The sequence below is a fragment of the Sycon ciliatum genome, chromosome 2 (genome assembly GCF_964019385.1).
Source record: "Sycon ciliatum chromosome 2, ocSycCili1.1, whole genome shotgun sequence".
Taxonomy (NCBI): domain Eukaryota; kingdom Metazoa; phylum Porifera; class Calcarea; order Leucosolenida; family Sycettidae; genus Sycon; species Sycon ciliatum.
This window is the reverse complement of record NC_088644.1, coordinates 12,547,432-12,688,638: the sequence shown is the minus strand read 5'-3', so window position 1 is coordinate 12,688,638 and position 141,207 is coordinate 12,547,432. Positions and strand designations below refer to the sequence as shown.

The window sequence follows — 141,207 nt, the reverse complement described above, 5'->3', positions numbered from 1 at the left end:
ATTATAAACTGGGTACCTCGTTAGAGATTCAACACTTACAATAAGCAAGCTGATGGAAACCAAGAGAGGCTAGCATTCAAAGTATATGTATCGTAGTAGAAAACAGGGGAATCTTTTACCCCAATGGAATAGGTACAAACGTGATATCACACCTGCCACCAGTATAAATTATATCATATTCAATGTACTCACAAACATTTCCCAGGAAGCGAACGGTCGTCGGCTACGCATTTGCTTGACATAGCTGACCTTCATCACCGTGGCCATCTTCTGGCCCTTGGCCGTGTTGAGGAAGTGAAGAACGTGATCCTTGCGCACGTGCATCCAGTTGTCCACGTAATACTCTTCAGTGTTCTCGTCGTCTTCGCTGACCATAATAAGACCAGCACCAGTACCGCCGCCATTCTCGTCTTCGTCATCGCTAGCAGCCAGGAATGCACGCCGACCGCGGGGCTTCCTGCCAATGGGACTCTCGTCAATGGACACAGAGCGTGTGCTGCGTGGGCTGATTCGCAGCGACATCGATCCATTGTCCGCCGACGAGATGCGGCGCGAACGCTTAGCAGCCGTGACCGCTGAAGATGCAACCACCACGTCACCGCCATCATCTGAATCACCTGACACAAGGCGACGTCGTTTCCCGCATGGCACCAAGGCTGGCATAGGAGACTCTCCTAGTGTGGCAGTAAGAAACAGCAAATCAGCAACGGTGGTGTTTAGCCATTCATTCTTTGTCTAGGTCAGGCCTCGACTTATGGCGCAGGCTAGCCGCATCTATCCATTCTTGTTCATTAGCATCCACGAGCACAAAGCAATCCTGCCCAAAATTACAAAACCTACTAGGTGACTCCAGTCAGTGCGGTGCTTCCCCCAACTGACCGCATCCAGCCATGCACCCTCGTACATGTTGCAATTTAAGCAGCAATTAAATTAGCTTTGCTGTGCTCACGCTGACTCTTCCACATGATGCTCGCACATTGTATGTGCTCACTTTAAACGCTAGAAAGGGGACTGCCGAAAGTCGGGCAGCAATGAAATTTCAGAAGGAATCGTCCTCGCCTTGCTGAATTGAATCGTCTTGTTTGGAGAGGCCACAATGCACCACTTCCCAATCAGCTGGGCTCCACTATTATCAACCATTTTCACTCGGAATGTATGCATGGATCTCGAACTAGCCTCAGCGACATGATCATCAGAATGCGGCGCACCACACTAAGTAAGAAAGTTTGTCTGACATACATAGACCCTACCATGTAGTACTGTAAAAGCCACTATTCTAACGAGCCGCAAATATAACGATTTCCTAAAATTGACCAGATACGTATACCAAAGGTAACAATACTAACTCATTCTCAACGCTCACCAGCAACAGTATAAGTATCGATTTACAGTCAACTTTGCGCGAAACGACACTCGGCCGGGCATCAGAAAAGCGTCCTTATTCGCGAAGTGTCGTCATACCCGAAGTCTCATTATAGGTATACAGGTAGTATGGACTTTGCTCTGGGCATGGAAATTCTGTCGTTATTCGCCAATTGTCGTTATATCCGCAGTCGTTATATCCGCAGTCGTTATTAGCCAAGTTGCCTGTATGTATAACGTGGTCTATTTTAACGACAGATATCTCCTCTTTAATTTAAGTCGCTTGATTTAGCACTTCGTTACATAATTATAAGGCCTCCACAGTATTATAGATTTACTAGAAGCCCAGCTTCGCATCGCATAATACAACAACAACTAGCAGAGCCAAGCCGATAGAATAGAGGTCGCCTGGCGAACCATACGCTTTGGTCTCACAGCAAATAGTCTTTACGAAGCAAAGCCAAACGATCCGTATGAGAAGCCAACCCCTTGGACGTCACATTAGCATTGTACTTTGTAGCGTCACAGACTCATATTCAGAATGCCACAGTATTATCAAGAGTAGATAAACAAGAGTGTGCAACTCCGGATCTCTCCTGCACAATCTGCAGATACCCCGCGCCCACGGCGGAATTTTTTGTTTACGTCACCTTTTTTCAGAGAAACGCGGCTTTGCCGCAGATCAGTGTGAGAGCACGTGCTGGGCACCGACCTTGTAGTGTAAAGCCCAGCCAAGTGCACGAGGGAAAACTCTCCAAAAGGCTCGCAGCGCGTGCGTCGTCGAAAAGATTACGTCAACAAAAAATTCCGCCGTGGGCCAATCCATCCGGAGTTGCACACTCTTGTTTATCTACTCTTGGTATTATAGTATGCAGAAGAAAGGGGAAATCCCTTTTGAATTCCACATGTCGTCAGTCATCCACATATTTTATGTAAGTAAGCACAAGTCAAATACTCACCGTCTTCAGCCAGCAGCTTTCCAACAGCTGCCTCCACGTTGCCTTCACAGCCATCGAGCACTTCTTGCAGATGACTCGGCTCAGTTTCGGGGAACATTTCCACTAAACGCATCACGTCAAGAGACTTCCCGGAGCGAGCAGCAGCTTTGCTGTCCGTTGTTCCATTTTCACTGCTGGCAGTGCTGCTCTTCTCTTTGAAAGACAACCGTATCGGAGCAGGCTTCCTGCTGCTACTCGAAGCGCTCATACCAGCCGTGGCTCTTGCTGACGATGATGAGTTGTTGATAGTTGAGCTATGCACCCCGTAGAAGGACGGGACATTGCTGGCACAAGGCTGCGACCTCTCCGAGTGAGTGTTCGAGACTTTGCACCAGTTCTCGGGTGGTGTCTCAGGTATGGTGGTGATGGGCGCCCGACGGATTAGTGGAGGTGGAGTGTCTGGCGGTGTGCCCGACCAAGACTCTGTGTCGGAAGAGCCACCGTCGTCGTCTTCTTCATCTCTCACTGAAAAGATTTTGTCAGCCATTTTCGATTTCTCATATTTGAATTGGTTGAACATTTTTAGCCTCAACCCCTGGCCCTACTCATGCTCAGTTCAAAGTTTTCAAGCCAGCTCTCAAAGAAGATGCACAGAGAGCAACTCAACTCCTTGAACAATACACATAAAAGTGGAGATAGCACAAGAACAAGTCAGAAAGTGCTTTGTTTCGGGAACAAACAAAACAGTCGGTTTGCTACATGCACGAGCAGCGGCGTCTATCTGGTGACCGTGTAGAATCTACGCGTGGAGTTCGCCTTTGTTTTCCAGTTTCAAAACAGGCTACACTCTGAGTCTCTCGATCTCAAGTCAAGCACGCAGGCCGCATGCATGTGCATGTGATGAGTGAGAGCAAGGCTTTTTCTTTGAGTGATCAATGAGCAGTGCACTAGTGTCGACTGGTCGTAGCACGTAGATAGATCTACGTAGATCACCGGTACGCGGTGCACCACGCGTGCACATATCGGGTGGACGATGCATGCGCGAGTTCCGCACGTGCGTGCTCCTTTGGAATTTAGCGCCATTTTACGTAGAATCTTTCTTTTTCTGTCTTTTTGCTTTCGGCGATCGGGCCCATAAAAGGCCATATGGCGCCCAGCTGGCCAGGCGCCTAGCCTAGGCCAGCAGCTGGTAGGCTAGGGCAGTAGGGGACGACAAGCCCTTGGTAAGCTGGTTCGCCGGATCGCGTAATGACTATGTGTCAACCAGGGACTCTCGTCGAAGACTGACGACTCAGGCTCCCTGGCAAATGTCCGAGTGTTGCTATCACTCCATGGAGTCGTAAAATGGGAATGGTATTTTACGACTCCCTGGTTGCTAGTATGAAGTTGAAGTACCAGCCTATCTGAAATCTGACCTGGTAGGTCGCGCATAACCATGATAACCATACGGGTGCCGTGGTGTCGCCCGATTACATACAGTCATGTACAATGATTATGTGCATGACTGTACAAAAAAGCGAATGGAAACAATAAACTATTGTAGAAAATAGCCTACTACTAGTATCAGTAGCGTTATTACGTACAAAGCAAAGAACGCTCAGTCAATGAATAACGTTGGAACCGTGCTATTCTATTCAAAATTCGTGTTTTTTACTAAGGCTATGATGTTTTGTCACTGCAACCTCCCTCCTACATTGTAGCTCCTAGGAAGCCCATCAGTATTATTATTCATCGTGAGACATTCTATCGAAACAATAGTGGCATGGACGAATGCCAAGGTGACCAACAGCAACGAAAAGAGAGAACAATGGGAGTTACAGTACATGTACTAGTAGTTGACCCACTTGCTCCTCGACTAGTCTATAGTCACTGTTGAATACTGTCGATAAACGCCTCCGGAATCCCGCCCGTTCATGATTTTGTAACATTCATTACCACCTGGCAACGGCTTCGAGAGCAAGAGACTACTCCCAGACGATCGAATCCAACATGTATGGTACTACAGACACTACAGTGTAGTGGTATCAAGAGCGCAATGCAGTAGCTGAAGTATCGCTAAATACATGTAAATCTTTGCCACAGGCCAGGACCCGTCGATCCGGCGGTGGAACTCATTATTATGGTTCTGCCAACTTCACTGCTTTTCGAGCAGAATCTGCCTATTCTCCGCCAAGGGCTAGTGGGGGGGGGGGGGGGGGGCAGGCAAACGCTCGAATGTAGCACATACATGTACATGTACATGTAGGAGTACCGGTAGGACTTTTCTCACTTAGTCTTTGCAATGAAATGAGACGAGACGAAGCCCACCCCGTCTCGGAACTGCCGCGGACGAATGAAGACTTGAAGAGGCATCCCATGATTCACATATTGTTGAACCATTCATAATTATCATGTGTACGTGTATTGCTTAGGAAAAGAGTCGTAAAAAAATACTAGTACAATGTAGGAATGTCGGGTAAGCAGTAAGTACTTCAGCTCAGCACTCCGACTGATCTGCATCAGTTCTCCCCTTTCAGGCTTTTGTCCACGTCTTCTCACGAGCCGTCTGTCAGTGTCAACACCAAGGCTACCTGCCGCTGGCGGGTCGTGACAAGGGTGAGAACACTTGAAAATGACAACAAGACACAGTCGCCACGATTATCCTTACCCGGCTTCAGCTTCAGCTCAGCCTGTCACGTCATGACGTCAGGACCACCAGCAGTCCTGTGGGCTGTGGCAGTCACTAGTGCACTGGATATGGAGTTCAAAAAGAAGTCCTCCGGTTATTTGAGTTCCATGGACCTGGTGAGGCGATGGCGTCCTATAAGTATAATAGTACATGGTGATTCTAGTCGGTCTTCTCCATGGCGTCGACGCATGACACCATAGGCCATGTCCAACAGTATACTATACTAGTAGTAGTCTTCATGGATACTAGTACTCGATGGAAGTGACGAAGAGAATGTCGAGGTCTTTTCTGATTCTCGTAGTGCTGCGGTTTCGTGCCATGTCCATCGCCATCATATTACCAGTCTGATTACTGACTAACCAGTACTGTTGAGGACACGGACAAAACGCCATGGCGGTGCCTGGCGGGAAATGATGCAATGCATCGCCAAGAGTACATTGTACTCTTGGTATAATATGGTGGTTTCTGAAGGTGAAGGAATACCGGTCCGCGGTGTTAGGTCTCTTGCAGTACAACGTGTTCAACACAGTTCTCACAACCAAAGAAGACCTGTTGGCCAGTGTTGCCACAATACAAGTTGCTATAATGAAGCTGCGTGAAGCGTCGTTCCGAATTTACAAAGAAGACCTTTCCAAGTAAACATACATGTCGTTGTACATGAACTGACAGCAAGGAGAGAAGAACCCAAGAATTGTCCGCTCTTCATATTCATCAGGCAACTGGTGAGTCAAGTCAGGCGACCCGAACATTAACTGATTAAGGGAGCGCGAGGCGAAGAGGCGAAAGAACTGGAAGCAAGTAACAGTTATCACAAACCGTTCATACATACTGATACAGTGATAGTGATACCCCAGGCGACAAGGTTGTGAGGCGTGTAGGTCACGCAGAGGCGGGTCTCGCACAAAACTAACTTCAGAAGACAGGTCAAACACTACGATTAGGGAGTCTATAGGGACCAAGCCCAAAAACGTGCACGGCGTTGTAAAGGGAACTGCGAGAACTGCAGTCCTGGTCAGGCTCGGTTCTAATTCCTTCGACTCCTCGCCTCGCTCTGCCTAGTAAAGATTAGATGTAGGTCCTGGTTGCCTGACTTCATCATCCCTTCAAGCCATATACGTAGCCTTCAACATTGAAGATATTAAAAAGCCACGCGAACGTCCACCAACCAGATAGACGAACATTATAAAGCAAGACCTGAAGAAAACCAACATCACTGTCCCTGAAACCTTTGTCTTAGCCGAAAACAGACATGAATGGAACCTTTTCACTCACAGATGCGTAGAGCTCAATTCGAGCTGTTCTTATTATCATCCCTCCCTCCCCCTCCCCCACAGTTGCCTGATTACCGCGACTAACGTAAAGCTCGGAGTCCATGTAAAAACCGCTCTGCCTCGGGGTATGGAGCACTCTTCCAGCAGTGGAGCACCCTATGTTGCCTATATTATGCTGATGTATGTATTTACTATGGTTTACCGGGTGTTAGCGACCGTCGTGAGTTTCCTTCGGGAACAGACACGATAATTTACTTCTTTTAAATACGCTTTATGCTAATGTATTATAAGTTTTAATGGCACGCAGGTTCCGCAAGTACCGGTCGGCTTGCCGCGAAACCCACTGTCTTTTGTGACGCCATGTCAGCAAAGCGCTGCCGAAAGCCTAGGTGATGACATGCGCAAAACAGGAACGTCTGTAGTGTAGATCTACTGCCTGCAGCTCTCTGTAACTGCATTGGCCCAGGAGGTATCAAAGAATTCATGTACAGGCTGGGTACTTTGAAACCCCCACCACTAGAGTCAGTCGCTCCAAAGCAAAATGCACGATTTCCAAGGAGGTTCATGTACTGTATAGCGATACTATGGCTCCATTCTAGTGAGAGGAAATTCAGGACACTGTGCCTCTCCTTGTTAACCCCATTGTTGTGGGGTATATTTTGTCTGTTTTGGTCAGGGAATCCGAATAAAATCAACAACAACAACAACAAATGAGATTTGTTGTTGTTTCGAATAGGTTATCAAGTTGCGTCGTGGGCTTCTACAAAGGAAGTACTGGACCCGCATAGACGCCTTTAAAAGCATTCGTGTTGTGTTGGGCAGAACTTTCCCCATGTAGGCCGACAACACGCCATCGGTCTTTTTCACTCATGCATGACATTAGACTGCTTAAGTGCTATGAACATGATGATGACCGTTCCCCTGCTAAACGATATCCCGCAGACACAGCACACACTGTGACACAGGCTCTGCAACATGCTAGCGTATACGCGACACTCTGTCTTCCACGCTGAAGTACACGTTAAGTGCAAGAGCGAGGATATCCCTGTTCGAATGTTCCGGCCGTCGCTTCCCTACCGACGTCCATGCAGTAGTGAAGCCTGATGGACACTGTCACAGCCTAACGATATTGGCAGGCATTACGGGGTAAGGTCTGCTTGACGGTTGGCCGATACCTTCCCCTGAAGATTCTACACGCTCTTACATTGTCCTAGCTTGGTGATCGAAGCGGGCGGAGAGAATGGCGCGCGACGCTCCTACTCCTAGTTGTATCGGTGACGGGCACACGCGCACAAATGCATCCATTCAGATGATTGGCCGCACAAGCATCTCTGATCGTCAGCTGACGTCATCCCATTGCCCGACTATGTACTACCGCCTTATGTGCATTATGTAGGCTTTCAACGCAGCAGCTTGCCACAGCCTGTACTGCATGGTACTCGTAGTGTAGTGTTATGTAGGCTGTAGTGTAGGTTTCTGTGACCCAGTGGCAGTGGTGACCGGTCTCACCCACAACTCTGTACATGATTGTGTGGTGTGTAGATCACTGTCTGTATCATGCCATTTCATGGTATGTACAAACCTCAATGCGGATGGTGGCAGTGTAGCCTGTAATGGCTGCAACATGCAAAGAAATAAGTACATAATTATTATAAACCTAAGAACACATGCACAGCGTCTGGTCCCGTGGTATCTCGAAGTACACTGGAAATGTATCATGTACAAAGTAATGCCCCATCCATTGTGGTCACGACAAGGCCCTTCTCCAAACCTGGAAACATGTTGCCAGTGTTGGTCTGGGTGATGGGTCGGGTTAGGTCTTCTTGAAATACAAATGTAGCAATAAATCAGTCAACCTTGTGAGATCCAGACGGTCATAACTGACAGAGATTGCACCCGATCTCCCTCTGATGTACCCGATCTCCCTCTGATGTACCGCTGACTCTACGCTGAAGATCTAAGTGTTTTTAAAATTCTCATTCTCATTATAATTTTCATATTCGCTTTCATGTTATTGGGTTCTATCATCTATGCCTGTTTGAATTTGCGAATCAAAATAAATACAAACAAACAAACAAGATGCCTGGCAGTCGCGACTGCTACACATCATATCATACGTAGTGTATGGGTGTGGGTGTGGGCTTGAGACTGTCTGGCACTGGCAGCACAAGACTCTGCAGTCTGCAGAGGTTCTGAACTATTCGTAGATTCTACCGTGGAGCAGGGTTCACCACCGGTTCAATGGTGCAACTGAGCAGACAAGCGCAGACGCTAGACGTCACATAGCCCTCGTCAGTTCATGCGATGCAATACATGTACACCAGTATCACTGCTGTTTTACATGCATTGCATTGTGCAGAGTTGTAATATAACCAACCAGGGCATAGTGAAGTCAGCATTCTCTTTTATCAAGCAACAAGTAGATCTACGTTCTGCAGACTACATGCCGGCGGTAGGCGTTCCGTCAATGTCATGGCCCGAAGTGAATGCAATAGTTTTGCTAATTTGGGCATGAATACTAGGTCGCATGCCAGTGTACGTATCCATGAAGCAGACAAAGTAGTATTTTAGTTGACGTGTAGCCATGTTCAACATAAGCGACACTAAGTCCATAACCATGGTGCTGCAGTTCAACTGGCATACTTTCAAGCAAGTGGATCACTGGAGGCCAACACCAGCTAGCAACGTCACAGGATGCACACAGCGGCGACTGTGACTGTTGCCGGTTGGAACTTAGCAAGCGCTGCGCCATGTACAGACGACGGGTAGCGGGTTGATTTCCTTAGCCTCTCGCAACAACAACAACAACGTGCCTGCACTCCTCCTAGCCGAGTCGCTATGTGGCAGCCCGACGCTCGCACTCGCCATGCACCGAACCCCCGCCAGAAGCCAACGCATCATCTTATGCACCGCTGCTACCTTGTCGCTGGCCATCGCACGGCCCGATCGGTGAGGAGAAGGACGGTAAAGTGAAACTGAAAGCGAAGTGTCACTTGGAGTAGTTGTGAACACGCTTGGACGAAACCTTCCCACATAGCCATTCACCCACTTCGGCCAACAGAACGAATCAGGGCGATCTAGAGTCGTAGAGACTGAGTTAGACGCGATTGGAACTGGAGAGTCGAGTGTGCACCAAAGGAGTGGGTGCAAAGGTCAGATGAGGAAGCGCTGAAAGGTCTGCTGTCTCTTCTCGCCTGCTTGTGGATCTACAAGTAACGGAGATGGCTTGCAGTGGGTGTGTGAATCGTCTCAGCTTCTGCTGTTTGTCCGCCCAAAGCATACTGCTCGTTTCATGCGCGTTCTGGCTAGGTTCTCATGCTGCGCCAGTTCAACACCGAGGGCATTGGCCGGAGGCAGCAGATTTGGCCACTCTTGCAGCGCCTAACTGCAGTTTGCTAACACTTTGGTCTGCGGAACAGCTGCAAATCACAGCGAGGCCACTACTGCCTCCGAACTCGATCGTTTCTCATGCTTATCTGAACTGCTTGGCATTCGATCGTCGTGGTTTCGCCAAGGAGGTCGTCTTCACGGTGGTGGACAATGACAATGCTTTGCGGCAGTTGCACTTCGTCTGTACGCACAACGGCTCCTTGGAGATGGATCTCTTCGGGTTTCCCAACCCAACGAACACGGGAGAGACGTGTCGTGGCTGCCGGAATGCTACCGAATCGTGTGACGGTAAGGCATTGCAAAAAGAATTCCATCCTGTCAAAGTCTCTCCGCTAAAATTTGTCCCCTTCATTTCCCCAAATGATCGTTTCACGGACGAAGATCACTGCAATCTGGCTAGAGACTAGAGTTTTCTGTAGCAAATAGCTCGCCCGCCTACAGTGGGATTATGAGTAGCGCCGGTGGTCTGGCCGCGCCGAACCACTTTGCATTAATTTTTTAGAGTGACTATCGGTGCCGAAGACATGTCACTCCGGCCCTCCTAGTTTTTATCGCATCTTCGCGTGATGTAGTGGACATCGGTGTTCAGCCGAATCCAATACTGCACGTACCGGTGGTACTACATCCCCTACGCGTAGGAGCACGGCAATGAGAAAAGCCTGGGATGATCTTCTTCGACTCTCTTGTGCCTGGGAACGTGTTCGATCATGAAACCTCAATGAGGCGCAACGCAGAACTACAATGTACATGATTGTGCAATGATTGTAACATGACCCGTTGTACATGAAGCACTATTCGGTCCCTCCAGTATCGCCAGTGTCACCAGCCGAACTTTTTTGTTGTTGATCTAGTCAGTATATCAGGCGTAAGCAGCCAGTGGGCAGTGAAGTCTGTGATGTGTTGTACTTGTAGCAACACAGGTACAGCTGTTTAGTTGCAAAAAGCCCTGTGTTGAGCTGGCATAACTACACTTTCCCTCCACTGAAAATGCGGTCCAGGTAGGTTGGGGAGGACATTTGTATGGTGGAAACAACAAGGGGGAGAGACAGGGAGATGATCATTATACAGGACTGAGACAGAGAGTGCAGTATTCAGTACCAAGCACTCCGCTCATTTGCTTACTGACCAGTGTATGCTACGATGCGGACGTTTCGTGGATTTGCGTCATAGATTTGGTTAGTCTAAACATCCGGGTACTGGCATACAGCTGCAACCGTGAAACTGTATTTCCAAATCAACCGGACTAAAGTTTGTCCTGGAATACTCTCGAACATAATTACGCTATGCACCTGTGTAGAGCTAACAAACATTGCTATAGGCCAACCTGAACAAAACCTTACTGTGCACTCAACAACTAATTTCTCAAATTTCATTCTGCCAACAACAACAGTTTCCAGTTTAACAGAAGAAAAAAATTCACGGTTCGCGTCAGACTCAGCTAGAGGCTGAGTTTTCCACATCCGTAGGAACGCCACCACCCTTCAAGGATGGTTTAACAGAAATCTCACGCCAAATCCGTACTGCGACAATACTTCGACTTACACAACCGACGGTTCCGGAGGCGGCAAGATCTGGAACGCCACTTGGAGCATTGCCTTCCTCCCCCCCTAACCTCTCTGACAGTACCTCCCATCTGGGAGCGGCGTGGCCAATCCTGGCAGCTGTCAATAGTAGTAGTAGTAGTAGTAGTAGTGTGTGTGTGTGTGTGTGTGTGTGTGTGTGTGTGTGTGTGTGTGTGTGTGTGTGTGTGTGTGTGTGTGTGTGTGTGTGTGTGTGTGACCGAGAGAGAGAGAGAGAGAGAGAGAGAGAGAGAGAGAGAGAGAGAGAGAGAGAGAGAGAGAGAGAGAGAGAGAATGAATGAGAGAGAATGAGACACACACACACACACACACACACACACACACACACACACACATACATCAAGACTGGTTCAAGCGGCAAAGGCTATCTCAGGTATCTAACACCTGTGTGCCAACAATATCCAAGCTGATGGCATGTACATGTAATACAGCGCGTAGTAATACATATGATGTACTCTACACTGTACAGTGAAGATCTCAATGGTGGACATTGTGCCAGGAAAGCACATGTATGTGTACTGTTCTTGGAAGTACATACACTCGAATGCAGGTGCGAAAACACACAAAGGATACCTGGTCATGATGTGCAGCTAATGTCATGTTTGGTTTGCATATGTGCATGTATGGATGTGTGTGTGTGTGTGTGTGTGTGTGTGTGTGTGTGTGTGTGTGTGTGTGTGTGCGTGTGTGTGCATGTGTGTGCATGTGTGCGTGTATACTGGCATGTACTGTGTGCAGTCTGTGACCTGTCATGTCAGAATGGTGGCACGTTGCTCTCCGACTGCAGCAGGTGCCTGTGCATGCCTCTCTATACTGGACGGCAGTGTGAAACCCTGAACCCGCAGCAGGACCCAGCTCTCACAATTGCAACCATAGAGCCACCAACCTCAGGTCAAAACCAGTCTGAAGTTGACCCAACCATACCACTGGATCATGGCGAAGGAAATGCTACCGATGGTACGCCTTCGGAACAACCCTCCGTGGTTGAGGAACAAGTTGCAAATGCTACAGAAGGTACACCGTCGGAACAACCCTCCATGGCTGAGGAACAAGTTGCAAATGCTACCGAAGGTACCCCTTCAGAACAAACCTCCATGGCTAAGGAACAAGTTGCAAATGCTACCGAAGGTACCCCGTCGGAACAGACCTCCGTGGTTACGGAAGAAGTTGCGAATGCTACCGAAGATACCCCGTCGGAACAACCCTCCATGGTTAAGGAACAAGTTGCAAATGCTACCGAAGATACCCCGTCGGAACAAACCTCCATGGTTAAGGAACAAGTTGCGAATGCTACCGAAGATACCCCGTCGGAACAACCCTCCGTGGTTACGGAACAAGTTGCGAATGCTACCGAAGATACTCCGTCGGAACAAACCTCCATGGTCAAGGAACAAGTTGCAAATGCTACCGAAGGTGCCCCGTCGGAACAACCCTCCATGGCCACAGAACAAGTTGCAGCAAGCACCCCACCCAATGGCACAACTACACCAAGCAATTATATCATGACAACAAGTAATGATGTCATTCCCACTGCAGACGGCGGTGTTCCGGTCGAGTTTGCTAAGACAGAACCCAATCAGATTGCTGCAAAGCCTGTTGATTCAACTGCAGAACCCTATCCATATCTAGGCAAGGATGCAGGCAAGGATATTCTCCAAGTTCCAGCCGACCGCCAGTATAAGATACATGATCATGGTCACCCAACCGGTTATCCTTTAGGAGGCGGCAATGGAGAGAAAAGCGGCGTTATATACGCTGGCCCAGGGAGCACGACTGTCCCAAACGCTGACTTTGACTGGAAGGCCGCGCCAGTCTCTACAAAAGTGAATACCGCTGTGGTATTCGCAAACAGCACAGCAACTGAGTCACCACCAGGAGTGGCAACTGAGTCACCATCAGGAGTGGCAACTGAGAGTACACAAACCAATGCATCCGAAACTGCAGGCCAAACAGAAGTGGCTGCTCAAACTGCTGAGTCGGTCACAACCTTGGGTGCCGGGGAAACCACTCCACCAACCAATGCATCTGAAATTGAAGGCGAAACGGAGGTGGCTGCTCAAACTGCCGAGTCGGTCACAACCTTGGGTGCCGGGGAAACCACTCCACCAACCAATGCATCTGGAACTGCAGGCCAAACGGAGGTGGCTGCTCAAACTGCTGAGTCGGTCGCAACCTTGGGTGCCGGGGAAACCACTCCACCAACCAATGTATCTGAAACTGAAGGCCAAACGGAGGTGGCTGCTCAAACTGCCGAGTCGGTCACAACCTTGAGTGCCGGGGAAACCACTCCGCCAACAAATGCATCTGGAACTTCAGGCCAAACGGAGGTGGCTGCTCAAACTGCTGAGTCGGTCGCAACCTTGGGTGCCGGGGAAACCACTCCACCAACAAATGCATCTGAAACTGAAGGCCAAACGGAGGTGGCTGCTCAAACTGCTGAGTCGGTCGCAACCTTGGGTGCCGGGGAAACCACTCCACCAACAAATGCATCTGAAACTGCAGGCCAAACGGAGGTGGCTGCTCAAACTGCCGAGTCGGTCGCAACCTTGGGTGCCGGGGAAACCACTCCGCCAACCAATGCATCTGAAACTGAAGGCCAAACGGAGGTGGCTGCTCAAGCTGCCGAGTCGGCCACGACCATGAGTGCCGGGGAAACCACTCCACCAACCAATGCATCTGAAACTGCAGGCCAAACGGAGGTGGCTGCTCAAACTGCCGAGTCGGCCACGACCTTGAGTGCCGGGGAAACCACTCCACCAGCCAATGCATCTGAAACTGCAGGCCAAATGGAGGTGGCTGCTCAAACTGCCCAGTCGGGCACAACCTTGGGCGCCGGGGAAACCACTCCACCGGGAATTGCAGAAGGAACGGTTGTCAATACAGAGAACACTACGGCTGAGACCGGCGTTGATTCCAACCCAGCTGCTCCTAGTACTGATGGTGTCCACATTAACATGACAGAATTAATCAATGTAGTCGTTCCCACCATGGCACAAGACAATACCGAGATTGGCACTGAGCAAAACGTAACTCAGCCCAATCAAACAACGGAAGCAGCAGAGGCCAGAACACCGCATTTTGATGCTCACCACAGCGCAGTGCAAACTGAAGTACCCGCTACTGATCCGATGGCAGAGACAGGAGGACCTGAAACAATTGAGTATGCGCCCGCATGGGTCACCACCGGCCAAAATGCATCCCAAGCAGCCACGGACAGGCAAACAGAACAGAATCATAGTATCGAGACAACGCCAGAATCTCCTGCCGTGCGAACTGATGTACCTACTCCTAATGCAACAGCAGAGACTGGAGGACCGGAAACAATCGAGTATGCACCCACATGGGTCACCAATGACCGAAATCTAACCCAAGCAGCCACAGACATGCAAACGGAACAGAATCATAGTATCGGAACCACGCCGGAATCCACCACAGAGGGAACTGAGGTACCCGCTACTGATCTGACGGCAGAGACGGGAGGACCTGAAACAATCGAGTATGTACCCGCATGGGTCACCACTGGCCAAAATGTATCCCAAGCAGCCACGGACATGCAAACAAGAAAGAATCATAGTGTAGGAACCACGCCAGAATCCACTGCAGTGCAAACTGAGGTACCCGCTACTGATCTGACGGCAGAGACAGGAGGACCAGAAACAACGGAGTTTCCACCCGCATGGGTCACCACCGGACAAAATGTAACCCAAGCAGCCACGGACGTGCCAACAGAACAGAATCCTAGTGTCGGAACCACGCCAGAATCCACTGCAGTACAAACCGACATACTCGGTCCTGATGCAACAGCAGAGACTGGCGGGCCTGAAACAATCGAGTACGCACCCGCATGGGTCACCACCGACCAAAATGTATTCCAAGCAGCCACGGACATGCAGACAGAGCAGAATATTGCTATCGGAACCACGCCAGAATCCACTGCAGTGCAAACTGTGGTACCCGCTACTGATCTGATGGCAGAGACGGGAGGACCTGGAACAATTGGGTACGCAGCGGCATGGGTCACCAAAGACCGAATTAATGTATTCCAAGTAGGCACAGACATGCAAGCAGTGCAGAACCCTGATGTCGGAACCACGCCAGAACCCACTGCTGTGCAAACTGAGGTACCCGCTACCGACCTGATGGCAGAGACAGGAGGACCTGAAACGATCGAGTATGCACCCGCATGGGTCACCACTGGCCAAAATGTATCCCAAGTACGCACGGATATGCAAACGGAACAGAATCAGAATATTGGAACCACGCCAGAATCAACTGCCGTGCAAACTGACGTGCCCGCTACTGATGCAACGGCAGAGACGGGAGGACCTGAAACAACGGAGGTCGCAGCCGCATGGGTCACCACCGACCAAAATATATTCCAAGCAGGCACGGATATGCAAACAGAACAGAATCATAGTATCGGAACCACGCCAGAATCCGCCATAGAGCGAACTGAGGTACCCACTACTGATCTGACAGCAGAGACTGGAGGACCTGAAACTACAGAGTTCCCACCTGCATGGGTCACCACCGGCCAAAATGTATCCCAAGCAGCCACAGACATGCCAACGGAACAGAGTAATAGTATTGGAACCACGCCAGAATCCACCACAGAGGAAACTGAGGTACCCGCTACTGATCTGATGGCAGAGACGGGAGGACCTGAAACAACGGAGTTCCCACCCGCATGGGTCACCACCGACCAAAATGTATCCCAAGCAGGCACGAACCTGCAGACAGAACAGAATCATAGTATCGGAACAACGCCAGAATCTACTTCCGGGCAAACTGATGTACCCACTACTGATGCAACAGCAGAGACGGGAGGACCTGAAACAACGGAGTTCCCACCCCGGGTCACCACCGACCAAAATGTATCCCAAGCAGGCACGAACATGCAGACAGAACAGAATCATAGTATCGGAACAACGCCAGAATCTACTTCCGGGCAAACTGATGTACCCACTACTGATGCAACAGCAGAGACGGGAGGACCTGAAACAATGGAGTTCCCGCCCGCATGGGTCACCACCGACCGAACTGTGTTTCAAGCAGGCACGGACATGCAAACAGAACAGAATCATAGTATCGGAACAACGCCAGAATCTACTGCAGTGCAAACTGAGGTACCCGCTACTGATCTGACGGCAGAGACAGGAGGACCTGAAACAACGGAGTTCCCACCCGCATGGGTCACCACCGACCGAACTGTGTTCCAAGCAGGCACGGACATGCAAACAGAACAGAATAATAGTATCGGAACAACACCAGAATCTCATTTTGCCACAAGCCAGGCTGAGCAGGCACTGGACAGGACAACCCCGCAGTCAAGTGATTCTACTGCTGTGCCGGCATCTGGTACAGATATGAGTGCTATGACTACCACGGCCAGTGCAGCACATACTGGTGCTGGTACACAGCAAGTGGGAACAGCGGATATTCTCGCAGTGCCTACAGAGGACGTCAGGACGTTTACCGCTCAGCCGGTAGAACTAGAGACCACCCAGCAATCTACCGCTGGGCCCGAGGTTGCCACGTTCATGCCCACAACCACGCTATCTGATGCTGTGCAGCGGGAAACAACAGACGCAGAAGTGGCTACCAGTATGCTGGGCACAACGGAGGTGCAAACAACTGCACCACAGACCACCACTCAACCTTTGACAACTACACTACCGACAACAACACAAACTCCAACAGCCACACCGCTATCTACCACGCAGCACCCGATGACCACCACAACGCTTGCTGCTGAGGTGATAATCACAACAGCCACTGATCCTTGCCTGGTGGATCCGTGTCAGAACAATGGCACGTGCAGTCGCAAAGGAGCTGGAGAGGCATACACCTGCGAATGCCAGCTCGGCTTTGAGGGCAAAAACTGTGAGACGGATGTGGATGAGTGTGCTCTGAGAGGATGGATGTGCCTGAATGGTGGCACCTGCATCGATCAGGTCAATGACTTCTCGTGCGAGTAAGTACAACAACGATGACTAGTGTGATGCTACCCATTGGTTTGTGTGAGAGTGTGCATGCATGCATAACTACAAGTGTGCGTACATTGTATGTGCGTGTACCTGTGTGCGTGTGGGAGGGCCTGTAAGGATTATGGAGTAAGGCGATGATCATGTTGCCATCATGCACCTCATACTTTCCATTAGCAGGCTGCACAACGTCATGACTGCATCATGTACACTATCTGGACACAGTTTACTATACTTTATCCACTATTGTAGATGCTGACTGATGTCTTTCATGCTCTGCATGCAATATTGCCACAGGTGCGCAGCTGGGTTCACAGGAGCATTCTGCGCTGTGGAGATTAACGAGTGTGAGTCCGAGCCATGCCTGAATGGAGCACAGTGCATCGACGGACTGCACCAGTACACGTGTCTGTGCGCGGCAGGCTTCTCGGGCGCCAACTGTGAGGTCAACGTGGACGACTGTGCTGGCCTGCCCGGCGACGTGTGCATGAACGGGGGCCAGTGCCGCGACCTGGTGGGTACATTTGACTGTGCGTGTGCACCAGGTTTCACCGGGCCGTGGTGCGGGGTCAACATTGATGAATGCGGACTGTTCCGCGCCATCTGCCAGAACGAGGCGAAGTGCGTGGACGGAATCAACAACTTCACGTGTCAGTGTCCGCCCGGCTTCGATGGCCACTACTGCGAGGTGAACATTGACGACTGTGTGAATGTCACGTGTGAGAACGCCGGAGAGTGCGTGGACGCCATCAACGCGCACTGGTGCAAGTGTGCCGAGGGCTTTGGCGGTAATTTCTGCGAGGTGCCGGCCGGCGGCTGTGGCAAGCCGTCGCCATGCCAGAACGGAGGCCAGTGCATACCGATTGGAGCAGAGGACTACCACTGTGCATGCTCTAAGGGATTTGTCGGCTCTCAGTGCCAGCATGAGGTAAGTTTAAAATAAAAAGGGAGATAATATAAAACAGATACAGCAGTCATGCTGCCGCTCAGTGCCATGTGTAGTATTCAGCATTGAAATTTGCTGCAAACATTTTGGCAGCACAGTGACATTACCTGACAGGAAATGTGATGCTGCACGGCGATGAAGTGACCTGCAGCACCTTTATATCCGGAAAAGGATATGGACGTGTTCCTTCACATGGTGGTCAAACCGTGGTGCACATCTCTCTCTCTCTCTCTCTCTCTCTCTCTCTCTCTCTCTCTCTCTCTCTCTCTCTCTCTCTCTCTCCTCAGCACAGAATGTATTTATGCATTTGTACAGTTTCCAGCATTGCCAATTTTCCATGCATGTGTGTTTTCATGCAGGTCAACGAATGCCAGGCGTCTCCATGCCAGAACGACGGTGTCTGTATTGACAAGGTCAGCGGCTTTTCCTGCCACTGCACTAAGGCCTTCTGGGGCAAGTAAGTACTCCAAGACAAGTACAGTGCATTCATTTTGTGTACTAGTATCTTGCCAATACCTAATCTGAGCAAGTTGAATGCAATGTGCAGTGCAGTGCGTGATGACGCTTGGACGCAGTCATGCTGGAGTGTCTCAACATCTTTATTCTTTGCTTGTACTTCACGCAGGCATTGCGAGTACAGTGTTGATCACTGCTGGAGCAACCCGTGCCAAAACAATGCCTCCTGCCTCGGCATGCTGGACAGTTACTTCTGTACATGCACCGATGGATTTGTTGGACGTGACTGCCAGCTAAGCGTTGCTGCAAAGGCTGCTCCTGCAAAGACAGAAGGTAAGGATGAATGCTTGGTAGCATAGGCAACTTGTGCATCCTGGGTCTCTGTGATATGACATGCAGATTAGACATACTGAAGTACACATTTTCATTGTAGTGTTTTTCAGCCCAGCGTTGGGCAGTTTGACTACACCGGCAGACATCAACAAGGAAGTGCCACAAGCTTGCGAAGCACATGCCACTAGTCAATAGTTCAGGTGGTCAACATAATTACTTGATGAAACCGTTTGCATTTATATTTAATCTAATTTTTTCATATTTTGGTGTTTTTGTTTCTTCAGGACAACCACCTCCCCCGGAGCCTGTCATACACTCGCCACTACCTAAACGGCCACCGCCACCGGACAATTACTTCCCGCTGGGACTATACAACGGACGTGAGCTAGTATAGGCGGCCATGAGAGTGGAGGCAAAGCCGGACCATTGCCGTGGGCACAAAGTAGTGAAAGGCGTATAATTGTGTTACTATACCGCAATCACACTCTTCTGTGGCCATCAACTTCAATCGACACGTGCAGCTACCGGATCAAAATTGTTATATATTTTATCACCCTTCTCTTCTATTTCTCTAAAAACTTGTATCTTTGATGAGACGTGATCATTCACAGTCGACAAGAAGGGAGAGTACACTGGACTCGGGACCACTCACTCCAAGAGCAACTATTGTAATCTCAGCAAGTTTTATGGCCATCTGTACCCCCCCCCCCCCTCTCCTTGTGGCGGAGAATCTCTCCACCGGGCCTGTGATGGCCAGTGGTCTTGTAAATTCAACACCGGTACATGTACTGCATTATTTTATTTTTATAGCTGTTAAGTGTTCAGTTGTACGGTGTTTAGACGTTTGCTTCAAATCCCATACATGTACACTGCCTTGACATGCACACACCGTAAACAAAACTGATAAAATTATCCTAAAAATTTACTGATTCAACAACTGAGGCAAGCAGGTTTGTTCATTTTCATTGCATGCGACTGGCGAAAAAACCCAACAACACAAGCTCCATCAGCCCAGGAACGAACAGTACTAGTACATAAGTTATGATAATGCACTCTTGCTGGAACTTATTACAAGCTGTTGCATACTTTTTATCGTGACTGTGTAGGATGCACAGTCTTCCTTTTGATCTCATATGGTGGCACCAGGGAGTGGAGTGGACTCCCTGGCTAGCACCTTGCACCCTAGGCCCAGTGTTGGTAGGTCTAGGACTTAGTTGAGCAGCAATGACGAAGAGAGAATGTACATGATTGTACTATAATATTATGACCAGGGTTTATACGACTCCTCGAGTGACAGGACTACTGCGTGTACATGTGCATTATAAATAGGTTCCCAGGTGGGCGGTTATTTACTCTGCCTACTACTAGTATTACACTAACAGTGGAACCACACGCTGAAGAATGTGGAGTATTCTCGCAGCTTTTGCAATACATATCTACCTGCATTGCTTATAACAACTCGGCTACAGCTCTTGGAAACGACATACATGTACAAGTGCGCGAGTCTCTACCGTAACCTATCCAGATGTGCATAATACATTTACCAGCTTTGCCACCTGTGATCACAGTAAATGGACTTTGTAGCGATGTCCATACACAGTCGTCCCACTTTATAAACCAGAACAATTACCAGTAGCCAAAATGTCCTCTTTCATGCACATTGCAGCAGAATTTCCGCAGCACAAATGGTGCCGGAACATAAAGGGGACCACTAACGCACTGTAGATCTCCTACTCACGGGGCACTGCTGGATCTGAGCTGCCATCCATCACCCACCACATGCATCCAACTCAACAATGACCTTGTTTTGTTAGTTTGTTGCCATTGTGTTGTATGGAAAGTAAAAAACACAAACTAAAATGTAAATTTTGTACACACAGTAGCAGAGGCAGCATTGGCAGCAGGACGAGCAGGACTAGAAGGAGAGAGAGAGAGATAGAGGGTAGAGTTAGAAACCACCCATTCCACCCATACCGCCCATTCCTCCCATGCCTCCCATACCACCGCCACCCTCTGGTGCTGCGGGCTTGGGCTCGGGCATTTCGGTGATGACCACCTCGGATGTGGTGAGCAGCGATGCGACGCCGACAGCATCCACGAGGGCGGTGCGCACGACCTTGGTGGGGTCGATGATACCGCTCTGCAGCATATCGGTCATCTCTCCATTCAGGGCATTGAAGCCACGTGTCGGGCCCTCCTTCAGGATGCTCTCGCAGATGGCATCGCCGTCGAGGCCGGCGTTGTTGACGATCATGCGGCACGGCTGCGACAGGGCTTCGCTGACGATCTGGACACCGACGGCCTCGCTGTGGCTCAGGGTGTCGTTCTTGAGCAGCTCGCGCACTGGGGCAGCGCATCGCAGCAGAGCAGTACCACCACCGGGCACAATACCCTCCTCCAAAGCAGCACGGGTGGCGTTCAGCGCATCATTGACACGGTCCTTCTTCTCACCAACCTCAACCTCAGAGCTGCCACCGATCTGAACAACAAGAGAACAATCAACAACAGTCGATGAGCCACGACCAAAGTTCGCTATTTAAATCTGAAATTCACACAAAGGCAGATCAAGGTGTACTCGTATCAAGTTCACATATTTCTAGAACAAACCTCCTGGTCCTGTCCCCTATGGTGTGAGTGCTTGCTCCATTCAGCACACAAGCCAAACATTCTCACTTGGTGCGGCCTAGTGAATATTAGTCATAATTATGCTTCGCTGTATATGGCGCAATTCATTTACAGTGGAGCAATTTCCGCTCAATTTTTGCAAAACAATGAATGTGCTGTATACTAACTACTAGAAGAGAGAATGGAACATGCAGTACACCTACACACACACACATAAAGGTATTAGATATCATCTCCCCAACGGACGGTGAGTGTGTAATTGTAGAGTCGGTGACGAGGTGATAGATCAACAGAAGCAATGAGGAAATGTCACCAGTAGCAGGTAATCCCCGAGTCAAGTTACTGTAGTGCTCCAGCGAAAACATAGTCCAACCAAATGAGGGTATGCTTTTAGAGAAGCACAGGCAACAATTATGTACGTTCTACTCATAAGAGCGACCTAAGAACAAATCCAGTGCAAGTACTCACTTTAGTATTAGGCAGTCATCTCACAGTTAGTTGCCAGTCTGTGTGTTTTTAAAAATTAGGTCATCCCCCCCCCCCCCCCCCCCAACGACATACTAGTAAATGCGTGTACTTATCCGTGATGCTAACACCAACATAGCCCACTAACCTTGATCACGGCAACACCATCAGCAAGACGGGCAAGACGCTCCTGCAGCTTCTCCTTCTCGTAGTTGCTGTTTGTCTCGTCAATTTCGGCCTGGATCTGCTTGACGCGGGCAGAGATGGCATCTGCCTCTCCCTTACCGTGCAAGAGAAGGGAGTCCTCCTTGGTGACGACGACCTCTCCGGCATGACCGAGATCCTCAAGCTTGACATCAGCGACATTGTAGTTCATGGCCTCGTCTCCAAAGACCTGTAGCAAAGGCGGAACAAGCAGAAACAAACAAGAATTACCACAAGAAACACCATTTCCTTCAGTGGCCATGATGACACCACCAACAGTACATGGCTACATGGAGGGAGGTCACTTATCTGCCTTAACAGAGGGTGAGTGTGTAAATGTAGAGTCGGTGACGAGGTGATAGATCAACAGAAGCAATGGGGAACTGTCACCAGTAGCAAGTCATCCCCGAGTCAAGTTACTGTAGTGCTCCAGCGAAAACATAGTCCAACCAAATGAGGGTATGCTTTTAGAGAAGCACAGGCATAACAATTATGTACGTTCTACTCAGCATGCGTAAGAGCGGCCAAAGAGCAACACCAGTGCAAGTACTCATTAGGCAGTCATCTCACAGTTGATTGTCAGTCTACGTCCTTTACTAAGTAGCTCATACCCCCCCCCCTCACACACAGAAAAAAAATGGTGCAATCTCCAAAGTTTAACGAAAATTCAGTGTTATGTACAAGGACCTGGTAAACATACCCAACTGCATCCAAAAGCTCCATACGTCGAACACGTACACACACACACATCTTAAGCCTGGAAGACCACGACTGAAAACCACTGGACAAGTACAATGGCGAGGCTGATAGATGAGAATAGAAAAGGGCGAAAAACCTAATCGGCATTGCTGTAGCACACTGCCAAGTGACTGACCTTGGCGCCAAGAGAGACGGCGATGTCCTGAAGAGTGTGCTTGCGGTTGTCGCCGAAGCCTGGGGCCTTGATGGCAACAACGGGGAGGCCGCTCTTCAGCCTGCAGATAATCACAAGCAATGAGAACAAATCCGCAATTCGATTAGACCAGCTGGCCAACTAAGAACTAGCCACCCAGGCTCAACAAACAATTGCAATCAGTCCGTTGCAAACTGTGTAACTGTAGAGTCGGTGACGAGGTGATAGATCAACAGACGCAATGAGGAACTGTCACCAGTAGCAGGTAATCCCCGAGTCAAGTTACTGTAGTGCTCCAGCGAAAACATAGTCCAACCAAATGAGGGTATGCTTTTAGAGAAGCACAGGCATATCAATTATGTACGTTCTACTACTGTACAGGCAGAACATTTCGTCGGTTAATAATTTCGTCCAACTCCAAAGAAAGGGAGTTCGCCCGGTTGAAAATTTCGTCCATGGATCATAAGAGTGTGTTGAAAAGCTGGCCAAATCGACATTAGTCCGGCATTTAATTTAGTCCAAAAGCTCCTTGGACGAAAAAGACGAAATTAAATTCCAGACGAATATTTCTACTTTACAGTACTATTGAAGCGCGAATAAGTTTCACTGTGCACAAAGCAATGTGAAGAAGTCAAACAGAACCGAAGGCAACACTACAGTATGCCTTCAACTTGTAGAGCAGTCAGCATTGTTACCTGTTCAAGACAATGGTGGTAAGAGCTTCTCCGTCGATGTCCTCAGCCAGGATGACCAGGGGGCGGTGGCGCTGGGCAGCCAGCTCCAATGCAGGGATGATGGCCTGGATGTTGCTGATCTTCTTCTCAGAGATGAGAACCAAGGCATCCTGGTACTCAACCTTGTTGGCTGCAGCACACACACATACATGCACACAATACGTCATTTGACAGCACATAGGCACCCAGCCAGGGGCGCAGAATGATAACTCAGTGAGAAAGTCACACAAGAAGAGAAAACACCTTTAGAACACCACCACTCCCCCCCCCCCCCACTCACCACCAATAAAACACACATGTCCACGTCAAGGCCGAGTACACACCAACGCTTACCCTTGTTGCAGAAGTACGGGGAGATGAATCCACGGTCGAACTTCATGCCCTCGGTGACCTCGAGCTCATCGTCCAGGGTCTTTCCATCCTTGACAGTGATGACACCGTTCTTGCCAACACGGCGCACGGCATCAGCAATCAGGGATCCAGTGGCGTGGTCATTGTTGGCGGAGATGGTGGCGACCTGGATGACCTCCTCGTGGGAGTTGACCTCACGCTTGACGGTCTTCAGGTGCTCCAGAGCGGTATCAACTGCCTTCTGCATACCTGGACGGACGGGATAAGGGCAGAAGGCACTAAGCACATGATAATGGATGCTGGTATCACTACAAATAACACTTAATGAGCACAGCACATACACCACCGCTACACTCGTAGCTAGAGGTACATACACGAGAAGACTGTCACAGTCAACACTACTCAGGAGATCAAGGTTGGAGATAAATAACACAACCAAAAAATGGAAATTTTTCGAATTTTCGAATATCGAATGTTGTTGCCTGCATTCGAATATTTTTTTCTGGTGTCGGTTTTCTAGAATACTCTAAATTCAGAAATTTTCGGTGCTCAATATTTTCGGTATGAGGGCAAAAGCCCTGATTAGGTGAACAGAAATTTTCGGTACAGAGAAGCAGTCCCCTATTGGATTATGTGTGTTAGTGTTTGTTCGGTGTATTGAAAATTTAGGTGTGAAACAGATTCACCGAAAGTACCGAAAATAAAAGTACACCGAAAATTTGTGAAATTACAGTACTCGAATATTCCTTGCATCACTAGTATATGTGCATGGATTCTCTATGTGCCACCATCCATCTATGGTGTCACTGTGCCACCACTGCTGGTGGCATATAGTAAACAATACCACAGCAGCAGCAGCAGAAGAAGAAGCAGCACAAAAACACTACCACCAGTTCCTCACCCTTGCGCACTTCATAGGGGTTGACCTTCTGGCTCTCAATGGCGATAAGACCACTGGTGGCAATCTTGTGGGCAAGGACGGTGGCAGTGGTGGTACCATCACCGGCCTCGTCGTTGGTGTTATTGGCAACCTAGCATGCCGGAGAAACACACATCAACAGAAAGATAGACAAGGCAAGCTGGAATAAAAACTGGGCTCCTCACGAAGACCAAAGACACCCACAGTAACAATTCTCAACTGAACAGTGAACACGAGTGAATGTAGGATTGGTGACGAGGTGATAGACCAACAGAAGTAATGAGTGACTATCACCAATAAGCAATCCCGCAGTTACTGTAGTGCTCCAGCGAAAACATAGTCCCACCAAATTCGAGGATATGCTTTTAGAGAAGCACGAACGAGAATTCTTGGGAAGTATTATTGTGCTCTCTTCGAATACATTACAAATCAAGCCAATAAATACACAGACAAACACAAGACACTAGTCACTCACACACCTACACACCTAGACACACACAGGACAATGGGGACTGCAAGAATGCAACACAACCGTCAGCACAATACCGGCATCACCGAGGAACCATCACCTTACCTGAAGGAGCAAGTTGGCACCGACGTTCTGCAGCTTGTTGGGCAGGTTGACAACAGACTTGGCTACAGTTACACCGTCCTTGGTGATCTTGGGAGCACCCCAGCTCTGCTCAATGATGACGGAACGACCCTAAAATAAAATAAAAACAAACCCGACACAATACATACACACACACACCACACACAAACAACAACAATGGCTTGTACAAACTGTAAGCCAGCACCTAACTCTTTACCAATTCCTTTGCTAATAAACCGCAGATGAGCCACAATGGGACCTTCTAGGTACTATTGCGGAAGAGTCATTCAAGAATAACCCACATCCAGGGACACATGGCATAGGGTGTGTATCCATTGACACTTGGCAAAAAATAGCAGAAACCAGCGCGTACCTTGGGTCCCAGGGTGGCGGTTACAGCACGAGCCAGTGTGTCAAGACCCTCCAGCATCTCCTGGCGGGCTTTCTTGCCGAATTCAACCGACTTGGAGGCATATCGCTGCTGGGTGATGACCGCAGCGCGAGCATTGGGGATTTGCCGCGCAATGCGGGCAGATGAGCGGAGAAGACTCATACCTGTACATGCACCCAACAAGTACAGTCCAAAATGTCAGAGATACTAGTATCTAAAATACAGCAGCCTATTATTTTGCACACAATCTGATTCGAAACGTAACCTGCATCATTGTTGGTGTGCTTGAAGCTGTCTGACGAAGACCAGCAGTGCTTGTTCCACACGAGAAGCAGCAAAGCCAATCTTTGAACGACTGTAGATGAAAGACAGTGTTGCCTCACCACTACATGTCTACTACTGAGCAACGCATGTTTGTGTTTTTTAAGAATTACGCTGGTCGTTGGGGAAATCCAAAAATCTGTGTGGAATTGTTCATCTCACACATGAACCACTCTTCCTTGGATCTACTAATCCTAGATGGTAATACTATTTACGTACTCACAGCACACCAGCAATTGCTGCCTGTTTGCTCATGTATATCAATCAACAAAATATTTGGCATTGGGATTGTCCACAGTTGCAAAAATTGCAGAGAGAAAGGTGTTGTATGCAAATTCAGGACTAATAATCTCTTGCTGGATTGTGCACACGTGTAGGGACTGTGGGCCTGCTATTGTGTTCACGTGCATGCCCGCGTGTACTACAATGTTAGGTATTGTGCACAATGCGCAATGCACGTGCCGCTCTCCAAGTAACAGTGCAAGTAGATAAGAAAGTGACAATGACTACCTTTGTGAAATTCAACTGTTGCACCACAATTATTTAAAAAAATGCATGTGTCCAGGATAACCGAGCAGGTCTGATTACATGTATAAGAGGATCGTGGGTAGAAATGTCCCGGACTGGAAGTCGAAAGCCACAACAATAATTCTTGGATGGTGCAACATACTACAAAAATTGTTTCGGAATGTTCGCGAACAGCAAATATTTATTATTGTAACCAAAGAATGCCACAGCGTGTTATAGGCCAATACGAGAATCAAGGTCCCTTCCATTCACGCGATAAGGTCTTCTGCACATGTATCTTCCACACTCGACCAATTCGAAATTCTCATACAGTCCGACCATCAATGCTAACACAATACATGCATGATAATTGCAGTCTGAAAACACATGACAATTTCATCATTTGCTCCAGGAAAAGCAGCACGACCTACTCAAGATGAACAAGTCGCCACTAATGACTACTGCAATATGGTTTGCCACGCAGTGCAACCACAACACAACAATGTTATCGAACTTACCTGAAGCCACGTCCAAAGAACAGCTGCCCTGCACTCAGCCACGTGTACAAAAGACAAGTTTCTCTCCCGCAATGGCATCAAAAAGAGATCACGATCTGCGTGCTGGTGAGTGTCGTTGCGCAATGGCTGCTTCCATGGTAGTGAGAAAGCGAGAAATTTCGCGAACAACGGTTTTGCGTTTACTAGTTTTAGCGCGTCCCATTGTTCGGTCCGCGTGCACATGACCATGTACGTGTGCGCCCTCGCGGCCCCGTGCGCTAGCGCTCTCGCGCGATCGTTACCATGGTTACTGAGTCTGGAGAAATAAATTTCACAGTCCGTAGATCTAGAGTTCGAGTCGCTGAGTCGAATGGTCTTTGTCCGAGGAGGCTGCGGCTTATGGTTCGTCAGATACGCCCAATCGAACATGTGCGAATTTGAGCGCGCATCACCCAGATCCAGGTGATGACGTCACAGCGTGCAGCCAGGTACCTAGGTAGCCACACCGGTACCATGTATGTAGTACATGCACATTATAGCTTTTTTTCGTACATTTCAGCACAATCATCGGTTGTTTTTGTTTGCACAGTGGTTTTCAGCAATGTACTTCACACTTCCTTGATACTTTTCAATAGCACAACTTACTTGGTGTCGGCGTATAAGCCCATGCCCGCGTATAAGCCCATGTTCTCGTATAAGCCCACCGAAATGTCCTTGTGAAACAGATAAGCCCATGGGCTTATCCGCGGGATTCTACGGTATTCCCACAATCAAGAGTACATAACCCCGGACTCTTGCCACAATCCATAATGTCCACGTGGAATCTGTGGTGTAAACTCCATCCCTTTCTACCTGCACGTGCGAAACGACAAGTCTGGTGGACTCTGTAGTAGAATGACAGGGGGCAATCTATTATACCAAGAGTAGATAAACAAGAGTGTGCAACTCCGGATCTCTCCTGCACAATCTGCAGATACCCCCGCCCACGGCGGAATTTTTTGTTGACGTCACCTTTTTTTCAGAAACGCGGACTTTGCCGCAGAGCAGTGTGAGAGCACGTGCTGGGCACCGACCTTGTAGTGTAAGGCCCGGCCAAGTGCACGAGGGAAACCTCTCCAAAAGGCTCGCAGTGCGTGCGTCGTCGAAAAGATTACGTCAACAAAAAATTCCGCCGTGGGCCAACCCATCCGCGAGTTGCACACTCTTGTTTATCTACTCTTGATTTACATGTAGTAGAACGACCCCCCCGGGCATTGTACTATAGTAGAGTGACCCCGGGGTCACTCTATTAGTACAATGCCCGGGGGTCCATCTGCTGGGGGGTCATTCTACTATAGTACACCGGCATAATCCGCCGGTGTCTAGGACTCAGTGGTGGCCAACGCGCTTTGCAAGGCGAGCTGCTACGTCTGATTCGGTCACGTATCTCGTTGCAACGGGGGGGGGGGGGGGCAACGCAGTAACGGGCAGGAGAATGAGACTGAGAGAGGGCATGGCTGCAGTACAAGAACATCGCGATTAGGAGTGAACCAGTGCACGCAGTACCCAGTCCCTGTACCCTGGTGCTGGACCTGATGATCGGTGAATTGCATGCTGGTCTCGTCAGATGTACGGACGCACGGATAGGCCGCGCGGTGACTATCCCGGCGTATCCGTCCGTTGCGCGTGCGTTCTGTCTGGTGCCACCTGCCAAAATCCTAGCCAAGCTGCGCAAGGCGCAATATAGTACCATGATATACAGCTCAGTGCAGTAAGTGGTAAGCATCATCAGTTTACCCATATTAGGCCAAGCAGTGCACATGTGACATGGTGCATGTCCCATGTGTATGGATCAGTGAGCACAGAGTAGCCACTACATGTACATCACCTGATCACACTAGGATCGTGTCTACAAAGCCTTGCACAATGATAATGAGTCATTAACCCTTTCACCACTGTCGACGTATATATACGTCATGACGTGTGCACCTGCCCCACTAGAGAGTTTTCGCACGGCGTGCAACGTGACAAGGCCGAACGCGAGGCTATTCACGTGCGTGACGCACTTGAAAAGAGCTTTCGCAGCAGGTGAACATGGTGAACGTGCACACCCACCGCACACCCAACGCGCTGATCGAGTTACTCGAAATTCTTCAGTTTTGAGCGCACCAAGATGCAAATGATCCGTAACAAGAGTTCATAAGTTCATAACCCCTGGCCTGGGGGTTATGACCTAACGTGTTACTTTTGTCCGTAATGATCCACACGCGTGCTCTTATTTTGCTCTATAATGATTGACTGATAAAATATTTCGTGCAAGAAGCACATGTCCAGCCGCCCTGACATGATCTGAGCCGTTGTCTGTCTTGGTCTTTGCACATACCGGTACCTGTCCGCCTTTGCCTCTTTCGGTATGGACGCTGATTCTATACATGCCGTGTTCATGGCATACTTTGAAGGAATAATCGATGAGACAAGAATGCTTATGATATTTGCTGCTCTCGAAGAGGATTATGAACTAGAAGACGATAGCAAATCCTACGGCGACCGTCTAGATCTAAACAGCTTGACCAGTGCGGAATGCAAAGATAGCTTTAGGTTTACCAAGGAGCAGCTTTTAGACTTGTGCGATGCACTGCAACTGCCTGACGTGATGAAGGGACCGAACAGAAGTAGATGGAGCGGTATAGAAGGCTTATGTGTTTTGCTCCGCCGATTGTGCTACCCAAATCGTCTCTGTGACCTGGAACATTTCTTCGGTCGCCCTAGCAGCACACTCTCCATTATCTCTAACTGCGTGTGCCTCTTTGTATACCGGCGGTGGAGACATCTTCTTGATGACTTTGCCAACCAGCCATGGTTCACACCTGATATCCTTAGATCTTGTGTGGAAGCTGTGAACGAGAAGGCTGGTCTCCCTCCTGGCATAGTGAATTTGTGGGGATTTATTGACGGTACACTACGAGAGTGTTGCAAGCCACAAGAAGACCAGCGTGTCTACTACAGCGGACACAAGAGATCGCATGGCATCAAGTTCCAGGCAGTTGTCGCAGCCAATGGCATATTTGCCCACATGTTTGGTCCAATGCCCGGATCGCGTCATGACGCAGCTGTGCTTCTGCACAGTGATTTGTTACGGTACATGCAAGACAGGCTGCCAATTCCCGCTCCTGGCCAGGTTTACCAGATCTATGGTGACCAAGCCTACCCATTGAAGGAACAGCTTCTACGGCCCTACCACAACCCTAATCATCAGGAAGCATTGTTCAACACTGCTGTGAGCAAGCTTCGCATGTCCGTGGAGTGGGGTTTCGGTGAGGTTCAAAGAGCATTTGCTTTTATTGATTTTAAGAAAAATTTGAAGCTTTATTTGCAGCCAATAGGTGCTTATTACACTGTGGCTGTCCTCCTCATCAATTGCCGAACCTGTTTAAATGGTCGGAATGAAATCTCAGACTATTTTCAATGTCAGCCTCCTGCATTGAACGAATACTTGCGATAACCGACAGCTGGCTTAGATAATATGTTGTCCAGCAGCATACAATGGCGCAGTGGTTGCTGGACTGTACGTCATTGCTGGCACACTGACCCTCACTGTGTGCACTACTAGTGATCAATTTTTTTATTTCACTAAAGCTTTGCAGACATAATTATAACCTCTTGTCATGAATAGTGTCGCATGAACCCATCAATCCCTTTGCTCATAAATTATCGCTTTCGGAGTGAGCATTGATGAAAGTACTGTAGCCCGGTAGTAATATTTGTCTTGTTATCCTAGCCTATTTGGATGTTCATGTATCTTCTCATCAATTGTGCACTTGAAAATGCTCCACTGTTTCAATGCTACACCTTCCACAGAAGCCTTTTGTTTTCGCAGCAGAAATTCACCATGCGTAAAACCTTGATATTACATTATAACTAAACTTTGACTACACGTTGTTGCTGTTGCGGCACAGCACGGTCTTGTACCAAGCAATAATCACCAGGGAGAGGATTACGAGGCTGGGGGAAAGCTGCCTTGCTTTCACTTGTGAACAAACAAAACAAAATGTGAGTGATATCATGCATTCAGGGTAAAGCATGGTGCAACGCACAAGACATTCCACGCACATCAGTACTGGTAATACACTTGAACTTCAGTAGCTACCTGTATCTGCGACAGGCAGAGTATGGCGCGGTGCCAATATACGGCGAAGAGAGTGGAAACGAATTGCTACATACTAATGATCTATGGAAAGCATATTCTTGCGACCAGTTACTGCACATTTCAATCATTTCGATTTCGCACTGAAGTCAATGGGTTGTCGGCTAAAATCAAGGCACACTACAAAGAAGATACACTCTTCAAAAAGGCACATTTCGATCACATGTCCAGCTTCTGTGCAGCTATCAGTGAATCAATTGTTTTTCGGCAAAACGTGTTTCACAAGGCTCATCATCATCTCCATCTGTTGATCGCCGCGCTGCTGCTCTCTCTGGAAGCGTTCATTCTCCAGTCGATGGCGATGGCTTCGTTCCTCATCCTCAGCAGCAAGCTTCTTGGCTTCCAGGTCCAATTTTTTGGCTTCTCTTTCATTGTCGATAACTTGCTGCTGCTGCTGTTGGGCATGTCTTTGTTCCTCTCGCTGCTTTTCTGTCTCCCACTTCTCCCTCTCCAACGTCACCTTGTCCTTTTCCAATTCCAGGGCCACTGTCTTGCCTTGCCGGTCAGCCTCGTCTTTTTCCCTGAAATAGGACAGCAACGCTGTGGTGCTCGTTTCTTTTGGTGATTTCTTCGGCTGCACTGGTGAAGGTTTGGGCTTCTTCATATCTGGGTCGAGCTCCTTGTGATCATCAGTTGAAAGGTCAGAGATGGATCGCTTCTCGGACAGGACCGACATGGCCAGCTCACGGCATGCAGCGCCCTTTGCCCGATCTAACCCTTCCTTGCGACTCTTGGAATCTGACTGTAGCTGGCGATTTACGTAAATCGAGGCGGCTTCTTCCATCAACTGCAGCTTTTCGTCCCTCTCTTCAGCATTCCCGGACTGGCGACGCCGCCAGTTTGAATCAGAGCGGTGTTTCGTAACCACTTTTACAGCTCGCTCCCGCAACGTCCTCTCGGTAGCTGTGGAGAAGCTCGTCTCTGTGCTTCGATTCAGCGCCCTCGTGAAGTCCTTCCAGCATTTCGACCCGTAATTAAAACAGTTACCTGCTTCGCACCCAACGATAGCTCTCATCAGCAATATGTCGTCTTTTACAGTGAAATTCACTGTGGCAGTCTCCGGGGAAGACGCCCAGCTGGTCTGCTGACCGCGAAGTTCTGGCAGAGGAGAGTGCGACATGGCTACACAAAACCACCACTTAAGTTAACGGGAAGAAAGTCTGAAAATTTGTTTGACAGCTTTGTTTCGCAGCTGCCAAGTGCCACTTCGTCGATTTAATTTCCGCGCCACATTTAGAAGAATTTCGCCGTGCCCGGTTTCTAGCAAAATCAGGTTTACCCCTCAAAACCCTCCTCAACCTTCCCCGGTTAGCCGTTAGAACTTTCCGTAAATCGCGCGTGCTGGGCCATCAAGTGCCAACGTGATGAGGCCGCGTTCCACGTTGGCAACGCGCGTTTGCCTCGCTTCCGAACGTAGCACGTGACCGTCGAACGCGTCAAGTGAGCGCGTTGCACGCCGTGCGAAAACTCTCTACTGACGACGTATATATACGTCCTCAGTGTACGTCGCGTTTGTACTGATGCCTCAACATCAGTGGGGCCTGACACCATCACCGACAGCCAGGCAACGCACCTATTGGCCACACTGGATGCCGGTGAAAGCCAACCCTCTAGCACTCCCAACTTCGACACAGACGCAACAGCCACTGGGGGCCCAGCTGGATCTGCAGACGGTGCAGAGGTCCCCGACCTACCAGTCTTCCCATCACTGGACCGCACCGCATTCCGACTTGGAGAACTGACAGGGGAAGACTCTGTGACAGCCATCGTTGAGGCGTATGAGGTTGTCGTCCACTTCCGCCCCAACCTGTTCCCAGTTCCCCAGGGCACCGTCGGTCGCTCGTTCATCTCCCAGCTGAGTGCCTTCTTCCACAGCTTTGGCAGTGCCTCGGCCTCAGAAGATGTCGCACTCAAGGCGGCGATGGTCTTCCCACAGCTGATGTTACAGAACCCGCAGGGCAACCATACCAAGCCGTCTCCACAGGAACACCTAAGGAGACGTCTAGAACTTTGGCGAACAGCAAGCCTGCCGGAACTGCTCCGCGAGTCAACCACCATCCAGAAGCAGGTCCAGGACAGGCACCAGCCAGCCGCCCGATCGACCCCCCCTGACCTGGCAAGGGCGTTCGCCGCTAATGTGTCCTCCGGCAAACTACCATCCGCCCTCCGTCAGCTATCAAGTGGTGGCTGCAAAGGAGTTCTCAGCCTGGACACCACTGTCGGCACTGATACCACCCGTGACCTTCTTATCAGCAAACATCCGGCAGGGGAGCCGGCTGATGCAGAGTCTCTGCTCACGGGTGAGCCACCTGTTCAGCCCCACAGAGTGATGTTCTCAAGCCTGACCCGTGACGTCATCCGCCGGGCCGCCCTGCACACCCACGGCGCGGCTGGGCCATCGGGCATGGACGCTGATGGATGGCGGCGCATGTGCACCGCGTTCTCCGAAGCGTCGGATGAGCTGTGTGACTCGCTTGCAACATGCGCTCGTCGCATTGCTACCACATACGTCAACCCAGCGACACTGGAGGCGCTCGTCGCATGCAGATTAATAGCCCTTGACAAATCGCCGGGTGTTCGACCCATTGGTATCGGCGAAGTGGCCAGGCGCATTGTCGGCAAAGCCATCCTCACTGTCACCGGGAGAGATATCCAAGATGCAGCGGGCACCCTTCAACTGTGTGCCGGTCAGGAGTGCGGCATTGAAGCTGCCATCCATGCGATGCAAGATGTCTACCGTGAGGAGGATGCGGATGCCATATTGCTCGCCGACGCTTCGAACGCCTTCAACCGGCTTAACCGTGAAGCCTGCCTACGGAACATCCGTCACCTCTGTCCCTCTATAGCGCCAGCTGTAATCAACACCTACCGCCAACCATCCCGCCTATTCGTTGATGGAGAGTGCTTGCTATCGTGCGAGGGTACCACTCAGGGTGACCCTCTGGCCATGCCCGTATATGCGCTTGGAGTCCTCCCGCTCATCAAGAAAGTTGCAGTGCCTGGTGCGAAACAGGGCTGGTATGCGGACGATGCTGCAGCCGGTGGCAAGCTAACGCCTGTTCGCCAATGGTGGGACAATCTCGTCAGCCAAGGTCCTGGGTATGGCTACCACTGCAATGCCCAGAAGTCACTCCTCCTGGTCAAGCCCTCCAGGTACGCAGCTGCTATCGAGATGTTCGAGGGGACCGGTGTGCAGGTCACGTGTGATGGTTGCCGCCACCTTGGTGCACCTTTGGGCACGGATGAGTTTATAGAACAATTTGTCCAGTCCAAGGTCGCCACCTGGTGTGAGGAAGTTGCGCAGCTCACGACCATCGCTGCATCGCAGCCACAGGCCGCCTACTCCGCCTTCACACAGGGCCTGCAAAACAAGTGGTCCTTCCTCTGCCGGACCTCCTCCATCCCGCCATCCTTGCTTGAACCGCTGGAACACGCAATCAGCGGTCGGCTCATCCCGGCCATCACGGGTCAGGCTCCACCTGGGACAACTGTTCGCTCCCTACTCTCTCTGCCTTGCCGGCTTGGGGGACTGGGTATGGCAGACCCTTGTTCAGTGGCTGAACAGTACACCTCATCCCGAAGGATCACGGCTAGCCTCGTGTCTCGCCTGCTGGAGCAGGAGTCGTCTCTTGGCGACTCTCTGACTCAGCTCCGGACGGTCAAGGCGACGGTTCGGGCCGAGAAGCGGAGCGCGTTCAAGTCTATGGCTGACGCTCTTCGCTCGGATCACCGGGAGCTGGCCCCTGTTCTCGACCTGGCCTCAGAAAAGGGTGCATCCAGCTGGCTGACCTGCCGCCCCCTCAGCCGCCATGGTTTCACACTCAGCAAGGGAGATTTCCGGGATGGCCTGTGCCTCCGGTACGGCTGGACACCTCCTCGGCTCCCAAGCCTCTGCGTGTGCAGTAAGCCGCTGAATGTGAGTCACGCCCTGTCGTGCCCGTTTGGTGGCTTCCCGACGCTGCGACACAACGAGGTGAGGGACATCACCGCCAGAGCTCTGAGGCAGGTCGCTCACAACGTGACAGTGGAACCCCACCTCCAGCCCGTCACCGGAGAGGCCTTCCGCCATCGCACAGCTGTCACGGAGGAGCAAGCTCGGCTGGACGTTGCGGCTAGTGGTGTGTGGGGTGGCCGATTCGAGCGCATCTTTATTGATGTACGGGTGTTCAACCCTTTTGCGTCTTCGAATCGTGCCACCTCCCTCGCTGCTAGCTACAGACGCCATGAGCAGGAAAAGCGCCGGAAGTACGAGGAGCGAGTACGTGAAGTTGAGCATGCCTCCTTCGTGCCCGTTGTGCTCTCTGCCTCTGGTGGCTATGGCAAGCATGCCAATGCTCTTTTCACGCGGATCGCCTCTCTCCTGGCTGAGAAGAGTAAGGAGCCATACGGGCAGGTTATCTCCTTGCTGCGCTGCCGCCTTGGGTTTGCCCTGGTGCGTTGTGGTGCTATGTGCCTGCGTGGCTCAAGGAGCATGTTTGCTCCTGCCATGCCTGAGTCCCCTGCTGTGCTAGTGGCGGCGGAGGCACGCATCCAGTGAACCTGCACAGTGCAGTGATCCTACTGAGTGACAGACTCTGTAAATACTGTATAATGATGATTCGTTTTTATATTATGTGTTGATTCTTCACAAAATGTGTTATTTTGCCCGTACAAGAGGCTCAGTAAAAAAAAAAAAAAAAAAAAAAACATCAGTGGGGCCTGGAACTGTTCCTCAGTGGGCTGAAGGCCCTGATCGACGTGTATGCAGCGTATGTGGCCAGTCTGCACAGCAGAACAGCCGCGAGCATCGAGTTTGAAGTGCGTATTTTTGGCATATCGTTCAAATAAATTGTTTTGCTCAAAGTTCGTTTTCGTCATCTTGCCCTGCTGTTTCTCGGCAAGGTAAGTAGCTCAACTACTCTGTGTCGATGGAAGGAGTCCTGTGAAGCAGTGTGAGGCGGGTAATGACTCTGAGGATGATTCTGGAGACAGCGAAATTGTGTCGGAGTCGTTTTCTGAGGATTACGAATTTGCTGCTATTCAAAAGATCGCAGCTGACTCGGACGCAGGGGATGCTGGAGACTAAAGAGATTTGGAAAGCGATGCTGAAGTCTCTGACACCTAGGCATGGTGTTCTGAGCAGGAGCTATCTGTCGTGAGCCCGCTTGCTGAAGTTCCTCAAGTAAACTGCGATCAAATTTGAAGGTCAGATTTTTGAAAATATAAAATGAATTTGAAGTCAAGTGTACTGGTCAGGCATGCATGCATGCAGATCACAATAGAGATGTGCATACATGTAAGTATTGTATGTTGAGGACAGAGCCAGGCACCTACAGGATGGAGATTGCTATCTAATATGAATCCAGTATAATCCAGAATAGTCAACAATTGTGCAATTTTGAATCACTATCAGAAATAATTGCGCAGCCGATTGTTTCTTGAATTTTCATGCGTACGTACAACGGTACGCAGTATGCACTCGGCTGTTTAGGGAATGCTTCAGACTATTTAGATAGCTGGATTGTCTTGCCAGTGAGTGTCGAAATCAGAGAATGAGCAGCATTGCATTCTCCATCAATATGACTTTACCTGTGCCGCGTACGTATGTACGCGTGCGGCCAGAGATGAATCACTCTGGGATGCGCCGAGCACAGTGCGCCAACCGCTGCCACCGCACCGGCTGCTATTATAGCTGATGCAGTTGCTGTGGTTGCTACTCCAGTTACTCGGCATCCTCACTGTCCATCACATGGTTTTGTCTTGAAGTAGGTCGGGCTGCTGGAGGATTCAAGCTTTACGAGGCGCCCAAGAAAAAGAAAGACTCATTCTGGATCGCGAAGTCGCACATGATGCAAGCGCCGTATAAAACGAGTTGCTGTACACTAGTCTAGGTTGCCGTAGAACACCAGGATCATATCAAGCATGTTATATGACATTTCTCCATTCTGAAGACAACACTGACCAGCTATAGCACTGCTTGCCATTGCTTGTCTGATCTTTGTCGTCAATTGCCCAAATTGAATGAATTTTGAGGAAAAATCGCCAAAAGTCGCATATCTAAATATGGTGTTATGAGTCTCGTACAATGAAATCCTACAAAATTTCTTTGGATTCACAGTGCATATGTCCATACCCAACATCTCCAACCAATTTTGGACCAGAATATGCATTTTCAAAAATTGCCATTTTTGGCCCAGTGGGAGGTGATTTTCCGGTCAGGGCTGAAAGGGTTAATGACCATGTCACAACGACGCGGTTGTGCAGTGTGGCGTAAAACATTATGATTGTTCCACATCTCACTAGCACTCTCGTCTCGATCTCTCAGCACGACAACTCGGACAAGCCATGATAAACACACATGTACATGCACATAGTCAGTCATAGTCTACCATGGCATGGGCATTGTCTCCGTCTGAGCTTCGTCCCCGATCTTGAGTTGCCTCCATCTAGATCTACTGAATAAGGACTGATATCCATATACAGCTGACTTGACAGTATCAGTAGATTTAGTAAGTCATGTAGCTGGTGACATCTGGGCGATCCGTGGTCAGCATGGTCATGATCCATCGGAGGTGTAGAGTACGGATGGCTGAAAATCTGAAATACGCGCCATCTTTCCGCATCGAACGCGACAGGACATGGGCCAAGCTGGACAGCACGACATTACACTTTACAGCCACATGGATGGCAGCAGACCCTATTTAAAAAAAAATTAGTGTTGAAAGGATCTCACCAGGTACTCGTTAGCTCGCTCGCCAGAAACTCGGCTCGTTTGTGCGTCGAGCTCGTTTGCACTAACGAGCACCATAGTAGTACGTTACAGCATGCACATAACAGTACAGTCAGTGCTTCTACTACAGTCCATTCAGAAAAAATGAACTTCTAGCTTTTGGCCATAAATGGGTCAACCGTTGAGTTTTTTTAGAATTTTTTTCTGCAATCCCATATGGAATCCTCTTCCAATTATGTTTCTGAAGTTTTTTTGTCCAAAAAGCAAGCCATAGCGAGAATAGGATTTCGGCCAGGTTTTGCCCCAAAAGCACTGAATTGGGAAAAACCATCAAAATCCAGGCCGTTTGACCCCGCCTGCAACAGTGCATTCTGCGGTTCGAACCCCAGTTCAGGCACCCTTTTTGGACCCTTTTTCAAATTTCAAAGTTCGCAGCACTGCACTGTGTACGATGAAATCACGAAAAATCGCCAAATACGGGAGCTCGCCAGAGCCAGGACCCATCTTTTTATGAATGGACTGTAAGTTCTGACTTCAATTTGTTAAGTCCCGGTTTCGCTCAGTCAGCAGAGCACGAGGGTACAGTAATGGATAATGGTTATCATACAGAATTGCACACTTATTCCGAGAGAGAGAGAGAGAAAGAGTTCTCTAGCATGAATCTAAGAGGTAGGAACTGATCTTAATCGGCAAGAAACTAATCCCCTACTAGTGTAGTGTCTGCCAGCCTGCTCGTGTCTGAGGCACTTTGGGCTTACAACAGAAAGTGATACAGGCTGACAGCACTAGCGGGAGGAAAACAAGCTCTTGGGCTTAGACTCTTCACTTCATAATTCCACACAGAACTGAGAAGAATCAGCGGGTTATATAGGCCAGAGGGACAGAGCAGCTGGGAGTGAGGGCAAAAGATTACTAGGAAGACAACTGTTGAAAGATCTAAGGAAAAGCCATTTGAATGTGTGTGAGCTAGGGCTGAACAATAACATGGATTCGGGGAAGAAAGCTGTTGGATGCCTAGAATCTCGCAAGGGATCAAGAGGGTCAGTGATGGGGAACAGACTACACAGGAATCAATGTAATGTATTAGTACAGCATGAACGCAATAGGTCATGCGGCCGTACCGGTCTTGCAAGCAGGGCTATCTAGTCCTAAGTGGTTGCGCGTGAGAAGCACTTAGCTAGAATGTTCCTGTAACTACTGGTAGAGACTTGGCTGTGTGATCACTGACAGTCCGGGATACTACACTAGGCCGTAGGAAACTAGAAAGGCAGCAGCTTTTATAGCGAAGGTAGAGAACTAAGGTTGGTGGTAAGACAAGGATTACGAAATCATCCTTCTACAAGTTCTAGAATAGTGGAGAAGGCAAACCTAGATCATCATTACTATACATGTAGATGAAATGAGCATTGCGTAACATTAACATAATGACTAAGCGAGGTATTCTAGAAGGTGATATATCTATATTATGCAATTGAGTCAGCAACATTACTCATCAGGCATATTACTGTAAGGTATGGAACAGTCCGGAATCAACGACGTGATTGACTAACTAAAAGGAAGTGGTAGAAGTACTAGTTCTAGAAGTACTGACAACAAGGTTACAAGCATGGGAGATCTAATTATAGCTTATGACGAGGCTTACGTTTACGTGCATGTACTACAGTACTAGTAGTCGCAATCAAGTCATGTACATGTCATAATAATGTATGCATTTCTTTCTACCCTAACATAGCTCTCCCCTTTGCGGGTGCATGTCCACATGCGAAGAAAAAGTAAGAGGGACATGTACATACATAGCAGTAAAGAGAAAGAAAACGCAAGGCGGTACTACTACTAGTGGCAAGATATCAAATCACCCGAAGAAAGAAAAAGAAAGAGTAGCGTGGGCGGGGTGGGAGACTTCAGAGGGAGTGGATGTAATAAGGAATGATGAGTGTGTGTAGAAGAGCTGGATCGTTGTAAGGAACTGGCCATACATGTATGATTGTATTGTAGCTGTGGAGTGTGGCACGGGTGTATGTAATGATGGATTCGTGTAATGTAAATTGTAATCATGGATTATCATGTGTGGCAGGACAGTATGGCTTGGTAGACTGAGAATAAAGTAGGGACCCTGTGTGTAAACATGTAAATGTGTGAAGGACCTGTCTCTCTGTGGAGCGGTAAAATATGTTATGTTCACGTCTCAACTTGGACGGTGAAAAAGGGATGTGTAAAATCGCGTCACTCTTGGGGACGGTAAAACTGGGAAAGTATACTCGCTCATCATGTGGCGGTATATCATGTTACATGGATTTGTGAGTTGAGTGCGTGCGTGCAGGGTATACAGTATTTTGCGTCTGTTCAAGGGCAGGGACTGGTACATGGTGACTGCTGATCCAGCAAACTGATTGCATGGTCTGTATGTGGTTGACATGGTCTGTATGGGTAATGAAGATGCTAGGAAGCTGTGTTGTCAGAAACTTGAGAAAGCTGTTGTGCTTGAGTGTGGCCATTGTAACATGTTGAGTGATCCAGAACTACAATCATGTAGTTACAGTACTGTGCACTGTATGCATCTGTATGTAAGATAGACACTTGATAGAATGATGGGGCTGGGAGTGGGATGGGTTGAATGATGCGACTTGAGAGTGTGAAAAAAAGGACTGGAACAACTATGCCTATGATAACGGAAAGACAGCGAATAAACTAGCGAGGGATAGCGTAGTTTGTATGATATGGTTGGCACAGTGAAACGACTTACTAGATACGGTATTTACGTAGATGTGGTTGAAGACTTTCTCGTAGTAGGTTCAGGAAGGAGAATCAACGTTGACAGACACTGCGTGCGATTGGTCAGACATAGCGCTATGACTATGAGGTAGGGGATTGTCCACGTACTCAGCATAAGCCTTCATATCATCTTGAGAATCTTCTTGCCTTCGTGCTTGGCATGGCACAGCATTGTTGACAGCCAGACATACCACTAGAGTGACGAAGAAGACTGGGACGAACTTCATCTTGACGAATAGGATTATGAGGAGAAACACTTGTGCAAGAAAATACTGGCTACGATTGAATACGGCAATCTCAGGTCGTCGTGTCGTTCAGAACCGCTGTTGGGCGCCAAATGTTAAGTCCCGTGCATGTACTACTACTACTACTACTAGTACTCGCAATCAAGTCATGTACATGTCATAATAATGTATGCATTTCTACCCTAACAAATTGAAAAACCAAATTCGCGAGTTTCGCATTAAACGCTAGTGTTTCTAAACCGGGAAGATGTGAGAAACAACCTGTGAAAATTTGAACCCAAAATTCCAAGGCAATCTAGAGTTATAGTCGATTGAAGATCGGAAAACGGGGGAGAAAGTAGCAAGAGTAAGAGTACAGTAAGATCGGGCGCCGAAGAACACCTCGAGATTAGAAGCGGTGAGGCCTCCTGCAGTTTCATACAGAATTACAGATGGAGCGGACTCGCTCCCTTCTATTTACACTGCAACGTTCGAACACATTTTCGTAGTTAAAACAACGTTTCGGCATATAGCCCTCATCAGGTTTGCAACACCCAGGCTGGAAAACCGGCAAAATTTAAGAACAGTCAACGCTAGAATTACCAGATTTAATAAGAACACTTTTAAAATTTGGAATTTCCACATGAGTGCAGTTTTAACTGATCGGCTTTGAGCTCGCCACAAGGCACAACACCTGTAGGCTGTAGCTGTACATACTGTAAACAGTAACTGCTACATGTACAGTCATTCCCATTTACGACACCCACTACTAGTGCTAGTTTAGAACTACATGTACATAATTGCACTACACTACAGAACAACAAGGACAATCAAGGCTTGTTTGCTGCTACTTTAAGTTTCATGCTTACGCAATCATCAGGCAACACTATCAAGCACTCTGGGTACATCCTTCGGTGTACATTGCACTACATGTACATGTACATGTACACGTACATGACAAACGTCATGACGTCACTCGACTCGCCGCACGCGTGTGAATAAGAACGGTCTGGCTAGAATCAAAAATTTCCTACAGCGCTCGAGCCCCTTCTTCGGCGCCCGATCTTACTGTAAGAGGGTTATGTACTCTTGAAAGTAGTCACAGAAGTAAATGCAAGTATGTACATGTATGTGAGCCGTGTGGTTTCCGTCCAGCACTGCACTATCTGGTGCGTACATATGTACATGGCGATACAGGATGTGTGCATGCATGCAGTGACTGTGTGCACGCATGCCGTGCGCGCCTGCTTGCAAAAGTCACACGTTTTCACCGACACTGCTTCTACAGTGTGCGCGCAGTTCAATTGATTTTTTTCCTCTACCACCAGGAAATCGCCGTGGGCTGGTTTCTGTGATCATCTTCCTTCTACTACTCACTTCTAGTTCTACTGCGATAAAGCGCGAGCCTTGTTCTAGAATCCTCTTGGTTTAGGCTAATTCGAGGCCGCTGAACACGGAGGCATTATTTTTGGAAGCATGGCATGTGTGGCACCATGTACCATTGGAAAGGTAATGACCTCAGCTACCTAAAAATAGCATCGACAAGGCCGAAAAGGCCGCGGGAGAAGATACTCGGGCCTCGAACTGCATCTCGAACTGCAGTCACGAGTAGGCCCCCCGTGTAATATGCCGGCATTTTTGTGAGCATTTTCGGTACAATCCGCGAACCCAGCACTTTGGGCTCGTGATGCAGCATTTTGGGGGAAACGGAGCACTTGGCCGTTGTGTATCAAAATAATTGAGAGAAGAAAAACTTCCCAAACAAGAACGTCACTTCCGCATTCCGTGGGTTAGCTTCTTGTTGAGTAGTTTATGAATTGTTTACCATGCCATGGCAGACTCGAGCAAGTCTCTTATTGAGTATTTTCTGACTCCCTGGTTTTGACGGCGTGTGCTGAGGATGACAAAAAAGTGAGCATTTTCCGAGCATTTTCGGCACGGTTTGGGAGCATTTTCGGCAAGGTTTACGAGAATTTCCCAAAAGCATTTTCGGCAAAGTTTCGGGCATATTACACCTAGTAGTACCTGGGCCTACAAGTAGTCACGAGGCGCCCATTCACTTTGTACAGGCGAGCTGTGACTGTACTTTTCGCTTTTCTGTGACCGGAACTGAACTCCCTACCTAGTACCTGAGTTCTAGTGAATCACCGTTTGCATGGTTTGAGCGAAAGTCATGCTTAGTCGGCACTGGAAGTTCAAAGCATCTCCATAGCTCGCTCGTTAGTGCCTAGTGGAACTGTTCGCTCGTTAGTTAAAGATACGCTCGTTTCAACACTAAAAAAATGGACAAAACGAACGACTTCAGATTATGAGGTTGTCAGCGGCACTGTTAATTAAAAAGTGTTTAGTGTTTGTGGAACGAACGAACGAAGCACCGCCTGAGTTTGGTATCACTGCCAGCTGGAGTTACAGTGTAGTAAGTATTAGTTGATTGGAGTAACCTGGTAACCGCCGCGTGGACTGCGACGGAACGGCAACTAGCAACTAGCAGCGGAGCAAGCGTCCGTTTTTTACCACTCGCTCTGTTGCACTTCGTAGATTCGTAGATTCGTAGATTCGCCTCGGTTAACGAAGAATCATTTGAGGGCAAGAATGAGCTGGCAACAGTATGTAGATTACTTGCTGGGAACTAAGTGCGTGACGAAAGCGGCCATTCTTGGTCTGAGCAATGGACAAGTGTGGGCGACAACGCCTGGCTTCGCGGTAAGGCCGGTCACTCAATCTCTGCTGCATTAGGCTGTTCTCGTACTCCGTATACGTAGGCGTAGAGCTTGTCTCCAAATAATTCAATCCCAGAGTGCTTCGGGTCGAATGTTTCCGTTCTGTGAAACGATTATCAGCTGAAGTGAGAACTGCTAGATATCATGTTCGCTAATAGTAATACTGTAATAGTCATGTACTGTAGGTCATGACTTCATGTGGGTACCGCGAGATAGGCTTTTCCGGATTATGCGTTTTTTCTTGGTCTAAAATGGAAATGGAAAGTGTTTTGAAAAACCCCTATAAATCAATTTATTATTATTATTATTATTATTATTATCAAATTTTTGATAGGGCAATCCCCACAGGCCTAAGGCCTTCTTACAGGGTACGAAAATGCAAAAATTTACCCAAAAAGCACAAAAAATGCCACCGTTGCCATGGTAACAAAATGGCGACAGCTAGTCGCGTGACATTTGGCACCATGGTGATCATTCATGGTGATCGTGAAGTCCCTATCGCTTGAAGGGAGTCGTAAAATACCGGTATTTTACGACTCGCTGGCCCAAAGTGGGTCAAAATGGACAAAATGCATTTTGACCCCCAAAATGCAAAAATATGCAAACACATAATCCGGAAAGGCCTACCACGAGACCCACGAAACAGCAATCATGATACATGGGCTAACCGCTACCTCTCAACTGACCCTGCAATTACATGCGCAACTAAGTAATATTAGTTAGGCGGTGTTTACATGAGGCGTTTCAACCCGGGTTGAGTTCGACCCGGGTCAAATTTCAACCCGCCATGTGCATAAAATGAATTGCGCGTTTACATGACGCATTGCGCTTGACCCAGGTTGAAATTTCGCCCCGGGTTGATTTCAACCCGGGTCAAGAAAATCGTACAAACGTACTTCTGTGCGTATCTCGCGCCAGGTTTGAACGGCACTGCAGATGCAAATTTCGCGCGAACGGATTCACGTGACCATACAGGACTGTAGAAGTGGACTTTTGGCGGCACATCAGTATTTGACCCGGGTCAACTGTCTTCATGTAAACGCTCACCTCTTTTGTCTATCGTACAGACTTTCAACCCGGGCTGAACTCGACCCGGGTTGAAATTTCTCATGTAAACACAGCCTTACTTGACAAGTATTCCGTTACAACACCGGGTTAGGGATATCATACATGTAGGGAGGGCATGTTCGATTGGTTGGATCCGGATCCAGATCGATTGAGTGGATCCTTTGGATCCACCAAGGCCCAATCAAACGCTGCCCTTGATCGAATCTGGGATTTTAGTGATTTTTTAGGGTTTCCATGAGAGAAAGGAACGAATTCCGCATCATCGCCTGTATTCCAACAATTTGTACACGTATCACGTACAGAGTACGATTTTGGCAAAAAAGAACCCGGTGGATCCGGTCAACCCTGCTCCCCGAGGTGGGTTGACCGGATCCAAATCCAAAGGATTCGAGTCTGGATTCGACCAATCGAAAGGGTTCGAATTCAGTGGATCTGGTTGATCTGGATCCGGATCCTACCAATCGAACATGCCCTTAGATAGATTCCAGGACCAGGTGAAATGCTCAAAACTCCCTAACTATAAGTAGAAGATGTTGGCAAAGTATCAGTACTAGTACTAGTGGTGAGTTACTGGACTGTACAGTAGCCCTCACTTATAAGTCAGGTTATACGAATAATGTCATGACGGTGAGTCAGTGGAACCTCTTATCAGTACTACGTACACTGCGCGCGAGTCAGCTGCGCGGCTTATGCTAGTGCGTTGCATTGCTGTGCCGTGACTTTGCCAAAGCATCTCAATTGATGACCTCTATACTATTATTATTATTATTATTATTATTATTATTATTATTATTATGAAATGACCCAAAGGCAATGTGCCTATCGAGGGGTTCATTTGATTGAAAGAACAGTAGATGTAGATGTATGTACAAAGAGAAGTAGGGATTGATGAGGAGAGAAATGGGGAAAATCAACTGCAAGGTGGCGGAATTCCGTTGATTGCATAAGCATAGTCAGCTGTAAATTTCCTGAGGGCAGCTTTAAACTTATAGAGCGAGGCTTCCGATGTTAGACGGGGGGGGTAAACAGTTCCATAGAATAGCAGTTCGGAACATGAAGAGAGACTTAGACAATGATTTAAATTTGGGAAGAATGATTTTATTTGGTCGTCGCTCACTATTCGTAATCTTGAAATGGAAATCAGCAAGGTAATCACGATGATGGAAAACATATCTGTGAAAGGTAGTGAGACTGATGATTTGACGACGATAGGCTAGTGACTCTAGGGAGCATTTAGAATTTAAGACAGATTTGGAAGAAGTGTAATCAAATGCAATTTTTTTCTTTTTCAGTAGAGCTCTAGCAAACCTTGCCTGTAATTGATCAAGAGTGGTCATGGGTTTCTTATTAGATCCAAACGACCACACCGTACAGCTATATTCGATCACAGGTCTTACAAACCCTTTGTACAGTATGATCATTGCCGAAGGCGTAAGTTGCTGGGACATAATTGACAGTAGGTGCACTCGATATCTGAACTTCGAAGTTATTGAGGCGACATGTTTGCGGAAATCCAGGTTGTCGGTCAAGGTGATGCCAAGATGTTGCAGTTCAGAAACCACCGTTAATGGCTCATTGTACATTTGGTATTGGATTCCTGCAGTAGGTGTATCATTGATAGCTCTATGGCACAGCACGGATGTCTTGCTTGCTGAGAATTCACCTCCATTGTTCCTGCCCCATGTTTGACATGCATCGAGATCAGACTGCATGTTCGCTCTACTGGCGAGGGTGTCTTCAGGTTTGTAAGCCAGTAGGAGGGTGACATCATCTGCAAATAGATATTGCGTGCAATGTTGCATAGCGTTGGGCAGGTCATTTATATAGAGTAGGAATAGGAGTGGTGAAAGGTGGGAACCTTGAGGCACTCCGCAGTTGATGCTCCGCTTCTTCGATTTAGTGCTATGTACCTTCACTTCAATTTGTCGATCCCCTAAGAAGCTCTTCAGCCATTTTACTGACGAAGCTGTAGCAATCTTACCGAATTTCTTTAGGAGTACAGAGTGGTCGACCCGGTCGAAAGCTTTCCTGAAATCTAGAGATATCAGGTCAAAATTAGTGCCACTATCAATATTTACAGCCATTGATTGGGTTAGCAAGATAAGTTGGTCCGTTACCGACTTGTTGCGTACATATGCGAATTGACCTTTACAAATTACACCCTGGGTCATCAAGTATCGAAGTAGACGTTCCGAGAGAATCTTTTCCATTAGTTTCGCTATGCATGGGAGAAGGGATATAGGTCTGTAATTGGTAGGCTCTTTGGCGCAACCTCTATTCTTGTACACCGGTATTACAGTGGATGATTTCCAGGAGGACGGGAACACACCATCATCAAGGCTGTAGTTGAACAATACTGATAGTGATTGGGAAAGGATATCTGCGAATTGCTTTAGTATACGGTTTGTCAGGTTGATGTCTGATGATGATTTATGTTGTTGCAGCCTCTTTGCTGCATCGAAGACTTCAACAGGGCGTATGTTTCCGAATCCAAATTTGTTTCCATCGACGTCGGCTTCATTGATTGTTATACTAGTTGCTACAGTATTCGGCGGCGTTGACTGAGTGGTGCATTGGCGGGCAAAGAAGGTACACAGCGTTTCGGCCTTCGCTTGATCTGTTTTGTGAATTTCATTGCCGTTCTGCAGGTCTGGAATTGCCTTTTTATTTGTTTGGTCAATATTGCATATTGCTTTGGCACGTTTCCACCACGCATAGCCACCCTTTCTTTCCTTGCCAAGCATTGTGTATCCGAGCGTTGACAAGTATGTGTCCTTGGCGGCTCTTAATGACCGGTGGTACAGGTTGCGCGAGAGTTTGTATGCAGCTCGTAAGGAATCGTTGAGTGGCTCCTTTCGGTGGAGCACATAGAGACGGTTGGTTCGCTGACGTTGCGTCTTAAGTTTTTTTGTGAACCAAGGTTGGTTCGACTGGGTGTTTTTCCGGCGTGTGATGGTCGTTGCTGCCTGAATTGCCTGGTCCAGCAGTGCAGAGTAGGCCATGCATCTGAAACTGATGTGCACGTTGGTGCCCTGCATGCATTCGGTCAATGGTAGTGTGCTCAGTTTCTGCCTGAGGAGGTGCATGTCAACCTTTCTGGAGACTGCGGCTGCGTTGATAGTACTTCTAGAGTGGCGTTTCTCTGGTGGAGAATATGCGCAAAATAGAGGACAGTGGTCTGCAATGGGCATGGATGTGTAACATGAAGTGACAAGATGGGGCATATTAGTTAAAATCAGGTCTAGGGACGGATTAGAATCTTTAGTTGGCCTCGTTCCATGGTTCTTGGAGACCATAGTGAAGCCATAGTCGTCAAAGGCGGACTGCATGTGTCTACCTGCAGTGTTCGTAGGGTCTGCGTTGTTCCACTCATTGTTCTTGGAGTTGAAGTCTCCCACGACAATTACTGGACGGTTGTCAACGAGGGGGTGAAGAGGACTGAATGAGTTGCAGAATGCAAGACTATCGTGTCTTGGAGGACGGTACATACAGGAAATGATTGTAGCTCCTGTTTCGACAGTTATCATCTCTGAATTGTTGCACTCTAGATCCCGGCGGCGCATAGCACAAAGGGCGGACGAAGAGAAAACTGCTACCCCACCACCACCCAAGTCGCTCCATGTAGTGCTGCACTGGGACCGGTCACGACGGAACAGGTCGTAACCCGGTATCTGAATGATCTCGTCTGGGATACACGAATTTAGCCACGTTTCCGTTATACACAAAATGTCTACTTTATGGTGGTCAAGGAGGTCTGTAATATCAGCCAGTTTATGTTTCATACTACGACAGTTCAGGGTACATATCCGAATGCAAGAATTATTGTTATTGTTGTGGGGGGATGCGTTTACTGGTGTGGTATCAGGTGGAGGTTGTTCTCTTACAAACGTTGAGTGGGGTTGGGCACGATAGGTGCGAGGCATGAAAACTGGTGCATGGGGATTGAGTGGGAACACGGTCGTGGCTGCTGTTGAGCGGGGTTGGGCACGATAGGTGCAAGGTATGAAGACTGGTGCATGGGGGTTGAGTGGGAACAAGGTCGTGGCTGCTGTTGAGCAGGGTTGGGCACGATAGATGCGAGGTAAGAAGACTGGTGCATGGGGATTGAGTGGGAACACGGTCGATTAGATGGTGGCTGTGGGCCTATTTGCCTCGCTGAAGTCCCATGGCCGAACCTGAATGGGCGCTGGCCAAAACCCATCTGCCTCGATGGCTGCACATTGGTCTTCACGGACTGTAAGCCTTGCAGCTTTTGTGCCTACATGCTTGCGAGAAGGAAAGGTGCGGCAAGCTGTGGGTGTGATGCCATTCTGGACACAGTGGGACGTTATGGAGTCTGCGTCGCAACTGTCATCAATATTGCCAACAAAGTATACTTTCCGCAGGGAGCCAAGAGAACCTCTCAGTTTGCGGCTGGTAACTGTAGTCCATTGTTCGTCGTGTTGCTGGTGTTGGTGGTGTTGGTGGTGCTGTTGTTGCTGCTGCTGCTTCTGGCGCTGTTGTTGTTGTTGTTGTTGTTGTTGTTGTTGTTGTTGTTGTTGTTGTTGTTGTTGTTGTTGTTGTTGTTGTTGTTGTTGTTGTTGTTGTTGTCGCTGTTGGGGTCGTTGGTGCTGGTTAGTTTGCTGGCGGTGCTCCTGTGGGAGAGGTGGCTGCGCAGTGACCGATGGCTTGGAGGAGGGCCGAAGTGCTCCGTTGTCACTGGAGCTATTGAGCACTGATGCCCATACGCGCTGCTGGGTCGTGGATCTGCAAGTGCTACAACTTGTAGTGGTATCCATGTGGTTGGCTTGCTGCATTTGCAGCCCATGTGCACCCGGCTTGGATACGGTATCGCCCGCCTTTTGGAATGGGGTCGGTGCAGTGTGTTGTACATGCTCTACTGACTTGAGGCGCCCTTGGTTGGCTTGCTGCATTTGCAGCCCACGTGCACCCGGCTTGGATACGGTATCGCCAGCCTTTTTGAGTGGGGTCGGTTCTGTGTACATGTGTTGCATATGCTCTACTGACTTGAGGCGCGCTTCCTGTTCCTTACACTTGTCCTCCAGCGCAGATATACGGGAATCTGATTGCACCGTACTAATAGGCGTATGCGTGTGTGCAAGGTCAGCTTGCTCTTTTCTAATCATGGAGAGTTCCCCTTGCATGTTGACGATTGCCGAGGAGATCCCTGAAAAAACTTCGTGAAGGGCGGCCAATTCAGCCTTGACTGTCCCAACTATTTCGGTCTTGATGCTTTCGATCAGGCCATTGACATCTAATATGGAGTCTTCGGGAGGCGAGATAACCTCTAAGTCACTTACCGGCGACTTGCTGCCTGCATCTCGACCGCATTCCGTAGGGTGTGTGGTTCTGCCCGCAGAACACACGTTCGCCTCTCCAGTGGAGTCACCAGCAGACCGAGAGTCTGTGTCGTCCTCCTCAACGTAGAGATCAAAGCATGGCTTCCCAAAGGCCTGCTTTGGGGTTACCGATCCTTGCTTGTAGCTATCGTTTGGATATGAATAGTCGATCAACGGCATGTTCACAGCTCAAAAAATGCAACCGCACTCTACGATGTACAAACATAGGGCTAAGCCGGTGCAGAAAAGGGATTGACAGCATCAAAGTATCCGTCCTGGGATCCAACTGCATTTACCCCTGCCCCCAGCCGGGAAAAGTAATACTTGCTAGTAGTGTGGGTGGCTAGATCAGAGTTGACCTGATGTAGGCTTCACTAGCACCATTGATTACACAAGAGCTAATCTAGCCAGAAGCAGTCCATTAGTCAATAGGTGTGTATACTTTGCGCATGCATGCGGCGCGCGCGCGCACACACACACACACACACACACACACACACACACACACATAAACTGCTTCCCGCCATGGATTTTGGTCTATGCCAGGCTAAACCAGTTTGGGGTGTTGAGTTTACGCCTTTTTTAAAAGGTACACTAACCAATGAGTTTGTAAATCATGAATGAAGACCCATGATACCTTGCTAGTAGAGGGTTTTTTAAAATTCTATATCCTTTCCCAACTAGCCATCATTAGCGGTTCTATAAAAACCTCCACATTTGCAACCTCCACGTAACGTTAGTTGGCATTAGCATCACAATCCATTCTCTCTCTTCTTCTCCCTCTCCCTTTCTTTCTCTCTCTCTCTCTCTCTCTCTCTCTCTCTCTCTCTCTCTCTCTCTCTCTCTCTCTCTCTCTCTCTCTCTCTCTCTCTCTCTCTCTCTCTCTCTCTCTCTCTCTCTCTCTCTCTCCCCTCTCATGATTCTCGGTTCTCCACGGCTCACTATATGCTGTTTATTGCAGGTGTCTGCGATAGAGGTGGGGGTGTTGCGCAACGCCTATCAGAATCCCGAGGATCTGTACAGCAACGGATTAATTGTGGCCGGTATGCACTTCGTCTTCCTGAGACGCAGTGGTGAATCGGCCCTGTACGGACGCAAGGGCGCTAACTCTGGTGGCGTGTGCATCTGCAAGACCCTGACAGCACTCATAGTCGGTTACTACGAGAATGGCATACAGCCTGGATCGTGCAATGCTGTTGTGGAGAAGCTAGGTGATTATCTCCGAGAGCAACACTACTAGAAGCGACCATGCTCCGACCTGCACATCAGTGACTTGAACCATTATTATAGGTGTCCAGAATTTTAATAATCACCAGCTGGAGTATACGATATGTTGCTGGCCAGGAATATTTTACAAAACTACATTTAGTTCTTGCAATGATGTTTCCGATTCTGAAATTTATCTCTGTGATGGAGGTTGACACATGCCCTCAAAAGGGCAAAAATGCCGGCTCTTCTTTTCTTTACCGATGAATGCATGTGCGCGGACGCTGCAGTTTGTTTGGAAAATGAAATAATTGAGATTTGTGTTACGCCAGGAACTTGCCATGCCTGAAATAGTTTTGGGTCATTTCGCTATTCCACGTCGTGAAATCGAATGGTCTTCCATCACTGCAGTCTAGCTGGGGTGCTTTCCCCTGTGGGGCAAGTATATGATGTCACTCGTCGCAATTGTTAAAGTAAGCCGCGGCGATGTACTTCCTCAGTAACCTCATCCTCATTGCTTGACCTTTTCTGCTTGCCCTCTGTTCTAACCACACCCACACTCGTCTCTAGCTGCTCCTCTGATAAAGTACTAGTGTAGATTGTGGGGAAAGTGTAGTCAGTGCAGAGGTCAGATGGCTATGTCTGGACATGACTACGTGACACCACGTATGCCAAGTTATTATAATTTTCTGAATGACCACAATAGCCATGTATAGCCCTCTTCATGTACAAGCACACCCACACACACGTGCACACATGTACGTGCACACACACACATGCACACATGTACGTGCACACACACACATGCACACATGTACGTGCACACATGTACGTGCACACACACATGCACACACACACACACACACATACATACACGTACACACACACGTACACACACACACACGCACACGTACACACACACACATACACACGCACACACACACATACATACACACACACACACACATGCACAAACACACACACACAGGCATCCACTGTGCGTCATGCATGATGGTCATGATGACTGGCAGACTAACGTTATCATTCGAGACCAACAGATCTGTTCATGTTAAATAGGTGGAGATGGAAATGATTGAAAGCCACTAGTTAGACTTAGTATTATTGGACAAAGCAGGCCTTAAAGATAGAGTGAGCAAAAAGGCTGAAACAAAAACCGCATGGAAACGTAAACACGATTCCGGAGCAGGCTAACATGAAGGTATTGTAAGAAGGAAGGAAACAAGGGATAATTTACATGCACTTGTGGGGCAGACACTCAGCATTTTATATATGTAGGACTCAGTATAGAGTCCATGCACTATATGATGTCCAGCACCCTATATAGAGTCCATTGGTCCAAAATCCACTATACAGAGTCCAGGAGTCCACTCAGTTTTGATCAGCTTCAACCTGCCGCGCAATCCCCTATAAGGAGTACACTTTTTCTACCAGTCCCCTATTCACAGTCCAGGAGTCCAGTTTATCCAGTCACGCCGTCCTGTGTGTTGTGCCCGAAAAAGAACAAACACTTTTTCAGTTTTGCTTGCCTCGTGGCAGCGCATTCCTTTCTTCGCTTCAGCCATGGCTGCCGGTTCTGCTGTGAAGTTGCTGACAGTAATCTGTCACGAGGTAACCAAGGAGGATAAGGAGACGTTCAAAATCAAATCTGGAAAGCGTCTTGTGGTTCTCTGAAGACGTCTCATCAGTGTGCGGGGTGAAAGCAGAAATTGCAGAACGAGAAAAGTTCACTGCACAGTTTAAATCTGACGAGTCAGGTACACTGACACTCTCTTTCGTTCGACGCCACAAGGATCCCCTGTTTGGCTGGCCATTGCTGCCAGTAAGACGTTTGAACGGTTTCATCAGAGCGAGGGATGAAAGCAGAAACCGGAGAAAGAGAAAAGTTCAGCACAGTTCCAATCTGACGAGTCAGATAGTACACTGACACTCTCTTTCGTTCGACGCCACAAGGATACCCCTGTTTGACTGGACAAGAGCTGCCTGTCCCACCGTGTCAAAAGGCTGTCCAACTACATGGCAGGACGATGACTGAGGTAAGGATGCTTTTACTCGTTTCGATTGGTCTGCTGTTCTGTCGTTATGCTTGAATTTTTTTCCATTTTCAAGGAGCGTATCGCGTTTGTTTGATGTTGCTTGAATGAATGCCCTAAAAGTAATCAACCTCTTCGTAATAGTCCTCAAGGACTGCAAGGACTTTGCATCAATCGTATACGATCGTCTAGCTATCATCAATTATTATAATTATTTCATGAGAAATGTATTTTTATCCCTGTGATAATTATGTGAAACTCCACGACACTCTTCCTCTAGTGTGATGTCAAAATACAATGGGATCCACAAACGCAGTGCCAGTGTACTAGTAGTAGTAGGAGGATTGCTTGTATGCCAATGACAAGAAAAAGCTTCTCAAGCTAATACTCGTATTCCCTGAAGTAACCGTTTTGATGTCACGAACATGACATTGTGTCAGTGAAACTGCCTCGTGACAACAAATCATTGTATTTCCATCTTGGGGAAGACTGACTGACGGCAACGCTGTACAGATTGTTCAAATCATCTCATTTCAATTTAGTTGCAGTGAAGTGAAACACTGTGTACACTACATGTATGGTGATGTGTCTGTGCGTCTTGAGTGTGCACAAACCATCTTATTCCTCGTATTACTAATAGATTATTGTCCCCACCGTCACCTGTTCACAGGTCTTTGAGTGGATTGATTTTCATTGAGCATCACATTCGTTGAGAACTTGGTAGTTGTGTGCTCCCATGCATCATTACGGTAATAAGCGTATCCTTGTGCTATCTATTTGTTGCAGGTGTGCTGATCTTCAGAAGCTTGCGGAACTGAGTGCTGCTGAACATTTGCATGGCCATGAGCAATGGTGAAGCTTGCTATCGCACTCTCAGCATGTGCTAGTATTATGCTGACTACTGCACTATGTTACTCTCTTACACTACTACATGTATGTAAACGTGCGTGTACCCGTCCCTGTATGCATTAGTTTCGTATAATTATTTGTTATCCCTCTTGACTTTACTTGTAAATGGGTGGACGTTTGCATGGCTGTTGGAGTTGCGTGTGCATTGTGTCTCTACTCTTTTCTTAGTGTTTTCTTGGCGTTGTATAAGTTTGTGTGTGTGTGTGTGTGTGTGTGTGTGTGCGCGCGCGCGTGCGCGCTCAATAATTTGAAAACAAATAATTAATCCTGGGCTCTCCATTATTCTCTTTCGATTCTTGTTTATTTTCTAGGTATTTTCTTGGCGTTGTGTGGGTGTGTGCATGTGTGTGTGTGTGCGTGCACAATTATTTGGCAACACTACATGATTGAGATATTGTAATTTGCAGCGTCTGCGAAGAGACCACTTGATTTGAGGCTGGTGTTTGTAGGCTTTTTCATGTAATGAAGTGGCTGCAGTGGCGCCTCAATACATATTTTTTACCTTGAGAAGTGAATGATGTAAAGGATTAAAGGGAGACGCCGTTTTCTGGTTAATATTCACTGCTTACAGCAGATCCTATGTCTAATTTCGAACTCGATAGGGGATGCCTAATTGGCTGGACTTTATACAGGGAGTGTTGTCCACATAAGACTCTTTAATCTTTATAGTTGATTTCAAAGTTTGGACTCCGTACAGTTGATTTTGGACCAATGGACTCTATATAGGGGTGAAGCCAATTGGCTGGACTCTATACAGGGAGTGATGTCCATCTAAACTTTGAGCTCACAGTTGATTCCAAGTTTGGACTCTGTACAGTGGATTTTGGACCAATGGACTCTATATAGGGGTTGGACATCATATAGGGGCTGGACGCTCTACTGAGTCCAACATATAGATTCACGAGACACACAGAGCACGCTGTGTACTGCATTGGTTTGCCAGTGCCAGCTGTCTACTTGCTGCGTGCTTCCTGGGTGGCATGTTGCACAAAGTCGGTATGGAGTTGCTTGAATGCGCGTCTGCACAACACGGGAAAATCAACAACATCAAACGTGAAGGTCATAGGCTGTTCAACATCGTTACCATGCCGATACGGGACACCCCGCCACCCACACAGTGTACACTCATCTGTGGACAAACAATTGCCATATTTGGGCTCTTTGCACAGTCCAGAGAACTAGATCGCATCTCTTTACAACAACACTCGTCTAAGACTCTTGGTACGACAAAAGCAGTTTCATGTAAAGAATTGTGAATGATACCAGCGTGTACAAATGTCTGTAAGGGTATGCGCCTGCACAAGGCTAATGGCAAAATGTTTGCGCTAAGGCAAGACTGCTCAATGAAGCCCGTGCTAGAGAACGCCGGGAAGTTTACAAGAGCAAAATGCTCATAGCTTCATAACTGCAAAACTTACCCCATTGCAACAGTGAGTGGCTGTGTTGATTGTGACGCAGCGAACACCTGGCAGGAAAAGACCTTGTCCTTACGGCGGCTGACGAATGCCCAGAGCCTGACAAGAAGATGAACATACACGCGTGCATACAAGGACACACATTATACATGTATACAAAAATTGCCGCACGCGTCAGACAACAGTAGTCTGCATGCATGCACGGCGTATTCACCCCGGCCATACCCGGGCACTTTCCCACGGTCACAATAAATTTTAAATGCAGTATCACCTAACAGAGATACTGCCCCTCCTGCATGCACTGTCACAGTATGTTCCACCATAGATGTCTCATATTGTTTAACAACTGCTTCAGAACAAACACACGCCAATGGGCCATCTGATTACTGTACAAAGTCCAACAGCCAGTTCCTGTTATTAACGTCCATAGCAATGCTTATGTAGCTGGCTCTAACTTACAAGTGCAATGCTTCCCACGATTTGTTTCCGGCAAGACTCACCGTGTATCATTGAATTTAGTACATGCACCTTTAAGCAAAGGCAAAGTACAGAATCATGTGACCAAGACAGGCCCCAGTATAGATAGCACAAACACATTCTGAGCCAAGCAAGAATCACCAAGCCATACCTATTGTTCTTTGGATTACATGAGCAGAATGTCACACTGACGAGTGGGAAGAAGAACTTCTTGATGCCACCATCCTGCATACACACGCACAATGTGCACAACGGAGGATTATCTATGGACAGGAGAAAGCACTTCAGAGCGCAACTAGCAGTAACAATAGATTTGCCCCCCCCCCCTCTGCCGCTCCCCCCCCCCCCTCGTCATAAGATTCATCATCAGATTCGGATCACTATAGTTGTTATCTTCAACTTAGAGCAGGAACCAGAATCCATAATTATATGTTTAAGTGATCATTCATTCATCAGTACTTGTATCGCTTTCTCTTCTAATGAGATCTGATGCCAAGTGTTCCTCTCCTGGCACTCACTGAATCGACATCGAAGTTCTTCTTCTTCTGGATACTCTGACGCCGCTGCAAGGTTGCAACAAAGCAACAAAAAGCACATTGAGAAAAAGCAAAGATTGGACAGACAAGGCAGAGATAGTTTACCTGTGGATATCTGTGTACATGTGCAGTAAACCCTGTCTCTAACGACCACCCCTTGGGGCCAGAGAAAGTGGGCAACATCATGGACCGGTCGACCTCACAGTAGCAGATCCACATTCCCTGTACTGTATTTACGTCAATACCGGTAGGTTGAAAAATCAAGCTTGCTGCTATCTACATGTATGACCAGCTATTGTACACATGATGTAGTGTGTGCATACGGCCAAGAGTTCTTGGGGTGTCCATACCACCTGTGACAGGTGTGATCACATTGTTTTGAAGGTACAGTCATGGCAGTCATGGCAATGACCACCAGTGAGGAATAATTGAAATCACAATAACGTTGTCTTACACGACGCGTGGCCGTTACCCAGGCCATGGTCAATGCTGCAATAGGCGGCCTTCCCGCCGCGGGCATAATCAGGCCATCAGGACCGTTTGACGTCATTATGGGAAGAATTCGACCTTTCAGCCTTTGACCTTTCCGACCTTTCCGACTATGTTGTAAGAAATCAAATCAAGCATGCCCTGTCCATCATGATGGCTGGATCTTGCCCTCCGGAGCATGCTCGATTACATACATCATGCCATGGTTCAGGGAAGGATCATTTCACACAATTTCGCAACCTCTCTCTCCCTCTCTCTCTCTCTCTCTCTCTCTCTCTCTCTCTCTCTCTCTCTCTCTCTCTCTCTCTCTCTCTCTCTCTCTCTCCCTCCCCACCCACTCTTGGTGCGTCTAGGTGGCTATGAAGTCGAGACCCTAGGTCGGCGGAGCTCCCTAAACCTCACCACCACTGCCACGATTCAGGTTGTGCGTGCTTCCCCTAGCTGCATCTCATGTTTGGCATTAAGTGGTCTTTGTAAAAAATAAAAAAAAATTATTCATGCCCTTGTCGTTGCCGCTGCTCTTCTTGGGTGGATTGAATTTCCATGTCCTGCAGTAGAGAGGCCGAGGCCAGAAGTTGGCAGAGGTCACAGTGGCCAGGCAAGCTGCATCGATGGTGACCCTGGCGGATACTTTGCCGCTAGCTGCCGTGTGTACATTGCATGAGTGGACATCTATGATGTTCCCTGTGGCTGCTAGAGACCGGCGGTGCACAAACTCCGTGAGACCCTCCATTGTGCAGGTGCTGCTAAGGTTGCCAACAAACACTACTGCTCTCCGGCGTCTTGGTGGGGCTGCAGCGACCAGCTGCCAGCTGTCGTCATTTGGGTCTACACCATTTTGCTGTCAAACCGTTCCGGTAGAACCGTCCCCTCTACATTGTGTAGAGGGTGAAAAATGGAGAGATTATACACGTAATAGAGTAAAAAGGGAGAGCCAGGCCAGGGTGCAAGCGGAGAGGGTGTTCAGGGAAGGTTCAGAGGGCATCTTAGGCCGACGTAACCGGCGGAGATCATCATGAACAATGGACTGACTAATTATTCACTTGTCCTGTCTTTATAAATAACATGTTAGGCCAAACTAAAGAAGGTGTGTGGTTCGACTAACATGGACATTTTTTTTACGGGCGGGCGGGCGGATTTTTTTTTTTAAAATATATTTTTTAGTACATGTAAATACACTGTACTGCCTTTAGACACCCAGTACATCGGCATTCAATGATTACGCAGTGTTATGCCATACATGTTGTATAAAGGGATCACTGGCTAATACTTTGAAACATTGGGTAGCTCTGGAACGAGAAGAGAATAACTTCAAGCGGTGACTCTGACTGTCCAAATCATCAAGCAAATGAAGAACGATGCGAGTTGAAAGTAAGTTCGGGAACTACTTCGAAGTACAAATTGTACAATGTACCGGTACATGTATTGCTAGTTTGGTGTCGGCGTGCACGAATACATGGGCTTTTTTCCATCGACGCTTCCTGTGCTTGCACACATGGAGCAGCAACTTACCGGTACAGGTGAAATATCGTTCCCAATACACGAGGAAAGTACAATCTCGTCTGTCCTTCATCCCAAAACAGAAGGCCGTCCTTAATCTGGAACGAGGCAATCACTCTCAACCGGACGGTCACTTCAAAATAAGTCTCGCCAGTCTGCCGGTGGTCGTATCGAGTAGACTCTACGAGTACTACATGTACCAGCACAAGGCAGCAGTCGTACCACTCACTGCACTGCACTGCAGTACAACTACAAGTCAAGTCCAAAAGGAGCCGCCTGCGTCCGCAGACTCACGCTGCACAGCACGTAGACGTACGTGGACGTGTTCAGTCCACGTAGATCTACGTCAGTCACACGACAGCCCGCCGAAAAAAGTTACGGTCGGGCTGAAAAATGTCGGTCGGTCGGGTGAGTCGAACCACATGCACAGACCTTCTTCAGTGTGGCCTTATTGCATAATTATGTTCTTGGTTTAGTTTTTGGCCTTTTTCGTGCTTTGGAGTTGATAACATTTTCCTCACTATCGAAACTATACATGGTGTATGCGGGCCTAGCCCGTCAGCATGTGAACAGTGAAGTAACTGCAGACTACATGCAGACCCGGTAATCTTAGGCTGAGTGCCAGTCTAGTCTCGACTGCGGAGAGACTTGTAGGCGCCTTCCTTGAAAGCCTGCATTCCCTTCTGCGTATCGGGCGTTTCTAGTTTTCACAAGTGATCGTCATCCACAGCCGTGGGGTAGCGGAGGTGCTCCCCAGCAAACGTTACTTTGAAAGTGGCTGTAGTCGTGTAGATGTGGCTCAATCTACTACAATAGCCACCTGGTCAGTGGTGGCCAACGCGCTTTGCAAGGCGAGCTGCTATTATTACGTCTGATTCGGTCACGTATCTCGTTGTAACGGGGGGGGGGGGGGGGGGGGGGGCAACGCAGTAACGGGCAGGAGAGTATGGTCCGGCGGATTCTGCCGGCAGAAAAATTGGCAGAATAGGCCTTATGCACATTGTACAGATGCACGAAATCCCGTATAATCTTGTAGAATCCCGTAGACCCGGTTGGGTGTTGAATGTGCAGGACCCTATTGTGTTTACTGCTATTTCCACTATGAAATGGGCCATGAAGGCATTTCATACGAAATCTTTTTCCGGCAGAGATCTAGCTAGTCGTTAGTTCAATCCCAAAGTGAAGAAGGCTTGAAAAGTGATCGTTTGCCATGAATTGTGAGGCTAAATGGGTCAAACGCGCATGTATAGCACACAATGAACACCCAACCGGGTATGTACACACCTACGGCCATAGTACAGAACTTCGTACATCTGTACAATGTGCATAAGGACTATTCGGTACTTTTTCTGGTAAGTTTCATGCATGTTTGGTATGTGGATAAAGAAATGGAGCAGAATCCGAGGAATTGCCCGCCATAAGGTTTGTATAAAATAAATAAATAAATTCGACGGGGTTCGCGTACCGGGCAGGTCAAGAACAAGGAGTCGTACAACTCCCTGGTCAAGAACCACCTTTCCGCTTCCGTGGGACGCCACCACCCCATGATCAGGCGTCAGATGCGGCTCCTAAACGGTGGGGGAGGCTCGAGGATAGATCAGATCCACCAACCAGAGGCCAAAGGCCTCGATCTAGGCACCGGCGGATTATGCCGGCATAATAATAATAATAATAATAATGACAGTTCGCATTTCACTCATTGCATGAGGTCAACGCATCTGTTAACAATTTCGAGCCAAGCAGCTCTATCAGAAGCAGATTGCACAGCATCCAGAAGCGACAGATTAATGCATTGTAAGTCTTTCTTGACAACGTCGATCCATCTCAGACGTGGCCGTCCTCGGGGTCGTCGTATGTCTGTTGTGTTGATCGACATTAGGAGGGCTTGGAAAGAGGACGATTCTTCGCCTTCCCTCACTACATGGCCGAACCACAGCAGTCTCCGTTGCCTGCAGACTTGGGATAGTGGGGTCTGCTCGGTTCTGGCATACAGCGCTGTGTTCGAGATTCGTTGTGGGTACGTGATACCAATGATGGTACGTAGTTTCTTCCGGTGCCATACATTGACGACGTCGGTTAATGTTTGCGATAAGGTCCAAAGCGCACAATTATACAGCAAGACAGGCAATATCAGGCAGGAAAACATACACAGCCTGGAATTCAGGTTGTGGCGTTTCCATGGAATGCCTGCAAATGCCCGATTTGCAGCAGACACTCTGGCTGCTATGTCTTCTGCTGTGCCTAGCATACTCCCCAGCAGCTTCACCGATTTCCAGGAATCATCTTCCTTGGTCACAGTGAAATATTGAGTTTTTGCCACGTTCAGCTTCAGATTGTCATCCGAGAAAACGGGTTCACACACACGGACGGTTTCTTCCACAGATGATCGCTCGTTCTGATGGGCAGTGGTGTCGTCTGCGTATTGTGTGAAAGTTGCTGGTAGGTCTGACGCGGGTAGAGCTTGCTCTCGGATCCTACGCATGGAACCTTCGGCGTAAGTTATAAACATTATTGGTGACATTGGGTCACCCTGGACGACGCCGATGTTTGTTGGAAATGGTTTGCTTAGTTGTTTACCAAGCTTCGTGCGGGCTGTTGTGTTTGATACTAGGACTGCAGTGGTGGACGTTGGTGCGCCAGCAGTGGCTAACCTCTCCAGAGCAACCTGACGAATGACAGTGTCAAACGCACCGCTGAAGTCCAATAGTGCCGATGAATATGACCAGTCGCCAAGTAGTGCGCGCTCACACATCGTCCTGGCGTAAAAGACACCATCCGTGGTCGATCTGCCAGGGCGGAAACCAGCTTGGCTCTCTGCCACATATGACTGCACATGGAGTGTGTGTCGTCGAGTGAGTATTGACGTCAAGATCTTACGGACGACGGAAAGGAGCATAACGGGGCGGTAGCTTTTTGGATGTCCTAGAGGCTTGCCGGCTTTGTAGATGGGAACGATGAGGCCGCAGCGCATGTCGTCAGGACAGTACTCTGTAGCTTGAACAGCGTTGAAGAAATTCGTCAGCCAGGGTGCGAAAAGGTTTTTAGCTGACTTCAAAGCATCAGCACTGATACCATCAGGACCGACAGCACCACCAGACTTCTGCTTGATAATTGCAGACCGTACTTCTTCGATTGTGAATGGATCTTCCTCATTCGATTGCTGCCTGAGGTCGAGTGGCTGGCCATCAGTGTAAAATACCGATTCATAATATTCATTAAAGGCATTAAGATTCCATGAGATGTCTGCCATGATTCTGCCGTCTGCGTCAGCAAGACGCACAGGCGCAGCCTTCTTCCCAGAGCGTAGTTGGCGTAAGTTGTTGATGGCGTTGAAGTAGGACCGTGGGTCAGGGCGTAAAGCATCTACTTCAACAGCCTTACGTTGCCAATATTGCTCGCCCTCCTTCTGTAGTATCCTTCGAATCTCGTGGAGTTTTGCAGATCTTTCAATCTTTAAAGCTTTACGTTGCTCTGGATCAGGTTCAGCGTTTATGCGGCAGTGCAGATTCTTCTGTTCAGTGGATAAGGATGCAACGCGAGGGTTCGTGCTTGCTTTCGGAGCAGAACCAGTGGGCACTTTCCCGAATGCTTCCTGCGCTGCATCATGCGTAGCCCAGACGAATCCACGCCATGCCTTATCCACGGTGGCATTGTCGATGTTTGCGGAGAGTGGAAGCAGAGAAGGTAACTTCTCCTTGAGACGGTCGCAGAACAGTTTCGACGATTCAGCGGTTGGACGGTTATAGCGATTGAAACATGGGTCTTGTTGTTTGACGGTCGGATGGACTTTAGAAAGTGCGATGCCAAGAACTGCAATAACAGGGTGATGATCAGAGCGCGTGGTGAAGCCTCCAAACGATCTTGCATCTAGAACCGCGGCCATGGTGGAACGTTTTACTATCACGTAATCTATCATATTCCGCACAGGCTTTCCATCCGCATGCACTAAACCATCAGAAAACCATGTTGAGCGATGTTGCATCCTGTGCTTGAACAGTGTGTTGGTTAGCACCAGCCGGTTGTCCTCGCAAAATTCTACAAGTCTGCATCCATTTGAGTTTGATATAGTGTGTTTAGAGTAGCATCCAACAGGGCTGACAGATCCCGGCCTCGAACTCCCAACTTTAGCATTCAAATCTCCTAATATCCATAATTCGTCACGGTTCTTCGTTTTCAATACAACATTGTTGAGAAGTTCGTAGAAGTTGTCAGCTTCCTGAGGGTTGATGGTGGATCGTTGAAGAGTTGGGGCATAGCAGCACACGACCGTGACAGCTCGACTGTCAGGTCGCGGGCTGAGTACCAGTCGTACAGATACAACTCGGTCAGAGTGGAACTGATACGACAGAACATTATTTGAAAATTTCTTGTTGACGAGGATGGCAACGCCAGCGCGAGACGATTGACCTCCGGACCTATACAGCTTGTGGCCATCGCCGAGGGTATCAACTCCATTGTCGGCTATCCAGGTCTCCGTAATCCCAAGGATGTCGAGCTTGTAGGCCTCGAAATCTTCGGCGAGAGTTTGTTTTTTGATTTTTGATTTTAGTGAACGGACGTTGAAAGTCGCAACTCTACATGACGGCGTACGACGACGCTTCTGGAATATTGACTCAACTGCTTCATTATGACCTCTCATCTAATCACTGCCAGTATGCGTGGCTCCAAATTGTCCTAGGGAACAGCTACTCCTGCCAAAAAGCAGGAGCTGACGGTAGTTCAAACCGCCATCCAAAATAATTATTGGCATAATTTGGAGGTTGAAAATTCGGAGCATAATTTGGCATCCTTTCGGAGGTAGGAGCATAACTACATGGTTGTACCACAATTCCAGTATGTAAGCTACACAATTGTGCACAATGCAACTGATCAGTGCTGGTGGTCCGCGTGGTAAAGGGTTCGGAGTATACTAGTAGCTCTTTTCCAAAGATGCTGGCCACTTTTTTCGCAACTTTCCGTTGTTTTGCAAGAAGTCGCAACTTTCTTCATTTTCACGAACTACTTCGAAACTTTTCCGAAAAGGTGTGCAGAGAAACGCGCTGGATCGAGACCATCGACTGTGCAAGCTATGGTTATTGTTCTCATATAAATTTAAAAAAAAAGAGGTATAGTTGATGTTCGGTCATGGTGGAAGGAGAGGTGGAGCTACGGGAGAGATGAGCTGATTTGTCGCAGGGTGAGGGTGACATCGGTTGGACGAGTATGACGATTACGAAGACAGTTGAACATGATAATTTTAAAAGGTAACTCAAACTAATTTGGCAATGAAAAAATCTTTTTACAAAAGAAATCAACTAATGAATAGAAGGAGTCATGTTTTCTCTTTCTATGTTGATCTCTAGCATGCATGGTCATCTTGGTATGGGGATATTCATGTATTTTGTTGTACTAATGGCCACTTGCAAGTACGAAAAGGCACAATTTTCCGAACTTTGAGGCTCCATAAGTACAACAAAGTGAGTATATGTATCCCTGCGTGCCAAAGCATAATATGAGGATTTCGCGAGCATAATGCGAGAATCCATGAAAGCATAATTCCATGATTTCGCGAGCATAATCCGCCAGTGCCTACGGCTCGATCCCAAGCAGGACTTGAACCTGGTACCTCTCGTTCTTAGACCAACCCACTGTGCCTGCCTGCATAAGGTTTGTATGGTTTTGCCAATTTCACTGCTTTTCGAGCAGAATCCGCCGGTCCCTACCTGAGGAGAGGGCATGGCTGACTGTGAACTGCTGTCTGCAGTACAAGAACATGGCGGTGGTAGGCCTTCGGGATGCCAGCCATAGCGAAGGTGCACGGCATCACGGAACTCAGCGGCCTTGGTGAGGGTGAAACCGTGAGCCTTTAGGGGTGGGCAGGTGAGCCTATTCTGCTGAGCCAAGCGCGGCTCCCAGATGCCGACATCCATCTGTGCGAATGTCAATGCCAGTCTGGTACTTCCGTAGTTACTTCCGGCTGGGGAGGGGGGGGGGGGGGGTATTAGAATAGAAGAAAGGCGCTGTGACCTTACTGCTTCATTCTACAAACATCCTTCAAAGAACTTAGAAGTTGCGACTTCGGCGGTAATAGTCATGAAGTTGATTGTTCCAACTAGGAACACACGCTTCTTGCCGAACTTGACACTTGACTGACTCACGATTGCCATCCGGAGCACACGAGGAGCACGTCGCACCTTCCACTCGGCAAACCTGCAAGAAAGCACCACTCCCTGCTCAATACACGGTGTTTCGGGGAATTCACCCCTCATCAGTTGAGCTTGAGTAGGCTGAGGAAGATTGTGCCTGAAAAGCACCACTTATATACTGCTCTCCAGGCCAAACCATCACCAGGGATACAAACTTACAGAGACGCTTTGTTTCCAGCGCGTCTCTGTAAGTTTGTATCCCTGGTGATACTTCAAAGGTTTTCATAACTCAGATTGGCTTTATAATCGAATACTACTACATGTAGTACACACGACCGCCATGGCTTCAGAGGTGCAGATATACGGGTGCTAGTATTCATGATAATCCTTTGCGCATAGGATTAGGAGTGAGCCAGTGCACGCAGTGTCCCAGGTCCCTGTACCCTGATCCTGGACCTGATGATCGCTGAAGTGCATGCTGGTCTCGTCAGATGTACGGACGCACGGATCTGAGGCCGCGCGGTGACTACTAGTATCCCGGCGTATCCGTCCGTTGCGCGTGCGTTCTGTCTGGTGCCACCTGCCAAAATCCTAGCATAAGCTGCAAGGCGCTACATACAGCTCAGTGCAGTTAGTGGTAAGCATCATCAGTTTACCCGTACCGTAGGCCAAGCACTTGTCTCATGTGTATGGATCAGTGAGCACAGAGTAGCCACTAGGCACTGCATCACCTGATCACACTAGGATCGTATCTACAAAGCCTTGCACAATGATAATGACTATGTCACAACGACGCGGTTGTGCAGTGTGGCGTAAAACATTATGATTGTTCCACATCTCACTATCGTCTCGATCTCTCAGCACGACAACTCGGACAAGCCATTATAAACACACATGTTAATGCACATAGTCAGTCATAGTCTACCATGGCATTGTCTCCGTCTGAGCTTCGTCCCCGGCCCCGATCTTGAGTTGCCTCCATCTACTGAATAAGGACTGATATCCATATACAGCTGACTTGACAGTATCAGTAGATTTAGTAAGTCATGTAGCTGGTGACATCTGGGCGATCCGTGGTCAGCATGGTCATGATCCATCCGAGGTGTAGAGCTAAAGTACGGATGGCTGAAAATCTGAAATACGCGCCATCTTTCCGCATCGAACGCGACAGGACATGGCCTATGCGGCATGCCATGGCCAAGCTGGACAGCACGACATTACACTTTACAGCCACATGGATGGCAGCAGACCCTATTTTTAAAAAAAACTGGACAAAACGAACGACTTCAGATTATGAGGTTGTCAGCGGCACTGTTATAAAGTGTTTAGTGTTTGTGGAACGAACAAACCGTGCACCGCCTGAGTTTGGTATCACTGCCAGCTGGAAGTAGTAAGTATTAGTTGATTGGAGTAACCGCCGCGTGGACTGCGACGGAACGGCAACTAGCAACTAGCAGCGGAGCAAGTGTCCGTTTTTACCACTCGCTCTGTTGCACTTCGTAGATTCGTAGATTTGCCTCGGTGAACGAAGAATCATTTGAGGGCAATAATGAGCTGGCAACAGTATGTAGATCAGAGCTTGCTGGGAACTAAGTGCGTGACGAAAGCGGCCATTCTTGGTCTGAGCAATGGACAAGTGTGGGCGACAACGCCTGGCTTCGCGGTAAGGCCAGTCACTCAATCTCTGCTGCATACAGTAGGCTGTTCTCGTACTCCGTAGGCGTAGAGCTTGTCTCCAAATAATTCAATCCCAGAGTGCTTCGGGTCGAATGTTTCCGTTCTGTGAAACGATTATCAGCTGAAGTGAGAACTGCTAGATATCATGTTCGCTAATAGTATTGCTGTAATAGTCATGTACTGTAGTTCATGTGGGTACCGCGAGACCCATGAGACAGCAATCATGCTACATGGGCTAACCGCTACCTCTCAACTGACCCTGCAATTACATGCGCAACTAAGTTACTTGACAAGTATTCCGTTACAACACCGGGTTAGGGACATCATACATGTAGGGAGGGCATGTTCGATTGGTTGGATCCGGATCCAGATTGATTGAGTGGATCCTTTGGATTCACCAAGGCGCTAGGCCCAATCAAACGCTGCCCTTGATCGAATCTGGGATTTTAGTGATTTTTTAGGGTTTCCATGAGAGAAAGGAACGAATTCCGCATCATCGCCTGTATTCCAACAATTTGTACACGTATCACGTACAGAGTACGATTTTGGCAAAAAAGAACCCGGTGGATCCGGTCAACCCTGCTCCCCGAGGTGGGTTGATCGGATCCAAATCCAAAGGATTCGAGTCTGGATTCGACCAACCGAAAGGGTTCGAATTCAGTGGATCTGGTTGATCTGGATCCGGATCCTACCAATCGTACATGCCCTTATGTGTGAAGTTGATCTAGGTGCTGGTTGGACTTTTGGATGCTCTGGTTGGAGGAAGAAGCTTGAAGAAGCTTGCTTGGCTGCTGAGTTGCTCGGTTGCTGTTTGGTCTGGAGCTGGCTGGGGCTGCTGTTGTATCTTCAGGTTGGCTGAGTTGGCAGTGTCCTGCCATTGGATGAAGTCCTGGTCCAGGTCTGGTCTAATCCTTAGCGCTAGGGCTGGCGCTGGATCACGCGCTGGAGTGGAGTGCTCGCGCCTCTGTTGACACTGCTGGCTTGTCTTTACGACGCTATTTTCGAGACTTGCTGCGGCCGTGTCTGCGGTAATCTGGTGCAGGATGAGCCTGGGTGACGTCGTAGACTTGGCCATTCTCACTTTCGAGGAACTGCGAGGTTTAGCTCGGCGGCATAGCATTGATGGCCTGGACAGTATGGCTCGCGCGGAGGTGGTTGGGAAACTTCGCGAGGCTGGTGTGGGTGTGTTACACTCATCAGCTGCTGGGGTCGTTGAGCGTTTGGATGAGATGATGCGGATTGTCGCTAGCATCAGTGACGAGTTGGCAGCGCTGAGAGACGACCGGGGGCGGCAGATAAAGGCTGCAGAGGAGAAGGGAGTCCCCTTACTAGAGGTTGAAGTTCCACCGCCTGCTGCTGACAGCGTCGGGACGTACAGTGCGGCAGTACAGTCGTCACCATGGCCACAGGTACGTGATCGGGACAACGTACGGGGATGCCCCAGTACGAGTCGCACTACGAGATATCAAAGTCACCCAGGCACTCGGGTCACGTCACATGTCACAGTACCCACGTCAACGACACGATCCACAGCACACTCCTCCGGATCTAAGACTGCCGTCACATCCTACTATCAGCGCCCACCAAAACAATCAGCAACCCTACGAGCGGCATCCAGAACAAAATGCAAAGCCCTTTATGTGGGAAACGTCCACCCTGGATGTTCTGCGGAGAGCATTGAGAAGTGGTGTAGCAACAGGGGAGTCTCCGTAATAAAATGCTCAGTTTCGGAAACGAAGTACTTCGGACTGGCTTTTGCCCACGTGGTTCTCCCGGAATCCGACTTTGAACGATCTATGTCTGCCGACTTTTGGCCAGAAACCCTGCGTGTACGAGAATGGCGATTCGCATCTGACCGCATTGCTACCTCCTACAACTAACTATGACTTCACCCACTCTCTCTCAGCCACCACCTTTTTGCCCCACTGTGGAACCCATGCAGCATGATGTTATAAGTAACCTTGTCTTCCCCAACACTACTGGAACACTGAATCCACTGGCCCGTCCCTTTTATCCTCCCATCCATACTGCCCTTACCATCCTTTCCCTCAACTGCCGCTCAGTGGTCAACAAAGTAGCGGAACTCACTGTTATGTGCACCAGCTACTCTCCGGAGGTTATATGTTTGTGTGAAACATGGTTGTCCCCTGCCAACCTCTTCTCATTGGCAGGCTACACAGTTCATCGACGGGATCGTCCCACCTGTGATATTCAATCAGCCAATCCTACCAGAGGTTATGGTGGGGTAGCCATACTGGTGAAAGATGGCTCCTTTACATCGGTGAAGCCTCTGGCGAATCTTCAGCAACCGGGCGTGGAGGCCATCTGGCTTGAGCTTCGCACAGCCAACTCACCCCAACGTCCACTCATAGTCTGCGCCACCTACCGACCTCCTGGTGGTACCCTGGCGGATACCCAGGCCTATTCTGATGGTCTGGAAGACTGCCTTCTGTCAATTAATCTATCTGAATCCACACTACTCCTCACCGGTGACTTCAATGCCCATAATTCGAGCTGGTTGGCTGGTGATCGGACAACCCCGGTGGGTCAGTGCCTTGAAACTGCCTTCAGGTGCTTCGGATTAGAGCAACTGGTCAACTTCCCTACGCACTGGAGCCCAAGTGGCCGGTCATCTTGCTTGGACCTCATCGTCACAAATTCACCCCAACAGTTCCTCTCCGTTGATTCAGCCGCTCCACTGGGTAGCTCTGACCACGTGCAGCTCATCTGTCGAGTCCGTCTCCCTGCCACGTCCAAAAATCCAACCCTACACCATCACTTCCTCCCAACATCTACCCCTACACCCCCAGGTTACAATTTCAAGTTGGTGCCATGTTGCGTATGGGATGACCTGAATGCTGAACTTGCTGATGTCCACTGGAAATGTCACCTTCGCAGCTCGCACGTGGATGACGCTCTTTCGTCTTTCCACTCTATTCTTAGCAGGGCCATGGAGAAGCACCTCGGGTACTTCTCCCGGCGTCCACTCTCCCCCTCATGCCGACGTTTAGGTCAGCCACCTTGGGTTGATGCCCCCCCCTCCGTGCCGCCATTAAGGCAAAGCACGATTTCTACAGTGTGTGTAAGAAATACCCAACCCAGCTTAACATGCATGTATATCGATCTCAACGGAACTTTGTGAAGAGTCTGACTCGATCGAAATACCGGGGATACATTCGGTCCGTACAAGCTACGCTGCAGGACAAAAACCGCCCATCACTGTTTCAGTTCGTGAACAAATTAAAAAATCATAAAGTATCTCGTGACATCCCGACACTCACCATTAGTTCTACGCAGCAGGCTACTACCTCTTCAGCTAAAGCCACTGCATTGAACTCTCAGTTCGCCTCAGTGGCCGTGCCTGATGACCCTTCTCTACCCATTCCCCCCATTGCCGAGGAGTCGGGTGAGGTTGACCGTCTCACATCTGTCTTTACTACGACTGCTGCCATTCGACGTTACATTCGAAAGCTCCCGTCTGACAAGGCTCCGGGCCCAGACGGCATCACTAATCTGGTATTAAAGTCCCTTGCGCCCTCAATAGCATACCCATTATGTCTGATTTTCAACCTATCATTCCGCACTGGTCGTTTTCCCTCTGCATGGAAAACAGCTAATGTTATACCGATCTACAAGAAAGGGTCCCGCCACGAAGCATCAAACTACCGTTCGATATCTCTACTGTCCTGTGTTTCCAAACTCTGTGAGCGCGTTTTCTACGACCAATTGTACTGTCATGTCTCGTCACGTTTGAGTTCAGCTCAGTCCGGATTTCGCAGAGGCGATTCTACCACCCTCCAGCTGACGCGCCTGGTGCAATTAGTGTGTCGACATCGGGATGCTGGAGATCTAGTCGGGATTTGTTTTTTCGATCTTGCCAAGGCCTTCGATACCGTCTGGCACCGGGGGCTTTTGGCCAAGCTTCGTGGATCATTTACTGTAGACGGCAATCCCCTGCTATGGCTGACATCTTACCTAACTGGGCGAACGCAGTACGTCACGGTACATGGGACGTCCTCGGCCGACACAACAGTACTATCCGGAGTTCCCCAGGGTTCCATCCTCGGCCCCCTTCTTTTTATTTTATACGTCAATGATCTGCCCGCAGCTGCCCCGGGCACATCACTGTTCGCAGACGACACAACGCTCCTACGGGCATCTCCTAACATCACTGGCCTGATGAGTAACCTAGCTAACGGGATTCAAAGAGTTATTTTCTGGATGTCGTCTTGGCGGTTATCGCCCAATCTGTCTAAAACTAAAATCATGCTCTTTCCTTCTCAGCCCGATGTTCCGCCCCTCCTCCATCCCACTTTCCCCCAGCCTATAGACATAGTCTCCAGCCATAAGCATCTTGGCATTTTCATTGACTCTAATCTTTCATGGGAACCCCACATCGATTACATAATATGTAAACGATCAAGTTCATCTTTAGGAATTCTCTCTTCTCACTGTTACCATCTCCCAATCTCTTGTAAACTCCTCTTTTACTCAGCTTACTTACGCCCCATTTTTGATTATGCAGATACTGCTTGGGCTGGAATTTCCACAACCCGTGCTGCCAAGCTCGAGATTCAACACATAAAAGTCCTCAAAATCCTCCTCCGAAAACCCCGCATGCTTCCATCTTCCACCCTTTATGCCCTTGCTGACACTTCCCCTTTGTCTAAGAGACGTAATTCACATCTTGTCACCCTTATCCATTCTCTCAAACTCAATCTGTGTCCACCTCACCTCCACTGTTTCAACTGGTTCTCTTCCCGTAGCACGAGAAACTCCCTTTCCCTTCCGAAACCTAAGTCCTCCTTTCTACTTCACTCTCCCTTTTTTATTGCGTACTCTGCGTGGCTGGCACTTCCCCAAGAAGCTAAGGACCTTTCTTCCCTCCGCCTTTTTAAGAGCCTTGTCGCGCCTTGATTTTGATTTTGTGTTTCTGATTTGGTTGCAATCACTGCTTATCCATGCCGGTTCCTTTTTCTTCTCCTCCCCTTCTCCCTGCCTTGCCGTGGTTGGCTAACACCCTCTCTCTTTGTATTGGCCGGTGTTCTCACTGTGCTATGAGATGCTGTAATAAATAAAAAAAACTGATAAAAAAATAAAAAAGATAGATTCCAGGACCAGGTAAAATGCTCGAAAACTCCCCACCTATAAGTAGAAGATGTTGGTAAAGTATCAGTACTAGTAGTAGTAGTAAGTTACTCAACTGTACAGTAGCCCTCACTTATAAGTAACTCTACAGGTTATACGAATAATGTCATGACGGTGAGTCAGTGGAACCTCTTATCAGCACTATGTACACTGAGCGCGAGTCAGCTGCGCGGCTTATGCTAGTGCCTTGCATTGCTGTGCCGTGACTTTGCCAAAGCATCTCAACTGATGACCTCTATACTATATAGGGTTTAGCCGGTGCAGAAAAGGGATTGACAGCATCAAAGTATCCGTCCTGGGATCCAACTGCATTTACCCCTGCCCCCAGCCGGGAAAAGTAATACTTGCTAGTACTAGTGTGGGTGGCTAGTGTGGGTGGCTAGTGTGGGTGGCTAGTGTGGGTGCCGGTGTGGGTGGCTAGTGTGGGTGGCTAGATCAGAGTTGACCTGATGTAGGCTTTACTAGCACCATTGATTACACAAGAGCTAATCTAGCCAGAAGCAGTCCATTAGTCAATAGGTGTGTATACTTTGCGCATGCATGCGGCGCGCGCGCGCACACACACACACACACACACACACACACACACACACACACACACACACACACACACACACACACACACACATAAACTGCTTCCCGCCATGGATTTTGGTCTATGCCAGGCTAAACCAGTTTGGGGTGTTGAGTTTACGCCTTTTTTAAAAGGTACACTAACCAATGAGTTTGTAAATCATGAATGAAGACCTATGATACCTTGCTTGTAGAGGGTTTTTTAAATTTCTATATCCTTTCCCAACTAGCCATCATTAGCGGTTGTTCTATAAAAACCTCCACATTTGCAACCTCCACGTAACGTTAGTTGGCATTAGCATCACAATCCATTCTCTCTCTTCTTCTCCCTCTCCCTTTCTTTCTCTCTCTCTCTCTCTCTCTCTCTCTCTCTCTCTCTCTCTCTCTCTCTCTCTCTCTCTCTCTCTCTCTCTCTCTCTCTCTCTCTCTCTCCCCTCTCATGATTCTCGGTTCTCCACGGCTCACTATATGCTGTCATTGCAGGTGTCTGAGAAAGAGGTGGGGGTGTTGCGCAACGCCTATCAGAATCCCGAGGATCTGTACAGCAGCGGGTTAGTCGTGGCCGGTACGCGCTTCGTCTTCCTGAGACGCAGTGGTGAGTCGGCCCTGTACGGACGCAAGGGCTCTGACTCTGGCGTGTGCATCTGCAAGACCCTGACGGCACTCATAGTCGGTTACTACGAGAATGGCATACAGCCTGGATCGTGCAATGCTGTTGTGGAGAAGCTAGGCGATTATCTCCGAGAGCAACGCTACTAGAAGCGACCATGCTCTGACCTGCACATCAGTGACTTGAACCATTATTATAGGTGTCCAGAATTTTAATAACCACCAGCTGGAGTATACGATATGTTGCTGGCCAGGAATATTTTACAAAACTACATTTAGTTCTTGCAATGATGTTTCCGATTCTGAAATTTATCTCTGTGATGGAGGTTGACACATGCCCTCAAAAGGGCAAAAATGCCGGCTCTTCTTTTCTTTACCGATGAATGCATGTGCGCAGACGCTACAGTTTGTTTGGAAAATGAAATAATTGAGATTTGTGTTACGCCAGGAACTTGCCATGCCTGAGATAGTTTTGGGTCATTTCGCAATTCCACGTCGTGAAATCGAATGGTCTTCCATCACTGCAGTCTAGCTGTGGTGCTTTCCCCTGTGGGGCAAGTATATGATGTCACTCGTCGCAATTGTTAAAGTAAGCCGCGGCGATGTACTTCCTCAGTAACCTCATCCTCATTGCTTGAGTTTTTCTGCTTGCCCTCTGTTCTAACCACACCCACACTCGTCTCCAGCTGCTCTTCTGATAAAGTACTAGTGTAGATTGTGGGGAAAGTGCAGCCAGTGCAGAGGTCAGATGGCTATGTCTGGGCATGACTACGTGACACCACGTATGCCAAGTTATTATAATTTTATGAATGACCACAATAGCCATGTATAGCCCTCTTCATGTACAAGCACACCCACACACACGTGCACACATGTACGTGCACACACACATGCACACACACACATGCGTACACACACACACACACACACACACACACACACACACACACACACACACACAGGCATCCACTGTGCATCATGGTCATGATGACTGGCAGACTAACGTTATCATTCGAGACCAACAGATCTGTTCATGTTAAATAGGTGGAAATGGAAATGATTGAAACCCACTAGTTAGACTTAGTATTATTGAAAGCAGGCCTTAATTTTTTAAAGATAGAGTGAGCAAAAAGGCTGAAACAAAAACCGCATGGAAACGTAAGCACAATTCCGGAGCAGGCTAACATGAAGGTATTGTAAGAAGGAAGGAAACAAGGGATAATTTACATGCACTTGTGGGGCAGACACTCAGCATTTTATAGATTCACGAGACACACAGAGCACGCTGTGTACTGCATTGGTTTGCCAGTGCCAGCTGTCTACTTGCTGCGTGCTTCCTGGGTGGCATGTTGCACAAAGTCGGTATGGAGTTGCTTGAATGCGCGTCTGCATAACACGGGAAAATCAACAACATCAAACGTGAAGGTCATAGGCTGTTCAACATCGTCACCATGCCGATACGGGACACCCCGCCACCCACACAGTGTACACTCATCTGTGGACAAACAATTGCCATATTTGGGCTCTTTGCACAGTCCAGAGAACTAGATCGCATCTCTTTACAACAACACTCGTCTAAGACTCTTGGTACGACAAAAGCAGTTTCATGTAAAGAATTGTGAATGATACCAGAGTGTACAAATGTCTGTAAGGGTATGCGCCTGCACAAGGCTAATGGCAAAATGTTTGCGCTAAGGCAAGACTGCTCAATGAAGCCCGCGCTACAGAACGAAGTTTACAAGAGCAAAATACTCATAGCTTCATAACTGCAAAACTTACCCCATTGCAACAGTGAGTGGCTGTGTTGATTGTGACGCAGCGAACACCTGGCAGGAAAAGACCTTGTCCTTACGGCGGCTGACGAATGCCCAGAGCCTGACAAGAAGATGAACATACACGCGTGCATACAAGGACACACGTTATACATGTATACAAAAATTGCCGCACGCGTCAGACAACAGTAGTCAGCATGCATGCACGGCGTATTCACCCCGGCCATACCCGGGCACTTTCCCACAGTCACAATAAATTTTAAATGCAGTATCACCTATTACAGAGATACTGCCCCTCCTGCATGCACTGTCACAGTATGTTCCACCATAGATATCCCATATTTTTTAACAACTACTTCAGAACAAACACACGCCAATGGGCCATCTGATTACTGTACAAAGTCCAACATCATACACAGACATGCTGCATGGCCTCTGTTCTAACATTGATCTAAAACTTGACCCTAAACTGTTGCTCAGGGGCTAATGAAGGAGTCCACGAATTTTAGACGTGATCGCACAAGGCATACTACAAAATTCCATGGTAACAGCCCATGGTAACCATGGAAACGGTGTATGGAATTATGCATTCCACTGCCTTGGCAAGCTAACAAAAACATTAGGACCTAGCCCTTGGCAGATTATGCCGGCATATTATTTGGCATAATCTTGGGATTTCGTCAAAAAATTATGCTCCGGCATGATACGGATTCCAACGTGTAAGGTCGGCATAATCTTTCGGTTTAGACAAAAATTATGCTTTGGGGCATAATACAGCTTTGTCAGAAAGCCTGCAGATGTGTTTTTTTAAATACCCCAGTTATGACTCCTTGTCATAGCCCTTGGCTTATTATGCCGGCATAATATTTGGCATAATCTTGGGATTTCGTCAAAAATTATGCTCCGGCATAATATACGGATTCCAACGTGTAAGGTCGGCATAATCTTTCGGTTTTAATAGACAAAAATTATGCTTAGGGCATGGCCGTGGCCCGTGTGTGTATTCGTGGTTTCTCAATCCTCTATGTACAGCGTGAATACATAGTGGAACCGAGCATAATTCAGCATAATTCAGCATATTTGTTGGCATGTGGCATAATCAAAAGCATAATTTGACGATTGGCCGAGCATAGTCCGCCTATGGCTATTAGGACCTCACCACGATTGATGTGCCATGGTCAAAATTCACTTTGGACAGAGTTGCTAGCGCACCGACAGGATTATGTGCGGCCATTCTGACAATCGATAAAATTGCGCATACGCAATGCACTGGACATAGCCTTGCATTTTGCCGCAATTTTGCGCCATTACTTTTCCTGACAAAGACCTCATTTCCACAATTGTTTCAAGAATTTCTCAACCAAAAGCCCTTTTGTAGCTTGATCTCTTGGGTCCTACCGGTAGGACCCGTGGTCCTACCGGTAGGACGGCATGCAAGCTATCAATTAACGTCCATAGCAATGCTTATGTAGCTAGCTCTAACCTACAAGTGCAATGCTTCTCACGATTTGTTTCCGGCAAGACTCACCGTGTATCATTGAATGCAGTACATGCACCTTTAAGCAAAGGCAAAGTACAGAGTCTTGTGACCAAGACAGGCCCCAGTATAGATAGCACAAACACATTTTGAGCCAAGCAAGAATCACCAAGCCATACCTATTGTTCTTTGGGTGACATGAGCAGAATGTCACACTGACGAGTGGGAAGAAGAACTTCTTGATGCCACCATCCTGCATACACACACAATGTGCACAACGGAGGATTGGACAGTAGAGAGCACTTCAGAGCGTAACCAGCAGTAACAATAGATGTGTGTGATGTTGTGGTCCCCTGCCCCTCCCGGCCCCCTCGTCATCAGATTCGTCATCAGATTCTGATCACTATAGTAGTCAGTATCTTCGACTTGGAGCAGGAACCAGAAGCCATAATTATATGTATAGGCATTGCTACAGTATACACATGTGCGTTGGTGGTAGTGAGGGGGGGGGGGGGGGCGGGGGGAGGCTGGGTAAACAGAGGTAAACAGAGTCATTTCAAGTGATCATTCATTCATCAGTACTTGTATCGCTATCTCTTCCATATCAGCTGCAGACCTAGGTCCATGCTATTTTCATGATTGGTAGAGGTTCGAGAAGGGTTGACCCCCCCCCCCCCCTCTCCTTCTCCATGTGCATTTTCAGTTCCTTGTCCATACATGCATTGCACTGTGCCACGGGCGAAAGATTTGTGATGGCCCGCAAGCTCGTCCTCACTAAAACAGATCTCCCATACTGCATAGGAAGCATGGGTTCCATCCAAACTGTGCCACTACTGCTCCACTATCGTGTAACAACATAATGGTCAAGATTTAGTCTCATGATCTTGATCTAGGACCTAATCAGATCTGATGCTACGGATTGTTCCTCTCCACTCACTGAATCGACATCGAAGTTCTTCTTCTTCTGGATACTCTGACGCCGCTGCAAGGTGCAACAAAGCAACAGAAAGCACATTGAGAAAAAAGCAAAGATCGGACAGACAAGGCAGAGATAGTTTACCTGTGGAAATCTGCGTACATGTGCAGTAAACCCTGTCTCTAACGACCACCCCTTGGGGCCAGAGAAAGCGGTCTGTAGTGGCAGGCGGTCCTTAGTTAGAGGTTTGCACCGCACAACCATTATATTAGATTATGAATGTGAGACCGTCCGTGCCTGGCTAAGTCGTGGTCTGTAGTACATGTACCAGGCTGGTCGCTAGTCACGGTGGTCTTTAGTCACAGGTTTTACTGTAGTACCAGGCTGGTCGCTAGTCACGGTGGTCTTTAGTTGCAGGTGTTACTATACAACCATCTAGAGCAATGCATCTGAAGTCCTCTGTGTGCCAATCACCAAATTCTATACGTGTCGTAAGGCTTTTATTTTATGACAGTAACCAATTGATTGGTGTATGTACAATGCAATTTTGTTACAGCCTAGACTCAGCTCTATACCTCTTCTTGGTATTTCTCGTCGCTGTCAGAGATGTCTTTCATCTTGAGTCCTTGCGCCGAGATCTCCAGGACGACTGGCTTCATTGGGCCGACGTCCCTCTTCTTTCTCCATTCCATAACCTGAAAGAGAACCAGCGCAAAATGCCAAGAAAGGAATTACGAACATAAGAGGATGGATGATGAGTGGATCGGGTAGAAACTCGGAGTTGCAATGGAATCCAATCATTATAGCAAACTATGTCAAGAGAATCCAGCTAACACGGCTACTATTAAACAGTAGCCGTTTGTCTCAGAGAACACATAGAACCAGGACGACAAAGATGTGTTGTTTCCGGTCAAAACCAATCCAGTAACAATAGGGTGGGAAAGGGGGGAAGGTATGTGTACCACTTACCTTTTGAACTGCTGCGCAGAGGAGATCGACGCCTTTGTGGGAGTTGACTTGCACTGCTCCAAGGAATCTGAGGATTCCGGGTACACACACGCACACAAACGGCAAAACCAGGGTCGGCTGATTCCTTCCGATCTCGGGAAGATGAGGGTCAAGGAGAGGGCAAACAAATCAGCTTAGAATATTGCTCGGATCAAACCTAGAAGCCATAGCCGGCCAGTGCAAGAAATGAGACCTAAGCAACCATAGTGTACCAGCATCAGCCGGTCTGCCTGAGCAGGCTTCGCTGGACCACTTCAAGTTTTTTCAAAGTTGCTATCGACAGACCCATCATATCGCACTGGCCAGGTCATCTTTAAAGTCGACCAGACCACCGAGTGCTTGGAGTTGCATGCCTGCAGAGTGCAAGCCGCTATCACTACACAACTGTAGGTCTTGTCACTCTTGTGCATGCAATCTTAGTGGCATGAATGCCGGACTGTGCACTCGGGCACAAGAGAATGTCTGGTCCCTCCACGCCAGAATGGTCAAATTCAATCTGTGACCGGCAGCAGCTGCTTCGATCGCTTTTTAAAGCTTCCACGTAGACACATGTTTCCATCCCCGCCGTGAGTATGGCATCCTGCAGTGAGTATGGCACCCTGCAGTGCCACCACTATGCATACAAGAACAAGTACATGTGATTGTACTAGCCATAGCTGTAGGCTAGGTGAAACGCAGCTTAGCCTGCTGGAAGTTGAGTATTTTCTGGAAGAGTACTAATGGTATGCTACCGACTTCAAGGTTCACCCGCTAACAGTCCGGGCAGCTGTGAATAACGCTGGTTGATTTAAAAGATGAGACTCTGGTCAGTGTCATTGTCCTATTTGCAAATGACCCACCTGACACGGAAGCGAGCCGGTTTCATTTTCGGCCCGGGCTGTGTGGGTCCACGACTTTTGACATCGCCCACACAATGTCCTGGGAAGATGCCGCTCTGGCCCGTTCGCAGGTTGAAGCCGCTAAACCATAGGTCCGGTGCCTGGCTCTGCACTGCAATCGGATCTCCCGGCTTCATGTCCAGCTCGTCGCCATGGCGTGGGATGAAGCGGAACACAGCCTTGTGAGTGCCCTGTGCTGGCACCGGGCCACTTGGCTTCGGCAATGGCGTAACTTGGGCAGGTGCAGGCGCAGCAGCCTGAGCTGGTTGTTGCATTGCTGCAAAGGGCATCCAAAGGGGAGTATAATAACATTTACCCAAAAAGTGGGCAACATCATCATGGACCGGTCGACCGTACAGTAGCAGATCCACATTCCCTGTACTGTATTTACGTCAATACCGGTAGGTTGAAAAATCAAGCTTGCTGCTATCTATGACCAGCTATTGTACACATGATGTAGTGTGTGCATACGGCCAAGAGTTCTTGGGGTGTCCATACCACCTGTGACAGGTGTGATCACATTGTTTTGAAGGTACAGTCATGGCAATGACCACCAGTGAGGAATACTTGAAATTACAATAAAGTTGTCTTACAGGACGCATGGCCGTTACCCAGGCCACGGTCAATACTGCAATAGGCGGCCTTCCCGCCGCGGGCATAATCAGGCCGTCAGGACCTTTTGACGTCATTATGGGAATAATTCGACCTTTCAGCCTTTGACCTTTCCGACGATGTTGTAAGAAATCAAATCAAGCACGCCCTGTCCATCATGATGGCTGACTCTTGCCCTCCGGAGCGTGCTCGATTACATACATCATGCCATGGTTCAGAGAAGGATCATTATTCATGCCCCCCCTCCTCCAGCCATCCTCTTGGCAAACCAACTTCCCCATGGCTCATCGAGCCTACTGATTATTTTGCCAGTTGTACCCCATATACACAATCATGCATAGGTCCTTTAAGTCAAGACTTACGTGCTTGCTGGTATGGATTGGGAGAACTTGGATGTGTTCCACTAGCCTGAAACGGGCTCTCAAACTCCAGCCAAGCACCTGCACCGGACAATGGCAGCATGGCAATTGAACTTCACGGATTTCTATCGCTGACTTTCGTGTCTTACACCCTAGAACATGTATGTCAGTTGTCTGAAGATTGCCTATGGACATGAAACTATTTTTAGTTACAACGAATGATGTGTGGTACTCTGTGACGTGTCTACAACGATAGCTCTATTCGAACGAATATTGAGCACTCTACCGAGCCCGACGGAGGACCTCTCATTTGTATAATAGTACATGTAATTCCTGTGTGTGTGTGTGTGTGTGTGTGTGTGTGTGTGTGTGTGTGTGTGTGTGTGTGTGTGTGTGTGTGGTATGTGCAGTCGATTTCCAATCGAGAGGTTGCGGGTTCAATTCCCGACGATTATGGTCGCACACGTCTTTCTTCTCTTTCTCGGACTCTTCTTGACTTTTCTTTCATTCTCCTGGGTGGTTACCAACAGCCAGTGTATGCCGGAGTATGTGGTGTGGTGTGTGTGTGTAAAAAAAAAATTGAAAAAAAAAAAATTGAAATGAAAAATAGGGATTCACTGGCCAGAAAAAGTCACTTCAAACAGCTGTGTGGTGGATACCAGGCTAAAAATAGTGGCGGTCAATTCATCAGCCTTGCAAGCTGTTGAATGGTGTAATCCCAGCACAAGTTGCTATGTCTAACATAGCTGTTCGCTATCATCGCTTCCGCGATGGGCATGTCTGAGGTCTGAGGTGTGTGTGTGTCTTCATCTTGTTGCATCACTGAGATGGTATTTCTCACTGTCATCCCTATACCAGAAATTATCATGCCAGAGCATCTTATTTGTATAGCTCATGATATGCTGAATCGCAGTGTTTACCAGCCCGGCACCTAAATGCATGACATAAATAGTAAAATTTAATACTAAATACCTGCATGTTGGAATCTGATCTACCCAATGAGAATTGATAGTGACCGCATCATGCACTAAGCTCCTGCAGTTACCTCCTCCTTGTCCGGCAGCCTGGCCAGCAGCCTGCTGTCCACCTCCCTGCATCGTCAGTGCTGCCGTGTTGGTTGCCAGCGCACCGTAGTTTGCTGGAATGGCGCCATCGGACATCTGTGAACGTAGGTACAGTCACACCAGAAATACAGCTGGTACCAATAATTGCACTTGCATTTGCAATATAGCAGTATAGTTACTAAGTATGAGGCATACAATGCGCTGCAAATGGATTCGTTTGAGCCCGTCTCTTAGCCATATCCAACAAACCGACGCCAACGCTTTGCGCATCGATATGTTAGCAATGCCTATAGTCTATACTGCACTGAGTCGTTTTCTTGGAGGCAAAAGTGTAATCGCACTCATGAAAGAATAAGCTTCAGGCTTCCCACGATCAACATGTTCTAAACTTTCCCACGCGTACTTCCATTGCCTTCTCGGCATCAGGTTGAATACAGGCAAACTTGAAGAAACTGAACACAATGAATTGTAGACAGCAGAGACATGATAGGAACAGCGCAAAGAAGAGTAGCCAGAAACAACACGCTGGCCGGTTGGCTTCTTCACACTGAGTTCGCCTTTGTGGCATTCCTGCTAAACCTCACAATTTTCCAGTTAGCGGTGCAGGGTACGGGTGCTCAATGCCTATGATGGTGACAGAGCGCTTCACACATGAGCAAGGACTTGACGAATGTTGCCACTCCTTCAAATTTCATGCCAAAAGCGATCATCCGACTGCAGCAGAGGATGAAATCAGGCTATCCCATGCTTATGTATTGAGTGGGTGCAATCAAAAATGTATGCCGGCGATGATGAGATTGAGGTTACTGGTACATAATGTGGCCACTATCAATGTACTGTAGTGTAGGTGCCAGATGCAGGAGCCAGGGAAGATGAGGTAGGTGGCTGTGTGAGGTTATGTCACTCCTGAGTCCAGGTGAAGTATGGCTTGAAAGTGCTACGTCACAGCATAGCAACAATTTCAACAATTCAAAAATTGGATCCACTTGGATCCAGTTTTTGTATGGATCCGAGCACATTTCAAGCCGTCTGACTCACAGCAAGGTGATGTAACCAGTGAAACTGACTGATTTGGCTGCTGGGGGCGGGGTTACAACTGGTGGCGAAGTCGCCCCTGCATACGACATGAGTGGGTTGCTATGCACCCACATACTGAGGCAATAGCAAAGTCACACCTTTGTGGATCCAAAATAGAAATCTGATGTCAACTTAGTACTCCCTGGCCGTTTTTGACGTCATCACTTTCCAGCCCTATTACTAGAATTCGCGGGTGTGTGCATATCATATCATAATTATTATGATATGCACAAGCGGCTTGTGGTGTGGAAAGTAACTGCATGTAGGTAAGACTAGTACACTGACTGTACTGCAAGGGGTGAAGGACTGGAAATGGACTCATGCTTTCCATGTGTATGAACTTTGAAGTTATGTCGCATTTTTACCGTGTTGTATGTCACTACTCTTCTTTGCGCTGTTTCTTTCAGTTCTCTGCCGTATAAAATCACAGCATTCGTGTGCGTTCAGTTTCTTTTTGGCTTGCATTCGATGAGAAGGCAATGAAAGTACTCGTGGAAACGGTTTGAAGATGGTGATTGCACTGAGGAGCTTAAACCTTGTTCTTTTCCCGGGAGTCACGGCGCTACTTTTTTCTTGCTGCAAACTTACTTGCATGCATGGTACTTCCCTAGCAATCATGAGTCTAGTATTGGTCAAGGCTATCTGGCAGAGGTACTGAGTAGGTGAAATTCACTGGGAGATATGTACTGATGTAGGCATAGATCACCCACACACTACATAGTAGGCCGATCATACGCATGATCAACTTTCACCTCCACAGCGCTACCTGGTATCAGTGACTCGACTGTTCACCCATTGCTCAATGCTTGATCACAATGATCCTGCACAATATCTCATCTGTAAGGCCGTGGATCTATGCTTTTCTGTGCTACTGGTTTCGATGATCACTGAAGATTTCCAGATTCTCATTTCACTTGCACTTTTGTTGCAGGATGATGCACACACATGAGAGTCAGAGACTGACGAGCCGACTGCGCATGCGAACGATTCATTCTGCGGCCATCTACTTCGAGGTCGCAGGGGTAATGCGGTGCACAGCCCGATCCAGGCAACTGTCGCTCTCTGGCCCAACCCCGAGCTCCTTCAATGACTGCCGCTAAACTGTTGGAAGAACATGACGCGGCCATGTAACGAGCAAAGCTCCACGATCCAGGATCTGTGAAATCAGTCCCACTTACCGTGTAATTGGGAAACTGTTCGAACGACTGCTGCATTGCCCAGACTGGATCGCTGCCGACATGAACGTCCACTGCCTGGTTCATGGAGAGCTCGAGCTCATTGAGTTGCTGCAGCTCTTTCTCAACCATTGCCAGCTCAGCGTCCAGGTCGTCTGGCTCCGGGCCCCAGACGAAGTCCTGTGGAAGAGGCTTCTGCGCATCGCCCTCCGACAAACCCATCTGCTGGAGCTGCGCGCCCACGTCGGCCACGCCACGGCCTGGTGGCGGAGCCAATCGCGGTGGGTCCGCCATTGCCCTGAGCAAACCAAGCGGCCTTCCACCAGTGGTGATCCGCCTCTAGCTCTCCTTTCTTCACCCGGCTGAGCAAATGAGCCGGCCAAAGTCGTGGGCCAATGTTGGTGCCGGATCAATGCCTCTTTTCAAGTGGAGTGCATGGCGTGCAGGAAAAGAGGGTCAACGTCACGATTCACGTCTCTTAGATGTGCAAATGCCCCCGAACCATGCGAATCACGCGAATGGTCCAGCCACGTGCGGCTCACAGCTCACGGAAAGAACTCTTTCCGAATGTCTGGAGTTAGCTGGGACGTCAAAGCGCCCTGTATGACTTTGATGGCAGAGCACTGGGTGTGACGACTGGCTGAAACGACCACCAGCCGCGTAGACAGATTGAGTGCCACGTATGTAAGGCGAAGACATGAAGACCGTGCTGGTCTGTATGTAGTAAGTGACAAGTGACTGGTGTCTCTCTGTCTGACTTGTCTGACTTGAAGGCGGAGTTTGACTGTAGGAGACGTCTCTAGCCTGCCTACTGGCACTGCCAGTACTGGTAGCACTCAGTGACGCTGGCTCCTTGCGTCTAGTGGAATGCTACATGTACATGCAATAGCTGCGTCATTCACCAATGCAGTTGCACGTGCAAGGCCAGACCGTGTTGGGAGTCATGGCAGAAAAACGGACAGAATATAAATTTTGGTACTTTTCTGGGGGGGGGGGGGACAATCATGCATGTTTCTCAAACTCTCTGTCTCACCTTCGCTAACAAAACATGGTAGATCTACAATAGTCGATACTCAATACTAAAATAGCTCTTCTGTCTCCGGATCGGATGATCCGGTTAGCAGGCCCAGGCTAGAACTACAGTCCATTTCAAAACTATAGACGCGTGAACTCATACGTACGAGCCGTACGTACTGTAGCGCACGACAGCCGTGAGTTTTGCATGAGTGTTTTCTGGTTTTCAGATGTGTTTTTCAGGTTTTTCTTCGTCGCCGCGGGAAATACAAAAGATGCAAAACACGCAAAGTCGCAAATGAAAAGGTGTGAGGAAAGTCTCAAAAGAAATGAAAGCCTCAAATGAATCTTCTTGCTTGCATTTTCTGAGTGCGTGACTGTAATGGCTTCCAAGGCCCGTAAGAATCTCAGTGATGCCGAGAAAGATATGATTAGTCATGTTCATTGTTTCTTCGAACAAGAGCTGGATTTTGATTGACGCTTGAGTATCCGAAATCCTCGTCGTCGAACTCACCTTGCAACTGGCGTGAGTGAAACCACTGTCACTCGTTGTGTCAGGCGAAGGGAACAGGGAGGCTCAAATCAAATCAAAAAGAGAAAATATAATTATCATCTCTACTGTATTTCACCCAACAAGATCCAAAACATGCAGAAAAGAAGAGAAAAAAAGGCAGGAGGCGTGATGGGATTCGAATGCCCCACACTTGTACTGCATGCACTACTGGAAATCACGGATCGAAACCACGAGGCTACCAGGACCCGTACAAAAATGCACCCGCGATGGTCTGGGCGCAGCACTGTCTCAGCAGGAGCAAAAATCCGAAACAAACTGGTCAAACCCTTAAAACAAACTGGTCAAACCCTTAAAACAAACTGGTCAAACCCTTCAAAACAGAAATTACATGTAAAACCGGAAAACCTGGCCTAAAAATAAACTTCAATTGTAGCGAAAACAAAGTACATGTATATAGCCAGAATTGTGAAGCGATGCAGAGACGGAATCTGGAGAAAAAACTAAAAAATTAATATTTAAATAAATTAGTGCAATTAGGAGTATAATCGATGCAGACATGGCCAGACAACAACGAGTTCATGGAATTTTTAAGGATTTTTATGTTATTCAAAATCGATTTTCGTGTTCCGCTCATCAGTGAATAGTATCGGAACTGAGGGTACTGTGTACAACAATAGAACATTTTATAACAGCATAATTAATTAAAAGTGTGAACAACAAAGGAAGTGCTACAGCATTACATAATAGGTGTCAAACATAGTGCTAACGTATATAACTGAGTGCAGCCACAAAGCAAGAGGTGATACAGTGCAACATGACACAACATTTACATCTGATAACCAGCTACGAGAACAACTTTAGCGCGACTACATGCTTCTTTTGTTTACAAAGAACAGGATGATTTAAAGGGGAAGTTAAGGCAAAAATTAAAATTTCACCAGTTGTAGACTTCGGGGTGCTGAGTCGAATGGTCTTGGTCCGAGAAAGCTGAGACGCTCCCTTCCTACTTGAATCCCAATCGAACTCGCGCACTTCCACCGAAACTGGGTGACTGCGCCCTACGAGATGGGGATTTGTATGCAAAATGTCACTAAAAGCGCCATTTCGTTCTTCTAAAAGCACGGATGACCGCGATTGGCCCATATGTTGTAGTCTTTTGGACGCTGAGTCGACTGGTTTTGGTCCGAAAAGGCTGCGATGCAGCGTTCGCCCCTAATTCCCAATCGAACATGGTTGAAGAAGCGGTCACGTGCTCCTGCGTACACCAGTCACCTGGTCACCGTGCCTGCAGGGTACAACTTACAGCCTGTTTTGACCTTTTTTGGGTGCAGTCCTGTCACTCGAGTTGAACCTTGGTGTGAAAGTTGTCGCCTGCTGGCGTGGTGACCAGGTGATTTTGGCACCCAGGAGCACGTGACCGCTTCTTCAACCATGTTCGATTGGGACTAAAGGAGGAACGCTGCATCGCAGCCTTTTCGGACCAAAACCAGTCGATTCAGCGTCCAAAAGACTACAACATATGGGCCAATCGCGGTCATCCGTGCTTTTATAAGAACGAAATGGCGCTTTTAGTGACATTTTGCATACAAATCCCCATCTAGTAGGGCGCAGTCACCCAGTTTCGGTGGAAGTGCGCAAGTTCGATTGGGATTCAAGTAGGAAGGGAGCGTCTCAGCTTTCTCGGACCAAGACCATTCGACTCAGCACCCCGAAGACTACAACTGGTGAAATTTTAGTTTTTGCCTTAACTTCCCCTTTAAATAAATCCCATCGAATTTTGTAAAACACTACGCGTCTATAGTTTTGAAATGGACTGTCAGTGTAGAACTAGTGCCAGTAGTGGTATAGGTAGACATGGTAGAAGGCCATAGCAAAAGCCCACTCTTCTTGTCTTATCTACCCAGTACTCGTAGATCTACGCTCGTACTGCAGCAGATCTACGCGTAGATCTCTACTCGTCGTCATGGAGTCGTGAAACTCTGCGGTCCGATCTAGTCTGGCACTCGCTGGCTGGTTGGTCGGCGCGGTACGCGGTGCATGCACATAATCTTCAGATGTGCACGTGATCTCTCGTGCATGGCCATGGCATGCACGTGGCACGTGGCCGGAATATAAACATTTTTTTTCGTTTTCACTCCACATTAATTTTTTTATTACACTTGCAGGAGATTTCGTCTGATAGTATTTTCACTGCCAGCAGTTCCACGAACAGCAAGACAAGCCAGGAGTTGCACGAACCAGAGTTCACCAGTGTACTGTAGCTATTGTGGAGCCGATGCAGAGGTTTTGAATACTCCAAGTGCCGGAGAGAAGTAGCGCTGGTAAGTTCAACTTGATTGCGAGTTAAATTTGGTGATATTTACACAATTACTTGCAGATCTGCAGACTTCATTGGGAGAGGAAGTACATGTACTATGTCCTACTGTGTCTGTTGATGGTGTGGCGCTTACAACCAGCACTTTGGTTAGCTACTGTTCACAGATGAGTCAAGTACAATAATTGTATTCCTTTACTCACTTTTAGGAATCTTCACTTCTCAACTCCAAACTTTACTGGCTGCAAGTCTCTTTTCTGAGTGCACGACATAATGTCTTTTGAAAATCTCAGAACTTCCTATACTAGAATACTAGAAGAAAAAGAACAATGGGCACACGTTATGACGGGTAGTAGGTGTGTACGCAGGGTCGAAGTGGGGCCGGGGTACCCTAATAGCTTGTAAATACAGTTTATAATACGAATTAATTGACAGGCAGTACTGGCAACTGTGCACTGTAAGACATGCCACTCTAATAATTGTCACAGACGAGATAATATTACATGTCATCTTGGCAATGGATATGATTCAGTAGACGTAAAAATAATATTTCATAGAGTGAGTTTTATGATAGGGAAAAGTTCAAAATCAATGTGAACAGGCAGGGAAGTGAACTGCCAAGAAAGAATGACTTTTTTGCAGTGAATTTGAAGAAAAAAACTGACCGTGGTTGGTCCCCCAGAGGAGGGAAAAAAGACAGACGCAGAAGAGTACCTAAGTGCTATCAGTATGTGTGGCACGTGTTGTCCCATGTGCATTTGCGTTCAGATTGTTTCTTCCCCTTCATTTCCCTCAGACCTACATTCCTATATCACCCTTGTGTAATAAATTGCGTGAATTTTCACCATTCCCCAGTTCTTGCTTTACTCTCTGTGCAAACACATGTGTAGATATCAGTGCTATGCTATTATTGCACTTTGAAGTCTCTTCACAGTCAAGTAACAGCTATATTTCCCCTGTCGTCACGATGGCTTAGCTCTTTTCCACATGGAGCTCACTGATAACTGTGCTGAAGAGCACCGTCGTTGAAGAAGTCTGTGTTCCCTCCCTTGTCATCTGTCTAGTCGTTTAGGCGTTCTGTGAGCCAGGTACACTGAAACAAATATCACAGCAAATGTGGGTTGATTTTCAGGGAGATGAGAATGGTAGCGAGTTGATTTCTACTTGAACGTTGTTTTGGTAGTGGCATTGTAGGTGTTGAAGTACATTGTTGGGTGTTACAAAGTTGCTCTGACAGCTTCTTCTAACATCATGAGTGAGGCTATGCTCCATGTTTTATGGGTATAGCTCTCTCGCTTTATATTTCATTATACTGTGACTGTCTTCCGTACGATTGGCTTGCAGGCAGGAGCCATGGACCACTCCATGCGGATTACGGAGGCCATCTTCAAGGAGCGACGGCCCATCGCCGACAAGATCAAGCTGGCCCGCTACGCCTGGCTGAGCACAGCGTGCCGCATGCGCGGCAAGTACCAGTCGCTGGTGGACTGGACGTGCACGCAGCTGGACAATGCATCCAAAGCCAACCTTGATGAGTAAGCTACACTCAACACGATCATTCTGAATGAGCGTCACATCCATGTGTTGTAGTGTCGTAGAATACTAGTAAAATCAGTGTCGGTATTCTCCAGCCATCTTTCTGGCTTTACTGTAACACAAGATGCTTGGGTTGTTTATGAAAGTATTTATTTGTTCCTCTGTTCTTGTTCTGCACCCAGGCAGGAGGTTTGTCTACTGTGGTCGTTCTTGGAAGAAGCACTCGAGGCACTGCAGCATGCTCAGTCGTCCGGTGGGGACGTGGAAGGGAAGCTGACCGTGTCACCAGTACTTGTGAAGCACCGCGCTGCACAGGTACGCGTACTATGCAAGTGTATGCTAGCCAGGGAGTAGGTACTGCAGTGTTGCTCAATGAAATCTGATCCCGTGAGTCAAGGAGCACAGGGATTTGCACAGGTGCAGAGCGCATATTATTTGTGAGATCGAATTTAATTGGGCAGCAGTGTACTTGCTTTGAATTGACTCCCATTGCTGCCTGGTAATAGTACATCAGGGGCGTCGCACATGGTACGGTCACTACGGTATTGACCGTACCACTATTTGCCCCAAGTACCACGTGATTCAATAAAATGCACTGATTTGGGCTCTAAATTTCCAAACTTTTCTGCTCAGCCACCCCTCCCTCACGAGTAAATTGTATTTCAGATGGCTGACCATACCACACTATATTACCTTCCGACGCCTCTGTACATGTATTGGTGCATTGCTGCAACCAGTCTTCTTTCGGGTCTTTACCCACATGGAAATACTCATTGCGTCACAGTACGCCTTTCCCATTCGCATTTAAATCAAAACAGTGAAGTCAGTCAACTGTGCAGATTTATTTGCTGGGAATTATGTCCTAAGAGCTGTGCTCTGCGTGTTCTTGTTGCTCAGGTGATTTGCAGATCTATCACTGCAGGTGTTGATGCGTTGCTAGCTGGCGAAGCTCTGCCCGGCCACTTGCCTGCCGTTCTGTCATGCTTCAATAGCTTGACCAGCTGTCCACAGCTATCACCTGTGGTCATGAATAGGGCAGAAAGACTGGTGAGTACATACTTCACAAGGGCAGAATTCTTCTTACTGGCGGCACTTGCGGCCCGTCGATTTAATATTGTAGTAGCTTTACACAGAACTATATTTTTGCGGGTGCATGTGCAGGGGGGATGTGGTGTGAAGATTTAATGCTTCCTATCCATAGGGCCCATAGCTGTCCCTGGCTGCTTTGACACATAAATGTGTTGTGCTGGCTAATAGTTCAGCTTGCTCATGGCATACCTACTTCTACGTACTGTAAAAGCCATATCTATAACGAAGTGCTAATTCTAACGAGTTAACGAGGAGCAATCTGTCGTTAAAATAGAAATCGTTATACAGAAATTGATACATTATATTGTCCTATTGAGCGTTGAGAATGAGTGAGAATCGTTACTTTTGGTACACGTAAACTTGTCAATTTTGGGAAATCGTTATATATGCGCCTCGTTAGAATAATGGCTTTTACAGTATAGTGTGTGTAGCACTTTGTGTTGGGAAACTACAAGTAGTTCCTTTGTGAATGTGAGCAATCTGTTCTCAGTGGGTTGTATCTGTGGCTAGCATCAGAATCGTGAGCTTGCTTATCAGCGCCCTGCATGTGCACTTGCATGGGCAAGTGTGTGTGTGATCGGGTTTCTCTCCTTTCTCACTTGTAATGTTACTACTGGAAGTTATTAAAGGGGAAGTTAAGGCAAAAATTAAAATTTCACCAGTTGTAGTCTTCGGGGTGCTGAGTCGAATGGTCTTGGTCCGAGAAAGCTGAGACGCTCCCTTCCTACTTGAATCCCAATCGAACTCGCGCACTTCCACCGAAACTGGGTGACTGCGCCCTACTAGATGGGGATTTGTATGCAAAATGTCACTAAAAGCGCCATTTCGTTCTTATAAAAGCACGGATGACCGCGATTGGCCCATATGTTGTAGTCTTTTGGACGCTGAGTCGACTGGTTTTGGTCCGAAAAGGCTGCGATGCAGCGTTCCTCCTTTATTCCCAATCGAACATGGTTGAAGAAGCGGTCACGTGCTCCTGGGTGCCAAAATCACCTGGTCACCACGCCAGCAGGCGACAACTTTCACACCAAGGTTCAACTCGAGTGACAGGACTGCACCCAAAAAAGGTCAAAACAGGCTGTAAGTTGTACCCTGCAGGCACGGTGACCAGGTGACTGGTGTACGCAGGAGCACGTGACCGCTTGTTCAACCATGTTCGATTGGGAACTAGGGGCGAACGCTGCATCGCAGCCTTTTCGGACCAAAACCAGTCAACTCAGCGTCCAAAAGACTACAACATATGGGCCAATCGCGGTCATCCGTGCTTTTATAAGAACGAAATGGCGCTTTTAGTGACATTTTGCATACAAATCCCCATCTAGTAGGGCGCAGTCACCCAGTTTCGGTGGAAGTGCGCAAGTTCGATTGGGATTCAAGTAGGAAGGGAGCGTCTCAGCTTTCTCGGACCAAGACCATTCGACTCAGCACCCCGAAGACTACAACTGGTGAAATTTTAATTTTTGCCTTAACTTCCCCTTTAAACAACTTTTCTGATGTTCAACTCTTGTTTTTTTCCTAATAGTGGTGCATCTAGCTCACTATGAAGCTGAGACCTCAGGTGGGCCGAGTGCACTAGGTCTCACCAACCTTTTGCTCCTCAACTCTAACCAGATTGGAGCCCGTGGGCACTCGTAGAAAAAGAGAAAATAAACTCCCTCAACTAATGAATATAATTATTCTGGTGTTGCTTGTATATGTATCTGTGTGTTTTGCAGGTGGAGTTAGTTGTCACCCTGTGCACTCTGGTATCGGCATTGAAGAAGAAAACCTCCCATGTTGATCCTAGTGTCTACTTGCAGTCGCAGCAGCTGCTTTGCTCATTGCTTCACCTCTTCCTCGCCATCCAACGGCAGCAAGCCAACAGGAAGAAGGTGAGAAAAAATCCAGAACATTGTCTGCTTGCCGTGTGTTGCATAATTTTGAACGTTTTAGATAGAAAATAAAGCGGACCACTTTCCGTGCACCGCGTAGGTCAAGAGGTGTCTTGCTGCTTGTGCAGGTGCAATCCTGATCACTTGAACCCCAAAATGCCAGGAAAAACTTCTAATTATCCGGACATTCTATTGGGACATATCAAGAGTCCATAATTCCCCAGATCTGCAGAGTGCGCACTTGACGTACATCACGGATTACGCCGTCCCACAACCCCATCCCAGTTGCGCACTCCAGGGGGATTATGGACTCTTGGACGTATGCATTGATTTCCCGCCATTCTGTTTTGCGGGGCAAGTCCACTACAACCATACACACTGTGATACCAGCTAGCTCTGCATAAAAGGTCATGAACTTTGTAAGGTTATACTCATATTTTTTTACTATAAGAACGGGTTGTACCTGCCAAGTATGGAGCAACTTGCCCCGCAAAAAGGTGACGGCCATCTATGCTGCATACCTCTCATTATCCAAACATGTACCCGCAACACATTATGTACATGTACGTCGAAAGGCTCGCATTGTCCCGCAGAGTTGCGCTATGCACCAGCACAAATCCCACACTTTTTCTATGTACGTGGATTCTGTGGGACTTCTAATTAATCAGACATGGCTAGTTTGAGGTTCGAATTATCAGACATGGTTATGTGGAGATCGTATTGGTGGAAACCAGTCCTGGAAGAAACTTCTAATTATTAAATCGGTATGTTCGAATTTAATAAGCCATATTCGTATTATCAGGATTCCACTTGTATAGGGTGACATCATTTTACTGTTGAATTGACTCAGAATTCCTCACATAATCCACACCCAGTCCCCCACACTAATACCGGCATACCCACCAATGGTCCAATTGACCCGCTACCTTAGGGGTAGGGGTTTCTGTGAGGCAGCCAGGCACGGGGGAGGTCGTCAACGACCTCGAGGGCGCCTGCAAAAGGGCGGGCCTTGGCCGATTTTTTGCTGGCTGACGGAAAAGCTTCTCAGTCTTGCGGGTGGCGTGGCCTCGTCCAGCCCTGTCGTAAGGGCGGAACCAAACTGAGTCCGACCGGTACACGGAGTGATCAGAAAAACGGTTAGGACGGGCAGGCTGCGACTGGTCCTGTGCCGCCCAGGAACCCGTGGCTGGAATACATCCATTTCCTGGCATTTGCGCTTATACTCACGGGAAAAGCCATCGCCGGAAGGATGCAAGCCCTGCAGTAGGCTCTTCGGGCACCTCTTCGGCAGCGCTGCCATGAGGCGCTGATGGCGTGTCTCGTTTGAGGCGTCGCCCGGCATAACGATTGCCATATGGACAAGCTCTGTCAGTTCTTGGACTGGTCGGCCCTGCTCAATCGCCGCCCAGAGCGCAGCCAAGGGACGGAAAACATCCGTGGCCTTCTGTTGGATGCTGGCCAGCATTCTATCTGCCCTCTTGGCATTGGCCAGGCCCTGGACATCTGACAGGAACTGGTCCACGCATGGGCATGTTTGTTTCGTCCACGTCTGGTCAGGGACATAGTTTCCGCACTCGTCGATGCTCGGCAAACGACAGGGAACCACGGTAGTGTTCCCGTAGACATGTGGCCATGTGCGAGGGGGGAGACCATACAGAGTCGTCCACCAACCCCTTAGGGTCGAAACCCGCGCCGGCAGCGTGAGCTGTACTACCGCTACCACGGCGGTGCTCGTGGGCAGCCGAGTCGTCGGATGACGGACATGTGCCACTAGCACTGTCGGAGTCACTACCTGACGTACCAGAGCTAGTGCCAGTACTAGTTGAATCCCGGTGCCTGGAGAAACGGTGCGATTCGCGCTGCCTGGGTGACCAATTTGGCCCCGGGCACTCAAACGAGACCCGTGTGTAGCAAGGGAGCGTGACACAGACCGAGATCTAGATCTACTCGTTCACGTGAGGAGGAACGAGGGGGAGAAAGCGAGTGAGATCTGTCCCGTGAGCTACACAGAGCACATAAATCACGACGTGTCCTAATAACTTCACTTCCGCGATCAGCAGTGTGGTAATCACGTCGCACAGATACGTCACCCCTACTACGGCCCCGACCGCCATTGCTGGAATGGCGATCGGTGCAAAAAACCGAGGCTGGCAGAACGCCATTAAGCCAAAGAGATAAAACGAGAAGGCTCCCCGCCATCTACACGAAAGTCATGGTCCCATTCCCTGGTGGAAGGGTTCCGAGCCTCCTCCACTTCTTGACCGCCAGAGGCTGTGGTGGTGACACGACCAGTTTCTATTCCGCTCGTGGGTGTGGAATTTGGGGGATTTTGTATACCATTCCGCGAAACGGTGTCTCCGATTTGTTTTCTGCGGGAGTTGGCGGAGGCCGCGATGCCAGATTGTACCTCTGGCTGCGCCAGGGTATGCAGCAAATCCAAGACAGCGTCCATCATGGAGATATTTCGGAAAAACTCGAAGAGGCGTGCAATGCAAACTACGCAGAAAATGCAGTAAAAACAAGGCCGAGGAAGGACTGGCCGGGCATGCGTGTTATGGTGTAGGAACAAACAAAAAAAAGAAAAAGAAAAGAAAATCTTTGAAAACTGGTACTGTAAAGCATGTAATTTTAGGTGTACCCAATGCTGTAGACAGCAAGCTGTTTCAGCCCTAAAGGCCCCATCAGTACAGCTACGAGCTAAATAGGCCGAGCTACCGGCCATGGTGCAAAGGAGGCACCACAGACATTAAGATAGCTCGTCGCTCTAGCGCCAGAGTGCTCAAACTACGAAAAGTAAAGGGGGGGGGGGGGGGGGGGTAATTCTAGGTGTATTAAAATGTCGGTGCCAGGGACCTGACAGGTTTCAGGTGTAATGTAGAATTACAGTGACCAGCTTTCCCTTCACACACAGTGCATACTCTTGTGCCTTTTAGGTGTAATTTTAATTTAGGCGTTTGGTTTCTCTACTGAAATCACTGAAATTAAAGTTACACCGAAATAACACAGTTATTTTATGCAGTAAAAATGTAGGGTCACTACAGTGTTACATGGAGCAGAGCCTCTGTGCAATGAATATCACCAAGAGTATATAAGCCCCCAAGAGTGTGGGGGGTGCGGGCCAAAATTGCAAGTCGACCGACATTGTTCATATGACATGTACATGCATTCGATTTTCGTCGTCCAGCATAGCAAGCTGTGTTCGTTTCAGAGGGAGGGGAGGGGGTCCTAGTACGAAATGAACGATGTTCGTTTCAGGGACGACAGAAAACTTTTGTGATGACTCCTAACTGTTGTGTGGTGAGGTAGTTCAGCTGACTATCATGAAAAGGAAGAACTCCTCAAGATTGGACTGTACCTTCCTGCAGGGTACTGAGTGCTCGGCTGAGCTCCGTACCCGGGTACGGGGCGTCTGGATAAGAGACTGAGAGTCTGTTGGATGTATGTGGCTGTTCTCTTCCCTGTGCTCGATTAGATATTTCTCCTGGCAGTTGAGAAGTTGATTGGATCTCTACTTCCCGTGTACGAGCTGCGAGAGGAAATAGCCTCTGCTGTTGACTGTGCGAATGGTGATGGAGCTGACACAGCTATAACTCACTCACTGCAAGATGTGTCCAGCAAGTTGGCCAGCGCTATTGAAGACGTCCTTGGTGCAACCTTGTTTGACAAGTATGTGTAAATGTGCACCTACAGTAGTGTATGTATGTGTGTGTGTATGCGCACGTGTGTGTGTGTGTGTGTGTGTGTGTGTGTGTGTGTGCATGTTAGTGTGTGTGTGTGTGTGTGTGTGTGTGTGTGTGCGTGTGTGTGCGTGTGTGTGCGTGCGTGTGTGTGTGTGTGTGTGTGTGTGATTCTGCAGCTTTGCATTTTGTTGTCTGGATTGTGCCTTTCTCTATGTCTGGGCTGTGCGCTCTCTCCTGGTCATGCTGGTGTAGCCGGACAATGCATCTGTGTGTGCTTCTTGTTTTGTTGAAACCAGGGAGCACCTATCCCAGATCCCTTCAGTTCTAGCAATGATGTCATCAAGCACATCTTCCGACAAGGTCAACGGTTCGCCATCCCCTGCTAAGCAGAAGAAAAAGCCAGCGGAAGCAGCGGCAACGCCCCAGGCAAGCGTCAACAAGTCGACAAGTCACTCGCACAAGCTGTTTGCAACGCTTCAGGAGTTGGTGCAGAGTTCAGCAGCTGCTGGTGATGCACAGGTGAATTGTACAGTCCCGTCCTCTGCTGTACAATTAGAATATGATAATGTCATGAGCAGCACACATACTGCATTTCCCCGATTATAAGTCACATCCCCATTTTCAGGTTTTAGCCATACTGTTTCAATATATTCACATAAGTGGGTTGTCACTCCCGATTGTCAGTTAGCATAGAAGTAACTTGAGGTAGGAATCTGTCAGTGGATCTTGTCATCAGGGCTCAGCCGCCCACATCATCAGCATGGCGGGTGTAGTCTCCACTGACACAAGATAACTGTGCATCGATACTCACTTACCCGAATCATCTCTGGTGTTCCACGAGCGCTGTGTGCTTCGATGCGTTCGCACAGCAACTGCTCCATGCTGCGTAGTCGAGTGAGCAGTTGAAAGTTGAATGAACATAAATCAAGTTGGAGAAACGAATGAATGCGAGCCATCTCTATAATTTTATGTAGTTGAACACTGAGAAAGGCCACTGTAATCAAGTAGTGGCGTAACCGACATGTTGTGCAGCAGAAAACACCAGATATGGGGGAGAATAGTCGGAGTACGCAATGTAAAGCCAATGTGTTTGTGTGTGTGTGTGTGTGCGTACGTGTGTGTGTGTGTACGTGTGTGTGTGTACGTGTGTGTGTGTGTGTGCGTGCGTACGTATGTGCGTGTGTGTGCGTGTGTGTGTGTGTGTGTGTGTACGTGCGTGTGTGTACATGTTTGCGCCCCATGTACTGTACATGCAGTGCTACACGTGGCCATCGCTCTTCTTCCAACTCTACCTGACTGCCGCCCGTGCTCGCAGTGATCGGCCTGCTGCCGCCGACCTGCCATTCTTCTATCAGATGATACACTTACTGGATGTGCCTGTCACTGTCACTGAGTCTGACACAGCTGCTGTGCCAGCACTAACACTCGACAAGGCCAGGTGTATTGTTCATCTGTTGACACTGGTCAACAAGTACAAAGTCTACAAGGTAGGCTGCTGGGACAGTTCCGCCGTCACTGTGTCGCTGTTGTGTGGTGCTTGCCCATGAGCTGTTGCTGTGTGTTTTCTGTGTTGTTTTCTGTGTGTGTGTGTGTGTGTGTGTGTATGTGTGTGTGCGTGTGTGTGTGTGTGTGTGTTTGTTTGTGTGATTTTCTGTCTGTGTGGCTGTCCGGACTCGCCGTGGACCTTGAGGTACTTCTGTTTCATGTTCTGGCATGCCTGCGTGTGTGCACGTGTGGGTTGGTTTCTGAGTCCCGTTTCTCTTGATGTGTGTTCCATGCGGTATTTCAGGTCGTTGATGACAAAATGAGTGGTGGCCATCACTTGACCTGGTTCCAGCATGCTGTCAGCTGGCTAGTACAAGCACCAGTGGACCAGTAAGTCACACATGGATGCTTCTTCCTTTTTATGATTTTTATGATAGCTGGTGACGCCTGATCATGCCTGATCATGGGGTGGTGGCGTCCCACGGAAGCGGAAAGGTGGTTCTTGACCAGGGAGTTGTACGACTCCTTGTTCTTGACCTGCCCGGTACGCGAACCCGTCGATTTTTTTTGGTGTTGGAAACTAGGCAAGGCTGATTGCTAGGTTCATGTGTGATGTCGCAGTGAGTGCTTGTCTATACAATGTGATGTTTCAATGACTTAAATGTATGCTTGTGTGTGTGTGTGTGTGTGTGTGTGTGTGTGTGTGTGTGTGTGTGTGTGTGTGTGTGTATGTGTGTTTGTATGTCCATGGTGTATGATTGTAGCCTTGTCGTCTGCAAGGCCCTGTCGGTCATTCTGGACTTGAATCATCGCGCTGTCGAGGAGCACTTACAGTCTGTATTTCAGCTGGCATGGCGCTCACTGGGCTTGTCACCTACAGCATCAGCAACTCACTCACCAGCCAATGAGCTAGTGCAGAAAATACTGATGACGTATGGCAAACTAGGACAGGTTAGCACATTGTGATCACTGTTATAAGCCTCTTTAGCACAACGTTACATGAACGCGCCCCACGTCAACACCTGTAAACATCCCATTTTCCCATTAAAGTACTAGCCGTTCACGGATCGATAACTTTACCAATCTATTGTACTATGTATGTTGTTAGTGTCATGTTCCACTTGCCCCTGGGTGGTGTTTTGTTGTGTTATTTATTGGCTTTGGACCATCAGTGTCCCATTGCCTTTCTGTTAAATTGATTTTCTTACTGTGTTGTTGCTTTTCTTTGTATTCTTGTGTACCCACAGCTGAGTCGACTGGTAGAGAATCTTCTCCCCGCTGCATCAGAAGTACCTTTCCGTGGTGTCCCAGACTCTCTGAGCAAAAGGTGAATTGTGCTCAGTGCAAGGATAATGTGCCACTACTGAACACTTGTGCTGGTTTATCGCAATGACATACATCTTCTTCTCCATTCTTTTTAATTTTAGCTTCTACATGCATGCATGCAAACACACACACGCATGCAAACACACACATGCGTGCTCACACACGCGCATACACACACACACTCACTCACACTCACGCTGGAAATTACTGGAAATACATGTACATGATGTAGACCTGCGCTGTATGCCTCTGCTGAGATCATGGTTACTTTGATTCAGTTACCGTTATGCTACACAGCGCTGCCATCACCCCAGCCACGATCTTTGGCATTCCTCAGCTTTACACTCATTGCTTGTTCTGTCTGTTTGCCTTGATGTGTGTAGCTTTGCATCTCTGGTCCAGCTGCTAGCCATCAGTCAGTTCAGTGCACTGTGGAAAGGCTTCTCAACATACTTCACTAAGGTCTTGGACAGTCTTCAGAAATCTTGTGACGACGGTATGTACGCACATGAAGGAGTGTTATGGTGTGGTGGGCCTGCGGCACATGCAGTGGTCATGTACCATGCTTGCACCAAGCTATTAGTTACATGTCACCATCGGGACACGTTGTTTGTACTTGAAATTGAAACATGAGTGAGGCTGTACAGCTACTGTTGCGTCTGCTCTCTGACTCCTGTTGTTGACTGTGTGCTGTGTGTAGGTGAGCCACAGCGCAAACGTACCAAAGCTTCACAGCGACCAGCACACCGACAACAGCAGCAGCAGCAGCAGCAAGAGTTCCACGGCATGTGCACAGGAGCTGCACTGTTTTCCGTGTTCGTCTCCAACGTTCACATCGTGAACGGTTCAGCTGCTGGCGCTGTGTGCAGCTTGCTGCAAGACACGCTCTCAGACATAGTCGTCCCGCTGCTCGAGGCATGCCGACACCAGTCCAACTCAGCATCTCTTCTGAGTAGTGTCCTGCAAGTTGCTGGTGCCATTGGACAGTCTGCCATACATCTCTACAGCCTGCAGGGCAACGGGATGCAGTGGTCCATGCCCGGGACACTGCTGTCTACACTTGTCACGCCCATGAGCATCTCAACTCCTGCTCGGGGCGGCCAGATTGCCGTGCCCACTGTATGGTGCAGTGTGGTGGATGATCTCCAGCAGCTACGGGATCCTGGTGTGTTAGTGCAGATGGTAAGAGATGTCAGTGTCATCAAGAGTACATAACCTTCCAGAGTGTGCAACTCGACTATGGGTGCTGTCCCGACAGAATTTCAAGTTGACGTCATTTTTATGATGCAATGCGCACTGTAGACGGATTATCAGACGAATCCGGAACGTGTGGTGGACCGAAGCCCGTCTGATCCTGTACAAATTATTGCTGAGAAAAACGTGTGATGCGTTGACACCCGTACACATGTTGTAAATCACTGGTGCAAGGAGCATTGGATCATAAATAATGACGTCAACTTGAAAATGACCCACGCCCATGTCGCCTGACTGTAGACTTGTACAGAGTAACTGCTTGTCTATCCTTTTGGGGGGGGGATGTGGGAAAGCGCATTCTTTTATCTGTAGACAAGAGTCCATAACCGGCTAAGCAGTGATCTGCAACTTGGTAATCTGTACATCCACATTGAGCAGATCTCCTAGCGCATTGGCGCATTAACAAACTTAGGGTGCGTTCTTAAATCCTCTCGGAAAAGTTGGAGACTCTCCGAAAAGTTCGAGAGCTGTTCTTATAGCCTCTCTGACTTTTAGGAGGCTCTCCAAAGCTCTCCAAGCTTCAGAGGTGGTTGAAACTTGGTGATTCCCGCGGTTTGGGATCAGCGCATGCGAACTACGACTAAAAGCCACGTGTTCATCATGAGTGTACGCATTTCCCTTTTCGGATATGCACACGTGCATATTACATTCATCACTCAAGATCGCGGCCCCTTTGGCGCTTCATTTTGCTTGACATGTGAAAAATATCTCTGAATTCTTCGAGACCCGTTCTTGAATAATCCCAGTTTCTTCGACTTCTCTTTTCTTCTTCTTCTAGAAGCTAGAGAATATAAGAACGCACCCTAACTCTCCGCTGCTGCAGTGTAGCTACATGTAGGTAGATGCACATATTCTGAGCCTCGTACATAAGTACTAGTAGTCACTTCATGGAGAGGTCTGTGCACTTTTCGTACTTCTACTAAAGCCTGGTGTTTTGCCTATGGTTTAGCCCCGAATGACAAAGAAAGTCTCTCCCTACACGGATCGGTCATCGGGGGGGGGGGGGGGGGGGAGGTAGAGCAAGTCATGTACAAGTAAATGGGAATAGTGCACTCTTGGCTGCGCATTGTTGCCTGTGGGCTGGGGGCTGTGGTCGGGGGGGGGGGGGGGGGGGGGACAGGGGGAGATGTGGGCTGTTGCTGGTATTGGTGGTGGCAACGACAACACACTCATGTTGATTTTGTTTGTTTGTGTATTTCTGCAGCGCTGCCTCGCCGCTCATTGGCTTCACTCCCAGTCACTCTTGTCATCACAGTGCGGACAGTGCGGTGGCAAAGCTGGACGCCAGAATGGTACGAAGAAGGAGCAGCCAATGGATGATGGTACACCGCAAGATGGTGATGACAGTGATGACGATGGTGGTGACTCTGCTGTTCAGGAACAGGTCCTGGACTTTGTTCTGGACTTTGGTGATGAGAAGCCTGAAGTAAGTACAGTATTAACTCCTGATCAGGGCACGAAGTTTATGTACTCAATTGTTTTTTGGTTTTCTTGTGCCATGAGACAGCCAGCCACACAGTGAGTTTCCTTAGGCTGTGTTTACATGAGAAATTTCAACCCGGGTCGAGTTCAGCCCGGGTTGAAAGTCTGTACGATAGACAAAAGAGGTGAGCGTTTACATGAAGACAGTTGACCCGGGTCAAATACTGATATGCCGCCAAAAGTCCACTTCTACAGTCCTGTATGGTCACGTGAATCCGTTCGCGCGAAATTTGCATCTGCAGTGCTGTTCAAACCTGGCGCGAGATACGCACAGAAGTACGTTTGTACGATTTTCTTGACCCGGGTTGATTTCAACCCTCCCCTTGGGGGGAGGGTTGAAATCAACCCGGGGCGAAATTTCAACCCGGGTCAAGCGCAGTGCGTCATGTAAACGCGCCATTCACTTTGTGCACATGGGGGGTTGAAATCTGACCCGGGTCGAACTCAACCCGGGTTGAAACGCTTCATGTAAACACAGCCTAAGAGTTCGGATTTTCTCCACAGCCGGGGCGGCAAGGTTGAATGTCTTGGTTGTTAGCGCATGTAGCTTGGTTTTGCGTAGGCAGCAGAAGTCACTTGGGCCAGTTCTGCGGTGATTTTTGTATTTCTAGCTTCACCATAGATGCTTTGCTGCCGGTTCTTGCATCAGCCAGTAGAGTAGCTTGACTGTGCATTCATGTGTATGTAATCGTGCCAACATGCACTATATCACTGGATGTGTGTTGGCAGGTGGGTGGGTAGTTCTGATGTGAGTATACCACTGTGTGTGTGTCTGTCTGTCTGTTTGTCTGTGCATGTGTGTATGCATGCACTATGTTGTTTGTATGTCAGACTGACTCTGGTGTTGTGCAGCACCAGCAGCAGCGGCCACCATCTCTAGACCTGGTCATGACACACTTTCCACTGGTATCACAGCTATGCCGCCCTGATCACTGGGCAACTCTCGGACGCCTTGTACTTGACCGCATTCAACCTCAGTCTGCTGTATTAGCGCGGGCTACGAAAACGTTAGTTTATACAGCCCGCTTGATTCTGTTTTAGTGTTTGAAGTACTTGGGCAAGTCCTCTGCGTTTGCTGCCATGGTAATAATGGCAACCTCAGGCTTGCCATCTGCTTTGCTGTATGATGGCTAGCATGTATGATTTAATTAAAGAAAAAATTATATGGGATGATATGAGCAGCATGAGCCATTTCTAAGTTTATTTGTGTATCTACTTGTCTCTGGCTTGCCTCTACCAACTCCCCCCCCCCCCCCCCCAATTTTCTCTATTCTCTGGCCACTCGTGCTTGTATACTCTCTTACTCTCTCACTCTTCTCTATTCTCTCTTCTTTCTGTACTCAGCACTGGTGAGATAACATGTGACAGCACAGCTGCTAATGGTGCTACTGTCAGCCCTGAGCAGGACGGCCGCCTGTTCTTGCAGTTGCCAGCTGCCCAGTCGAGCCGAGAGCTTCACACGTCACTGGTGTCTGCGGCTGTGCAGGACCTGCATCGGGCAGCTAAACTCACCCTCAGCAGGTAAGACATGCATCCACCATGCCAACTCAAAAGCAAAACTGATCGACAGATGTGTGTTTGCATCATCCTAGCCTTAACTTCTGACAACATGTGGAAGCTTCCCGCTAGTGCAAGGATCAATTGCAGTACACGAGACGTACATGTACAAATTATACCAGTCGCACGTTATACAAGTATGCATGGAGCGCTGGTCGATTCACATGCAGGATTCGGAGTCTAGGCCGCAGGGGCGATTTTCTGTTTTTTTTTTTGTGTTTCAAAGTGTGGCCAACACTCTGGACAATCCGGTACTTCACGTCTCGTGTTCTTTTTTTTTTGCTGGAATCGTGGGATGCAGAGAGTGATGTTCACGTGAGTACCTGATGTTGTTGAGTTCTCTTTCTCTGCCTTTCCCGTTCGGTGCTAGCAGTGTTGGATCTGTTGTCAAGCTGCTGAAGAGTGTAGCAAAGGAATGCACGGCGCAGTGCGCATTCGATGAGTCACACCCCACCGTCTCTTCCAAGACCGTGGCAAAATGGAGTGAGATGTTGGAGGGAATCATGTCCGAAGATCACAGTGCCAACAAGGACCTGAGGTCTGCGACTGATCTGTGGAAATCAGTGGACAGATTAATATCTGTAAGTGACAAACATGTTCTAGTCTTGTTTGGGACTTGTGCCCTGAATCTTTCAATCCTTTCCTGAGGTATAATATGATTTCTCATGTGCTAACAGCAAACTCAGCAAGACTGTGGCCTGGTATGAAGGTAACATTGGTACAGCGTATGGGTGCTCTGGTCTTTGGCCGTGTGCTGCGTCTGGGTCGGATTACCAATGATTACTCAATTATTACACTCACGCCCACTGCTGATGGAGCTACATCTGTGCCTTTATGCTGGTGTTGTGTGTGTGTGTGTGTGTGTTGGGGGGGGGGGGGGGGGGTAGGTCAGTCTGATTGGCTCTCAAGTGAGTCATGAAATTTCTTTCTTTACAGCAAACAGTTGATACTGTATCTATGCCAGTAGCATTGATGATAAGTTGTCTTATGGCACAATCTTCACCTAATCCTGTACTCTAAAACCGTCATGATGTGGTTGTGACGACATGTGAACGTACCGTCAAGAGTACATAAACCAGAGTGTGCAACTGTGCATATCAGATCTGAAACAGCGCAGTTCGTGCACTACGTCACCCTGATGAGGTCAGCCAAGCCGCGACTTGCGTACAGCTCAAATTTTCGTGTTTCGTAGCCCAGAAATCAGCCAAGTTTGCTTGATTTTAGACGTCCTGTTTCAGGATTTCGGTGTTTTTGTGTGACTGTGTACATCCACCGACAAGTAAAGTCACCAGGCTATCCGTATCAAAAAACTGAAATTAGGACAAACTCAGCGACCTGCACCACCGTGACTGGTTACGCAACTTTTCACCGTACCTGTGGTTTACCATGCCGTCAGAAATGACGTACTGCACGAATTACGCTTCCACAGGAACCATCCCGAGTTGCACACTCTGGTTTATGTACTCTTGGTGCCGTAGATAGGCAAAAATTATGTTCATATGTCGTACTTCGAAGTAAGTTGCCAATGACTCAGTGATGTGCGTGTTCGTGTGTGTGTGTGTGTGTGTGTGCGCGCGCACGCGCGCGTGTGTGTGTGTGTACATGTGTATGTATATGTGTGTGTGTATGTGTGTGTGTATGTGTGTGCGTATGTGTGTGCGTATGTGTGTGCTGGTACAGGTCATTGAGCAGCTGCCAATGTTCTTCTTCTCACCAAGCCTGCTGTCCGTCGCCGCTGTTCTTCTCACAGTGATCAGCTTTGTTGCAGATCTCTTTGCGGTGAGTATGCTTGGGTGCTGCCATGTGTGAGCTTTTTTCCCGGACATGGAATACAAACATCCCATTGTACGGCGAAATAGATGGACAATTAGAGAAATGTTGTGGTTGGTGTGTACCCTGTTTGCTTTACAGCATCAGTGCATGTATTTCCTGATTTTTCCGCTTTGAACGTAGTTTTCAAGTTCCCAACCTCTTACATGTACTTGCAAAAGCTGCATGTCCAAAAGGATCTTCACTGCTAGTCTTATCATTCCATTGCTGCTGTTTTCCACTAAGTCCCATTTTATTTGTTGTTGTCCTGTAGTGTGCGGCAACGTCGAATCGCTGCAAGTCATTGCTGGCAGCAGTGATTGATCGCTGTGCTTCACCGGCCAGCAGATCAGTGATGGAGCGTTCTCGTCGTCAGGCCCTTCTGTCTTCCTTACCGGCGCTGGACGTGCTTCTCTCTCACCTGTATGGCCGTGCCAGCGATGTGACTGCGGTGAATTCGACTCCTTCAATGTCAGCAGCCTGTATGGCACCTGATCTGGACTTTTTCTCATCTGCTGTGCGACTGGCACTTGCTCATGGCTCAGCTGATTTGCACCTGGTTGCGTTTGCGGAGAGGGTAAGTTAACTGATACTTGCTGATGGCTTTGCTATTTTAGTGTTTTTAGTTGTTACTGGCTCTCCGCGAGTCATGCGTGCTGAACCAATTCACCCATAGCTCCATCAGTTTCTTTGAACTTGAACGAGCAATTCACGCTAACATCCATGGGCTGGACAAGACTAGTGCAGCCATGGGGAATCAGCCCTGGCTGTTACATTCTTCCGTGACAAATTTTTTCGACTCGTCGCTAATATGCGGACGATAGTTGTCTACCACTAGAACACCCGTGTCTTCAGTGGTTCCACCGTGGGACTCGGTATACGTTCCTCAGCCACCAGTGGTAGAGTTCGCCAGTCATCCATCCGCTGTTGCTGGCCGTGAACATAACGTTGCCAGCGTCGGGTGCCTTCAGAGCCTTCTCGACTCGAGGGCCAAGCTTTGTTGCACTCCTTGAAAATGATGAGCCTTGGCAGTTGTCGCCCGGCACCTGTTGTTGCTGCTAGTGCAACGCTGAAGCCCTTCTTTGTAGCTTTGGTTGACACTATGCGGATGGTGCAGCTTCCGACAATGTGTCATGATCGTTGACCAACTGTATAATATCCTTGCATCCAGATGTTGACCTTCCTCGAGCGTCTTCACGGTCTACCGTCATTCCAACATCTGAGAAGAACACTGTTGTAGTCCTCCACGCCCTCGACAATAATTTTCGGGAGCCGTTGCTTTCTTTCGCCGGCGTCCAACACAAGACTTGAAATGCGGCAGGTGGTGATCGCGAGTTGTCGGAATTATCTAGTACATGAGAGAACGATTTGCTTTGTCAAATTGAGGGCTTGTTTCAGTCTACTTGAATTCTGGCCAGTAGTCGAAGGAGTATTATGAAGTATTCACAAGACGTGGTCCGCAAGGTATCTCGTGAGAATTCTGTCGGTTCACATCAGGTATCAGCCTTGCCAAGATGGCTCCTCTCTCTTTCTTGAAAGCCTGTATACTCGTACTGTAAAGATCTCGGCACGCACCAGCAGACTGATCGACGAGGTTCTGAATTACTCTTGCAGGAAGCATTCGAAATGATTCGAGAGAGAGAGAACAAGTCGAAAGCACGAGGCTATGAATGTAGTCAAATAAGGGACTACTAACTTTATGTACGACTACTTTTTGTACTACTCGTCTCAGAACAAACGTAAGGCTTTTATAATGGTTATATTAATATTATCAAAGGAAAGACTGGACTATCACAAACGTTCTGGACTGGGAGAACAGCACAAGGAGGTCCGGACTAGGAGAATAGCACAAAGGACTGGGAGAACACACCCTGCGCAAGCGCAGCCTTCAGGGTATAACTAGAGCTATGGAGGGAAAAAGGAGTGCATGCAGTAAGTGGGAAAATAGGGTGAGCGGGAAAAGGGGTGCATACATTAAGCGAGACAGGGTGAGCGGGAAAAGGGGTGCATGCAGTTAGTGAGACAGGGTGAGCGGGAAAAGGAGTGCATGCAGTTAGTGAGACAGGGTGAGCGGGAAAAGGAATGTATGCAGTTAATGAGACAGGGTGAGCGGGAAAAGGAGTGCATGCAGTTAGTGAGACAGGGTGAGCGGGAAAAGGGGTGCATGCAGTTAGTGAGACAGGGTGAGCGGGAAACGGGGTCAGCAGGGGGTGCATGAATATGTGTAGGGGAGTGTGTGCGTATGGGAGTGTGTACAGGGCTCATACATTTACAACATGAAGGGCCTGGGTAGCTATGGCAATGAATGGATGAGAGCGCGAATGTAGCTACCCAGGCCAACGGATAATACGGTATAAATGTGGGAACTTGTGCAGGAAGAGTGCGGGAGCAAGAAGTTAGAGTACTAGAGTATGGAGAAGCGGAAAAGAGGTGCATGCAGTAATTTGTGTATGAGTGCGTGTGTACATGCGTATATGGGAGAGAGGTCAGCAGTGTGTCAGTGCGTGCATATGCGGAATCGTGGACCTAACAGTACTGTAACACCGGAAAATTTCGGTGGAGATTTATTTTCGGTAACTTCGGTACTGGTAAGTTTTACTTAAAAAAAAACGCGAACTAAAATTCAACCATGCCATGCCACACAGTGTGCAAGATGCATTTTTGAATCTGGAAAACTGGCTTGCTGAAATTTTCACGCTACTGAACCGTTGATTTTGGCAAATACCGAAAATATTACACCACCGAAATTCCTGGTTATACATTAGTTGAACGGTGGCTCCTGCGATTACCTTCTCGGAGCAGATACCACACGGGAGACGCGTCTACCACTACGGCCAATGCTCTTTGGACAGACCTGTATTTTCGTTTAGACTTTATTTGAAGGATTCTCCAAAAGTAAATGGATACTTTTCGGGGGAGTTTCCTGGAAGGGTGGATGAGACGAAAGGGAAGTGAAAAGGGGCCAGGGAAAATACTTAGCAGAAACACTGCTCAAGGAAAAAAAACACCAGGGAGAAACAGAATACATGACGATGCACAACAGAAATAGTGGAGAGCTATCTCTCAGCTCATGAACACTTTGAAGTTTGAACTGCTGTTGTTTGTGGCCATCAGTATGGACCTATCGACTATAACCATAAGGAGCAAAAAACCTCCATAAACTTAATCAAGCGAGACCAAAAAAATAGAGATTCCCGGGCCCTCCCACACCAAAATCGAGCCAAAGTCAAAAAAAATTGAACAGTTCACACATGTACAATACTGATCATCTGAGTAGATCTGTAACATGGAGTCACACAAACCCGGGCTTGTACGACTCGGGGCGTCGTTGGCCGAAATCCAAAAAAATGTACGGGTAAACCGCGTATGTTGGCTGTAAAAAATATTAAAAACAATTACCGATGAATACTGTAAAGAAAAGTTCAGCTTGCCATGCATACATATGTACATACCGTACTCGCGCGATTAGAGCCCTCTCTTGAATAGTGCCCCCCCCCCCCCCCCCGAGCTTGTAACCAAGCGCATGTGCAAGTTTGGTGTTCTTTTGCTAATGTTCTTGTCCATGTCATTGAACTGGTGGTTTCAGGATTAAAATCGCAGTTCTTGTTGCCGTTTCTGCTAAAACGTGCCCTGTTGGCCGAAAATCCAATTTTTTCCCCAAGTGACACCCACCCCGCACCCCCGGTCATACCACTCCCCACTGCCCCTGTGTATTTAGCACCCTTCAACATGTATCATTGGTGGCGGTAGTGCACTTGTTTGATTTTGATAGGTGCCATAGATGGTGCGCATGACAACTGCTTGTAATGCTGGATGTGTATTGTGTATGGAAGCTAGTTTGCTGGTTGTAATGGGGGGGATGTGTATGGAAGCTAGTTTGGTGGTTAGAATGATAGCACTGAGCATGGACCTACTTGTAGGGCCTGTTCAGGCCAAGGCTGGAGCAGGCTCAGCTAACCAAAGTTCAAGCTCCTGTCCAAAATAGTGTGTTGTTTTTGAAGACGTACATATGTGATGGTCATGATTTGGTACATCTCTCTCTTCTCCCGTATTGAAATATTCTCTGCTTTTTTAGTTTGTGAAGGCGGCTTCAAGTGCATCGAGTATCCATGCACAGACGTTCTATATGGCTGCAGCTCATTCCAGCCTGTGTGCTGTTTGTGAGGTATGAGGTGAATTTGTGGTTGTGTTCAAACAGAGTCTCTTCAGTTCTGGTTTTGCTGTCCTCTTTTTGAGGTAGTTCTGCTTGATAGTGCCTCTCTCTCTCTCTCTCTCTCTCTCTCTCTCTTCTCTCTCTCTCTCTCTCTCTCTCTCTCTCTCTCTCTCTCTCTCTCTCTCTCTCTCTCTCTCTCTCTCTCTCTCTCTCTCTCTCTCTCTCTCTCTCTCTCTCTCTCTCTCTCTCTCTCTCTCTCTCTCTCTCTCTCTCTCTCTCTCTCTCTCTCTCTCTCTCTCTCTCTCTCTCTCTCTCTCTCTCTCTCTCTCTCTCTCTCTCTCTCTCTCTCTCTCTCTCTCTCTCTCTCTCTCAACCCTTTGGTGCCTGACTGAATTTTAGATTTTTCGTAGTTTTGGCTCAATTTTTTGGAAAGCCTATATCTCCGCAACCGTTTAGATGATGTAGCGACAAAAGTATGTATTCTGAATGGCAATACACAGCAAGATCCGATTTTTGAATTTTCAAGTCAGAAAAATCTACAATAGGGTCAGGGTACTGCGCTGGTCCAAGAACATCTTGGTCGCCAACACAACTCAGCACGCCGAATCCACTACCTCGTCCACGGCCTCCGCCACAGCCTCCGCCACACGCGCCACGCACGCCACAATCAGCTGTTCGATCAGCTGGCTGAGCTCGACCAGCGCCGCGAGCAATTCCTCCGCGCAGCGCGAGCGGAGCACGTCCACGAACTGGCTGCGCTTGCCCTCGCCCTACAGCTTCTTGAAGCTCATCGTCGGAAATTTTGTCCTCATCTGAAGAGCTGCCGTTCTCAAGAATTTCACCGAAAACCAAATCATCGTTTAGTCGGTCTTCCTCAACTGATGACGGCAGGTTTCCGTCAGAGAAAAGAGCGTCAGATTTTTCACCATCGTCGTCTTCTGATTCTTCTTCTACAGGGGCATCATCGGCCTCCAGCTCTTCAAACAACTCAAGCGCTCCTGCAGCATCCATGACGGAGGTCAGCTGTAGTAGCCATGAACTGTACTAGTCGAAAACGAAGCGAAACAGCAACGTTTTGTTCATGTTGCGGGACGCGTGCGTAGGCTGCCACGCTCGATTGACTTCCGCTGATCTGCGCGATCGCGCACGCTCGATTGACTTCCGCTGATCTGCGCGATCGCGTTGATCACGACTCGACTTTTTCAAATGCAACCCCTCTACTTTCTCTATTGCTATCTACAGGCCAGCTACTGAAGGGTCTCTGTACAAAAAATCAGGCACCTGCGATGTACGTGACCGGTTCTGTGCTCGATTTTAGTATGCACTGTCAGCATAGGTCGAAATCGACCTACCGGCACCTAAGGGTTAACACTTTTGCTGTTTGGTGGGACCTTGAACGTTTCTTGTGCTCTCTTTGTTCATGGCCCTTGCAGATTCTGAAAATCAAATCAGTGCAAGCTGACCGTCGCACCATTGCTATTGATGTCTGCAAAGTTCTTATCAAGAAGCTTCTTCCACAGTCCGTCCGTGGTATATCAGCGGCAGACTCTGTTGGTGACGAGTGGGAGCAATTGCGCCGAGTCTCTGGCCAGTTTGTACACCAGTCAGTGATGGTTGCAGCACTAGCCTCATCATCCAAGCTCACCAAGCGTGTTGCCTTAGCAGCAAGTGCTGTGCTGCCAGATGTTCTCCGCTTGCTCCGGGAATTTTACACAGCGAGTGCACTCTCTGACGGGAATCAAGGTGCATGCCAACGTCAGGTAGGATCTCTGGTTCCTTTTTGTTGTAGCAATATGGGGCACGTAAGGAATTCGGTCTGCTTTGTGCTGTTGCAGATCTCCCTTGTCGAACTCTCCCAAGCGATCCTCAGCAATTCGGATATTCTCGGTATCAAGCTGAGCCTGGAGGAGAGTGTTTTCGAGGTGCTGTGGGAAGTGGCATCGCTTCATCTCTTTGGTAGAGTTGAAAATCAAGGCAAGGCAAGCGAGCTGGCGTGTCGGAAATGCCTGGACGACAGCATGTGTAAGTGCAATGTATTACAGTCTACAAAGAGTCCTTATCCTTCTACCTCTGTCCTCCCTGTTGTTGTGAGCTCATCCCTTACCTGTGCGCTATGTATCTCCCTGTTGTTGTGAGCTCATCCCTTACCTGTGCGCTATGTATCTCCCTGTTGTTGTGAGCTCATCCCTTACCTGTGCGCTATGTATCTCCCTGTTGTTGTGAGCTCATCCCTTACCTGTGCGCTATGTATCTCCCTGTTGTTGTGAGCTCATCCCTTGCCTGTGCGCTATGTATCTCCCTGTTGTTGTGAGCTCATCCCTTGCCTGTGCGCTATGTATCTCCCTGTTGTTGTGAGCTCATCCCTTACCTGTGCGCTATGTATCTCCCTGTTGTTGTGAGCTCATCCCTTGCCTGTGCGCTATGTATCTCCCTGTTGTTGTGAGCTCATCCCTTGCCTGTGCGCTATGTATCTCCCTGTTGTTGTGAGCTCATCCTTGCCTGTGCGCTATGTATCTCCCTGTTGTTGTGAGCTCATCCCTTACCTGTGCGCTATGTATCTCCCTGTTGTTGTGAGCTCATCCCTTACCTGTGCGCTATGTATCTCCCTGTTGTTGTGAGCTCATCCCTTGCCTGTGCGCTATGTATCTCCTAATGTACTGTACAGGCAGAACATTTCGTCGGTCAATAATTTTGTCCAACTCCTAAGAAAGGGATTTCGTCCGGTTGAAAATTTAGTCCATGGACTATTACAGTGTATTGAAACGCTGGACAAATTCACATTCGTCCGGCATTTAATTTAGTCCCAAAGCTCCTTGGACGAAAAAGACGAAATTAAATTCCAGACGAATATTTCTGCTTGTACAGTAGTCATGGCAGTGTGACCTCAGTTGCAGATTCAGCTGGCTGAGCATGGTGATAGGGTGTTGCTAAAGTGTACCAGTGCTACGCATAGCCCAACTCGTAGGAATTTTACCTTTTGAATGTGCTCCCATGTACATGTACTGTTGCAATGTTCTTGCTATGTCTAAGACACTACACTCCCACAACCATTGCATGTGCTCTCTGACCGATCACATTCACCAAACCAGCAAGAAATCCACTCCAGTTTAGACACGGATCCTCCATAGTGCTCTTTGTTGTACTGATACATGTACTACTAGGTGTGCAGCAGCCATGCTGGATTGGTGTGTGAAGTTATCTGTGGGTTTTACCTTGTTACCCATGTGTGCATGAAGTTGTATGTGTGTGTTTGCCTTGTTACCGTGTGTGTGCATGTGTGTGTGTGTGTGTGTGTGTGTGTGTGTGTGTGTGTGTGTGTGTGTGTGTGTGTGTGTGTGTGTGTGTGTGTGTGTGTGTGTGTGTGTGTGTGTGTGTGTGTGTGTGTGTGTGTGTGTGTGTGTGTGTGTGTGTGTGTGTGTGTGTGTGTGTGTGTGTGTGTGTGTGTGTTGTGCATATGTGTGTGCGTGTGTGTGTGTGCGTGCGCATGTGCGTGTTGTGTGTTGTGTTGTGCCGTGACTGCAGCCAGTCTGCTGTTGACAGTACCATGCAGCAGCACACTGGACGTATGGAAGAGCACCGTGTCACAGTTTGTCACACCTAAGGTCAGTAGTAGCATGCTGTCCACCACTCTGGGTTACTTCAGACTTCAGTAGTCAGTGTATTGAACTCTGGTACAGTGGTAGCTGAAGTAAGCTTAGTGGAACCAACTACAGGGCTAGGCTGGAAGAGCGTATCTTGAGTGTAGAAAAATTGCGCATAGCATATCTCAGATGGTGAGGCAAGGAAAAATTGTAACATGGAAATATGTGGGCACAAGTTATGTGATCGTGTCCACCAACTAAACCAGATTTTGAACAGTCAGACATGCACAATCTAGCACACAACTGACAAGGAGTACTGAGAGGGAGTACTCGATCGCATAACTTGTGCCCACACATTTTTCCATGTTACGTAGTATATCTGAGGTAACATTCCGTTTTCTTTGCTCCCTTCTTCGCATTTGAACAAACCTTTATAAGATGTCTGTGGAAATCATGAATCCCTGTCTTTTGTTGTTGTGGTGTCTGCTTGGTTTCTTGTGATTGTGCTACAGTCCATCTCACTGGAATGGTTGCGTGTTGCTAGTCTTCTTTTGCCTGCTGAGATGCCCGTTGAACATCGTCTCCAGTTTTCAGTGGCTATGGTCAAGGTACGTGATCCACTAGCACACTGATTACGAACACTCTGTGTGTGCGTGTGTTCGTGAGTGCGTGTGTGCGTGTGTGTATGCGTGCACGTACTGTAAGGTGCGTTGTGGGCATTTCTCCGCTGCTGTGAGTACACATGTAGCTTCATATACACACAGAAGCCTTGCTTGGTAGTTTAACATGTTTTTCGATTTTGACAGCATGTTACAAGGCGAGTCAGGAGCACTACGTGTCCTCGCCTTGTAACATGCTGTCAAAATCGAAAAACACATGTAGCTTCCCAGTACACAGCTGTTGGGAGTGCCTGGGTTACTGTGCACACCGTGTTATCAGGTGCATAAGGGACACGTGACCATAGTGCCAGTGTATTGCTCTAGGCTAGATTCTTTCCACTCTGAACGGCAAAACCAGAGCACAAAGTCATATTGGATTGGAAATCCTGGTTCACTGGGGGTTCTCTCTGGGAATAGAATTCGTATAATGAAAGATTCAATTGTTGTTTCACTTCCTTGTTGTTGTTGGTGCTGCTGCTGCTGCTGCTGCTGTTGTTGTTGTGGTCTTCAACATTGTTATTTTTCTTGTTCTTGTGTGTAGTTGCTGCCACTTATGCCAAAGTTGACAGCCGCCTCGTATTCCTTGTCGCCTGTTGAGATGACACAGTTTTCTGACCGTGTTCTCTCGTGGGCTACTTCTCTGGCTCTGCACGGAAAGGTAAGCGCTGTGTGTTAGCCATACGTGTATGTGTTTTAAAGGAACTTTGAAATGTTTCACTGGGAAGTGGTATAGTGCTCTCATTGTGTCAGCGGTGATACTCTAGCTGCATCATATGAAGGTTCTGTGTGTCGCATTGCTTGGATCTTGCTTTCATGGATGTGTCATGTAGGCTGTTAGATTGAGTGATGTTTCCCTGGTGTGTGCATGTGTGTGTGTGTGTGTGTGTGTGTGTGTGTGTGTTTGTATGTGCACTCGTGCATGTCATGTGTGTGTGTGCGTGTGTGCGTGCGTGTGTGTGTGTGTGTGTGTGTGTGTGTGTGTGTGTGTGTGTGTGTGTGTGTGTGTGTGTGTGTGTGTGTGTTGTTCTTTCCACTGTTGTTCAGATGTGTCTCAGTCCACCACTTGTCGGTACTATGCTGTTCATTTGCAACAGTGTTCCACTTTCAGCTGATGCTGATCGGTGAGTACTGGAGAATAGCTCAGTCTTTTGAACTCTTTTCTCTTAGTTACACAGATAGTACTCAGTACTAGATACTGGGCCTGCAACTCTACCTGCAACTGGGCATGCAACTGGGCCTGCAACTCTACCTGCAACTGGGCCTGCAACTCTACCTGCAACTCTACCTGCAACTGGGCATGCAACTGGGCCTGCAACTCTACCTGCAACTGGGCCTGCAACTCTACCTGTAACTGGGCCTGTAACTGGGCCTGCAACTGGGCCTGGAGCTGGGCCTGCAACTGGGCCTGCAACTGGGCCTGCAACTCTACCTGCAACTGGGCCTGCAACTGGGCCTGGACATAGCTGTATAGTAGTGTAGGTAGTTTGTACTGGATATAGCTGTATAGTAGTGTAGGTAGTTTGTATGCCCAACAGTTTTAGGATGTGCAGTAACTGCCATTTGTCGATGTTGCAAGTTGCAACTTCATAGCGAGTGTTGTACCTAGTCTCATCTTGGTGTTGTTTTCCAGTTTCGGTTCAATCAGTAATGCTGGCAATAGTCCAGGGAGAAGCTGTTGGTTTGGTGTGACAGCTGCCGGGGAGCTTCTGATCTCCGCCATCGCAAAGCTGAGAAGAGTCTTTTTGTTGTGTTCACTTCTTCTACTTGTGTGTCTGCAGTCTTCACACGGTGTGCAGCCGTACCGGTGAGCTCATTCACATCTTACTCAAGCATCACACATCGGCAGTGGGCAGTCACGTGGCTGTTCTCATTGCCATTTGCCATCGCCTCATGCAGGCCATCATGGCGCTGAGTGCACTCAACATTGCAAGAACCAAACAGCATTCGCCTGTATCCTCTTCAAGGAAAGCACTGCAAGATGCAGCCCAGCAAGCCGATGATGATGCTACTGCCACCACCACGCCAGGAGAGCAGGAAGAAGCAGCAGTGTCGGCAGAAGTGCAAGCTTTGCAAAAGTGTGCCGAGGCATACGCCAGGTACTGTAGTAGTTACGTCTTTGACATTGTCATTGCATGTTCAATCGTGTGCTGTGTCCCATCGTTGACTGTCAGTGCATACTGTGTAGGCATGTGCATGTTGCAGTGAAGTAGCGTGCTCGATACAAACGTTAAGCGATGTTAGCCCATTATGATCGGGAGCGGTGTTGAGGCTTCATGCAGTTTCACAGAGGAAGAAGAAGGGTCAGGAAGTCTTGTGATGCCATGCTATATCCTCTCAGTGTGTTTGGTCATCATGACAAGGTGTGTGCGTCCAGTCCAATTCTCAGCTGCAGCGTATCTTAGTTGTCAGCTGCAGCGTATCTTAGTTGTCAGCTGCAGTGTATCTTAGTTGTCAGCTGCAGTGTATCTTAGTTGTCAGCTGCAGTGTATCTTAGTTGTCAGCTGCAGTGTATCTTAGTTGTCAGCTGCAGTGTATCTTAGTTGTCAGCTGCAGTGTATCTTAGTTGTCAGCTGCAGCGTATCTTAGTTGTCAGCTGCAGCGTATCTTAGTTGTCAGCTGCAGTGTATCTTAGTTGTCAGCTGCAGTGTATCTTAGTTGTCAGCTGCAGTGTATCTTAGTTGTCAGCTGCAGTGTATCTTAGTTGTCAGCTGCAGTGTATCTTAGTTGTCAGCTGCAGTGTATCTTAGTTGTCAGCTGCAGTGTATCTTAGTTGTCAGCTGCAGTGTATCTTAGTTGTCAGCTGCAGTGTATCTTAGTTGTCAGCTGCAGTGTATCTTAGTGTGCCGAGGCATACGCCAGGTACTGTAGTAGTTACGTCTTTGACATTGTCATTGCATGTTCAATCGTGTGCTGTGTCCCATCGTTGACTGTCAGTGCATACTGTGTAGGCATGTGCATGTTGCAGTGAAGTAGCGTGCTCGATACAAACGTTAAGCGATGTTAGCCCATTATGATCGGGAGCGGTGTTGAGGCTTCATGCAGTTTCACAGAGGAAGAAGAAGGGTCAGGAAGTCTTGTGATGCCATGCTATATCCTCTCAGTGTGTTTGGTCATCATGACAAGGTGTGTGCGTCCAGTCCAATTCTCAGCTGCAGCGTATCTTAGTTGTCAGCTGCAGCGTATCTTAGTTGTCAGCTGCAGTGTATCTTAGTTGTCAGCTGCAGTGTATCTTAGTTGTCAGCTGCAGTGTATCTTAGTTGTCAGCTGCAGTGTATCTTAGTTGTCAGCTGCAGTGTATCTTAGTTGTCAGCTGCAGTGTATCTTAGTTGTCAGCTGCAGCGTATCTTAGTTGTCAGCTGCAGCGTATCTTAGTTGTCAGCTGCAGTGTATCTTAGTTGTCAGCTGCAGTGTATCTTAGTTGTCAGCTGCAGTGTATCTTAGTTGTCAGCTGCAGTGTATCTTAGTTGTCAGCTGCAGTGTATCTTAGTTGTCAGCTGCAGTGTATCTTAGTTGTCAGCTGCAGTGTATCTTAGTTGTCAGCTGCAGTGTATCTTAGTTGTCAGCTGCAGTGTATCTTAGTTGTCAGCTGCAGTGTATCTTAGTTGTCAGCTGCAGTGTATCTTAGTTGTCAGCTGCAGTGTATCTTAGTTGTCAGCTGCAGTGTATCTTAGTTGTCAGCTGCAGTGTATCTTAGTTGTCAGCTGCAGTGTATCTTAGTTGTCAGCTGCAGTGTATCTTAGTTGTCAGCTGCAGTGTATCTTAGTTGTCAGCTGCAGTGTATCTTAGTTGTCAGCTGCAGTGTATCTTAGTTGTCAGCTGCAGTGTATCTTAGTTGTCAGCTGCAGTGTATCTTAGTTGTCAGCTGCAGTGTATCTTAGTTGTCAGCTGCAGTGTATCTTAGTTGTCAGCTGCAGTGTATCTTAGTTGTCAGCTGCAGTGTATCTTAGTTGTCAGCTGCAGTGTATCTTAGTTGTCAGCTGCAGTGTATCTTAGTTGTCAGCTGCAGTGTATCTTAGTTGTCAGCTGCAGTGTATCTTAGTTGTCAGCTGCAGTGTATCTTAGTTGTCAGCTGCAGTGTATCTTAGTTGTCAGCTGCAGTGTATCTTAGTTGATGCAGATGTAGTAGAGGGTGGCTGTACAACATGTCCACTCACCGGTATACTAGTAAGCATTCTGTTAGAAGTACGGGAGTGATGCGCGGCGGTCAGGATCAGGCATACCGCCGGTATGCATGCATGCTATCCACACATTCCACAGTGAATGTAACATGCATGCATGCTATCCACACATTCCACACTGAATGTAACATGCATGCATGCTATCCACACATTCCACACTGAATGTAACATGCTTTGTTTGACTTTCTTTACATCCCGTTGCTGACAGGATGTTGGAAAACATTGCGGGCAGGAAGACCTATTCAAAGGTATGTCTACATTTTAGCTACTGAGAATGAGTGGTGAGCACTGGTGATTGTACAGATGTGTGATACTTCATCAGACTTTCAACTTGTTTCTTGCCATATCACTGCTAGAAATATGATAGATGTAGATTACATACTGCTGGCCGTATGCTCGGCAGGAGGTCGCCACATCTCATTTGTCCTTGGCTTGAAGTCACCTCATCTCATTGTCCTTGGCAGGAAGTCACTGCATCTCATTGTCCTGGATATCAAGTCACTTGCTAGTGCATTTGCTTGATGTACCTCTTTCTCCTTGTTGTTTGCTTTCACTTAGATTGTGTGTGTTTGATCTAAGTCACTGTTGTCCATGTGTGGGCTGTGTCGGTATGTTGATGTGTTTGTTGTGTTCCTTCTGTTCCTGTAGTATGCACCGTACATCCTAGCATCTTACCTGACCTATTCAACACGCTATCCTATGCATGGACCAGTGAAGGTGAGTTAGAGTGTTTCTGTGTGTGTCTGTGACAAGGTTAGATTCTTGCAAGAGCAGATGTTTCCAAGAGTTCACTCTACTAGTAACTACCATCTGCAATTTCATGGTGCCACGTTTTCCAAACAAAAGGTGGTTTTACACTGCCCCGGCTGGGCTCTCTCTCTCTCTCTCTCTCTCTCTCTCTCTCTCTCTCTCTCTCTCTCTCTCTCTCTCTCTCTCTCTCTCTCTTCCTTGCACCATGATGACATCTGCAGGGTTTTTTTAAACAGTTTCTGATACTCATGTTCACATGTGTGTGTGTGTGTGTGTCTACTATTCTACCTCTGATTGTTTCAGAGCGCACTGTTGGCTGGGATCTATGCCCTGTTGTCATGTTGTGGACAGCATGAGCTGTCACTGCTCAAGGCTACATCGGGTCGCCCAGAGCAGGAACTGTTCGATCCACTCTACGCTGACTTCAAGAAGTTCTTCAAGTACTCCGGAAAGATCTAGTTGCAATCGTTGTCATCTGAACACAACTCACCCAAGTGAACCCCATTGCTCAGCTGTGCAAGATTCCAGCAAGCTGCCAATGGACAAGTTTCTTCCATTGACGTCGATGATTTCTCTCCCTCGGGGTAACTCGCTCTAGCAACCCATTGCCCTGTTTGGGGTTTGTGGGCGTTTCTCCGCTTCGTTCATTGTGCTGAAGAAAAGGAAATGATGGCTTGCTGACGCTGGTGCTGGTTCAGTTCTGGTGTAAAGCTGCATCGCTGTGGAGCAAGGCACGTTTTGCTGGACCAACTAAGTACAACATCAACACATCATTCATCAAAGTCTGCTCTGAGTGAACGGTGTCTCTGCTCCCCTTCGCTTCAAACTTCTAGAAATTACTTTTTCCAAGGCCTGGACTTGTGCCTGGCCTGCTCAGCTGGCTCTGCCGTACTTACAGGAAACATTATGCTTCACAGTTTTCGAAGCTTTCTCCTTGATTTCTCTTTATTTCGGTTCAAGAAACACGCACGCCTACCATGTTTTCTGGAATTGGGGTCGGTATTTTATTACCGCCTTTCTATTTATTCTAATGAGCATCACATCTGTCAGGGCTTTTGTGCGGATTTTTTCGAATTGGGTGAAATTTTAGGACCCGCAAACTACTAAGCACCTCTGCCAGTACGAGTTGTATTGCCGAAGGTTACGGTATACTGTGACTGTCTGTTTGAAAGGATGAAATGAGCCAGATCAATGTCAGCGTAGGTAGTACTTTGTACGCTGTTCTGTGTACGTGCTGCAGCAGCACACCCGCTTGCCCCCACCAAGCTTAGTCCTGGGATGGGCATGTACACTACTGGCGGGTGTCCCAGCCCACCACCATTATAATGATGACAAGACTAGAAGGCAAGGCATGCAGACGTCATTTGATGGAGGGCTCGACTTATTGAGATGAGCACCGTCCTCCCGGCTACGTGTATCATGTGTGGGACTCCGTGAAACCAGGAGAGACCACTACCACAGTGGTGCTTACTCTGAATTACTCTATCACACATGATTACATGATTGTACTATTAACAGTTACTGAGTTAGTTTTATTCTGTTCACCCTGTGTTGCACATGCATCATGTGCATGGTTGTGCTCCTGAGTCCTGTATACACCTCTGTGGAGATACTGTGCCAGTACAGTATCTCTACACGGTCACCGGCAGGCCCAGGTCGTCCATTAATACAGTCACGTACAGTCACTTTAAACTTGTGCACAAGGACTCTGGTCTCTGGAGGCTTGACAAAGTTGGATGTCATTAGACCTACTAGTACTAGTACAGTACAGCTATGGCCGTCTTCAAATGCGGCGTTTTTTGCGGCTCACAACAACAACATGGTACAATGTAGTTCCTTGCAATGTGTCACCACGTTTCCCATCATCTGCAAATGCACGCCCAATACTAGGGAGTCCTACCCGAACCAGGTTTGGGTATGACTCCCTGACACCCCATGCACATGATGCACGCGTATTTAGAAGCACACCATGCACCAGTTGTACGGAAGACGTGGCGAATATTGTTTTGCTGCTTTTCAGATAGATCCAGGTGTTGAAGTCAACTCTAGTACGTATTCTCTAAGTCTACTGCAGTGTAATACTCTGGTGCACAAGAGAAAGATGCTTTGGAAATGGATGGTGTTACAAGATGAGCTCTCTTTTGGACATTTTGCCAGAGGATATTAAATACTGGGGGGAGCAATAGGGTGCACTGGTGAGCAGGTACAATGATTGTGTTTTGCTTCGGATGCTGCGTGGATGCATACTATGTATGTGAAAATCAGCATGGCAAGAATACCAATCGATGTCATGTCATGGTTGGCATCAACGAAGATCAATGTGTATGACGTCTCATTCGATTACATGAGCGATCAGTCGATGATCATGACATTGTCCGGATAGGTCATATCAAGAGTCCACTCTTGGTCGTATTTTACGGTGTCAGAAATGAATGAGAAAGGGAGTATTCATAGAGGACGCCGTGTAGTAGCAATACGTCTATGCTGATGTGCTTCAGGTCAGGTCAGCCAGCACCGTGTGTTCGTTTAGCTCATGCTGTTACTGGCGGACTGTGGGAGATGAGGCTGGACTGTGATTGAAGGTCGATACTATCGTTTGGCCGTACCACCATGCTCTGTTCCTCTTTCTTGAAGATAATGGTGACTGGTGTCCTGTTCAGGATCTCTGCACGCTGTGGCACGAGAGTACCGTGTGCCGTCTGCACTGGTTCTACGTATGGCAGTTCATCCTTGATAGGTACAGGGGCGAAATCCATCTGCCTATCCTCGTCGTCCTGCTCCAGTGGCGAGTTGTTTGCAGCCTCGCCTTCGCCATCGCTGGATGAGTGGAATTGCTCGCCGACCTCCGCCTGTCCGCCGCTGCCAACTGCGTGGTCCTCCGGATCACCGCCCAACTGTGGCGGCTGGTCAGTGCGCTCCTTCTGCATCTTGACCCGCGCGTTCTCAGCCAGCTCCGTGAGTTTCGCTGTGGCGCTCTTCTTCTTGGGTTCCTTGGTTGGCATGGGTGTGCCCGACACTTGGGCGTGGATACGCAGGTGCTTGGTGAGATGGTCGGAGCGACTGAACCTCTTGTTACACAAGTCACACAGGAAGGGCTTGATGCCCAGGTGCATACGCTTGTGGCGCGCCAGCTCGTCGCTGCGAGAGAATCGCCACTTGCAGTTCGGCCACGTACAGGCGAACGGTTTCTCGCCGGTGTGTCGTCTCAGGTGGGCTTTCAGGTGAGAAGACTTATTGTAGACCTTCGTACAGTTCGGGTAGACGCAAGCGTACAGTTTGATGTAATTGCTGCGATGTCTGCGCTGGTCATTCTCATCAATGGGTCTCTCAATGGTCAGGATGCTCTCCGGCGGCAGATCAGCAGCGCCACCACTGCGTGGCTGCCTGTTCAAACTATCTACTCCACTGCTAGCGGCAGTGGCTGGCGATTCGCCACTGCCCGCGGTACTGGACAGGGCCGCTGTCGGTGAGTCAGTGCCATGCCTCGTCGTCTGGGCGATGTGGGATGCGACCGGCATTTGAGCAACAGCACTGGTGTTGCTGCTGCTGCTACTGCTGTACTGGCTGGATGGGTAACCGGGGTGAGGCAGCTGGCTAACGTGCTGTGGCTGAGGCTGAAGGTGATCATCATGTTGATTATGGTGAGGAAGATGATGAGGTTGGTGGTGGGGGTGATGGTGATGGTGGTGATAACGGTTATGCTGTAGAATGGCTGGTGGTGCACACGCTACGTGCGACATCAGTGGCGGTGGAGAAGTTGAAGAGTTGCTGCTGTTGTCTCCGTCAACGTCCAAGTCCGACATGATCTGCTCCTCGTCGCCCTCATTACTGTACATCATGTGTGGTAGCACAGAAGATGAAGCTGCTCGTTGCTGCTGCTGCTGCTGCTGTTGCTGCTGCAAGTGCCTTTCCATGGCTTGCTGACTGCTGCTTCTCTTCTTGTTGTCCTTACTTTTACTACTAGTGCTACCGTTGCTGCTGCTGCTGCTCTTGTTGGTTCGTTTCTGCGCGTGTCCACAGGACGGGCAGCGAGAACAACTGGCAGTACTGGATGATGAGGAGCGTCTGCGTCGAGCGATTTTATTCTTTTTATTGTTGCCAGTGGAGGGTGTTCCCTCTGCTTCTGCTGTGGCCAGTGAGGGATTAGCCATGGGCTCCGTCTTGATGATGGGCGTGGCTCCATTGGCTGTTGCGGTCCCATCCTTGGCGTTGGTCAATGGAAAAGTTTGTCCGTGATCAGCTGCTGTAGTCCTCAGCACAGCGCCGCGGCTGTTGACAGTACTGCTGTCAAAGGTACTCGACTCACACATGCCTCCTGTCAAACGTCTCGCCTCTCCTGCACACGACGACACGTGACCTGGGAAAAATTGCGACGCCATGGCAACGGCCGCGGGACCGGTTTGCGGCGCCGTAACGACGCAATTCGAAGTGGTCGCCAGGGACGCGAACGGTGGAGTAGCCAGTGGCAGGGTGGCCAGTGTTGCGGCGGGCGACTGAGCGGTGATAGCTACAGAGGTCATTGCTGGGGTATGGTTGGGCGGACGAGTAAATGCTGCGCTGGGCAGAAAGACATCCACATCCAAATTGCCTAAATCTAGCATGTCCACATCCCCCTCAACACCGGACGATATCATACTGGACGTACGAGACGACACGGACTGTGGGAGAAGACCGTTACACCAGGCCGCCTGTGAAATCGGATCACTCAGCGAGCTGCGCAGGATGTCCTCCACAAAACGATCATTGGCATCGTCTGCCCAACTACTGACCATGTCCAATGAGCCAGACGTTAGGCTAGTGTTGCTGAGGCTGGACACACTGCCGTCATCCATACTGCAGCCTAGAGATGAGTAGCCATCCCCCGCTGTGTCCATACTATTAGCCAGATCATACACACCTGGCCAGATACCATCCGCCGCTAGTCCACCGCTGCTACCACCAATACAGGCCTGCTGCATTCTGGCCATTTGCAGCTGTAATTGAATCTGCTGCGCCTCGATCAGAAAGTCGTCGTCGTGAGCGCTGGCGCCGGAGAATGCGCCGTTGGAGGAGGTGGAGTCAGCCGCTCCCGGGGACGATTCTGCACTACTTGGTCCCGTCAGCATCTCATCGCCCAGCGAATCTAGTCGTTGCCACTCAACGAACATTGCTTCAGTGCTGTATCACTAACACTGTTCAATTGCCCTTCTAGTCTGGTCAGCTGCGAGGTTTATATGTTGGATGCTGTCTGTCGCACCGTGTTCGCCGCTGCCGTTGAGAGATGATGATGTGTGAGTTTGAACCGTCCTAACGGTCGATTCAACTGACTGATCAGTTTCTAGAGTTGCTGGTTCAAATAGGGACTTTGGCCGCACAGCGGGAAAGCACAGAGCCAGTTGCTTTCACAGTTTTAGCCAAGAGGACAGGGTACGAGCGACTGGCTAGCTGATAGAGACAGCTCGCCTTGACGGCTCGGCGACAGCGATAAAATGTTTCGTGTCACGAGCAGAGCGAGCTTTTTCTCGGAATCGCAGCCTGCCATTGGCTTGACAAGTGCCTGTCACCTTGTCCCTGTGCCTGAGGTCCTTATCCAGCGCGACCGCCATGCAGGGGCTATCTTTCAGGTGCTACCAGTAGAGCTGCTAGCATGCACTGAATCATAGTGGATGTAATGGCATGTGACTGCACAGTGAGAACAGTGAGAACAGTGAGAACAGTGAGAACAGTGAGAACAGTGAGAACAGTGAGAACAGGTCACTGACTCCATTCCAGGATACTCGTACTTGTACTGTCGTTCTATTGCCTGAGTCAGTGAGTGTAGTTCGGACAGCGTCATCTCGCAGTCCTCAGCTGTGCCGGTGACTGAGCTGAGAGTGCCACCGAGGGTACAACCGATGGTAGAAGATGCATCGATCCCAGCATCTTCACATCTTCCACGTGCTGGCGAGGTGGTCATCGTGATCTGTCCTGGCGACCCACCGCGGAGACTAGGAATGATTCGACTGCCAATGGCATTATATGCAATGTCATTGATAATGTACACCTGTGCATGTATGTGGATAATGACAAGGATATCGCGTCCATAGCTCTGCCTGGGAGCCAGTCACAGGGAAAGTAGTTATCCGCCGTGCAGAGCAGAGCAGCTGAATAGGCAAATGTGACAACGTCTAAATCGCTGAAGACAAGTCAACACGTGCTCAGAGTCTCCAACTTGCAAGAGCTATGTCGTGTTGATCCTATCACCTTCGCTAGATTCCCGCGGTCTGGTTCGTATCCCGGCCATGCCATCCTGATCATTGGAACAGAACAGTGTCTATTTTAAAGGTCGGGTACTTCAGCTACGGTAACAACAGCAAGTTGGGAGGTAAAATGGTTGGCTTATGCGTGAATTCATTTCAGCCGAAAATAGCGTCAGGCGGAGGCACATCTGAAATGTACCAATGCATACTGAAACTCGTACACAGTTTTTTACAAGAGGGGCTGTTGCATCGCTTCACCTACCAGTAGTCCATGCGGCTGTAGGAACATTTCCTGTCTGACCCAAACCCTAAAACCTTTGTTCTGGGCTTCTGTCAACAGCTAGGACTAGATCTGCGGAACACGTAGCGACGACAAGACTAGCCAACAGCCAACATCGTTGTGATGTTGGCTAGACTTGTCTGGAGGGTTCCCGCACAGAGAACACGTGGTTGGAGAAGGTATGCCTGAGAATCAGGGAGTTCTATATAACTCCCTGCTGGGAATGAACAGACTACAACAAAGACCGAGAGAGAGAGAGAGAGAGAGAGAGAGAGAGAGAGAGAGAGAGATAGAGAGAGAGAGAGAGAGAGAGAGAGAGAGAGAGAGAGAGAGAGAGAGAGAGAGGGAGAGAGAGAGAGAGGGAGGGAGAGAGAGAGAGAGAGAGAGAGAGAGAGAGAGAGAGAGAGAGAGAGAGGCACAGTGGGTTGGCCTAAGACCATGCTTGAGAGGTTGCAAGCTCCTTTTAAAAAGTGATGTGTAAAAATGAACTCGAAAAGCGAGATAAAAAAGGAGATGATGTCGCACAGTGACCTGTAACCAAGGAAGCGATGGGTCACAATATTATAACCATGGCTTCAGGCTTCAACTCAGTCCTTATCAACAAGACTATTGCTATCAATTACATCCTAACTGATCTGGGGCAACAATTATTCCAAACCCAGTTTCATGGAGCGTACCATGGGAACAATCGCACCATCGCCTATTTCCACCGTCATCTTGTTTCACACGGAGTCTTATCTCTTCACCTTTCACTATGATTACCATCACCGGGATAAAAGCAACACTGGCGAGTCGCAACATATGCAATATCAAATACCAAGGGTGACGACTCTTTGGCTTGCGCGTTCAGTGTCCAAAAGATAAACATCGAGAGAAAGCCACTGTATTGTTCAGGAAAACCGATAATACCTTTGTTGTTGTCGTGAGTCAATCAAGTGTCAAGTCAAGTCGGCGGAATAGCACGAGCTCCAGTGTGGGAAGAAAACCTTTCCTTTGTACATGTACATGGATAAAAAAAGGAGAAGGACAAAATGGTATGAGTTATGACTAACTGTCCACCAACGTAACCAGATCATATACTGTCAGCGAGTGCAACAAGAAGGCACACACCTGACAGGGAGTACTGAGACAACTCGCTGACTGTATAGTGTGTACGATCTGGTTACGTTGGTGGACAGTTAGCCATAACTCGTACCATTTTGTCCTTCTCCTTTTCTTTTAAGTATTATCCATGATTACTTTGGCGCACCATCCGAGTTCGACCTTTATACATGGTTTGTAGAATGACTGGGTTGGAATCAGTGATCTTGGTTGGACGTTCTGAGGTAACACATGCAGTGCTGCATGTCTGAGTACTAGGTTGCATTTAGAGCTTTTTACTGCTCCCATGTCCCATGTCCCATGTCCGAAGCAAAAGGCCTTCAAACAAAGTAGCACCGGCGCGGTGTACATTGCAGAAACAGTGTGATGTCCGGAGATTGTGAATACGACCCTGTGAGCATGATTTCGGCATTAAAATGGTCAAAATTTGAGATGTGTGCCTGCATAAGGCTCAGCTCTTCAGCCCTTCTCCGCCAGAGAATTGAGCACTGGGATCAGTGCTGCATGCTTTGCTAAGAAGGGTGCCAGATTTACGCGTACGCGGTACAGTATGTAGCGTATTAGATAAACCTTGTTTTTGTTCAAACATATTGTTTGTTGACAGCATGTATATAACAAGGTGGCGGATCGATAGGACACCCGGTTCTATTAAACCCTCTTTATTCTAGGGGAGTTTTTTTTTATAAACTTCTCCTAACGTCAGTCGTGTACTCTGTGATCGCTCCTTGGTCTAAGACGCATATGGTTCAGATGGTCTCAACAGACCGGGGCTCTACCAACCGTGGATGGTTGTAGTAAGGTCACTGTTTCCGAACACGGTGCCCTCCACCTTGTTACATGCTGTCAAACCAACAACAAGTATGTAGCGTGAGTCGGTGTTAGAATTTGAGGTCAAGCGTGGCGGAACAGTGCGAGCTCCAAGGACGGTGCATGGGGAGCAACTAACTAAGTTACTTGCTTACCATCGTTATCGCCAAATCGTTTAGTATCGGATTGCTTTGTCATTCTATTCGAATGCTTTGTTTGTGTTGTTGGTAGTACAAGTACATGTACGTGTTTATCGATGGGTTAACGGGTTATTGGCTTATTGCTAGGAAGTGTAATCGTGGGAACATGCGTCTCTTAGGAGTGGATGACGCAGGCGTTGAACATATTGTTTTTCATACGATGTCCACCAACAGCCCGACTCTGAGCAACTGGATCGAGACACGTCGCGCGCGAGGCGCCATTTTGTATCACAATCAGCCAATAGTGTGCATTGCACAGACCTGGTCTGGAGAGTGGTGAGGTAATCCGTGCTATTTTTAAGCTTTTTCAGTGTCTACTGGCTAGCCTAGAGTGCAGATCATGATACGAAACCAGCCAATCGATATGTAGACACTTCCCGTGAGCCGCTTGTCGAAAGCCACCACCAATACATGAATAAACACGTCAATAACATTGCTCACACATACAATGTCAAGTTCTTTCCTCCTTCTCAGAATTATTTGAACAGCTGAAGTCAATTGTGGATTGTGTGCGGCGAAAACATCGGGAATCGCACGCGCCACGCACGAGGCATGCAGCCATGCGGTTTCCCCGACAGGCCCACCAAGTCTCCGTCGAGTTGATGAAGGCCCGTGCTCCCGGGCTAATAACATTATTTTAATATCAGCAAGAGTACATGACCATTTTTATGGACACTTGATATTAGGGCACGATAGTATCCGGACCTGCATCCAAAGCGATCGGAGAAAAGCGTCCTCTTTGTCCACCGTTCGCACCTTACTGCAAAGTAGCATGTGAAACTGGGTGTATTGACCACAGCAGGCGGGATGGCAAGTGCCTAACTATGACGATGTCGCCGCGGCATCGAGCATTGCATTACTTGCAGTCTACTACATGTACACTGCAGGTCTATGCTCTTGGCTGCTGCTGACTTGTGCAAGCTCAGAACACCTCGGGTAGCCACAGTACAGCTTCTGACTGCTTCGACCAGTACCCTACATGAGTCTTTGTCAGGAGCATTGTGATTTTAGTTCTCATTCCTGCGTCCATTGACATGTGTCATCACTGGATACCGACAACTCATTCCCTCGTCATTCAAATTGGTTCCGAGCTGTTTCACGTGCGACCGACCACCATCAGTACATTGTAGTCGAACATCAGCATCAACACGAGGACCACTCGCACAACTCGTGTGGTCGGGCTATATTTAGCCAGGGTGATCTCACAGCATAGTGAATCTGTGGCACTGCTTACCAGTTGAAGTGCAACACGAGCACGCGACACGTCTTGACAACAAGTTGACGTGTCAGCACCTGCGGTCGTCCTCGCGAGAAGTTTTTGACAGGTTCGTGCTAGCGCAGAGTGAGCTGACAGTCCTACCACAATGTACTGTATCTGAGTCTTGACATGTTCGAATACAAAGTAACGAATAGCTACTCACTCATTTCTTGTACAAAACCGAATGTACTTCAAGTAAATGATCGGTGTTGCTTCCAAGCCAGTTCGCAAGCTCGCGCTGGGGACAACAATGTGAAGAAGAGGTGTTGCGACTTCGGCGATACTTGGGGAATTGTGCGTCGCTCCCTGCGTGGGAGCTCGCGCTTTTCCTGCCGACTCGCACTTGACTGACTCAGTCACGATTGCCATCCACAGAGTCACAGACACGATAGTGTATGTACGAGACGTCCATCGAACCTTCCACCTGCAAGAAAGCACCACTTCCCCAGCGGCTCAATGCACAGTGTTTCGTGGAATTCACCCCTCATCAGTCGAACTTGAGTCACAGTGCGCCAATGAAATCTGTGCTCCGAGAGCCCTACATGATGTGGGGAGTGGCCATGCGCGTGTATTCAAGGGTAGAAAGTCATTGGCATGATACAAGTACTGAATTTTGGTATCTCGTCCTGATTGTTGCAAAGTACATAATTATATTCTGATTATTGTTTTACTGTTTTGCACCGTTCCCGTCATGATTAGAACTTGCTGTTAATTAACAAAATAACAATTCAAGTTTCAAGGAAACTTTTGGTTGGAGGAATTAGCACCGACGCAATCCGCACAGTCAAGTAAAGCCAGTTTTTAACCAAAAAAGAAGTTTTTGTTCCCTTTTCATCATGAGCACGTACGGAAAACATGACAAATACGTACCAAGTCAAAGCAGTAGGGTCAAAACGTCACACTGTACATGTACGTGTGAAATAGAATTCAGTGCAACTGCAGCGGGTAAAAAGAACAGCAAGATTCGATGAACTTTTCTAATTCCGCAAACTCCAGCGCAGCCACTTACACATTTTGTCATTCAAGTTATCATTCATAATGCTCCCTGATGGCCCGAAAATTTGGTGCAATGCTCATCTTATTTTTAATTTGATTCGCAGTGAAGAGACCGTTTTTCTGGAGTTGAGAAGTGAAGTTTAAATGATTCAATGAAGGTGACAATGACTGCGGCACGCGGGTATAACATAATGAAAGCCAGGGAGTAGTACAATTACTCCCCGGAGATGAAAACATCAAAAAGGAGCAGTATTACAGTATTACAGTATTACTTTTTTCTTTTTTTTCCTTAACGAAATCCTTTTATTAAACTCTCAAAATAGAAATGAAAAACGTAAAATGTTTGGCACCTATGAAGTCAGGGGATGGCCCACGCCTGGTAAAAAAACAATGAGGAGTTAAGTACAAAGAAAACGAACTGAAAATACAAAAGTAAATGAAACACCATTCCCAAAGAAACTGCACTGTATCATGTACACCGTTTATGGCACCAGGGCACATTCAGCAGCCGCCAGCACAGCCGAACCAGACAGATGTCGAGGCGGGTTCCGACGGTGACCACGTAGACTGGCAACCATTGCCCGAACAAGGCAAAAGGAGATCTTCGCCCGTACAAAAGCCATCATAACCGGGAAAGGCTCACGGCGCTTTTCACACAGCTTGCTGGCAATCCTGGCGAAGAGGGCCGAAGCAGCTTTCCCCTGGCCGCCAGTGGTTGCAAAAACCACGGGAACAAACGAGGAATGCTCCACTTCCAGGACTCGCCGTTCATACTTACGCCTCTTCTCCTGCTCATGCTTTCTGTAGACAGACGGGAGAGTAAGGTTTCGGTTGGAGGGGACAAAAGGGTTAAACACCCGAACATCAAACATTGTCCTCTCTAACCTACTCCCATACACTCCACGTGCTGCCACATCAAGACGAGCATGAGCCTCCGTGTTGGCCGACCGGAGAGGGGTTCCAACTCTGGCTCCACGCTGACGTCATGCGCAACCTCACGCAACAGATTAGCGGTTAGATCCCGGAGCTCGTTGTGGCGCAGTATTACAGTAGTACGGTATTCAATCATCAACACTTTCCGCTGGCACCAGGATTAACGCCAAACAACTGAAGAGACAAAGCATTTCCCTTCTGAATGTCAGATTCTTCCGTTGTCTTGGTCAGTGCCAGTGGCCATGCAAGTTTTCTTCTTCTTTTCTTCTCAGGCGGACCACGCAGCACCTGTACATGACCGGTACGTTGTGAATGGGAACGAGAGGAGTACGAAATGCCCTGCTGTCTTACTGGGCTTACAGAGAATCGTTCTTTGAAGAAGGATCAACCTTGCAGTTATAACATGTCATTGTATAAGCAGTGGTGCATGTCGAACAAGGCTGCGCATTCAGTCTCCTGGCAAAATCCCTGCCAAGCATGGAGCACCGAAGAAGCGAATTGAAATCGTTTGCCATACTTATTTGAGGGGACATTCCACATGGTAACCAGGTAACAACATGAATAAATAATCATGTCTGTGTGCATGCATAAGTATTATTGTCTCCAGCATTGGGAGTTGCGATGGATTTCTGACTTGAAATCGAGAATTTTCACTGGGGAAACACTGCGGCTTCTCATACAGCTGAGAAAAGGATGACGAAATGGCGACTTTTTTCCCGGGCAGACACTTCTTGCTACTGCGGCATTTCTTTCTCGCTACTTGTCTGAATATGCAGCAGCATGCATGCGCAGAGAGGACTCGTCATATACATGTACATATAGGATACCCGCTGAAACTTAGCTGGATTTTACGTACATCCATGTGTTGCAGAAAGGAGAGTATTAAAGTCGCCATATTGTACGCACTTCTTTTCTTTTCTTTATTTGCAAAATCCATTTGTTGCTGAAAGGGAGAGTAAGAGCCACCCTGAACAAAACATCGGCTGTGTCCCCGGCTGTACCACGGATAGGCGTTGTAGGTCTATCACTTCTTGTACAGCAAATAGCCCTCCAATACTGGTGGCAAGCCAAGCTGGCTGACAGCTTGCTCTGGGGTGCCACCGTGACTGTCGCACGCTTGCAGTACGGCCAAACGACACAGGTGCGAAAGAGATAGCCGTGTTGCTGGTTTGACTACTTGCAGCGCGCTGACATTGCGCTGTGCTGCTGATAGCTCCACACCATGGCACTGGCAAGCAGGACCGTCGTGTAAGCGGCCGTCAACAAACGGCACCGCTTCAGGTGACGTCAGGCCAGGGATACCTCCGTGCTTGACCAATAATGAAAAGGCTTCGTCGGACGTAGAGTTAGCATATAGCAGTCGATCCACTGCCAGGGGAAAGCCAAAGCTCAAGTAGGCTTCTGCAAATGCTGCATGTGACACTTCGACCCGCGGTGGAATGATTTTCGTGATTACTTGTCGAAGTTCCACTCCAATGCATGCGGCCAGCTTAGCGGCTACAAAGTGTTCATGCGTGTCATGCAACCTGCGCCTTCTCCACGCTTCCCGAGCTACCTGCGCTACAGTATAGAATTGATAGTCATGATCCGAGTTCCCATACTGTCTGCGCTCCTTCTTGCGCTTCGTGATCCAAGCTTGGCACAGCCTCCCAGAAGCAGCGAGCGAGAGGCCGGCTGGATCCAATCCGGTCTGCAGCAGACGTTGCAGTGTATCGGCAATTTCTGAATCGCTCGCGTGACGTGCGGCGGAACGAACGGGGGAACTTGCACACAGCCATGTCATGGCCAGGGCGGAGAAGAATGTCTTGCAGATTTTCTCGTCCGGTGTGTAGCAGGGCACGTCCAGTACCGCGCGGCACTCTGGCAACAGCATGGCGTTAAAATAGTGCAAGTCGGCGCAGTGGCTATCCCAGCGGCAGAACGATAGCAGCATCTTTGTGCGCTCGCGTGGGTCACTGCAAAGCTGAGTGATAACCTCGGCCACGGGTGCCGGGTACGTTCGGCAGATCAGCTCGCATATGCGCTCGTCGGCACAGCTGGCCGAGTACGTAGAGATTAGACCGGCACTGGACATGGCTACCGGCATATCCGTACGCGCATCAGGCGCATGGCACGGTACCGCACCGTTCTCCAGGAGATGCTGTACAATATCCATCTGCTTCAGGTAAACGGATGTCAGCAGGGGTCGGCAGTATGTGTGAAGTGCATTACGAGTGGTGGGCGTACGAATAGGCTGGTTGACGCCTGCGCCCCACCGAACAAGACACTTGACCATTTCCTTTTGTCCAGTTGCGATAGCGCAAAACAGCAGTGTCCAACTGTTGTTTTTACCACAGTACTCCTTGCGCAACAGACACGACACAAACGCACCACTACCACCAGGCGGCATGGTAACAATCGCTTTATGATAATGCTTTGGTCGGGCTTGCCAGGGTTTGCTGCTCCGAGTTGCTTCAGGTACTGCGGGTATCGGCTGCTGCTGTGTTGGAGCTGGGTGAGCGCTGTACGGGCCCGTACTGGACACGCCACCCATCTTTCCAGCGAACTGCAGCTTGTGTGCCGTCCGTAACCAGTCAGCAACGCACTTGTACTTCTTTGCAATCGGCCTATCATCTCCCTGCCTTGACGCTGCTCTGGCATTGAGATGCTGGCTCAGGTCTGATAGGGCCCGCAGAACCTGGTCGATAGCCGCTACGTTTCCGCACGTCACCATTCGCAACAAGAACTCGTGAATTGGCGCATCGCTTATCTCGACCTGCCTGAGATCGTTGCTAGTGCCAAGGTATTCCTCCGCCAAGACGTCCACCTCCAGATAAACATCGTGTTCCGGGTAAAACGCATCTAATTCTGCCAGCAGAGCTTGAACTGCTAACTCAAAATCAGCGTGAGATCGAGAATTGTCGTCATATAACTTGCTGTGCAACTCGGCGTGCCCCTGACCCTGTAAGTTCATGGCTACTTAAAAATACTTGCAAATATCGACTTCGCCCATTTGCTTTCCTAAGACAAAGAGAGACCGATACAGTTGACCCCACACGCTACGGTACGGGTTAGCTTCTGACAAGCAGATCAGCAGCTGAGTATATATCTACGAGTCTTCCTTGGTCTTTACTTTAGAGCAGGGAGTCGTTTATCTTTTTAGATCTACAATGAATGAAAAAGACGAGTGCATTACTACTACTACTAGTAGTACTAGTGCGCAGTGTGTTGTAAAAAACATTTACGCAAATACGTATCTAATATTGACTGATTACGAGGTCAAAAGAAATAAAAGCCGAGTAAAAGACCGAGGCGAAGCCGAGGTCTTTTACGAGGTCTTTTATTTCATACTGACCAAGTACGAAGTCAATATTAGATCATTTATCACGAGACACGACTGACCAAAGCATGCGTTCAATCGCTAAAAAGGAGTCAAATATAAGCGGTCAATATAGCCCTAAGGAGTGAAATATGCAGGACTATTTGACTGCTTTAGGTATGGCAAAAATCTATGTGAGTCAATACTAAGGGAGTGATAATGTCATTTATCTAATAATAAGTAATATTGACTTCGTACTTGGTCAGTATCTTTACTTTTATCACTCCCTTAGTATGGACTCACATAGATTTTTGCCATACCTAAGCAGTCAAATAGTCCTGCATATTTCACTCCTTAGGGCTATATTGACCGCTTATATTTGACTCCTTTTTAGCGATTGAACGCATGCTTTGGTCAGTCGTGATACATCTAATATTGACTTCGTACTTGGTCAGTATAGGAAATAAAAGACCTCGTAAAAGACCTCGGCTTCGCCTCGGTCTTTTACTCGGCTTTTATTATTTTCCTATTGACCTCGTACTCAGTCAATATTAGATACAATGTACTTACACATACTGTGACATAGCATGCTAGCACTAGACTACGTAAAATAATACTGTTCGCCACTACTACTAGTACTACAAGGCACTAGTGCATGCACTACCGGTACGCGGTATACCATGGTATAGACCCCTTTCCGGATCGCCGCGAATCTCTATGGTTACCGAGAAATTCAAACTTTGGTGGGCAAGAAGAACCACTCTACTAATTAGTTACTTTGTCTTTTTAGTTGGTTGGATCTATTTTGTCGTCCTTTCCTTTTAGTTTCAGCCATGGTGCAGACCTGTGCCGTCATAGGATGCACAAATAGGTATACGCGTGGCTGTGGAGGTGGTTTCCACCGATTTCCAACAAATCCCAAGCGCAGGGGACTCTGGATTGCTGCAATTCGCCGTAAAGAAGCTGATGGATCGCCCTGGACACCAGACACTGACGAGCGAGTCTGCAAGAAGCATTTTGTTCTTGGCAATCCGAATGCAAAGGAAGCAAAGGATGACGAGTCCCATCCTGACTATGTGCCGTCCTTGAAGCTCGGTTATGACTCCGCGAACCCTGAAACAGCTACGTCAAAAATCGATCGTTCTGTCCGACGTGAGAAGTTTACTGAGCTGAGGAAAAAGAAATTGGCTGATGCTGCAAGGCTGAAGCAGAAAGAAGAGGCAAGGAAGGCAAGCCAACGACATGGTGTTTCTCATGACCACTCGTACTTCGCCAAACTTCAACTGTCCTCTCCTATTTTCAAGGTAAGAAAAAACTTCTGACTGATTCTGTACGTTGAGTAATTCAAAATTTAGTTGTTTGTACGTTATGAATTTCATACGTTGCAATCAGCTTGTGCCCCTGATGCATCGATGTTGTACGATGCTGGAAGGTCCCCTTCTTGGAAAGGCCATGCACACTCCATTGGCCAGGCCAGAAAGACGTTATTCTTCAGATGCATTTTGAAATTTCTCTTTCTAGATGATGGTGTCTGGAAGAATTAAATTATTTTTTCGAGAATCATAAAGTGTAGGTGTATGTCTACTTGTTTGTTGCTCAGAACTCAACCGGGATGTCCAGTCTTCTGAATCTTGAAGTGCCAACTATTGCTCCTATCAAGGTGTCTACAGGTAAGGTGTCTGCTGTCTTGGCCTTCAAGTAGTGTCATATCTGTGATTGGTTTCAACTCTTGTCGCATGTGTACAGTAGTGAGTGAAAATGCTGCGGGTCCCATATTGGTTCAATAATTATTGTACGTTTCTAAGATGTCCTGACCTTGTGTAATATCGGTAGATTGTTTCTGATCCCTGTTCTTTGAATTGCACCTGGACGTCATGGACGAAACGTACCTAATCTTCTCCATTGCATCACTCCCATTTGGAGGGTTAGATGTTATGTGCCGGTACTGTGATCTCACTTGTCCCTGGTCAATTGTGACGTGATTTGTGTTATCTTTCTCTTCCATGTTCTACAGCATGTGGACCTGATGAACCCTACACCTCGGACACTGATCGTTTGGAAGAGGAATGCAAGAAGTTGAGGGCGGAAGTTGAACGGCTAAAGCGGCGTTGCGGGGAACTAGAGACTGGGCTTTCGAAGGCACAGTTTGGTGTGCACTGGATTGACGAGTCTGATGAGAAGTGTCGCTTCCTCACTGGTCTGCCGAACCGCTCCGTGTTCCATGCTGTCTTAGGTCATGTGCAGGAGAAGGCCGCAAAGCTCACTGCCTGGCGCGGTGATTCCACCAGTGACCCCAAGGACAACAAGCCTGGCCCTCGGATGACCAAGGACTTGTCCATTGCCAACCAGTTCTTTGCGACGCTTGTCCGGTTGCGCCATGGTATGTGTGGCGGGTTTGTGGCAGCCCTGATGCAAATGCCTGACTCCACGTTCAGCAGGATGTACTCCACGTGGATTCTGTTTCTGTCCCGTGAGCTGTCTCTCCTCTTCCCGTTCCCGTCCAGACAACTTGTGGACAAGTTCATGCCACCGTGCTTTAAGTCCAAGTTTCCGCAGACGAGGATTATCATTGACTGTTTGGAGATCCAGATGGAGCGCCCAACTTCTCTCCTGAACCAGTCGATCACTTACTCCAGCTACAAGAGCCGGAACACCATGAAGATTCTTGTAGGTGTTTCACCTGCTGGTCTTGTGACTTTTGTGTCGGATGTTTGGGGTGGCCGAGTCAGTGACAAGGTCATCACAGAGCAGAGCGGTCTGTTGCAGCTTCTGGAGAAGGGTGACAGTGTCATGGCTGACAAGGGCTTTGACATCGAGGTGCCTCTTGCTCTCCATGGAGTGAAACTGAACATCCCGCCAAAGCTCGGTGCTGATAGCCAGATGAGCGCCCAGAAGATCGAGAAGACCCGCCGCATTGCAGAGCTGCGTATCCATGTCGAACGGGCTATCGGACGTGCACGTTGCTACCGTGTCCTCAACACTGTGTTCCCTGTGAGCATGTCGAGTCTGTCGTCTCACATCGTGAAAGTGTGCTTCTTCCTCACAAACTTCGACGCCCCGCTAGTAAATTGAAGAGACATGTGAATCACTATATTCAAGTTCTATCTTCTTTTGTTCTCTTTATTATGGTCTATTTTTCAGCACACTATAATAATAATAATAACCACTCTTATTTTACTTCGGTTTCTCCAACAGACGATTCGTCTTATTACTGGAGCCCGAAGGGAGGTGCACAGTTAGAATCATTTTTCTGAACATATCAGAGCAGGATCGGAGCTGGATTCGCACGCTATCTTCACATGTAATGTAAATACAAAGTACGGCTACATGGCGCGGCGGAAGCACAGTGCTCCGGTCAAGTAAAGGTCTCTGGTTCGAAGTAATATTTTCTGGAAGTGCCATAGCTTGTGAATATGAACGTACCAACTGCTGCTAGGTCACTGGCTGCGTGCGTGTTGTTTGTGGGGTTGTGATGTGATAAAGAGTGCATTGTCTCCACTCCCCACCGCATGGCAGGCGGCAAAGTGGAAATGGTGGCGTATGCCACGATCAAGCAAAGGTCTCTGGTTCAAAATACTATTTTGTGTAATTCCCAAAGCTTGTGAATATGAACATACCAAATGCTGCCAGGTCACTGGCTGGGTGCATGTTATTTGTGGGGTTGGGATGTGATAAAGAGTGCACTGTCACCGCGATTGTCACCGAAGCAAGTTGGTACGGGCTACCAGAAGTAGCATAATATCCAGCCAATATTTATAATGACAGACAGGTACAAGGATGTGTGCGATGTCATCCATAGAATTCCGCACAATAACAGAAAAATCGATCGGAACCGCTATGTACAGAATTAAGTTTCAATGCTGGGAACATGAGAAGGTTCCGAGCATATCCCTCGCAGAAGATGGGGCATTGCTGTACAAAGTTCCAAAAAATCTAGCGAAGCAAAATAGATTGAAATCCCTATGTACAGAATATAAACACAAAAATATTTTTTCTTGTCATTCATGACTTGTACTTTGAAAGGTACAGCTTGTGAGAGCACAGCTCTGGGATAACAAACTGCTCGTAGAAGGATGTTAACTTCATGAGCATGGTTTGCCAATGAGCGTCATCGAACATGATACGCTCTACAAGCACGCCAGCACATGTGAACACCACAAAGTCACACCACTTCACATCCATGACCGCCATCTCACCAATCACCTGGTCATAGTACTTGTGATTCTTGCATAAGTGGGCTGACCCGTCCGCGTGGCATTCCAAGAATGACTTGCCAGGGAATTGCTGGGCGATCCGAGTTGGCGTGAGGTTAACAATAGATGTGCCCTGGATGGAGAAGGGGCATTTTATTTCCAGGCAGCCACGCTCCACCACGCCGCTCTCAAGCTCCTCCACAACGATTCCATCAGAACTCGCACCAATGAAGTGGTAGTCACGATGGAGGCTAAGACCACACTCTCTTACGGTGATGTTCTTTCCATCTTCGAGTGCCACACTGAGGTACATGTCCCTCGCCCTGGGCTCATTCTCCACTCCCCATCGCATGGCAGGTGGCAAAGCGGAAATGGTGGTGTATCCCATGATACCGGCCAGCAGCGAGACTGGCTCCTGGGCTCGAGAGCGAACGATGTCACCAAATCGTGAGCTAGTTAGGCGCCCATGACGTAGGTCGAACCACCACGAGTTATCTGTCTGGCCTTTGGTGAAGTCTTCCACTTCCTTTTGGGATACACCGTACTTGGACAGTGGTCCGGTATATCGACCAAGGGCATCTTCACTCGTTCCACCTGGAAGCCTGTCAGAATGGAACAGGACCAATGGCGAAAGGTCCTTGGGTTGGCTAACTGGAGTAGCAGCAAGTCCTGATGACTGGTCTTCGACTTCCCAGAAATGGAAGAACCCACAGTTCTTGGCTGATGCCTTTCCCGCTGCTAATGCCTCCTGCAAGGTGAGTGCGTCAGCAGATGTGACTTGGCGGTGTGACGGTGCACGGGGATCAAACTCCGCTCGCAGCTGCTTCCTCTCCACTTCATCATCAGTCATGCCATGGCAAGCTTTCACAAACTCCATATTGGCGAGTGGCTGAGGATCGACATGCTTCTTTGGAGGCTGATTCCAGCGCATAGGTTGTGACGTTTTAGACAACTCCACGGGTAGCTCCACTAGATTCCTTTTTGCAGCGGATTCAATGAAGAAGAGTAGGGCAGCAACATGATTGCACGCCTCTCCCAGCCTAACATAAACAACAACCGCACACGCACACCATGCACGGGAGACAACAAATATATGCCAACGTCAGATAGAGCTGTCAGAACTCATCACATCACAAACTTGTTGAACAAAGAAGTTATTATAACAATCATCTGCAAAATACATGTCACTACAAAGGAACTATCACAGCACAGGTAAGGAGGAAGAGTTATAATAGGATTTATCAGTGCCGCAGGTCAACTGTCACATTTGGACTGAAGAAAACACACCAACTCGTAGTGCGTTTCTGTGAAAACACTTACCCGGCAATACAGCTGCATTGCGCAGCGTAGACTTCACCAGTCTCAGTGTTCAACGACACATACACGGTGAGCGGTGTATCACACGACAAGGAATGGTGGACGTAAGCACGGAGATAGGAGATTGCCACACCGTTCTCCCCAGATGCAGGATATTGCTTGCTCCACACATTCTTCACAAAGCCATCGGCAAAAAATTGGTACGCCTTCAAAGACCTGTTGCCAACAAAATTTCCAAAGACACATTTGGAGAAAAGAGACAATATTAGGGATGTGCAATTCAGGGGTTCCCTAGCTGAATTCCTTCACTGATTAGACATTGATGGCAACTGATTCGAAAATGCTAGTTGACCTCAGTTACAGTAGGTCTTTCAACAAAACTTGACACACACTGACTTTGTCTTGAGAGATTACGAATTCAAACTGCCTACTATCACAACGTACCCACACCGCCCATGTTCATTACTCACCTAAATGCCTTCATGCTCTCCATATCAAACGTCTTGTCTCGTCCATAGACCAAGTACGTCAATAAATCCATGAAGTGGAACCGCACCACAGCAGCACGAAACTCCTTGCACCAGTCTTGCACCTCGTTGAAACGAGGCAACGAAGACAAAGTGCCCCGAACGTCTTGAGTTATATACTGCAGTCCAACGGAAGCACCAGAGGACGACGCATCAGCAGCACCAGCCAAACCAATCTTGGACATCGACACCAAGCGCTCCACGATGTCAGCCTTCTTTGTTGCTCCAGTCAACCGAACATCCAGAAATTTGGCAATTTCCTTCAGTTCGGCCACCTTCAGCGTCGCAAGAGAAGTCTGAACCCCAACAAAATCGGCATCGCTGGCTTCGGACCCTTTTGAAAGTTGTTCAGCAAGGACAGCCAGTGGCTGAGGCAAGGGTGGTGGCTGCTCAGCGGCAGCAGAGTCAGGGATGACAGCAGACATTGTTGCTTCCTGGTTGAAAAATTACTTTCACTGCAGTTTGGGCTGAACTTCTTGCCCACCAAACATTTTTGCACGTCACCCGTTGCCATGCAACGCGCACTGTGTTCTATCCGGAAAGGGGTCTATACCGTGCACGCGTGGACCGCGGCGTGGTAGACCGAAGACTACATACATGTACAAGCACAACACTCGCCACCACGGTATACCCCGGTAGGCCTCGACCAAATATGCTTGCGCATATTTCCGCATATTTTGTGAGACAGTTCATATAATTATGGCATATTGAGCGACAAAGGGAATATTGGAATGAAGCCAGCATATAATTCAAATATTCTGAAGAAAATGAGGACAAAATATTCATATTACGGAGGATTAGCAAGACGAAATTCGCGTTCGCAAACATTTTTCAGTTCGCGAACTGGATTGCGAACTTTCGCATTTTTCGTTCGGAAAAGTAGTCGGAACACGAATCGTGGATTCGTGTCAGGGCAGTCATAAATTTACCACGCTGTACTGCCTACGTCGTGTCAACATCATGCATGTGCGAATTCTGTTTGCTAATCCTTCTCATAACGCGAATTCCGTCACTGTGTTCGACTTTCTTTGGAGAGCGAACGCGAACGCGAATTTCGTCTTGCTAATCCTCCGTATTATGGACAAAATGCGTTCAGAAATGCCTTTTATGGATGAATTGGGAATGGTTGAGGCGTTTGCTACATTTCCCCATGGATGAACACTATCGCTACTGTTGCTGCGGACCATTGCGCGAAATCACGCGACATCTGTACATTTTCGATCTGCGGGATGAAGATGACGACGTCCATGCATCAGGTATCAAGGGGTAGTAAGATACTGGTATCTTACTACTCCACGCCTCAAATCGTGCTGTCAAGCGTACAGTCGGTGCGCCAAGTTCAAAAAAGTCGTCTAAAAGTTGCACTTTTATTTGCAACCGCGGGAAATTTGAAGACGAATTTAGTGACATACCGAATTCTTCTCAATTTTCGACAATTGGTTACCTTGAGAATACAGGCTTATCCTCCTATATCGATTGCTTTTGCGTCGAGGACCCTCGGTCATTCGCAACGCTGTCACCTCCAAACCAACTAGTCGCAAGCCCGCGCTGGGCACAACAGTACGAAGTAGTGGTTGCGACTTCGGCGATGATTTGTAAGAAAGGTTTGCTCCCCACACCGGAGCTCGCGCTATTCCGCCGACTTTACTTGACACTTTGTCTGTCTCACCGTCCAGGAGCGACACTGACTCACGCTGCTATCTGGTGTTCACGAGGTGTTTGTCACGCTGGAAGCGGAGCATCTCTGTCAGTTTGTATCCCTGGTGATGTTTGTGCCTGGAGAGCACTATATAAGTGGTGCTCTTCAGGCACAATCTTCCTCAGCCTACTCAAGCTCAACTGATGAGGGGTGAATTCCCCGAAACACTGTGTATTGAGCAGGGAGTGGTGCTTTCTTGCAGGTTTGCCGAGTCGAAGGTTCGATGGACTTCTCGTGTGCTCTGGATGACAGTCGTGAGTCAGTCAAGTGTCAAGTAAAGTCGGCGGAATAGCGCGAGCTCCGGTGTGGGGAGCAAACCTTTCTTACAAATCATCGCCGAAGTCGCAACCACTACTTCGTAATAAAGTATTATGTCTCCTTTATTCACTTCTTTCGAAGGCGATAAGCCAGACCCACCGGGAAATATTTCCATGGGTGGGACAGCAAAAAATAAAAAGTGAAATATAAAAAGCCAAAAACCAAAGGGACAAGAAATAGGAAGGAAGAGGAAGAAAGGAAAGAAACTCAATCCAAACTCCAACATCAAAACAATGATAAAGAATTTGCAACGACATGTATTGGACAAAGACAGGTATTGTACAAATGATCAGGACGTTGATGTTGTTATGGGGAT

General features: G+C 48.3%; 10 protein-coding genes across 14 annotated transcripts in view; 5 read left to right on the top strand and 5 right to left on the bottom strand.

Annotated features, from left to right (window-relative positions):
• The window catches only part of LOC135808775 (SWI/SNF-related matrix-associated actin-dependent regulator of chromatin subfamily A containing DEAD/H box 1 homolog), a 19,251-nt gene extending 16,129 nt beyond the window's left edge, over nt 1–3,122 (bottom strand). The window contains exons 1-2 of the mRNA XM_065322004.1: nt 2,322–3,122; nt 193–674 (exon numbers count right to left, since the gene is read on the bottom strand). Coding sequence (XP_065178076.1) covers nt 193–674; nt 2,322–2,880 — 1,041 coding nt within the window. The 5' untranslated portion in view covers nt 2,881–3,122. The remainder of the gene's footprint in view (nt 1–192; nt 675–2,321) is intronic.
• A 5,948-nt stretch (nt 3,123–9,070) lies between these two features.
• On the top strand, nt 9,071–20,167 carry LOC135808773 (mucin-2-like). Its single transcript, XM_065322002.1, has 6 exons — nt 9,071–9,917; nt 11,948–17,183; nt 17,491–18,121; nt 18,499–18,596; nt 18,765–18,928; nt 19,213–20,167. Exons 1-6 carry the CDS (start codon nt 9,461–9,463, stop codon nt 19,320–19,322), a joined length of 6,696 nt encoding a protein of 2,231 aa, XP_065178074.1. The 5' UTR covers nt 9,071–9,460; the 3' UTR covers nt 19,323–20,167.
• Nucleotides 20,168–20,730: 563 nt separating this feature from the next.
• LOC135808774 (heat shock protein 60A-like) lies at nt 20,731–27,600 on the bottom strand. The gene is made up of 9 exons (XM_065322003.1): nt 27,448–27,600; nt 26,084–26,265; nt 25,693–25,821; nt 25,101–25,230; nt 24,182–24,448; nt 23,810–23,978; nt 23,097–23,196; nt 22,167–22,412; nt 20,731–21,407 (listed from the first exon to the last, which is right to left on the bottom strand). The coding sequence occupies exons 2-9, from the start codon at nt 26,261–26,263 to the stop codon at nt 20,877–20,879; spliced, it is 1,752 nt and encodes a 583-aa protein (XP_065178075.1). The 5' UTR covers nt 26,264–26,265; nt 27,448–27,600; the 3' UTR covers nt 20,731–20,876.
• Nucleotides 27,601–43,530: 15,930 nt separating this feature from the next.
• On the top strand, nt 43,531–52,216 carry LOC135808772 (profilin-1A-like). Of its 2 annotated transcripts, XM_065322001.1 has the most exons (3): nt 43,531–43,730; nt 43,861–44,017; nt 51,403–52,216. In XM_065322001.1, exons 2-3 carry the CDS (start codon nt 43,907–43,909, stop codon nt 51,679–51,681), a joined length of 390 nt encoding a protein of 129 aa, XP_065178073.1. In that variant the 5' UTR covers nt 43,531–43,730; nt 43,861–43,906; the 3' UTR covers nt 51,682–52,216. The 2 variants fall into 2 exon arrangements, with proteins under 2 accessions (XP_065178073.1, XP_065178072.1); XM_065322000.1 differs by having other exon boundaries at nt 43,531–44,017.
• A 452-nt stretch (nt 52,217–52,668) lies between these two features.
• LOC135808770 (JNK-interacting protein 1-like) lies at nt 52,669–84,073 on the bottom strand. Of its 2 annotated transcripts, none has more exons than XM_065321997.1 (10): nt 83,498–84,073; nt 81,224–81,338; nt 80,182–80,259; nt 79,169–79,484; nt 78,291–78,357; nt 77,897–78,016; nt 57,018–57,062; nt 56,651–56,724; nt 56,026–56,121; nt 52,669–55,627 (listed from the first exon to the last, which is right to left on the bottom strand). In XM_065321997.1, exons 1-10 carry the CDS (start codon nt 83,786–83,788, stop codon nt 55,561–55,563), a joined length of 1,269 nt encoding a protein of 422 aa, XP_065178069.1. In that variant the 5' UTR covers nt 83,789–84,073; the 3' UTR covers nt 52,669–55,560. The 2 variants fall into 2 exon arrangements, with proteins under 2 accessions (XP_065178069.1, XP_065178068.1); XM_065321996.1 differs by lacking the exons at nt 52,669–55,627; nt 56,026–56,121; nt 56,651–56,724; nt 57,018–57,062 and adding exons at nt 74,145–74,542; nt 74,936–75,031; nt 76,585–76,658; nt 77,343–77,387 and having other exon boundaries at nt 83,498–84,066.
• Nucleotides 66,407–73,841, top strand: LOC135808771 (profilin-2-like). The gene is made up of 3 exons (XM_065321999.1): nt 66,407–66,539; nt 66,653–66,812; nt 73,031–73,841. Exons 2-3 carry the CDS (start codon nt 66,699–66,701, stop codon nt 73,304–73,306), a joined length of 390 nt encoding a protein of 129 aa, XP_065178071.1. The 5' UTR covers nt 66,407–66,539; nt 66,653–66,698; the 3' UTR covers nt 73,307–73,841.
• Nucleotides 84,074–87,190: 3,117 nt separating the features above from the next.
• On the top strand, nt 87,191–118,943 carry LOC135808768 (uncharacterized). 3 transcript variants are annotated; one of them, XM_065321995.1, is made up of 30 exons: nt 87,191–87,343; nt 88,685–88,871; nt 89,055–89,187; nt 89,770–89,919; nt 91,677–91,832; nt 95,305–95,498; nt 95,809–96,031; nt 96,769–96,999; nt 97,302–97,387; nt 97,762–97,948; nt 98,245–98,324; nt 98,707–98,819; nt 99,024–99,505; nt 100,782–101,003; nt 101,891–102,066; nt 102,404–102,580; nt 102,990–103,197; nt 104,297–104,395; nt 104,700–105,002; nt 108,501–108,590; nt 110,012–110,338; nt 110,414–110,600; nt 112,101–112,180; nt 112,672–112,767; nt 113,360–113,476; nt 113,863–113,939; nt 114,597–114,914; nt 117,205–117,244; nt 117,645–117,713; nt 118,050–118,943. In XM_065321995.1, exons 2-30 carry the CDS (start codon nt 88,690–88,692, stop codon nt 118,203–118,205), a joined length of 4,959 nt encoding a protein of 1,652 aa, XP_065178067.1. In that variant the 5' UTR covers nt 87,191–87,343; nt 88,685–88,689; the 3' UTR covers nt 118,206–118,943. The 3 variants fall into 3 exon arrangements, with proteins under 3 accessions (XP_065178067.1, XP_065178065.1, XP_065178066.1); XM_065321993.1 differs by having other exon boundaries at nt 102,987–103,197; XM_065321994.1 differs by having other exon boundaries at nt 88,681–88,871; nt 102,987–103,197.
• Nucleotides 118,944–119,745: 802 nt separating this feature from the next.
• Nucleotides 119,746–123,349, bottom strand: LOC135808767 (transcription factor Sp4-like). The gene has a single exon (XM_065321992.1). It carries the CDS (start codon nt 122,891–122,893, stop codon nt 120,278–120,280), a length of 2,616 nt encoding a protein of 871 aa, XP_065178064.1. The 5' UTR covers nt 122,894–123,349; the 3' UTR covers nt 119,746–120,277.
• A 10,183-nt stretch (nt 123,350–133,532) lies between these two features.
• Nucleotides 133,533–135,909, top strand: LOC135808766 (uncharacterized). Its single transcript, XM_065321991.1, has 3 exons — nt 133,533–134,141; nt 134,438–134,507; nt 134,852–135,909. The coding sequence occupies exons 1-3, from the start codon at nt 133,671–133,673 to the stop codon at nt 135,907–135,909; spliced, it is 1,599 nt and encodes a 532-aa protein (XP_065178063.1). The 5' UTR covers nt 133,533–133,670.
• Nucleotides 135,910–136,425: 516 nt separating this feature from the next.
• On the bottom strand, nt 136,426–139,406 carry LOC135808765 (uncharacterized). The gene is made up of 3 exons (XM_065321990.1): nt 138,818–139,406; nt 138,351–138,563; nt 136,426–138,070 (listed from the first exon to the last, which is right to left on the bottom strand). The coding sequence occupies exons 1-3, from the start codon at nt 139,297–139,299 to the stop codon at nt 136,840–136,842; spliced, it is 1,926 nt and encodes a 641-aa protein (XP_065178062.1). The 5' UTR covers nt 139,300–139,406; the 3' UTR covers nt 136,426–136,839.
• Between the last annotated feature and the right edge of the window lie 1,801 nt (nt 139,407–141,207).

Coding starts and splice junctions, on each gene's coding strand:
- LOC135808773 (XM_065322002.1), top strand. CDS start 9,461: ATGGCTTGCAGTGGGTGTGTGAATCGTCTCAGCTTCTGCTGTTTGTCC. Junction 9,918..11,947: donor TGCTACCGAATCGTGTGACG/GTAAGGCATTGC, acceptor TACTGTGTGCAG/TCTGTGACCTGTCATGTCAG. Junction 18,929..19,212: donor TGCTCCTGCAAAGACAGAAG/GTAAGGATGAAT, acceptor TTGTTTCTTCAG/GACAACCACCTCCCCCGGAG.
- LOC135808774 (XM_065322003.1), bottom strand. CDS start 26,263: ATGAGTCTTCTCCGCTCATCTGCCCGCATTGCGCGGCAAATCCCCAAT. Junction 25,822..26,083: donor CCGCCACCCTGGGACCCAAG/GTACGCGCTGGT, acceptor ATTTTATTTTAG/GGTCGTTCCGTCATCATTGA. Junction 23,197..23,809: donor ACCACCATTGTCTTGAACAG/GTAACAATGCTG, acceptor GATTATCTGCAG/GCTGAAGAGCGGCCTCCCCG.
- LOC135808772 (XM_065322001.1), top strand. CDS start 43,907: ATGAGCTGGCAACAGTATGTAGATTACTTGCTGGGAACTAAGTGCGTG. Junction 44,018..51,402: donor CGACAACGCCTGGCTTCGCG/GTAAGGCCGGTC, acceptor TGTTTATTGCAG/GTGTCTGCGATAGAGGTGGG.
- LOC135808771 (XM_065321999.1), top strand. CDS start 66,699: ATGAGCTGGCAACAGTATGTAGATCAGAGCTTGCTGGGAACTAAGTGC. Junction 66,813..73,030: donor CGACAACGCCTGGCTTCGCG/GTAAGGCCAGTC, acceptor CTGTCATTGCAG/GTGTCTGAGAAAGAGGTGGG.
- LOC135808770 (XM_065321997.1), bottom strand. CDS start 83,788: ATGGCGGACCCACCGCGATTGGCTCCGCCACCAGGCCGTGGCGTGGCC. Junction 57,063..77,896: donor ACGAGAAATACCAAGAAGAG/GTATAGAGCTGA, acceptor GCAACCTTGCAG/CGGCGTCAGAGTATCCAGAA. Junction 56,122..56,650: donor TGTAATCCAAAGAACAATAG/GTATGGCTTGGT, acceptor TCTTCTTGTCAG/GCTCTGGGCATTCGTCAGCC.
- LOC135808768 (XM_065321993.1), top strand. CDS start 88,690: ATGGACCACTCCATGCGGATTACGGAGGCCATCTTCAAGGAGCGACGG. Junction 89,188..89,769: donor TGAAGCACCGCGCTGCACAG/GTACGCGTACTA, acceptor CTTGTTGCTCAG/GTGATTTGCAGATCTATCAC. Junction 117,245..117,644: donor GCAGGAAGACCTATTCAAAG/GTATGTCTACAT, acceptor CTGTTCCTGTAG/TATGCACCGTACATCCTAGC.
- LOC135808767 (XM_065321992.1), bottom strand. CDS start 122,893: ATGTTCGTTGAGTGGCAACGACTAGATTCGCTGGGCGATGAGATGCTG.
- LOC135808766 (XM_065321991.1), top strand. CDS start 133,671: ATGGTGCAGACCTGTGCCGTCATAGGATGCACAAATAGGTATACGCGT. Junction 134,142..134,437: donor TGTCCTCTCCTATTTTCAAG/GTAAGAAAAAAC, acceptor TTTGTTGCTCAG/AACTCAACCGGGATGTCCAG. Junction 134,508..134,851: donor TCCTATCAAGGTGTCTACAG/GTAAGGTGTCTG, acceptor CATGTTCTACAG/CATGTGGACCTGATGAACCC.
- LOC135808765 (XM_065321990.1), bottom strand. CDS start 139,299: ATGTCTGCTGTCATCCCTGACTCTGCTGCCGCTGAGCAGCCACCACCC. Junction 138,564..138,817: donor GAGAGCATGAAGGCATTTAG/GTGAGTAATGAA, acceptor TGTTGGCAACAG/GTCTTTGAAGGCGTACCAAT. Junction 138,071..138,350: donor CAATGCAGCTGTATTGCCGG/GTAAGTGTTTTC, acceptor TGTTTATGTTAG/GCTGGGAGAGGCGTGCAATC.